Source organism: Vulpes lagopus, chromosome 7 (assembly GCF_018345385.1).
Source record: "Vulpes lagopus strain Blue_001 chromosome 7, ASM1834538v1, whole genome shotgun sequence".
NCBI classification, from domain to species: Eukaryota; Metazoa; Chordata; class Mammalia; order Carnivora; family Canidae; genus Vulpes; species Vulpes lagopus.
The window spans coordinates 38,807,791-38,944,414 of record NC_054830.1 but is presented as its reverse complement, the minus strand read 5'-3'; the positions used below and the strand labels follow the sequence as shown (position 1 = coordinate 38,944,414).

At 40.0% G+C, this 136,624-nt stretch overlaps 1 protein-coding gene and 1 long non-coding RNA gene across 2 annotated transcripts; one reads left to right on the top strand and one right to left on the bottom strand.

Moving 5' to 3' along the window:
- Positions 1-18,686: 18,686 nt before the first annotated feature.
- Positions 18,687-119,696, top strand: SHQ1 (SHQ1, H/ACA ribonucleoprotein assembly factor). Its single transcript, XM_041764089.1, has 11 exons — positions 18,687-18,892; positions 23,689-23,753; positions 26,336-26,458; positions 27,246-27,406; positions 35,861-35,973; positions 43,088-43,215; positions 52,390-52,544; positions 54,349-54,402; positions 56,864-56,987; positions 75,363-75,483; positions 117,648-119,696. Exons 1-11 carry the CDS (start codon positions 18,750-18,752, stop codon positions 118,198-118,200), a joined length of 1,740 nt encoding a protein of 579 aa, XP_041620023.1. The 5' UTR covers positions 18,687-18,749; the 3' UTR covers positions 118,201-119,696.
- Positions 114,363-123,054, bottom strand: LOC121495969. Its single transcript, XR_005989081.1, has 3 exons — positions 122,810-123,054; positions 122,543-122,597; positions 114,363-114,894 (listed from the first exon to the last, which is right to left on the bottom strand). It is a non-coding gene; the product is annotated as an uncharacterized LOC121495969 (long non-coding RNA).
- Between the last annotated feature and the right edge of the window lie 13,570 nt (positions 123,055-136,624).

The following is a 136,624-nucleotide window of genomic DNA, read 5'->3' as shown; positions in this document are numbered from 1 at the left end:
AAAGAGAATAGGAAGGATTCCCCTCTGAGCTTCAGAGAGAGCATGGCCCTGCTAACACCTTGATTTCAGACTCCTGGCATCCTAAACCCTGAGAGAATAAATTTCTATTGTATAAGCCACCTGGTTTGTAAATGGCTATAGAGGCCCTAAGAAACGAAGACACTAGGTTTCAGGAAATTCATACAGATAAAATTCCAAGGAACTTGATTTCATCATCCCAAACTGTAAAATACACACAAAAATACGCCATGGTAGGAAAAAAAAGAATCAACATAAAGAACAAAATGCAGAGAACAATCTGCAAAAAGGACAGGCATTGAAATGGTCACTGTGGAATATAAGGACATGCAATAGTTTTTTAAAAATAAAAGAGGTTATGAAAGTAGGTGTAGGTACAAGGAATTACCAAAAGGAATAAGGTAGATTTGAAAATAAAAAAGCGTAACTTGGGATGACTTGGGTGGCTCATCAGTTGGGTGTCTGCCTTTGGCTCAGGGTGTGATCCTGGAGTTCCAGGATCGAGTCCCACATTGGACTCCCTGCATGGAGCCTGCTTCTCCCTCTGCCTATGTCTCTGCCTCTTTCTCTCTCTCTGTGTCTCTCATGAATAAATAAAAATTTAAAATCTTTAAAAAAGCATAACTTCTAATAATACAAAATGCGTAATTATTCAAATTAGAAATTCAACTTGAAAGTTAAATAGCATATAAAATCTAGCTGAAGAGAAAACTTGAAAAAAGGGGAGAGCTAAGGAAGTTACTGAAAATGTAGCACAAAGATATAAAGAAATGTAAAAAATTAAGAAGTTAAAAGAAAAAAAGGATAGAACAAAAGGATTTAATATACTTTTTTTTATTATAGGATTTCAATTTTATTTTACTATATTTATTTTTCTTTCTAGATTTTATTTAAATTCAAGTTACTTAACATATAGTGTGGTAATAGTTTCTGGGGTAGAACTTAGTGATTCATCACTTGCATATGGCTCCCAGGGCTCATTACAAGTGTCCTCTTTAATATCCATCCTCCAATTGCCCCATTCCTCCACTTACCTTCCCTCCCCTCAGTTTGTTCCCTATAGTTAAGAATTTCTTATGGCTTCCCTCTCTCTCTGTTTTTATCCTATTTTGTTTTTCCTTCCCTCCGCCTATGGTCATCTGTTTTATTTCTTAAATTCTACTGGGGACACCTGGGTGGCACAGTTGATGGAGCATCTGACTCTTGGTTTCAGCTCAGGTCATGATCTCAGGGTTGTGGGATCAAGCCCTCCACCAGACTCCGCACTTAGTGGGGAGTCTGCTTTGGTTTATTTCACCCTCTGCCCCTCCTCTTACCTGCATGTGCTCTTTCTCTAAATAAATAAATAAATCTTTAAAAAAAATTCTAGGGGCACCTGGGTGGCTCAGTTGGTTGGGTGACTGTCTGCCTTTGGCTCTGGTCATGATCTCAGGATCCTGAGATTAAGCCCTTCATTGGGCTCCCTGCTCAGTGGGGAATCTGCTTCTCCCTCTCTTTCTGCTCTCTCTGCTCCTCCTGTAGCCCCATTCATGCTCTTTATCTCAAATAAATAAATAAAATCTTTAAAAAATAAAATAAAAATAAAAACTCTACACATGAGTGAAATCATATGGTATTTGTCTTTCTCTGATTAACTTATTTCACTTAGCATTATACGCTCTAGTTCCATTCACATCGTTGCAAATGGCAAGATATCATTTTTTTTTTTGATGGTTGAGAAATCTCCCACCGCCCCCCCCTCTCTCTATATATATACCACATCTTCTTTATCCATTCATCTGTTGATGGCCATTTGGGCTCTTTCCATAGTTTGGCTATTGTGGACATTGCTGCTATAAACATTGGCGTGCATGTACCCCTTCAAATCACTATTTTTGTATCCTTTAGATAAATACCTAGTATTGCAATTGCTGGGTGGTAGGATAGTTCCATTTTTTAGATGGTAATTTTAGCCATTCTGACCAGTGTGAGACTTACTGTGGTTTTGGTTTGTATTTCCCTGATAGTGAGTGTTGTCGAGTGTATTTTCATGTGTCTGTTAAATATTTGTATACTTTCTTTTGAGAAATGTCTGTTCATGTCTTCTGTCCATTTCTTAACTGGATTTTTTTGGGGGGAGTATTGAGTTTGATAGGGTAATTACAGATTTTGGATACTGGTTCTTTATCTGAAATGTCATTTGCAAATATCTTTTCCCATTCCATTGGTTGCCTTTTAGTTTTGTTGATTGTTTCCACTGGAATTTAATTCTTTGGGGGGCAGAAGAAGAGGAAGAGAGAATCTTTCTTTTTCTTGCTTATTTATTTATTTACTTATTTATTTATCCACTTGTTTTTATTGAAGTTCGATTTGCCTACATATAGTAAAACACCCAGCGATCATCCCATCAGGTGTCCTCCTCAGTACCTGTCACCCCAACCCCCCACCACTTCCCCTTCTGCAACCCTTTGTTTGTTTCCCAGAGTTAGGAGTCTCTCATGGTTTGTCTCCCTCAAGGAAGAGAGAATCTTAAGCAGGCTCCATGCTCAGTGAAGACCTTGGAGGCAGGGCTCAATCTCACAACCCTGAGATCATGACTTGAGCAGAAATCAAGTCAGATACTCAACCAACTGAGCCACTCAGGTGCCCCATGGTTTAATATACTTCTAATTAGACATCCAGAAGGAAAGAATGGGGCTCAAGGATGCAATATTAAAGATGAAAATGGCTGGGAATTTCACAGAACTATAAAAAAGTATAAATCCTTACATTGAAAAAGAATGAGTTGTAAATAGATAAATGAAAAGAAATCCACGTCTCAATATATGCCAACAAATATACAGGACATAAAGGAGAAAGAGGAAAACTTTAATTCACAAAGAAAAATCTGTGTAAATGCAAGGAATAAAAAACCGGATTTCTCATCAGCCACAACATAGACAGAATACAGGGGAGGAACATCTTTGATGTCCTGAAGAGCAGTGCATGAACTTAGACTTTTATACCCTGGAGAATTGTCATCCAACTTACAGGGTATAAAATTCTAAAAATGTTCAATTTGTTGAGGAATTTGGTAATGGATTTAGGTTGGAAGAATTTTGAAGCATGTGATAGAAAAATCTTAGATTTCCTCAAAGAGAATGTTGGTAAAATTATGGATGTTAAATCTGCTGTTGGTAAGGGTTTACAAGGAAGTGAGGAGCATGGTAGAGAAGGTGTGTATCATCTTAAAGAAGACTTAAATCATCATTAACATAATATTGAAAGAAATAAAATGCTATAGTAGCTGCTGGTAAGAGCTCACAAGGAGATGAGAAACATATTATGGAAAAATGGAGGAAAGGAGATCCTTGGTATATAGTATTAGAAGCTTAGGTGAATTGTGTCCTACAGTTATGTGCAAAGCAGAATTTGTATATATGATGAACTCAGATACTTAGTAGAGAGTATTGAAGGTACAGACTGGCTGCTTCTTGTGGCATTTAGTAAAATATGAGAGGTAAGAAATAAATTTGGGGAAGAACTGTTAAAAACCAAAGGTGGAGGGGAACCAGGACTTGATGATTGAGAAAGTCTTAGTCTATCTACATTGCAAGACATGCAAAAATTTAGAGGATTCACTGTAAGGAAACTATGTTCCGGAGAAAAAGTCATGGGTGTGGCTGTTGCTGGAATTCAGAGTATTCATAAATTCATAAATTCAGAGTATTCAATCTCATGGAGGACTCTTTGGAGAGATTAGGCATATGACTCATGGATCTCCTCAGTTATCTCAGCAGAGGCCAGGAATGGAAATGATGTTATCCAGTAATATTCATGGGAGAGCTTTTTGTTTAATGGAATGAATCCTCATGACACACATGAGAGACCCACAGGGTTTTTTAGAATATATTATGAGTAGAAACACTATTAGCTTGGGCAGGAAGGCACAAATAGGACTAAATGAAAAAGGCTGTTGAACTCCCAAAATTCTACAGGCAGTAAACAGGTTGATAAAATAAATCAGTGACAAACATATGCTCTCATTTAAGAAAAAGTAAAGGATAACAAGATGCACAACTATTGGCCCAGAAAGCAGAGATGAGAGCCACAGAGGATTGTTCTCAGGCAATGGATTTCAAAACTGCGTGGGACCAGTGATTCTTTTTTCTCTTTTCTCCCTTCTGGAATGTGAATGTCTATAATTGTTGTCCCATGCTTGTCCCATCATTGTATTTTGGGAACAGATAATTTGTTTTCTAGTTTTATGCATTCATAAATTGAGGGAAATTTTGCCTGAGAATGAATCATACCCAGATTCTTACCCATACCTTATTTAGATGGTAAGATTTGGGACTTTTGAGCTGATAATATTTAGATGAGATTTTGGACTTGAGCTGATATTGTAATGAGTTGACAGTTTGAGGTGTTGAGATGGAGTGGATATATTTTGCATGTGGGGTGATAGTGAATCCTGGGGGCCAAAGAGCAGACTATGATAGACTGAATAATTGCCTTGAAAGATACCCATGCCCTAGTCCTTGGAGTCTGTCACTGTTTCATTACATAGTAAGAAGAAATTGCAGAAATAATTAAGTTTAGAATATTCAAATGGGGAAAAAAAAAAGAATATTCAAATGGGGAGATATTCTGGATTATCTGGGTGGATCTCAAATGAAATCATAAAGGTCCTTATAAGAGAAAGACAAGAAGGATCAAAAAAGGGAAGTTGGAGGTTTAATGATGAAGCAAGGGATTGGAGTGATTCAGGATATGGGTCATAAGCCAAGGAATTTGGGCAATCTCAAGACACTAGGAAATTGACTCACCTCTAGAACCTCCAGAAGGAACCAGTGCTTCTGATACTTTGGCTTTAGCCCACTGTAACAAATTATGGATTTCTGGATTCCAAAACTGTGAGTACATTTCTGTTGTTTTAAGCCAATACCTTTGTTGTAATTTGTTATAGCAGCAATTGGAATTTCATACAGAGGGTAAAATATAGCACATGAAATCTAAAAGTGTACTGCCTGGAGACTCTCAGTGCATGAGTAATAAATATATACTTTTAGAAGAAGGAAATTGAACTCAAGAAGAAAGAATGGGATATAAGAAGCAGTGGTGAGTTAAGAAATAGATAAAACACAGGACAAATCTAAAAAAATAATATTTTGAGGAGTTTTGTAATCAGGGTATGACTAACATACATAAATAAAGACATGAAAGATTAATGGAGACAGTTCATAGGAAAGTAAAAGGTTAAGATCCTTGCTCTGTTCAGAAAGAAGATGAAAGCATTGCTTATATTTTTCCTAACAAAACCTAAAGTTAGAGTTCTTTATGAAATCAAAGCTGACATTAAAAATGTGCATATAAAAATTCAGGGTAGAGGTGAATAACATTTCTTTTGACTTTTTGTATGCTTGAAAATTTTCATAGAAACATTTTGGGAGGGGAAAAAAGCCACAATGAGATTTCTACCAGTATAACTAAAATTAAAAGTCTGACAATATCTAGCACAGCTGAGATTAGATTGTGAAGCAAGCAAAGCTCATACCCTAGTAGTAGAAGTGTAGATTGAACTAAATATTTTGGAAAAATTGCAAAATCTACTAAAGCTAAACATATGCATATTCTATGCTCCAGAAATCCAACTCCTAGGTATAATATATATTTAATATTAATCATATTTATGTGCACCAAAAGCTATGTAAAAGAAAGGTCATGGCAGTTTCATTTATAATTACTAAAAGCTAGAAATTAGCCAAATGCTCAAAAAAGGAGCATGGATATGTAGTGGTACATATTTATGTACTAGAATACTACATGGCAATGAAATTAAATAAGTTACTACTAAAATGCAGCTATAGAGTGAATCTCATTAACTTAATATTGAAAGAAAGAAGCCAGACACACAAAAAAATACAAACTTATTTTATTTCTGAAATTCAAAAACAAGCCAAACTAATCTTTGGTATTAAAAGTCATGATATTGGTTTCCTCTGGCTAGGGGAGAGAGGTAGTGACTAGAAAGTGGACTGAGGGAGACCTTTGAGGTAGGTGGTTATGTTCACATTATTGATCACATATTGATCTGGTAGGCATGGACATGCTTGCTTTCTGATAACTCATCAAGCTGTACACTTGATATGGTTTCTAAACTAAAAAAAAAATTATAGTTTTAAAAAGCTCAAGGTAATGGCTAGTAATTTCAAAAAGACAGTAAGATCAATACTCAAGCTGGGATGAAAGATCTATCAGCTATTTGGAGGAAATTGAGTTGAGAGGACATAGGGTGAAAGCCTTGGAAAGTGGCCAAATCATAGGTGTTCCCTGTGCTCTGCAGAGTGAGAACAGTGATATGGAGTACATGGCTGAGATTTGCATACACTCTATGCTCATCCTTGACAAATATATTTTTATAACAACCTAGAAGGCCAGGATGAACTTTAAAAGCACTACACTTACACATGGAGGTGGCAGAGAGCGAGTCCCAAGTCTGGGCGTCTGGACCATCCCTTTCTTCATCCTTGAGGAGTGACATGAAATACATGGACATCCCTCCCACCCATCCAAGTTTTGTCCATGGCTCTGCAAACCACTACCATTTGGCCACCCTTGCGCATTAGGCTATGTGCACCACAGGCAGTTGGCCTTTCTTTAGGAGGGTCAAAGAAGCCTGCACCAATGCTGGAAATGGACTCAGGAGCATTTTGGCAGGATTTATGGGGTCTTGGCTCCTGAGAGGGTATGCTCGAAGAGGGAGGTGCTAGAGCTCTGGATGGGTACTGCCTAAGGGGGGCTCAGAGCAAGACATCTAAAACATGCTAGGTATAAAGACAGTATAGTCCTGTGCCAATGAGGGAATGCCTCAGCAGAAGTTGGAATGGACTGTATGGCTATGAGATAGGACTTTGGACGTCTCTGTAGATGTACGTTTCTATGCAAGAGAAATGAATCCAAGGATCAGCTATCCCCTCAGCTCACCCCATACTACTCAATGCCATGATTCTTAGAAAACTTTCTAGAAATGAAATGACACCTTAGCAAGAATTAGGGAAAGAAAAGAATGTTGACCTCTTGAATTTACCCTAAAGAGATAGAGGAAAAACTCGGAAGTGACTAAGTTTACCAATAATTGACTGGCAAACTACAGCTGGAGAGAGAAATTAGGTTCAGGTATGGAGAGTCGAAGTTACTTTTTTTTTGCACACCTGAATTTTGTGCACTGATAATTCATACCTAATACAGATCATAACAGTGCTGCTTAGGGACACTATGGTTTCAAGATCCATCTATTTTTTTAGAACATACTGACTCACAGTTCATGCTCATCTCATCACTGGGACAGGGAAGGAAGTTTAGAGCTCCAGTCTAAATAGAAGGTAGGCAGGTGGGGGATTGGAGGAAGATGGAGAAAAAGGAAGGGAAAGAGCAGACTGTGACTGTATTACAAATAACTCTGGAAATGGACTCAAAGGGTGCCTTCAACCCAGGAGTTCTCTTAGTGAACTCAGAAGATGATTTTGCTACTAAAATGTATAAATTGTTTCAAAAGTTCCTGGCCATAGGTATTAACAAAAATTGGACTTCCCGGGGTGATATGAAACAAGACAATGTTCACAAAAGACTAACATCACTGTGTATCATGACGCTAGTCAGGTATAATTGAAAAAGGATGGTCAGGGCACATGAAAGTTGCTTCATGAAATAGAATACAGACCTATGTAGAAAAGATTCAGTCCAGTTTTAAAAAAATATTTATTTGAGAGAGAGAGAGAGAGAGAGAGAGAGAGAGAGAATGCTACTGGGGGAAGGGGCAGAAGAAGAGAGAGAATCCCAAGCAGACTCTCTGCTGAGCAGAATCGCAAGCAGAGCCAGATATAGGGCTTAATCTCACAACCCCAAGATCATGACCTGAGCCTAAACCAAGAGTTAGATGCTCAACTGACTGAGCCACCCAAGTGCCTGAATTCAGGCCAATATTTATCTGTGTTGTGCAATAAAGAATGCTTTTTAAGTCAATGTGGAAGGATGGCTTTGGAGTAAGCACCAAAATACCTTCAGGATAAAAGAAAAAGTTGAATGTGAACCATTAACATAAAATATCTGAAAGAAAACAGAAGTAAATAGTTTTATGTCTGGAGATAGTTTTTCTGAGTATAGCAACAGTTAATACTGTTTATAATGGCAAACAAATTGGATAGATCTGAATTATCTAATCATTAGGATAAACTATTATCTCGTAATTGGGATTAAATTGTGGTATATCAGTTCAACAGAATGTGACTGAGATAAAAAAATTATTCACAACAACATTTATTTTAAAATAAGCTATCAAAATGTATTTACCTGGGTACCTGGCTGGCTCAGTCAGTAGAACATGTGACTCTTGATCTCAGGGTCATTTAAGCCCCTCCATTGAACATGGAGTCAACTTTAAAAATAAAATAAAATAGTTTTTTAACTATTTTAGAGTTAACTATTTTAACTCTTGATCTCAGGGTCATTTAAGCCCCTCCATTGAACATGGAGTCAACTTTAAAAATAAAATAAAATAGTTTTTTTTTTAATAAAATAGTTTTTAAAAAAGTATTATGATATGGTATTATAAAGAAAAAAATATATACACTTAGCAAAAAAGTGTAGAATATTAATAGTGTGAGTGTATCTGAATGATGAGTTTATTTTCATCTTCATGTTTTTCTGTGTTTTCTCATTTTATTAATAAGCAATCCCCTCAAAATCCTCAAAACTTCTTTTGCTAATTTTTCTATACCAAGCAATCCTTGCTTCTGGTAAAATTTAATAGAAGCCACTTGATTCACGATAGCCAAAAAGTGTAAATAGCTCAAAGGTCGCTTAACTAAATGGATAAACAATGCAGTACAGTGGATACATTCGTCAGTAACAGAGGTGAAATGCTGATGTGTGTTGTAACATGGAGGAGCCTCAAAAACAGGCTACATAAAAGAAGCCAGACATGAAAGACCACTTATTGTCTAGTCCCATTTATCTGAAATGGGCATAAAAGGCAAATCTTGTGAGACAAAGTAAATTATTTGTTGTCTGCAGCTCCTAATGGAAACAGGGATCAAACCGTGAATGGGCAGAGATTTTACTGGGACCACAGAAATATCATGCACTGGACAATGGCGAGGATTGCACAACTCAATGCTAAAAATCACTGAAGAGCATACCTAAAACCGAGTGGATTTTATGAAACGTAAATTATACCTCGATCCAGTTGTTTAAAAAAGGAAAAACCTAATGGAGAATGTGGTGAAAGCTCAGACACAGAAAGGTGTAGAGTGTCTGTCTGGTTTGGCCTCTACGGTGGAGGAAGGAAATGAGGTAAGAATGTTAGACACTTTAGAGCTACAAATTAAGGCAGTTGGCTTTAAATGCTGCAGTGGCTGTCTCGATCTGCTAGGATGGATTTACTGTGGTACCTCTGATGCCAGGGGAGAAAGCTTATCTAGATATAGATGCAAAACAGTGCTCCCATTTCCCTAACTGTGGGCTCCTGGAGGAAAGAGACCACACCCTAGCCTTGGTATTAATTTCTGTGCCAACCCACTACATGACCCTCCCAAAATCGCTTCTTTCTCTAGGTTTAAGTTTCCTGATTTGTAAGAAAGAAAAGAAAAAAAAAATCGAGTTGTACTAGATGTTTTTCATAGCCCCACTCAGCTGGAAAGTTATTTTCCTTGGCACTCACTAGCCTCACCAATTTGCCCTAGACGCTTTTCCAACCCTACTGCTTATTGCTTCAATTCTTGCAGTCTTCGTATCAGATAAGGTGACCTGGTTCTCCACTATTTATCTGCCTTTTTTTCTCCCTGGAGCCTTTGCTCAGGCCCCAGACTTTGTTATCAGAAATGAGATGTTTCTAATTGTTCCAACCCCAAGTATTTCTCTATCTCTGGATCTCCCTAACTTAATCTGTACACCCTTTGTTGTCTCTCACTGCTGTGTCATTTATCAGTAGCTGCATTGCAAACCTCCCCAAAACCCAATGACTTAAAATAACAACCATTTTATTATGCTAACCATTGTGTGAATTAGGAATTAGGGTAGGCACAGTGGGGATGGCTTATCTCTCCTCTCACATGGCTGGGGCGTCAGCTGGGGTTGCTCGAAGGATTGGAGGTGGCTGGGATGGGGCCATAAGTCTGGCTCCTTGTTTCTGGCAGATGCTAGATTTCCCCTAGTCTCCATGTGGAGTCTGTTGGGGCTCCACTGTCCAAGATGGCACCTTTACTCCCATGAATTGTGCCTGGGCTGGGATGGCTGAGCAGCTGGAGCTAGGCTGGGATTCCGCACAGCATGGTGGTCTCAGGGTAGTTGGATTTCTTACACTGTGGCTAGCCTCCCACAGAGCACATGTTGCAAGAGTGCAAGGTGGAAGTGGCAAGGCCACTTATGACCTGACCTTAAGAAGTCATGCAGTGTCACCTCTTCTGCATTCTCTAAGCTACTCAGAGCCAACCCCAATTCACTGTGGGAAAGGACCAAACAAGAGGTCCTTGGGAGTAGTGGCTCATTGGGGGAGGAGGCATCTTTGGAAACTGGCTACCACAACTGCTGATCGTTCTGTGTTTTATTTTCTTAACAAAAGTCTGAATTATTTGATGTTAGGAATCACGTCTTTCACCTTTTATTATCTCCACTCACTTTTCTTTCCCTCTTCCCAGAACATTAAGAGTAGAAGCACGTGTTTTATAGACAGTGGGCTGAAGGCAGGACAAGCTCAGGGGGTCTAATCCTGGCTGTGTCACTTACAAGCCCTGGGACTTGGGCAACCACTTAACCTCTCCAAGTCTGTTTCCTCATTTAGACAATATTATTGGTGACAGAATAGCTTTTTTCCTCATAGAATTGATAAGGGGATGAAATCACTTGAAAAAATAGCGAGTATACAATAAGCAACCAATAAATGCCAGCTATTATTGTTGACTAAATATAGACCACAAACTTATTATAATTGGGAGCAGTGTTGCCCAAGGGAAAAGTGAAGTGCTTAAGCATTATTTTTTAGAATGAGAGGCACCTGGGTGGCTCAGTGGTTGAGCTTCTGCCTTTGGCTCAGCTTGTGATCTGGGGGTCCTGGGATCGAGTCCTGCAACATGCTCCCCATGGGGCGCCTACTTCTCCCTCTGCCTGTGTCTCTGCCTCTCGCTCTGTGTCTCTCATGAATAAATGAAAAAAATCTTTAAAAAATTATTTTTCAGAATGAAAAAAATTTACATTAACTATGATAACGGAGGCAACTGGCTCTAAAATGCCTATTCAGATTCTATTGGCTGCAGACTTCTGATGCCGTAAAGACCTAAGTTGAAGTTTTCTTGTTTCCTGTGTTTCTTTATGTCTAAAGAGAGAGTAAATCTAATTGGCTACAAATTATGATTTTAAAAATCACAGTAAAATGGTTGTTAAGTATTGAAATGATCAAAAAAAATAAGTATAAACAAACAAAACCCATAAAGAGAAAAAATTTATATGAAACAAAAAAATGTCAATGTAGGAAAAGAAGTGTAAATCAATTGAGAGGTGAAGGAACCCTGAATATATAAAACCAGAGAGCGGAATGGAGCAAAGCAAAAAGAGAAGATTGATAGAAGTATCCAAGGCTATGTCTTGATTATGTACCATTGACAATAACATAATTACTACCCACATTTTAAACACTAGGGAATCTTGTTGACAGGATTTATCCTTTTTTCAGGAAAAAAGTGACTAATGTGAACTCTTCTGGGAAAACAATATAAAACAATCCAGTTATGCCATTGTAACTTTATAGAGAAGTGTCTATAATGAGTTTACAATACATATAATCAAAAGAGATTGTTTCAAATTGCAGGGGAAACTATTTTTCTCTTGCTTAGAGCTCATAGTTTTATTGACCATTTTCTTCACAAGACTGGTTTTCTTCTGAGTGGTTGCAATACTCAAAAGGCATTCAGGAAGACAGAGAGCCCCAGTAACAGTTTTTAAAAAATATAGGCAAAATCATGGCAGTACGACCCCTCAAAGTGAAGAAATGCCAGGAAATGATCCTTCAGGAAAATCAAGAAAGAGGTCATTGAGTTAATTTGGGGATTTCAGTATTAGAGGAAAGTGGTGATTCCAATCTTTTTGGAAGGATAGATCTGTAGCACAGATGGCATCTTAGATTAGGGCTCTAGGAAACAGTTTTGAGGACAGTTGAGTGCATACAGTTTTGGGGGGATGCTCTTGGGAGTATACCTGTAAGAAAGGGAAGGTGGGACTGGACAGATGGAATTACAACCAAGGCCTCTGTTAATTCTATAGGAAGTTCTGGAGTGGGGATGACTTTCAAAGTTCTCCCATATGAGGCAGGAGGCCAGGCCTTTGTATCAGGTATTAGCCTTCTGGAGAGGGGTAATTTGGTGCAAGGCACTTCTCTGCAGGCAAGGGCAAGCCTCCGTGAGGGACACAGCTGTGAGCCATCAGCAGCCTAGATTCCCAGCATCCACGAGTGGTCCAAATCTTCTGACTGTTTTCTAGCCATGCACAAAATCTCTTTTTAATTTGGGAGCGGATTACATGAATATGCACATGTGTAAAAATGTCAACATATTGTATGAACTCTTTTGGATCTGCCTTTTTGACTTAACGTGCCTATGTGGTTCATGCGTGTTGTGTATAGTAGGAGTTCATCCTTATTGCTGTGTGGCAGTACTGAGGGAATATACCACAATCTGTCTATTGTACTCTTTAAATATTTATTTATTTATTTATTTATTTATTTATTTATTTGAGAGAGAGAAAGTGCGCACACAGGTGCATGAGCTGGGGAAGAGGCAGAGGGAGACTTTCCTCTAAGCAGGGAGCCTAATGTGGGGCTTGATCCTGCCACTCTGGGATCATGACCTGAGCAGAAGGCAGACACTTAACCAACTGAGCACCCAGATACCCCTGTATATTGTACTCTCTATGGGTACTTGAATTATATACAGTTTGGGCTATTATAAATAATGCATTTATGAACATTCCTGTACATCTCTCTTGATGGATGATTACCACTCATTTCTGTTATATGTCTAAGAGAGGAATTGCAGGCATATATGTATACAGACATACATATGTTTATTAGCATATACCGCCAAACAATTTTTATTTTATTTTTAGTTTTTTAAAAATATTTTATTTATTTCATGAGAGACACAGAGAGGCAGAGACATAGGCAGAGAGAGAAGCAGGCTCCCTGCAGGGAGCCTGATGCGGGACTCCATCTCCAGACCCTGGGATCACGACCTGAGCCAAAGACAGATGCTCTACCAACCACTGAACCACCCAGGCGCCCCAAACAAATTTTTTAAATTTTTTAAATTTTTTATTTATTTATTTATTTATTTTTATTATTTCCTTATTTATTATTTATTTATTTTTATTTATTTTTTTAGCCCCAAATAATTATTTATTTATTTATTTATTTATTTTTAAATTTTTATTTTTTATTTATGATAGTCACAGAGAGAGAAAGAGAGAGAGGCAGAGACACAGGCAGAGGGAGAAGCAGGCTCCATGCACCGGGAGCCCGATGTGGGATTCGATCCCGGGTCTCCAGGATCGCGCCCTGGGCCAAAGGCAGGCGCCAAACTGCTGCGCCACCCAGGGATCCCAGCCCCAAATAATTTTTAAAGGTAGTTGTGCCAGTATACAATCCTACTATAATCTTTGATGCCAAAAGAGGTGCATTTAGATCTGCACAATGGACTAAAAACACATTCACTTTGAATCAAAGAAAAGATTAGATTAATCATAACTAATTATGGTTAATAATTAGATTAATAATAATTAATGATTAATAATTAGATTATGAGAACTTTAAAAAGTTACATAAAAACTTGTCATGTATTTTTGGTAGATATTGTAGATCCTTTTTTCTAGTAGTTCTGCTGAAGTGTAAAGAACATGAAGGAAGGAGTTTCTCAAGATGAACTCATGGGTCAGGTGCCCTAGATTTATTTCCCTGAAGCAGAGCCTGAGACAAGAATTTGGATGCATGTGATTTATCCAGGTGGCATTTATAGGAGAAACCTGTAAGGAAGGATGTGAAGAAGGACAGGGAAAAGGAAAGAACTGAACAGGGATATGGACTTGGGGAAAACTACTCTTGGCCTGATCCCAAAAGGAACCCTGGAGCATAAGCCATATTTGAGTAGTCAAATATGTCATTTAAGGCAGTATCTGCCCCAGATCAGTCTTCATTTTTGTGGGCCTGGATGGCAGAGTAGTGGTGGTGGTGGTGATGGTGAGAAGTACTTCCTGTATCCTCCAATCAATCTAGGTCATTTTCAACCGTGGGCAAATTTGTCCCCTGAGAGACATTTGGCCAAGTCTGGGGAGTTATTTGTGGTTATCACAATAGCAGGGATGGTACTGGCATTGGGAAGTTAAGAGGCCAGGATGCTGCTATACATCCTACAGTGCACAGGACAGCTGCCCACAACAAAGCATTATCTCCTGAAATACTTGGGGTGGACAAACACTGGATTAGGGCAGTTTTTTGGAGAAGGGGTCAAGGGCAAGCCATTAACCACATTTGCTGCTAGTGACAGATGGATTCCCTATTTCCATTAAGGTCATCTGGGCAGGGCATCAAAACATCTCCTGTAGATATCCTTTAGATATATGATGTTTAACAATGAAGGAAGCTTGGAATGCTGTTTGGTTAGCCTTTCTAAGTGGTCTGCATTTCATCTAATGGGATGGGACTAAGCATCTTGAAATATATGTTGCTAAGCCCTTAGCTACACACTACACAAACATGTTGCAAAAAGTTTACTGGTGTCAATGGCAGCCACTTTGGATTTTCTTCAGAGCTTTAGGGAACTTGTAGAAAATCGGAATTGGACTAACTCCTACCTGAAATACTCATCACTGCGCTAGGTTATTGTCAGTGCTGGGCTCTTTTAACTACATAACTTGAATAGGCTGAAGGATTTATGTGATGATCAAAAAAAGTTGTGCTTAACTATAAAACGGGTTTAAAAAACACTGGAGACTCATGGTCTGCTCTGTCTATATCCTGTTGGGACCATCCCTTAAGCCTCTTTTACAATCCAGTATTCATCTGTACATTATCCAAGAATTCATCCAAGCCCTCTTGGAAGCAGTTTATAACTGGGAATGGCAAAACTTAGGATGTCTAGTTTTATAGTACATACTACTGTTCTATAAAAGGATAACTTTTTTCAAGCTTCAAAATGTCTTATCTAGTTTGTTTTCTAACTTTTGTATTTTTATTCCTGGGTCGTGATCTATGTTTATGATTCTACTATTGGTTTCATTTTTTTCTTCCCTCAAAACCAATCATCTGTTTGTTCATCTTTTAAGTGTTATGATACTAACACAGATAAATAAGAAGGGTAAAATTATGGCACAATATTATTGACCAAAAAAATAGTCAAACAGAAATATTGTAATGCTACATTAGGTGAAAAAGTAAAAATATAGAGATGATACCATTTTTGCTTAAAAATCTTTCTGTACTTTTATGAATAGGAATCTGAAAGGAGGTACACCAAAATAATAACAGTGGTTAAGGTGTAGTTTGCAAGTTCTGTGTAAGATCCCACCACTTCCCAAAAATGGCTCAGAGAATGAACTAGAGCTATAATTAGCTTTTTAAGGAAGCTATTTCCAACGTAAGTTAAAACTCTGTTCTTTGTGATAACACTGTCTTAATCGTCTATATGAATGCCACCTTCTGGAAACAAGGAGCATTTCACCATTAAAAGAGTGCTGTAACAATAGAATTTTGTCGTATGGCTGAAATTGGAACTGTTTATAGAAAGTGTATTTTTAAATTTAACACTTAATTTTGAACCTTGCAGATTACAATCAAGTTTGTTAGAAGATAGGCTAATTTAATATAACCAGAGATAGTAAATTATATACACGTCCTCAATAAGGTGACCAATGAAAAAACTATTTTTAAAACACTGAAAGGGCATCCAAAAGTGTGAAGAAAAAAAAAAAGAAGAAAACAAATACTGTACCCTTTGAATGACTCAAAAAATGATAAAAAATTCATTCCTGTTTGATTTTCCTTTACACCAGAGTTAACATGAAATGTTGAAATAATGTCTTGATTTTCAAGCAATTTCTATATCTAGACATGAAACTCAACTGACTCAACATGATCCATGAGTCTAAAATACACAGGTCTGAAAAATGATCAAAGTAAAAAAATAAAATGTTGTACACTTACAACATTTTACAAGAGATTACATCTATCGTTACAACATGTACGATAGATTTACATCTATTGTGTGATAACGTGCCCATGCATATGCAAACATAAAGTAACAGGTGCTTAGAAATGCATATAGAAATATAAAAAGTTTGCAAGTTTATCTAGAGGAATTAACTTTGGGGAAGTGGAAAAGGGGACCAAAGTTAGATGGCAGTAGAGGGAAATTTATCTAAAACATTCTATTTTTTTAAAATGTATTTAACTTGTGTAATTTACCACTAATTAGAAATTAGTTGCAACTGTCAGTATTTTGTGATTATAGGAGATGCAATATATTTCTTACAAATAACAGCAGCAGTGAATCATATAGTCTCTTTATCTGTATTGCAGTCCTGTGTGTGTGTGTGTGTGTGTATGTGTGTGCGTGTACAAGTGTATGGCCAAACACAGAATAAAATATCTAGGAAGTGTACAGGTCTACTTTGTAAAGTGCTTTCACTTACAGTGTCCCCATGGTGAGAATAGCTTCAGCCTCAGATATTTCTTTGGCATTAATAATTTAAAAATATTAATGCTTGTCACCTACAGGAATGAGGTCCCCTGGTAGAAGTAAAGATTCTTTCTAGATAAGCTAATTTGAAATTATCTAGCCAAAGGCGTATCTGAAGGGACCTTTTGAGAGCTTTGCTAATTCCAAGTTTGCCCCAATTCATTTCCAATATTGGGCACCTATTATTTGTAAAGCTCATTATGGTCTACAGCAGGAAGGCTTAGACTCAGAATGTGGAACAGTTGGGTAGGTGGTAATATTGGAGGGAGGAAACTATAGTATTTTAGAGTCGCGGGCCCAGTTGGGTTTCAATTCCCATGGCACCAGGCACCACTTACAGCAGTGTGTTCCTGTGTGAGCGCTGGGGATATAGATTGCCTGCTTCAAAGAGCAGTCAGAAGGGATAAAGGGGATCATTATAAAGGATTTGACACAGTGCTGGCACATGGTAAGTATCCAACTAATTCAATTGATCCTCCTGCTACCCAGGAAATAATATATATGTTTAAAGATTTTATTTATTAATGAGAAACACAGAGAGAGAGAGGCAGAGGTTGAGAAGCAGGCTTCATACAGGGAACCCAACGTGGGACTCGATCCCGGGTCTCCAAGACCACACCCTGGGCTGAAGGCGGCACTAAACCGCTGAGCCACCCGGGCTGCCCCGCTACCCAGGAAATAGATGAATATTTAAAGAGTATTCTTTCCATTGTTTCACACAGAGCCTCTTATTTTATGTTTATCAAGACTCCCAGAGTTAAGCAGAGTCGTTTTATTTTGAAATTTTTGTTTTACTTGCTCCTGCTGATGTTTTTCGGAGTCCTAATTAATTTTCAAGATTCGTAAAAATTGGAGGTCGAAAAGGCTTTTGGATTTATCTGGTCCACTCACTACCACAGAGATGACTCTCATCCCTTTTCCATTGACATTGAAAGCCGGGAGGTAAATACTGTTTCCCGATTACTCTAAGTTTCTGGTGGAATAACAGGAAACATAATGAGAGGAAGGCAGGCCAAGGGAATAGGTAGGGGGAAAAGGGAGATGAGTGGGACTAGCATTGGGAGACTATGAGGAGCATGGACTAAAGTGTATGGAGAAAAGTGAGAAAAAGCAAGAAGGGGTACAGAGGAACGGCAGCTTGTCAATGCAGGCACTAACAGGGTTGAAGAATCTGATGTTCTGGTAATTTTAAGATGCATGATTATAAGATATGGTGCTTAACCTCTCTGAGTCGTGTTCTTTGGCGTTCACAGTACAGAGTCAGGGAGGTTAGTGGGGTGGACACTCTGTGAACAAAAATAAACAAGGAATTCAGAAGGGGAGAGAAGTAGCAGAAAAAGAGAGGGAGAGGAAAAGGGAGGGAGAGAGAAACCGACAAAGACGGAAGGGGGAGGGAGAAAAGGGAATCGGTGACAAGGCAGGTGAGAGCTAAGGAAAACCACAGTAACGACAGGGCTGTGGCTCCTGCGGTGACCGCTTGCACACAGGGAGCGTTGACTGCTTGCCAGGTACGTCGTTAGGGCTTTACTTGCATAACTTCATGTTATTCTGACCTCTTCACCGGGCCAGTATTATCATCATTTAATACAAGAGTTATCTGAAGCATAGAGAGGTCTTGCAACTTCCCCAAGACCTTACAGCTGAGAAACGGCCGAGAAGGGATTCAAACACGCAGGTCTGCCTACCTGCAAAGCCAACAATGCCTGCCACGGATAATCTCTTAGGATCTCGAAACAGGCTTGGTGCATCGCAGGAGGACGCTTGTCCCCGCTTTTCCGAAGTTATGCCCCTTGGTCGCATTCCTGTGGTCCCATCCTCAAGCTCCACGCCCTCTCGCCGCTAGCAGCGTCTGGTCTCCATGGAGACCGGCGTGGGGCGGGACTTCCTGCCTCACGCAGGAGCACTTCCTTCTGGTGCCGGAAGCGCGCTCGCTGGCGGGTCGGCTGGGTGCCGGCGGCGTGGGTTGACTGGAGCGGCTGTGGCAGCGGAGTCGGCATGTTAACTCCTGCGTTCGACCTCAGCCAGGACCCGGCCTTCCTCACGGTCGCCATCCGCGTGCCCTACGCCCGGGTGTCGGAGTTCGACGTGTACTTCGAGGGGGTGGACTTCAGGTTCTACGCCAAGCCGTACTTTCTCAGGCGAGTTCCCGCTCTGGAAAAGCGCACACGTGGGGGGGGGGGGGGCGGTGAGGAGTTGACGGATTCACTCATTTTCTTCACCTTCGCCTCCGGTGCCTGCTTACCGAGCGAGGAGGACAGGGCGGGACGGCGTCCCTTGCCTTTTCCCGAGGTTTCCGCAGCATCTGGGACGCGCGCCCGCGGCGGCTCGTTCCCTCCTTAGACTTTGTTAAAAATCCCCAGCGGGGACTGTAAGGCGCGGCGTTGGGGCGTTGGGAGCCCTGGAGCCCGTGCAGCTTCGGTCGGGTCAGCCTGGTTCTCGCACCTCCCCCAGGAAGGTCGTACCGTCAGCCCTCGCCTGCTTGCTTTTTTTTTTTTTTTTTTTTTTGCATTTTTTTTTTCTTTGCATTTTTTTGCATTTTTTTTTCTTTGCATTTTTTTGCATTTTTCTCCTTTGCAGAACCATAGCAACCGTGGTAACAGCTAACCGCTCCCTCAAACGCCTGAAGCCACGCGGGCTAAGTGTATTGATGGGTATGCACCATCTCCTCCAATCTTGACCTCACTCCTTGGAAATGGGCGTTCCTATCAGCCTCTTTTTTACAGAGGACACCGCTGGAGTATTTTCTTCTAAAAAATGGCCCATCCCTTATCCTTCCCTTTTTCCTGCTTGGTAAAAATCCATTCTCTTAGTTTCTCCCTGCGACCTCTCCTTCCTGCCCATGTGCTTTCCTAATCAAAACTTCCTCTTGAGTCAAGAGGATCCAGTTTTGCTCCCTTTCCCTTAGGCCCCGACTTAGTCCACCTACTTGCATATATTGCACTTTTCTTGTTATTTATTTATTTATTTATTTATTTATTTATTTATTTATAAATGGGTTTTCAGTTTTGGGGATGTGGTGGTGTCTCATGTAGTTTACATTCTAGTAGGGAGAGAACAACAAACGGACAAGTAAACATGTAACTACAAAGTGTGTCAAGTGCTCCAAAGGGAGGTGGAGAGCACTGAGCATTTTAATTTTTATTTTGTTTAATTTTTTTTTTTTTTTAGCATTTTATTTTAGAAAATAAAAAGTAGGGGACACTTGGGTGGCTCAGTGGTTTGGTGTCTGCCTTTGGCCCAGGAGGTGATCCTGGGTGCCTGGATGGAGTCCCGGGTCGGGCTCCCTGCATGGACCCTGCCTCTCCCTCTGCCTGTGTCTCTGCCTCTCTCTTTCTCTCTCTCTCATGAATAAATAAATAAAATCTTTAAAAAAAACAAAAGAAAAGAAAAGAAAAGGGAGTCTATTTAAATACAAAGTGGCCAAAGAAAGACTTTCTGAAGAGGTGGTATTTAAGGTAAGACATGAAGAATGGGAAGAAGATGGTGTTGGTGGTAGCAGACATTTACTGAATGTTTTACTTCAGGTTAATACTTAAGGTGGGCGATCTCATTTGATTTTAGGACAGACAGTACTACGAGGTAGCTTCTGTTATTTACATATGTTGTAGATGAGGGATCAGAGGCCCTGAGAAAAGATCTTAAATGAGATTAGGAATGTAAAATAAAAAATACATTCACAGAAATTTCAAAGTAAAAACCACTTTGCTTATGTTTGGGAGTTTTGATGAAGACCAAATAAGAGGTTGTGTGTGAAACAGTTTAAAGAGTATTCTTCACATGAACTCATATGCTTGGGTAGCAGCAGGAGCTTGGGAATTAGGCACACCTGGGTCCTAGTACCGTAACAGTTCTGGGACTTAGGGCAAGTTATTCAGTCTCAGTTTCCTAATCTGTAAAATGGGACTAATACTAGGGATCCTAAAGAGTGGATTTGAAGATTGAGATAATGCATGCATAGTTTTTATTACCAGGCAATCAGTTGTTCAGTAGACAGTAGATATTTATTATGAGGGCCTACTGTTCCGGTCTTCTCTTGCCGCATAACCAATCAAACTTAATGTTGCAAAACAACAATTATTTAACTCGCTTGTTCTGGTTGTGTGTCAGGAACAGGTAAGGGCTTGGCTGGGCTGTTTTGACTTGAGATTTTTAATTCACTTGTAGTCATATTGTGGCTGGACCTGGAACGGCAAGGGCCAGAGCTGGTGGCTGGGGGAGGGCATCTCCTTTTGTGTAGTCTCAGGACCTTACTGTGTGAGGTCTTTGCATGGTCTAGTTTGTGCCTCCTTTGGGGAGGCGGAAGCTGAAGGTTTCATAGCCAAGTATTGCGGGGGGCGGGGGCGGGCAAGGCAGGTTCATGTCACCATTTGTGACCTAATCTCAGAAATCGCATTGTCAATTCTGCTGTATTATATTGGTTAAAACAGTTCCAAAATTAAAAAAAAAAAAATAATTTTAATTCTAGTATATTTAATACACTGTGTTATATTAGTTTTAGGTTTACAATATAGTAATTCAACAATTCTATACATTACTCAGTGCTCATTACCTATTTCATCTATCCCTCCCACTCACCTCCCCTCTGGTAACCATCAGTTTGTTCTCTACAGTTAAGAGTTTGTTCTTTAGGGGCCCTGAGTGGCTCAGACAGTTGGTTGGGCATCTCTTGATTTGGGCTTATGTCATGATCCTGGGGTCCTGGGATGGAGCCCTAAGTTGGGCTCCCTGCTCTGTGGGGATTCAGCTTGTCTCCCTCTCCCCCGCCCCCACCTTGTGCTTGCTCTCTTGCTTGTCCTTTATCTCTCTCAAATAAATAAATCTTAAAAAAAAATAAAATCTTTTAAAAAAGTCTGTTCTTTGGTTTCTCTCTTTTCCCTCCTTTGTTTTGTTTCTTAAATTTCACATGTGAGTGAAACGCGGTATTTTGTCTTCATCTGACTTATTTCGCTTAGCATTATACTCTGGATCTGTTCATGTTGTTTCATGTGGTAAGATTTTATTCTTTTCTATGGCTGAGTAATATTCCTCTGTGTGTGTGTGTGTGTGTGTGTGTGTGTGTGTGTGTGTGTGTGTATAACATCTTCTTAATCCATTCATTTATCGATGGACACTTGCAAGCTCACTCAGTTTTAAGGGGAGAGGACATATATGCCACAGTTGGGAGGAGTGATATGAGACAGGCCATCTTTGAAAATACAGTTCATTGCAGTATACCAGAGGTGAATAAAACCTCGCTTCTCTCCCTAAGGAATTTAGAGTCTAGTAGGGGTGGTAGGTCTGTGAACAAATATAGTTTCACTATTATGCAGTAAGAATTTATACTTACAAAGAGTTTAGGAAAAGGAAGTTGGTAATAATAGCTTACATTTTTTTAATGCTTACCTGTTTCACTAGCCACTAAGCCCCTTGCATTTTCCTTTCCTTCTCACAGTGACCCTGGGATACATTCTGTTGGTTTTCCTTTTAACAGATGAGGAATATGAGCTTTGAAGCTAATTGTACAAAGAAAGAGAGGTGGTAAATGGCAGAGCTGAGATTCAACTCAGATTCTGATTGTAAATTTAGTGTTTGTTACCATTATAACAAGCACAAACTGACTCCTTATGTTGGGCTTAGAAGGTATTTTGGTTTGGAAGATGCATTATAGCTCCAGAAACTATTAAGATCAAAGGTAACTAGGTTGTGAAGCCCTGTACCTTTGGGACCTGCCAAGTTTTGAGGAGGAGGAGGAGGAGGAGGAGAGAATAGGAAGCAAAAGGAAAAGGGGGATATAGGAGGAAAGGAGCCTAATATTTTACTTTGGAATAGAATGGGAGCTGGTCTGATACATGGTACCAATGAGTTTGAATTATTTAGTTGGTGTTAGGGAGCTGTAGAAGTTTTTTCAATAGGAAAGTGATGGTCTGGTTTCTGTTTTAGAAAAGTTCTTTTGGGGGATCCCTGGGTGGCGCAGCGGTTTGGCGCCTGCCTTTGGCCCAGGGCGCGATCCTGGAGACCCCGGATCGAGTCCCACGTCGGGCTCCCGGTGCATGGAGCCTGCTTCTCCCTCTGCCTGTGTCTCTGCCTCTCTCTCTATCTCTCTGTGACTATCATAAATAAAAAAAAAAAAAAAAAAGAAAAGTTCTTTTGGAGCCTTAGTGGAAGGCTGACTGAATCAGAGTAAAACTGGGCACAGGGAAATCAGTTCACTTCCTTTAATATGAAAGAGGGGGAAAATCTCTGTATAGTAATAATGAGACTTGAGAAAAACTTTTGCTTTTTTTTTCTTAAGTAGTAATTTGCCCAAAATAAATAATTGATTTGTTGTTTCTTAATTGTTTTCCATTTTAAAAATTCTTTTTAGTGGGGTGGGAGTCAGTGAATACACCTTGTTTGAGCCCCTGTGTGTCAGGCATCAGGTATATTAATGTCTCTTATTCATTAGGAAGACAAAAGTGTTGTAACAATAGTGGTAACCAATATTTATTGTGACTTTTCTTTTTTAAGTATCACTTTTTTTTTCAGTATTGCTTTTATTGGTGACTATGGAGTATTCAAACAGAAAAATGAGTCACCTGTGATTTCTCATTTCTCAGCTAGGAAAAAAAAATGTAAGTTATTTAGTTTGTAAAATGTTAAAGAAATGCTGGGGAATTGCCTTTTAAAATGGTTGATAGAGGGGATCTCGTGGTGGTTCAGTGGTTTAGCACCTGCCTTTGGCCCAGGGCATGATCCTGGAGTCCTGGGATTGAGTCCTGCATCAGGCTCCTGTATGGAGCCTGCTTCTCCCTGCCTTTCTGTCTCTTTCTGTGTCTCTCATGAATAAATTAATAAAATATTTAAAAATAAATAAAATGGTTGATAGATTTCAGAGGTAAATGTATATTATCACTGATGGTCATTTATTATACTTTGTGCTTTTAGTACTTTATGAAACCTTATATTAAATTTGCAGATTGACCCTTCCTGGAAGAGTTGTGGAAAATGGAAGTGAACAAGGATCCTATGATGCAGATAAAGGTATTGCTTTTTGAATTTTGTTTATTCTTTAGATTCTTCATGTTAGCATAACTACGTCGTAATCCTTCAAGATTCGATGGGGACCTTTAGATGTTTTGCAAGTGCAGTCTGTCCTGGTCACATGTTATTGTTTCTTAACAAGCCTAGTGCCTATTATTCGTGGATTTCTTAATAGGTATAATTTTCTCAGTCCTTTCAAGTGCTTTACAGTTTTTAAAGTTGTTTACTGTTTCTTTTTTCTAGAAGTTTATTTTCTACTTCCCCTACTTTTAGTAAGCATTTACAAGTCAGATTATATGAAGTGATTACAAAAGATGTGGGTGATTTTTATAAGCCCTGAATGGAATTTTTCTTATGTGCTTTCAAACTTAAAACCTAATAACGCGTAGGTGGGAGAGAAACTGTCCAGAAGTGGCATTAAAGGCTGACTGAATTTTCTTTTCATGATTGATAAACCCTTCATTTTATCTAGCCTTGAAACCATTTATTTTCCTTTTGTAGAAGCCACTGGATTTTCCTTTATCTGTGGATGTGGAAAAAGAACATATACTCGTGTAATTTATTAAGTGAATGTTTATTGACCTTAGTAAACTAGGGTAAGGGAGGAAGGATGGCATGAAGTAGTTAAATGACAAAGTTATAACCTATAACACAATGTAATTACTATGATAATGAAATATAATGAAACTGCCTTTCTAGGTAGTAAATCTGGTTTTAATTGCAGATAAGTTATATATTGAAACAAATTTATTAAAATTTAAAAGTACCCAGGAGCTTAGGAAGGTTGTGTATGTGGAAGTATTTGGGTTAACTGATATACACTTGACCCTTAAATAACATGGGTTTGAACTGTGCAGGTCCACTTATATGCAGATTTTTTCAATAAATACCGTATCATACCGAAAATGAATTTTCACTTCCCTATGATTTTCTTAATAGCATTTTCTTTCTTTTTCTTTTATTATTTTATTTAAATTCAATTAATCAACATATAGTATATCATTAGTTTCATATGTAGAGTTCAGTGATTCATCAGTTGCATATAATACCCAGTGCTTATTACATCACATGCCCTCCTTAATGTCCATCACCCAGTTACCTCCATTCCCCCCCAACTCCCCTCCAGCGACCCCCCAGTTTGTTTCCTATGATTAAGAGTCTCTTATGGTTTGTCTCCCTCTCTGTTTTCATCTTATTTTATTATTTCCTCTCTTCCTCTATGCTCCTCTGTTTTGTTTCTTAAATTCCACAAATGAGTGAGGCCATATGATAATTGTCTTTCTCTGATTGACGTATTTTGCTTAGCATAATACCCTCTACTTCCATCCAGTTCATTGCAAATGGTAAGGTTTCAATTTTTTGATGGGTGAGTAATACTCCATTGTATATATACCACATCTTTATCCATTCATCTGTTGATAGACATGTGGGCTCTTTCCATAGTTAGGCTGTTGTGGGGATTGCTGCTGTAAACACAGGGGTGCAGGTGCCCTTTTGGATCAGTATTTTTGTATCTTTTAGATAAATACCTAGTAGTGCAGTTCCTGGGTCATAGGGTAGTTCTATTTTTAACTTCTTGAGGAACCTTCATACTGTTTTCCAGAGTGGCTGCACCAGCTTGCATTCCCAACAGTGTAAGAGGGTTCCTCTTTCTCCATATCCTTGTCGACATCTGTTGTTTCCAGAGTTGTTAATTTTGCCATTCTGATTGGTGTGAGGTAATATCTCACCTTTTCTCTTTATTGTAATAGGAATGCAGTATGTAATACATATAACATACAAAGTATGTGTTAATCAATTGTGTTATTGATAAGACTTCCAGTCAACAGTAGGCTATCAGATGTTAACTTTTTGGTGAGTCAAAGTTATACACAAATTTCTGACTGTACAGGGAGTCAGGCCTTAAGCCCCATGTTGTTCAAGGGTCAACCGTATTGGAGTATGGTTAAGTACAATGAAAAGAGTTAAATATTTTAAAATTCAGAGTAGCAGATAATGTAAGTTCATGAGGGGAGCCTAGATGAAGTTGATAAGCCCAATCAGGGAAAGAAAAGAAGTACATACAATTTGAGTATTCCTTAGACTTTGGAGTTATGTCTCTTGAGATAGCAGAGAACTTTATTAAGCTATAATTGCTTTAAGATTTTGTGTGTTTTTGAAACTACTGCTATTCATTGGATTAGATATCCTGATTTTTTTTCTCTTCTAGTCCAGAAATAAATCTTTTAAGTAGCTACGGGTTAATTCTAAGCTGCTACCTTCTCAGGCCATTGAGTTTTAGAGATTTTTGACTTGGACTTTTAATATTATCAATAGGTTAAGAGGATACTGTATAAGACTAAAGCATTCTGCAGCTTTAGCAGATTAATTTCTTATAGAGATGATAGCTGAATCAGTGATTCTGAAAAGCCTTACTTGAGCCTTTTTCTGTCCTGGTTTTTGTTCACTAAGTATATAATGGCATAATTTTGAAGCCCCATGAAATAGAATTATAATTTACTAAGATACATATTTCTTAGATGTATTTGTGAAGTCTTTGAATTTTTTAATAGAGCTAAGCTTAAAATGAATTTATCTTTAAGGAATTTTTACCATTCGATTGCCCAAAGAAACTCCTGGCCAGCATTTTGAGGGGCTGAACATGTTAACTGCTCTTCTGGCACCAAGAAAATCCAGGACTGCAAAACCACTTGTGGAAGAAATAGGTATGTTTATTGTAGTTAAGAAGAAATACAGGTTTTAAAAAAAAGAAAAAGAAATACAGGTTAATACAATATTTGGAATGCTGTATGTTTCTAGGGGAAGAAGGATAAAGCAAATAGGAAATCAGAGAAAAATCCTTAAGGTGACAAGGTAAGGATATCACATGAAAATGCAAAAAATAGTTCATTTGGTAACATATAATTTAAAGACAAGAAGAACTTTATCAAACCCATATGTCAGTCACGTTTTTGGACCATTCAAAACAGCATCTCTGTCTTTTGCAAAATAATGGCCTCATGAGCTTAGATTGAAAGTTTATAATCCAATGAATTACAAAAAAGAAACACCACCTAGTCAGGAAATGAAACATTTCCAATACCCTGGAATCTTACCCTGAACCACCTCCTGGTCACTTCTCCCTCCCTTCTCTCCATGTTACCATTAGCCTCTATTTTGCCTGTTTGAATTGTGTATATAATTCAGACGGTATGTATGCTTTTTTGTCTGGGTTCTTTCACTTAATATTTTTGTGGGATTTATCCATCTATAGCTCAGGTTTGTTTGCTTTCATTGCATTTATCATTTATACATCCTACTACTGATGGGCCTTTGGGTCATCCTTATTTTTATTTTTAACTTTTTGACTATTAAAAATAGTGGGGCTACACATATTCTTCTATGTCCCTTTTGGTGCACATGGGAAGACATTTTTTTTCCCCTATACTTTTTCTTCCCCAAGTTGTACCCGGGAAATCTAATACTTGAACAATTAATATTTAACACATTCAGGTGCATCTGAGGTTTCTGAGGGAGGAGTAGAAGAGGAGGATGAAGAGTTTGACTGGGAAATTGAACAGTCCCCCTATGAAGAGGCATCAGAAAGTGCTCTGAATCCGCAGTACCACTATGGCTTTGGAAACTTAAGATCTGGAGTGTTTCAGCGGTTGCAGGTGTGGTCTTTATAAAACACCTTGGTTTTACCATCTGGATATTTTAAGTTCATTTCTGCTCCTACTGGGAGGTTTTTATGAAGATTGTAGGAGATGACGTATTTAAAGCACAAATCCCAGCTTTTTGTATGTAGCAATGACCCAGATGTTTGTTCCTTTCCATTGCTTTGGCTGTTCTGCCCAGTTATACTGTGCTTACAGATGTCAGATGTCCTGTTACTTTCTTTTTTCTCCACTTCATTCAGTATTCTAGACATGAAGTTTCCAAAATACAAAACGGAACTCCTCTCTCCTCATACTTCTTGGCAATCTTTGTTTTATACTTCTGAAAAATGAAAATTATTACATGATGTCTCTTCTGTTTTATAAATATAAATGAGACCAAATGTTCCCGGTGGGAGTGAGTTTGTGTCTTTTGATCAAATTGTTTAGTTCTTGGTGTACAGTAGGCACTTTTGTCTATTTACTCTTGGTAGTGGGGATTGAATGTAATCTCTTGTTAAAACCCGATCATTTGTCAGACTAAAAAGGAATGACATCACTCTCTTCCGCAAAACACATAGGAAATGCTACTTTATTTTAGGCTATGTGGGGAGAATGAAATGGAGAGGAGAGATTTTGAACTATTTTGTCACTATGTTGTTTTACAGGAAATGCATCCTAGAACGTTATATAATGAAAGTGTTTGTGAGCCATTAACTTGGGTTTTTCATTTCTTTTTTTAAGTGAAAGAAACCACAACAACAGCCTTTTTTTTTTTTTTTTTTTAATTCCCCTGCCTGGGGGGAGGATGTTGAATCTGTTCAGAGTGTGGTTTATTGTAGTAAGACATATTTGAATCTACTCAGGAGTGGTTTACCTATGTTTTAATCCCACTTCTACGTTATTTAAATTTAGGATGATAGGCCACTTATTTGACTACAAACAAGTTTTGTCTCCTCTTTGTCAAATAGAGATAAATTTGCTCACCGACTTTGAAAGACCATTTAGAAAACTTAAGGAGACATTGTGAAAACTCTTTGAAAAAAAAAAGTAGGATGCTAGAAAGACTTCTGCCCTTGAAAAATATTAAATGCTCTTGAGACTCCTTAAAGGGAGAAAAATTGGAATTTACTTAAGCAAATAATGCCAATTAATTACCTTCAAAATGCTTTTTTGCTGAATTACAGTCTCTCTGGGTTCTCTCTCCCTAATCGCGTTGGTTGGTCATCTCTGAGGTAGTAAGAATAGAGTCAGTTTTGTCTACAGCAGAAACTACAGCAAGTGGACCTAAAGTTGTTTAGCCAAGAGCGACTCTGTGGTCAGTCAGTTCTGGGCTTACCTGTTTGGAGCTCTAAATGAATGCTAATTCAAGTCACACAGGCTAAGTACAGATTGTACATTCAGATGGAATATAATTTCTGAGGCCAGGGAACTTGATTTCTTGCCACTGCCGTTGAGGAAAGGTCCTTTCAAGGGATTTCTGCCAATTTGATGCGAAGCTGCCAGACACTGTAGTGTGATCCTAGACCAAGTCCTTTAAGTCACAGCTTCTTGCATCTGTTGAAATGTTCAATTAGTAACTTCGGTTTATTTAAAAAAAATTATTTTGGGATATTCTTTATGTTTTTCTGAATATCTTAAGGCCCCAAATCCCTAGATGCCTATCACCCAACTTAAAAAATAAAACATAGCATAATTGGAGCCCCTGATTACATCATTCTGTTCCCCCCACTGAATTTTTTATTTTTTAAAGATTTTATTTATTTATTTGAGAGAGAGACAGAGATAGCAAAAGAGAGCACAAATGAGAAGGAGAGGGAGAAGCAGGCTCCCTACTGAGCAGGGAGCCTGATGCAGGGCTCGATCCCAGCCCTGAAATCCTGACCTGAACCAAAGGCAGACCTTAACCAGCTGAGCCACCCAGGTGCCCCTAGTTTAATTATCTAAAATCATTAAATTGTTCAGTTTTTTTTTTTTAATTTATTTATTAATGAGAGACACAGAGAGAGAGAGAGAGGCAGAGACAGAGGCAGAAGGAGAAGCAGGCTCCATGCAGGGAGCCCGATGTGGGACTTGATCCCAGGACCGTGGGATCATGCCCTGGGCTGAAGGCAGGTGTTCAGCTGCTGAGCCACCCAGGTGTCCCTAAACTGTTCACATTTTAATTGAACATTGCTATTCTAAATACTTGGAATGCATATTTTTCTCAGCATAGGAAAAAAAAAAGATACACACATGCATGAACACTCTGAGGGATGATGTAGTAATGCTACTAGTAGTATAGGTTCATAGCCCATGTCTGTAGTATTGAGATCAGAGAAAGTTCTTTAAGCTTTTTTTTTTTTTTTTGTATTTAGTCTGGTGGCAAAACCTGATCTGAGCCGATGTCTTTTACTAGTTTTTAAATCCCAGTTAGTGTGCATATTCATAAATTTTGCCATAGAAAATGTTATGTATTTGAATATGAGGTGATGCCCCAGATATAGAGGAGGTTAAATAAAATACGGGATATATGTATACCATGTTACTTTTTGAAACTCTTTGAAGAGTTTGAATCCTGAAGTTCACCCCTCTCCAGAGGATCTGAGTAAGAGATGTGGTCCTCTAGTGTCTGTGCATTGACAGCTAACAGCTGCTGTGTTCCTGTGCTAGGCACTGTACCAGGCTCCACGTTACTATTCCATCCTTGTATTTTTGCTGTAATGTGTGTACCTTTTACCAGTGGACAAACCAGCAGACACATGTAGGCTTTAAAGAATAGTATATTTTCTTACATGAATGAAATTAGAAGACTGTGATGTCCTTCATGGTTTTAGGAACGATTTATTTTTATTTTAGAGAGAAATGGAGAAAAAGCACGCATGTGTGGCAGGGGGTGGAGGTGGGGTAGAGACAGAGGGAGAGAGAGAATCTCAAGCAGACTTCCTGTTGAGCACAGAGTCCTAGTCGGGGCTGGATCCTGTGACCCTGAGACCACCAGCTGAAATCAAGAGTTGGCTGCTTAACAGACTGAGCCACCCACGTTCTCCCCCCTCCCCCATGACATTAGGAAATACGAGAACTTTCAAAAATCATATGTGAACCAGAGGCCACCCTCTCTGGGGTATTAAGGTAGATGTATTTTATGAGATAGTGGCAAAAAACTTACATACTTGGTATTCCTCACAGAGTTTTGCATTTATGATTGCTCGATTTGTGACAGTCATACCATGTGGTTATAAACAGTGATCATGTAAGGTTAGTGGTGTGACTTTTTGCTCGTGAAGCAGCTAGAAGAAACTGAAAGGATTGCTGCATTAAGAAATTTGAGAACATCTCTTCTGTTTTCAAATGATATATTTAAGAAACGTCACCATTTTCTCAAATACTGTTTTCTCACAAGTGTAGAGTTTCTCTCGTTCTGCCTTTGGTGAGAAAATATCCATGAAGTTTTGTTGATGGCTTATATTTTGCTCATTTTTTTTGTACTCTTTTTTTCCCCCTTAAGTGAAAAATAGCTTTATTTTCTCTAATGATAAAAGCAATATAAATTTGTTATGAAAATATAACAAAGAGAAGCATCCATAATTCCAAGACCCAGGTATCTTAATTGAATAACTTAACCCTTTATGAGAAGGCATATTCTTTCGTTATTTTTTTCCCTCCAACCATTTACTTGTTTGGAAACTTCTGTGTTTCATACTAATAATGAGAAGAAAATAAAGGCTTTTTTTTTTTTTTTCTGAAACAAATTCTTTTTAACATATCTCCCCCCTCCTTTTTCCCCTTTTTCCTTTCCCTTCTGAAATTGCTGCCAGCCACCAGGGCGCCTTTGGAAAACTGCCCTGGCTGCTCAAAGTCAGGCCTTCACAACAAGGTTTAGGCGGTGGTGGCTGCCAGGAGCAACAATCCTGGAGTCTCTGGGCGCCAACCCAGCCAGCTCCTAGGACCACTGCTGCCAGCAGCCACAGGACGCTGGCTTGCTGGCCCTTTCCTTCCCTCAGCTGCACTAAGGACCCGAGGCTGTCGTTTCCAGGAGACCTACTGGCCAGATGTGCACACAGTTCTTCATTTTCTCTCTGGAGAGTCTCTGCCAGAGCTGTGCCAAAACCTCACATAAGCCGGATCTAAATCCTACACGACCTTTTCTTGGCAATGCCCCTCTTTAAATGGCTCTACTCACAGTGGCCATAGCAGTGTTCTAAAAAAGAGAGAGAATCCCTTCCCCTGTGCTGTAGCTGAACCTTACCCATCCTCTTAATCTTTCTGCCTTTGGTTGATGCAGTAGACCAGTTTCTCTACCCCGAGCTAACTTTGCTTTGTAGTTTGTTCTGGTTCCTCTTGCGGGTCCAGTTGGAACAGGGCCACTGTGTATGACTATGCAGAGGACAAGCCTGGTGGGGCATGTAGTACTGTGGATATTAATGTTCTTGGGGGTATAGGCTGCATAGCTACATGTAGAGGCCCTGAGTCTGGAAGCAAGAGGGAAGAAGAGGGAGAGAGGAAGGATAGCTGCATCCCTCCTAATTCCTGTTTCCTGAGAGCTGGGATCTTGTCTTTGTGTCTATTTGTGGATTTCTAGCACCTCAGCCAGGCCCTCACACAGTATTTACTGAATGAATGATTTAGTACTGAAGGCCAGAAACATTGCTGGGGATACAGTGAGGAAGGAGATTGACCAGACTCTTTTCCTCGCGGAGTCTTCTGGTGGGGAGATAGACAGTAACATGTAAACAACCAACATGAGAATTTCAGATAGCGACAAGTGAAGGAAAGGATGGGGTGATGCAAGAGCTGGAGGTGGGGTCAGGGAGTACTCCTTTGGTGAGGATGCTTGGAGAAGGCCCCTTGTAGGAGGTGACATTTGCACAGAGTCCTGAATGCTGAGAAGTATACTGGAAGTGCAAAGACTCAGAGTTCTAGAAATGGAAGGCAGGCTGGTGTGTGGCTTGGGGGATTCGAGCGAGAAGGGGAAGGTAGGAGGTGAGGGTGAAGTGAGGGATAGGGGCTGCATGATACAGAGCTGTGAGTGGGTAAAGTTGGTGTTTATTCTCAGTGCAATTAGTATGTTGAAATGCCTGCAGGTCCCTAAGTCTATTTATCCTTAAATGTAGAATTACCTACTGAAACTCCCAGATTATATCCCACTTGTGACCTTATCTCTGGTCCAGGTGAAATAATGAAGTGGCACATTTTAATCCCCCCCCCCCTTTTTTTTATTGCTGTGGGCAAGTAAGGAAATGGCAGGAGAGGGAGGATATGTAATCTCAGTAGGGTGGCGGCCAGTGAGTAACAGGGAAGAGCAATGGAACAGGGAGATGCAGAGAAAGGAAGCTAATTTTATTGAATATGTCAAGCCCTGTACTTGATGCCTGACTCATATTATTTCATTTAATCCTCATAACAGCCTGTGGTAGGCAGAATGATATTCCTTTCCACCTCATTCTCCGACATGTCTGTGTGCCAGTCCCTGGAGCATGGGAACACATTACATTACGTGGCAGAAGGGACTTTGCATGCATGGTTAACTTAAGGATCTTGCAATGGGGAGATTAGCCAGCATAACGGGTCCTGTCTAATAACAGGGTCCTTGTAAGAAGGAGATAAGAGAGTCAGAGTGAAAAAAGTGAAGGCCATGTGATGCTGGAAGCTGAGCGAGGAAGAGTATTGTCATGGGGGACCACAAGCCAACAAATGAGGAAGCCACCCCTCCAAGATGGAAGAGGGAAAGCAGCTGATTCTTCCCCTTGACCTTGAGAAAGAACCAGCCCTCCCTTCCCTTCGTTTTAGCTCAGTGACACTGATTCTGGACCTTGGAGCTCCAGAACTGGAAGAGGATATGTTTGCGTTGTTTTAAGCCACCGCGTTTGTAGTTGTTTATTAGAGCAGCAAGAGAAGAGTAATACTCACCTGGATGACGGAAGTGTGACTACGCTCGTTCACAGAAAGGAAGCTGAAGCTCAGGGAGGCCACAGAGTTCAGCTGGAGCTGGGTTTTCTTTTTTTTTTTTTTTTGTCTGACCATAAGGTCACAGTTTTTCTGTTGCATCAGGCTGCTTTCAGAAGTGTGTGTGGTGTGCATGTGTACACGTATGTATGTATGTGCAAAGAACTCCTTGGAGCAAGGGGGAGAGGAAGTGGGTGACTCAGGTATTGGGGAGAAGGACTTAGGGTCTGTGGGCAGGAAAGGACTTTCCTAGGAGTCATCTAGCTGAGGTGAGTCCTGTGTGCACAGTACAACTCGACTTCTCCACCTCCCCCACCCCCCAAGGCCTACTTCAGCACCTTTGCCAACTCTGTGCCTGGGGGAGCAGATTTCACGCAGCCAAGCAAGTAGGGAAGAGAGGAAGAATCCAGGTTGTCCAAATTGGAGAAGAGATGTTTCTGGTGGATTAAAATGGAACTCTGAAAGCATTTTCCCATGGAAACATTGCCATAGGATTGTTACCTTATGTCAGGAGTACCTTGTTTAAAGTTTATTGTGAATTGAATAAACTTGTTGGTTACCATGAGCCTGTAACTACTATTTATAATAGTATTTCTATAGGAAAATACATTCTTAATTTCCCAGAAGTGAATTGTAAAGGAACTTTTGAAATGCAAAATTTTGTTTGGGGACCACCAGTGATCTGGTTTTTGCCTAGAATATTTGTAGTTAGAAGTATTAACATGTTCTGGATGTGACTTCTACAAAGTTCTGTGGACCTTTTTGTAGTATCAGAATGTGCTTAGATTAAATGTTGATAGTATTTGAGCTAAGTGGATTGCGGTAGGGATGAGAGAGGTTTTGTTTTTTTTTTTTTTTTTTTTTTTTTTTTACATGTATAAGTTTTGATTGTATGTGTGGGAGTGTGTGTCCTAGTGTGTCTCCTTGGCTTCTCCAGCTTAGGTCATTTCTTTGTACTGAGTTTATCTTATAGTTCTCTACTCTAAGCCTGATTATTAGGTGCTAACCTATCTGTTGTTCCATTTACAAATCTTGTTTTAGTTTGCCTCCACTCTGTCAAGTTATTTCCCTTGATTTCTTTTCAGCTAATACTGAAGGTTCTTCCAAATCCCATTTTTCTCGCTTGCAGTCAGCAATTGGAGTGGGGGGGTTAAAGAAAGAAGAAAAAGGTGTAGCTTTAGGAATATTTTGCATCATGTGAAGTTTCTTGGCTTTATAATTCCAATGAAAAGAGAAAATACTCTGTGGTATCCCAGACAGTTTTCCTACTCTACCTGTTTCCTATAGGATTTGGCCTAGGAAACATGCTGCATATCAGTGTGTATACATCCAGGTGAAGATTTTTACAGTAAAGTTGAACATTACTTAGGATTAGATTGTTAAATTTGCAGATGGAAAGTCATATACATTAAAATTGCCCTTAAAAATTCTTAAATTCTGCTTACACAGTAGAATGTATACAGTTTTGTGTATATATACATTGTATAAGTTTTAGTTGGTAATCCTAATTGAGACCAGTCAGACCAGCTGACTTTCCTTTTGTTTCAGACAGAAACAAAAGGAAAGTGTATGTGTAGATGTTCAAACCATTGACATTCAAACTATTTTGCTTGTTAAAAAATGATTAAAGAAGACAAATTATTAGTGTGCATGGGTGGCTCAGATGGTTAAACATCTGCCTTCAGCTCAGGTCATGATCTCTAGGTTCTGGGGTCGAGCCCTGCTCCCAGCTCAGTGGGGAGTCTGCTCCCTCCACCTCTCCCTGCCTGTTGGTTCTCTCTCTCTCTCTCTGTCTAAAGAATAAATAAAATCTTAAAAAAAAAAAAAAGACAATTTTCAGTAATACAGACTTTTATTTAATACTTCAGGAAGCAAACAGTCTCCGCTGGAGGTTTGCAAAATGGGGCCAAAAGCAGAAAGCTTTTATAGGATAAAGAATAAAGAACAAGGAGGAGAAAGATAGGAAATATCTGATTGGCTATGCAGTCCACCCTGTTTTGGGTGAGAGGGAACAAGGAAAGACTTCTGGGGCCCATGGTTGGCTTGGCCTCTGGAGATTGGCTGACTGGATGTAGTGCATTTCTGGTCAAGCAGAAATATATAGGGATACAAAAGTTATCTAAGTTTCTGTTTGCTAACACGGCAGGAGTACTTCTATCTTACAGTCTAGAAATTTATTTAAACATGCTGTTAATAACTTAAAAATTTCTGTGAGTAAATGGGGAAGAGATAAATGCCCCCACTTGCTTGCATGAGTTTATTCTGTTGGTTTTTCCTTTTTTTATGATGAACTTTTATAGCTCTAATATATATTGATCACTTTGCTGTAAGGAATTCAATGAGATAATTTATGCGAAAGCTTCCTACAGGGCCTGGCAAGCAATAGGTGTTTAACAAACATTTGCTGGATTTGAATTGAAATGTCACAGGTAATATTATGGCCCACTGGTCATATGGTTCCTTTGTTTTGGGCTTTTGTGGGAAGTTAGATTTTTCAATGATGAAATGGGAAGTAGCAATTATTCTTTCTTTTCTGGGTGTTCTTAGGATGAATTGAGTGATGTTATTGATATTAAGGACCCAGATTTCACTCCTGCAGCTGAACGAAGGCAGAAACGCTTGGCTGCTGAGCTGGCCAAATTTGATCCTGATCATTATCTGTGAGTATTGAGTTTTTTAAGGATTAAATAATTGACTTGACATTGATTTGAAAGTTTTTTGAGTGTCTTTTTAACCATGCTAAACATGTGGTTTGGGATTCTAGAAATTAGTGATGGTTCAGAACCTTAAATGACATTTGAATTAACCTATAAACTTAGGCCTCTTTGATTTTTGTAGGATGTTTCTCAATAGGTCACTCCAACAGAGGAGAACTCTTAATGTACTTCTTTAAATTTTGTCTCGCCAGGCTTAAAAGTAGAACACCACATTCATGAGAATAATTTTAGTTCTTTTCAGTAGACTTTTTGTTGTAATTAACAGTATATGTAAATGAAAAGATGTTTCAGTTTCTTTAAGAGTTTGACTCTACATGTACTGCACTTCTTGGCTGATGCAGAGTTTTCCCAACACTTGATCTGCGAGCACTTGTACTTGAGGATCTGAGTCTAATTACAAATACTTATTCGTTGTGGTAGGGTATAAATAAAATCTAATTTTGAGTTTTGCTGTATTTCCTGTCTGCTTTAATTGTGTCTTTCACCATAATGTGTCTCTGTCAGGCTTGTATTTGCCTAACAAACTTATCTAGTTAATGAATAGGTAAATAATCACTCGAGACACTGATGTCTCTCATTGGCCACGATAGTAGCATTTTTTCCGAGTAAGGGATTGTCACCTGGCCTCTGTGGATGCTAGCTCGTATCTCTTAGGATGTGAGTCATATGTTGATGTTGCCTCAATTATTCTTTTTCCCAAGCTCTGGGCCAGCAATTTCTAAACTTGTTATATGTGCTGCTATAATCATCATTTCCCCTTATATTTGTATGGTGCTTTTAGCTTATCAAGCACTCTCAAGTGATTATTTAAATCACTTTTCACAACAGTTAGGGAAAGAAGGTTAAAGGACTTGCCCAAGGTCATACCACTACTAAGTGGCTCTGTCAGAACTTGAAAAACGTCTTTCCGTTTGTCATTTTGTATTTCCTTTTTATGTACATTATTTCAGTTTAACTGCTGTTGCACTTGTGATTAACATTCTATCTCCTATGACACAGTGGGAGACTAATTGGAATGGCAGAAATATATCTTGTGATGTGCAAATGCACTGAGTGATGTGTAGTGATAAATGGTCAAACTATTCAATGTCCTGGGGGGAGCTGGGTAAGAGCAGGGTATATTATATTTTGGAGGACATCTGAGATATTCAGCTCCATTTACATTGCCATTTCTAATTACCTTTATCTCTCTAATTGTAGTTTTAAAGGTCCACTGAAGAGTAATTTGAAGAAACCTATTTAAAATCATGCTGAATATTTAAAGTGGGAAATTTCATTGTCAGCAAATTTCTCCGGCCGGCATGAAAACAGAATGAGCTTCACAAGACTAAAATTTCAAGTGGGAGGGAGCTTAATTAGAAGAACTGCCTATCTCTTCTCTTCTAAAACTGGAAGAATAACTGTATGGCCTGAGAGAATTAGGAAATTGGAATTTATACTTAACAGTGTGATATTATATGCAGTCCTTATTTTTCTCCACTTCTGTGTCTCTTTATCCAGAGCTCATTTTCTTTCACAGTATGCATGAACTGTTCTTTCCATTTCTCAAGGAACGGTTCTTACACGAGTGGTTTAAATTTAGTCCTGGGCAGGTCGGAGAGTGGGAGCCATGAGGTAAAGGTTCTTTGTGACTTTTCTGGTAGGGTAGGACTTTGGCTAATTGTAATTTTTGTGTTACTTCTTACTCATTATTTATATTAGCTGAGTGCCTCACCTAAATATGTTAATAATAAATGAAGTGCAAGTAAAATTCCTTTAAATTTTCAATTAATTTTTTTTTTAGCTCAGTGCTTTTTAAATTGTTCTCATTGGTTAATACAGTGGAAGAAAAGGTTTACTTCAGTTTTTACCTACCTTCTAGACAATACGTTGAATATTTTATATTACACATTTATGTATGTAAATGCAATGTACATGTGTAATGCATAACATATGTTAGTGTGTAATATACTTTTCAAGTTGTTTCACTTGTCTTTACTGGGTCATGGTGTCTCTTCATGGTGTCATGTTTTTTGGGAGCTTAGGGAAAACCAATTTTAAATCCATCCCAAGGCAGAATACAGTAAGGTAAATTCATCATATAGAAAAATTCATACATTTCAAAGGCACATATAAATGATTTAGGATGATCATTATTTTAAAAATCTTTGGTTGTAAATTCTAGGTGCCATCGTGTGATGTTTTACCCCCTGCTGTGTGTTTTGCAGCCCAGCATAATACTAGACATATAACAGATGATCCATAAACACATATTGTTTTTGATATCTATTTTTCACCATTCGTAACTCCTTTTGGATATTATTTTTACACTACAGTTTGTCGAAGGCATTTTGAAACATTCTTTAATAGACATTCCTGTTCTGTCTATTATAGCCAAGTTTTCATATTTCTTTTGCTAGAATGTTTTTTTTTTTTCCTTCCCCAGACATATTGTATTTTAATTGTTGGCATATCTTTCACCTTAACCAGTTCATAAAATTTGCCTATTTCCTTCTTTTGGAGAGAATAGAATTTAGTCAGCATTCTAAATATCGGTGAGATAAGAAAAGGTACAAAAATGATCAGTACATTTGGGGTGCCATTTTATTTTATTTAAAAAAAAAAATTTTTTTTTGTATTTATTTATGATAGTCACACACAGAGAGAGAGAGAGAGGCAGAGACACAGGCAGAGGGAGCCCGACGTGGGATTTGATCCTGGGTCTCCAAGATCGCGCCCTGGGCCAAAGGCAGGCGCTAAACCGCTGCGCCACCCAGGGATCCCTGGGGTGCCATTTTAAATTGTAACTTTTCAGTACTATAGATTCACTGAAGAGCTTGGTATACTGATTAGGCTTTTGAATTGATTGAGGAATCTCAAGACTGTAAGTAGTAATGATGAGGCTAGGAAGAGGGTCACCTGCTTCTGACATGTCTCTTTATTCAAAATGCCAAGCTTAAGAAAAAGCATTAGAGTAAAATTTCATCTGTTCATTTTTTCACGAGTGCACTTACTTATTCAACAGATACTTGTTTGGATGAGCTGCATGCCAGGTAGTGTCGCATACACTGAGGATTAGCATGACTACAACAAGGTCACTGCCCTCATGGGGACAATACTTTGATGGTGACAAGTGCTCTGAAGAAAAGCCACATTGTTAAGAGTTTGGAGAGCTCTTAAGGGTTTGGAGAACCACTGTTTGCTGATTCTGCTATTGTAACATGTCCAAAATTGAATTCATCGTTTCTACCTGGAGAGTCTTCCTGAATTTTCTCTTTACGAAGTGTACCATTTTTCATGCCAGTCACCCAAGGTAGAAGCCTAGGATTTATCTTTGACTGCTTTCTTACCCCACACTTCTAATCTATCCTAAAGTGGTACCATTTATCTCTTTCCTATTTCCTTCACTCAGTCTCTTTCTGGTCCTTATATGTGTCTGCCTTAGTGCAGCAGTCTATTGACTTTGTATTTGGTATCTTTTTCTCCAGCCTGGACCTCTGCAACTCTGTCAGTCATATAAAACCACCAGTATAATGTCTTAAGTACTGAAAATGAACATCTGCTTAAAACCTTACTTCGTCTCCATTGTCTGAGGCATAAGCTTCTACCTCCTTGGAATGGCATAGAAAGTACTCTGCGATCTGGACTGTACCTGCCTCTGGAGCTTCTCTTTTGCCTCTCTGCCCATATTTTACACTGCAGCAGTAAAGAATTTTAGTATTTCTCCACCTGTATGTACTATACTGCTTCTTGTACACTTTTTATTCGTGATACTCCCTTGATAGCTGTTTTATCCCTTGCCCTACCTTGCTTGAATAACTTTGACTTCTCTTTTAAGATTGAGCTCCTGTTGTCATCTCCTGGCACCCTCTTTCCCAGACAGGCAGAGGAAGCCCTCCTCGGTGCTCCCAAGTTACAGCTCATCTTGATTGTATAGTGTTCTGTGTTTGTATACATTCCCATTAAGTTGTGGGCCAGGAGTGCCTTACTTCTCTTCATCTCCCTGATGCTGCTTGTGTACAGGGCACTCAGTAAATGCTCGTTGAACGAATGACACTTAAAAAACTTGAAAATAAATTTATTTTGTAAAGCGGAACGTTCGATCAACCTCAGATCTTGTTCACGAAACTCTTAAACCAGGAACAGTATAAAGAATAAACCATCAAAAAAAAAAAAAAAAAAAAAAAAGAATAAACCATCACATTTTAAACTATTGGGACTATATTGTGAGATTTCACTCAAAGGAGTTATTTACACATTTTGAATTTTTTGGAAGGAGGGCATGGAGGCAGTAGAGATAGTTTACAAAGTCGTGTTTGTTGTTTTCTTCCCCATCACTTTTCTCTAAGGGAAACCTAGCCTCTTTTCAGATGGGCTCTTCCACTCTTGCCTTAAATGTTGTCAGTGCTCCAGTGTCTGGAGTCCTTTTTTACTCACTCTGCAAGTTCTTGCTGGGCAATTCTGTGTTCTATCTTGGCCTCTGTCACTGTCCAAATGCTCATGATTCGCATGTGTGTCTCTTGGGCATCAGATTTGTATGGCTAACTGCCTATTGCTCTAGTCTCTGTATGTCCTACAAGGACCTCTCAAACTCGGCCTGTTCCAAGTGAAAGTCATTATATCTCCAGTCATCTCTATGTTCCTGTCTCATCAGAGGGCACTGTTGTTTACTGAATTGTCCAGGCCAGAATGCTGGGCATAAACCCTGATTTCTGTCTCCCTTTACTCCTGCATCCTAAGGATTCTAACTTCTGGCTGTAGGTTGGCTCCATCCACTTAGCTCCTTGTCCATTGCTGCTACCCTCTTCTAGGCCTGCATGATTTCTGTGCCTTGGGGCTTGTTCCTTTAGACCTTTTTCCAGACTGCAGTGAGAGTGATACTCCAAGACATAGCAATGTCAGACGATGCAAAAGCTTTTAAGTGTTCAGTTATTTGGGGGGATAAAAGTCCTCTAGGATTTTTTGATGTGGTTGTTAACAATGTTGTTGTTAACTGTAGCATAATATTTTCAGCTGTTCTCAAATTTTTTCCCCCTTAAATATGCTTTCTTGTTTCCCAGCCTTTGCTAACTATTCCTTCAGGTCAGAGTATTTTCTCCCACCCTTCTTAGTCTAGTTAACTGTTAATTATCATTCAGCTATTGGCTTAGATAGTTTTTTCTCCAGAGACAACCTTCCTATTGTCCCAGTTTCACTTTGCTGTAGTTGCTTGTACTATTAAATCATAGCAATTACCTAGCACTTGTGATTTTTGGACTCTCCCACGATGCTATAAGTTTCGTAAGGACGATGACTGCCTATGTCCTGTCAGTGGCATAATCCCACTGCCCAAAATGAAGTTGGAACAGGGCAGAGAGTCAGTACTTTTTGTTGACTTATTTAGCATTTTAGCCATTTTTTGGTATTATATTCTTGAAATCTCTCTCGTGCATATGACAAAATTGATATTGAGAATTACCATTTCAAGATCATTGCTATTCAGTTTTGTCCATTATGTACTTTTACTTCCTTAAGCATAAAAATGAAATGTTTATACTGGTTAATAGCTTGGATTCTGGAATAAGACTTAATTGGGTCCAGATCCTGGCCATACTTCTTACTGGTTCTTTGACTTTGGCCATGATACACATTTTCTGACGCTGAGTTTCCACTCACATAAAATGGGAGTGTTAATAGTTCTTGTGCCCCTGGGGGTGGTGTAAGGATTCAAGAAAATAATGGGTGAAAACCATTTAGTGCAGTGCTTGGCACATATGAAGAATTCTGTGGGTTACCTGTGATACTTCTTTTTAGAAAGATTTCACTGTCTCAGTTGAAAGAAAAAATATTTCAGTTGATAAAACTTTCAGCCAGAAGATCAGTTTATGAAATCATCCAATTTCTTGAGTTTCTAATTAGCTGAACTATAAATAATTTTTTCACCAAGAGTTAATACTTTTTGTCACTCTCTTCCATTGAATACCAGTTTTCAACTTTGAATGCAGGGTCGTATAATTGTGAATGAATGACCTCCAGGAGTATATTTTGAATATAACAGTTATTTTTCAAGATAAAACTGAGAAAGTAGAGGCCCCTGGGTGACTCAGTTGGTTACGTGTCTGCCTTTGGCTTTGGTTGCCCTCCCAGCGTCTTAGGATCGAGTCCTGCATTAGGCTCCCCGCTCAAGCTGGGAGTCTGTTTCTCCCTCTGCCCCTCGCCTCTGCTCATGCTCTCTCTCTTGTTCTCTCTCTCTCTCAATTAAAAAAATTTTTTTTTTAAATGAGAAAGTAAAGTACAGAAAAATTTTCTGTTCTTTTTCTTGCTTTTTTCTTTTTCAATAATTTTAAGCAGGGCAGTCCCAGTGGCTCAGCGGTTTAGTGCCACCTTCAGCCCAGGGCGTGATCCTGGAGATCCAGGATCGAGTTCCACATCGGGCTCCCTGGATGGAGCCTGCTTCTCCCTCTGCCTGTGTCTCTGCCTCTCTCTCTCTCTCTGTGTTTCTCATGAATAAATAAATAAAATCTTAAAAAATAATTTTAAGCAAAGACTAAAATTACTAAGATTAGCAGAGCTGTGTCAGAGAAATTGTATCTTGGTGAAAAATATGAAAGCATGTGCCAAAAAATGTGTATGTGTGTTTATGTGTAGCCTTTTTGTGGGTAGCAGTATCCTGTATTTCCTATTGATATGTTTATTTTTCTTTGCTTGGTGGAGTTAAAATTTTTTGTTTTCTTCGTTGTAACTTTACCTAAATAAGTGGTACTTACAAATCTAGCATAGGTTCTCCAGTCCATTGTATGTTCAGATTTGCTTCATCCCATGCCACTGCAGTACAGAGGATGGGCTTTCAGGGGAGGACTGGCACCTTGCTTCAGAACAGAGCAGAAGTATCAGATATCCCTTTAGTCAGATGCGTGGCTTTCATTTTATGATGACTAGTGACCACAGAGAAAGTAAATATGGTGCTTGTTTCATTGATCTGTACTTTGAATTAATAACCTATATTTCTAGTACAAATGTGATGAGTTAAGATAAAATTTAAAAAGGTGAAAACCAGCTCAGTTCTATGTAACAAGTTTATTCACTGTTTTCTTTCTAGAGCTGACTTTTTTGAAGATGAGGCCGTTGAACAGGTTTTGAAGTATAATCCTTGGTGGACTGATACATATACAGAAATGATGGCCTCTTTGGGAAAGAGTCAGGAGCAAGAAAATCATGCTGCATTAGGTAAGAAACTCAAAATTAGGCTCATTTGTTTACCGTCTTCCTTGTTCTTAAGTACACAATTCTAATTGCCTCAGAGGGAAGATACTATTTTGGTTTGCTAATTTTGGAAATGGAGTCTTTACCCCGGACTGGAAAATGCTACTCAGTGATTAGAATTGTCTTGGAACAGTCTTTTGAAGTATGTTTTGGTTTTGAATCATTGAGGTCCTTTTTAAAATTTTTATTTTTTAAGTAAATTTAGGGACATGAGCACACAAGACATTTGTAGCAGTTGAGTAATCTGCTTGAAAGATCCGAACATTTAGGGGTACCTGGGTGGCTCAGTCAGTTGAGCATATGACTCTTGGTTTAGGCCCAGGTCATGATCCCATGGGTTGTGGGATGGAGCCCCCATGGCTGGCTCTGTGCTCAGCAGGGAGTCTGCTTGGGGATTCTCTTCCTCTGCCCCTTCCCCAACTTGCATGTGTGTGTGTGCGCACGCATGTACATGCATACTCTCTCACTCTCAAATAAAGAAACCTTAAAAAGATTTGAACATTCCTCTCTGGTAAGGGCATTTGAGTATTACTAATGGTGGAAAAGATCTAGTTTTCATTCCCTTTAGGCTGTTGAATGAATTTGATATGTCCTCCCCAGTTTTTTCAGAATGTTAATTCTGTACATTAGAATTTTAACAGTTTTGGATAGATCAAAAATAGAAGGCTCATGCTCAGTCATACTGATTTGACTTTTATTTCTGTATTAAAAATGGAATTTCAGGAGCGCCTGGGTGGCTCAGTGGTTGAGCATCTGCCTTTGGCTCAGGTCCTGGGATTGAGTCTCGCATCAGGCTTACCACAGGGAGCCTGCCTCTCCCTCTGCCTGTGTCTCTGCTTCTCATGAATAAATAAAATCTTTAAATAAAAAAAATGAAATTTCAGTGTTTAAATGAAAGGAATACACAAACATATATATGAATTGGAATATAGAATCTCCTCACTCCAAACTCCCCTTTCTGAAAGTACTCACTGTTAACAATGTTGGGGTGTTTTTACTGCATATACCCACATCTCGATATTTGCTGTGAGAAGTTTATACAGTCTCCTGTGCAGTCTGTTCTTCCCTTGCTTTCTCCAGTTTGTATTCTTTGTTGTTCATCTTCCATATCCGCACTTAGGGTTTTTACCTGAGGTTTAGTGTCTACCTGGTGTACTGTTGTATATACAAATGAACATTTGGGCTCATGACTACTGGTGGACATTTAGGTCATTTACAGTTTTCTGTAGTGGTGTTCTTTGGCCACTCCGCCTGAAGTAGCTATAGGTCTGTTGCAGAACAGTTTTTGATTCTCTGTGTAGTAAGGCAGTAGCCTGTTGTTTGCCCTGTTTTTGTTGTCTGATGTAGTGCCTGCTATATACTAAGTATGCAGTGAATATTTAGAGAATAAATAAATATTGCTGTCGATATTTTCGTAGTTAAGTTTTATTAAGAGCTTATATGATTTCTTCCAGATTGAAAAATTGCTACTTTAATCTTTGATAATTGATTCTACTGCAGAAGAGAAAGTCATTTATAAATAATGACTCATTACATTGTTTTCAACAAATCCTTGGTTTTATGTTTGATTTCAGTTTAAGAATCTTTCAGAGACTTCCCACATTATATTGACAAATTTTCGGGTATAAGATTGCTAAAACAATATAGTTAATTATCTATGTCATGTAGATCTGTTTGGAAAGCTTGCTCACTCTGGAGTCATTGAGGTTATCTAGTGGTCTAAGTTTCCCCAATTTTAGCGCAGTATTTTGATGAGGTGGTGTGCAGTTAAGTTTTCTGTCCACAAGGGTGAGCTAGTTGCCCTAAAAATCAAGAAAAGGCATTCCAGTTGGTTCAAATTCTAACTTGCTCTACTTTGCTCAGTTGTGGCTTGTTCTAGGTCCTATTTTCTATGAGAGTGAGCCTTTGTGTTAGGTTGGTTTTCTGTGTGTAGTTGTAAAAGAAGAGTAAGCCAATTCATCTGCCCTCCCGTCCCTTCATCTTCATCCAACCCAGGGCATATATCTATCCACTAACCTAGTGTGGAGATTCATTTTAAATATCACCTTTAAAAATACCAAGGACATGTGATTATTTTTTTTTTAATTTTTATTTATTTATGATAGTCACAGAGAGAGAGAGAGAGAGAGAGAGAGCGGCAGAGACATAGGCAGAGGGAGAAGCAGGCTCCATGCACCGGGAGCCTGATGTGGGATTCGATCCCGGGTCTCCAGGATCACGCCCTAGGCCAAAGGCAGGCGCCAAACCACTGTGCCACCCAGGGATCCCCCAAGGACATGTGATTAAAGGTAGAAGAAGTTGAGCGCTGTGTTGTACAGAAAGTACATTTTCCATGTGTGCCAAGTATAGGGTTAAGGATGGGATAGAACTAAAGCTGGGGCTCAGGCATCAATGCCTTGCTGCACCACAGGCTAGTGGTGTGATCTGGCATCTTTGCTGGGTGGCTGCCAAAATTCTATACCTGCCTACCTCCTAGAATTGTCTTGATGATTGAATGAAATGACGTACTTAAAATCCCTAGCATGTCGTAAATGTTAGAGATTATTATTGTAGAGTAAAATCAATGACAGGAGAGCCAGGAATTGAATGGCTTCTCTGTGAAATTAAGATTTTTGTACATTTATAAAGCTTTTGTTAATGAGATTTTTCTTCCTTCCTGCCTGCCTTTTTTTTTTTTTCATTTCTTTTCTTTTCCCTTGTTCAAGTATTTGAGACACCTGGAATTGGGAAAATAAGTTGAAGTGTGTTGAAACCAGATTACAATATGGGAGAAAGGAATCAGCCAAGAAATAAACCTTGAAGTCCTGAGCCTACTCAGGGAGTGTGCTACTGCTGTATTTTCCCTTTCATTTCCTCTTTGTTCTTTGCCTCCTGAGTCTCCTTCCTTTTTCTTGGCATTGCAGTGGGGTGTTTTCTGTTTTATGCTCCCTCATCAGCCGTTGCCAGGCAGATACAACAGCGCAGGTGAGGGCTTACCTTTGATTCCTCTTGGTCATAAAATAGTAAGCTAGATTGTTTTGAATTCCAGGTAAGGCTTGGATGGTGAACTTTGTTCCCTGCCTTTGCCTGGATGGTGATTCCTGTCACTTTCGTTGTAGCCCTGAGTTACAACATGGAGACTTTTATTAACATCTTCAGCAATGATCCCAGTCTTCCTCCCTAAAGGCTTTTAAATGGAAGTGTTAAAATGCTGTGCTCCCCCTGAGCTCTGGTTTCATGAGGATGGACTCACCACATTTCCCATGTTGTCTTTCAGTGGTTAATCTCAGCCCGAGAGTCTTGGCACGTGGTTTCTTGGTGTGACACCACATAACATTTTTAGTCAATGAACTTCCTAGCAGGGACATCCTGTTTGGCACCAGTGAGTTCTTCAGTGTTTGTAGAGCTAACTGTCAGTGTCAGCTTTGAAAGTTGTAGCACTGCAGGGCTACCCATTTAGGCTAGAGGTTTGAATGCAGCACATTTTCTTTGGGTTCCCTTGATCTGTTTCCAGAAAGTATACAATACAATCAACAGATTAGCATTCCTCTGAGAGGAGCCAGTTCGGGGATTATTTCACTGTTGACCCATGGAAGACAGATATTTGGGAGGGGGATTAAGAGAGAAGGGATGATATAAAAGTAACAGAACTAGAAAATATTATAAGTGAAGTAAGAAGGTCACTTTCCCTTTTGAAGGAAGCCCCTTTACAGTCAGTCGTCAGACATATTGATTGGGGTCTTTTTTTTTTTTTTGATTGGGGTCTTTAATGTTGGGAGGTGGCCCTGGGCCTTTTGCATCCTGATAGGGCACCAGTTTCTTCCCCAAATGATTTGAGCTTTCAGCTGCCTTTGTTTGACTGTAGATTATTTATAGAAGTATAATTAACTGAAATGTTGTGAACTATATAGCAGAGCTGCTTTGTAGTGTAGCTAAGTCATACAAATGCTTGACAAATGTTACTCATGGTGGCAATCATCCAAGTATTGTTGGCACTGCCTCTGTAGTTCTTCCCATTGCTGCTGCTGGTTAGACCTGATTGTGTGCAAACCTTCCCAAGTTCCTCTTTGGCTGATAGGATTTACAACTCCAATAAAAAAAGGCCTTGGGGAGCCCAGACTTTTGGTTTCTCTAGTGATTTCCTATTTTGTTGATATTATTATTTATTATCTCTGTTTTCTGTGCTCGAATTTCAGAATTTAGATATATCTGTATATTATTAATGAACTATTTAGGGCAAAATGGGACTGGAAACACTTGGAAAAAGGTGGTTTGTTGTAAGGAAAGGCTAGGGGGTACCTGGCATCCAAGAATTCAGAAGAGCACATTCAAGTAGGCTTTTCTTATATTTACAGTCAGGACAATGACCTGTATTATGCCAAAGCCCTTACTTGTGGGTAATGGAGCATCAGAACCTATAGTTCCCAGGTCAGCCTTTACAAATTATGAAGCATATATGCAGGGATGACTATTTAAGAATGAAGGAGTAAACATTTAGATGAGTTAATGTGTTACTAAATGGTTCTGGGCATGCTTACCTTATGATTTAGAATTATCTGGAAGCAGAAGTCCTTATTAGTCAACTAGGTTAAAGGCTTTTCTCAAGTGAGAATATCATCATGAACACTTGGCATTTTCTTATTAGCTAAAGTAATGAACGTCTCAAAAACTATGCCTAGGTAAATACTGCCTTAAACCTTATGAAATACTAAGGGACTAAAATACTTTGTTAGGTATACTTTCTTCATGGAGTGAGTATGTTCCTTACATTTTCCTTATATCAGATTGCTTTAATTGAACTGAGAGCTTTTGTTTAAATTAAGGGATCTTCATGAGCCCTTTAATTTTGTCTTATTAATTTTGTTTCCAAATGTTAGTCTTTAAAAAATGCTTCACCTGAACCTACCTGCATTAAGTTTAAAAGAATACACATTTCTGGGGCACCTGGGTGGCTCAGTTGGTTAAGTGTCCAGTTCTTTATTTCAGCTCAGGTCATGAGATTGAGCCTGGCATCTGACTCCACACTAGGTGAGCCTACTTGAGATTCTCCCATATACATATATGTATATGTACATATACATATATATATGTATATATACATATACTTGAGATATATGTATATATATATATATATATATATACACACACAGACACATTTTTTATGGCCAGCAAATGAAGTAAATGCATTTTCATAGTTATTTGTCATTTATGTAAGCAATGCTTGTGCAAATATATTTCTTTGTTCTTCTCGTACTTTTTAATCATAAAATTTCTAACATCATTGAAAAAATTATTAAATGAATATATTTCAAGACCTGTTTTTTTTTGCACTAAGTAAATTTTAATGAGTAAAGGAATATTGCTTCTAGTAATTTCCAATGACTGTATTTAAGATTCTTTTCCCCAGAGGATAGATGGTAAAAACTGCTGGAAGGAAGCCTTTAAACAAAAAGAAGCTGTGGTAAAGTGAAGTCTCCTAAGAGAAGACTGAAGTGGGTTAGGGGAACTCTGTGAGAAGGGGCCAGCATGTGTCAGTAATCATAGTCTCTCTTGACTTTTACTCAGTTGTGAGGAGCAGAAGGGCAGTTTTTGTTGAGCAGAGATAGAAAGGGATGGTAGCTAGGTATCAAGAGGGTGATCTGGGAATACTGAAAAGGCAATGTAGGGGTGCCTAGCTGGCTCTGTTGGTAGAGTGTGTGATTGTTGATCCCAGGATGATGAGTTCAAGCCCTATGTTGGGCATGAAGCCTACTTAAAATTTAAAAAAAAAAAAGGTGATTTAATAATTTTTTATCTAAATGTTAGCTTCACAGACAGCCAGGTGTCTTTTATTAGTCCTCCTCCCTTAAGAGGGTTCCTGAATTGGAGCTGGGTATAGGAGTGATTCCCCTGGGTGACTACCTTTTCTCTCCTCCTTTGCCACTGGGTGTAGTTACATGACTGAGTCCTGGATGATGGGAAATGAGTGGCAGTGCTATGTGCACTGGACCATTTAGAAAGCAGATGCTTGCCATCCCATTCTGCTTTCCCATTGGCTAGAAAATGGTAAAAACCTGCAGCAGCTTTCTTCAATGCATAGATGGAAGTCATGTAATGGAGATGCTGTTCACCAGTCCTGGATCATTCACTCAGAATAGTAGCGTGGGAGAAAAACTTCTTATATAAGCCACTGTATTTTGGGATCTTTTGGTTAGCAGTTTAGCCTGTCCTTACCTAAATATAATGGGCAATTCTAAACCCTGGAAAAAGAACCTTTTAAAGTTATTTTGAAAGGAGGTTGATAGGAAGCACTGGAACTGAAATCCAGATGCTCCTCTTTATTGGGCTTAAAAACTTTCTTAAGTGAATTTGAAGATGATTGATGCGGCATGGAAGGAAAATTAAGGATTACTTTGCAAAGTAAGAGAGAGATAACACTTTATTTAGAGGTAACTTAAAATACCTAGATGGTTGAGTTTCTTTGGAAATCGCTCTAAGACAAATAGTAGGCCATGTTTTACTCACACTGGCCAGGAACTGAGTACTTGTGTGTGGTTAGCTGTTACTCTTTCCATAAATCTTGCTTTAAGACCAGATGTATTTTACTTTGCAGGTATGGTAATAACTGATAATGCTTATATTTTAATGTGAAAAAATAGATAACTTGATAGCTTACCTGTATTATAGACATCAAAGGAAACTTAGAAGGAACTTTAGTCTCACACTTGCTTACCTTACTAATGTTGACCTAAAGTTTTTCTTTTTTTCTTATTAGCATTTATTAAGGACTTTCGTTTTTTTGGTCCGGGTAGCCAAACATTGGTTAAGAGGGTATGTGAAAAGAAATATTTTCTCTCTCCTCTCAATAGCTTACTGGAAATGGGGGGAAATGTTGTATTTACAATCACAAAAGTTGAAAATGCTTGGAAGTAATTTTTAGCAAGAAAAGCAACATATCTGTTTTACAAAGTTGGTGGTTCAGTACAGTGGGAAAAGATGGATTACTGACCAGACTGTGTTGGCACAATTAATTATTCATCTGGAATTAACCGAAATCTTAAAATATGAAAAAAGTAACTTCCAGATGGATTAAAGACTTATATTTTTAAAAGGAAATCATAAATTTTAAGAAAAGCTGAGAGGCTTTCATGTACAATTCAGGGGTTGGGGAAGCCTTATTGAAGGCTGTAAATCCAGAATCTGTTTTTTTTTTTTTTTTTAAAGATGCACATATTTAGCTACACAAAAAATAAATAATTCATTGGCAAAAGATCTCACAAAGTCATTGGGAGAATGCAATAGATTTGGAGGTGTGATGAGGGTCATATCTATGATTATGAGTTCTTAAAAATTTGACAAGCCATCGAATAGAAAAAAATGGGCAAAACACATTTAAATGGTTCATTCACAGGTTGCCAACACATCTATAAAGTAATGCTCAAAGTTCAGCAGTTAGAAAAATACTAACTACAGTAACAGTGATAGATAAATCACTGTATGAGGTTTTTCTTGCTGTGTAACAAATTACCACAAATTAGAAACTCTTCTAATTTTACTCAGTTTCCATGGCTTAGGACTTGGGCTTGCTTACTTAGCTCAGTCTTTGCTCAGGATCTTATAAGGCTATAGATAAATTTGGGTATCTTCTCTCTCTCTCTCTCTTTTTAAAATATGTTTTGGTAGCTATGTTCTTTTCTGGAGTAAGGGTCCTTTTCCAGGCTCATATAATAGTTGGGAGACTTCAATTCCTGTGGCTATAGAACTGAGGTCCCCATGTCCTTGCTGACTGTCAGCTGGGTGCCACTCTTCGATCTCAGAGCACCACCCCCGTCCAGTTTCCTGCCACACAGCCCTCTTACATCATGGCATCGTATTTCTTCAAAACCATCGGCAAGCCTCTGGCTCCAGTCTGCTCTTAATGAGACATAATCATGACAGTGACTATCCCATCACCATTGCCATATTCTCTTTGATAGAAGCAAGTCACAGGTTCTGCCCACATTCAAGCGATGGGACTCAGTGGGTCTCATCTTAGAATTTTTCCTACCACGGATACTTCCTATCTGTTAAAATGGAAATGAGTAGGAGAAGCTCTTACATTTATTGCTGAGTGTGAGGGATGTGTGTAGCAAAGAGAACTTGTGTCCATGACCATTAAAAAGAAGGAGATTTGTAGTCTTTAAATGAAGTATTTTTAAAAAACAGATGCACTTTTTAGCTCAGTGAATCTACTCTTGGGAATTTACTATCAGAAATAAAGCTTCCAGTATCCAGGGACATGTGCTACGGACATTTATGCAGTGTCATTAACAGGGGCAGAGAACTGGAAGCATAGTGGATGCCCATCAGTAGGGGGAGTGGTTGGATAGAACATACTACACCATGGAATATTCTACTCCTTTACAAAAATTAGCTAAGTGCCAATTGACTTGGAGAGATTTGCCAGAAATACTGAGTGAGGTAGGCTAGATGGAGAAAAATAATTGAATTCTTTGGCGGGGTGCATGGGGGGAGGGAGATATAAATTCCCTTGATATGTTTTTGTGTCTGTATAGCATTATATAATAGAGAAAATATGAAATGATATATACTAGGTTATTAGTGTGGGCAAGGCTGACAGTGAAGATGGAAACAGGGTGACCAGCCAAAGAAGAAAAGACACTGTCGAAAAGAACCATCTTCCCTCTTCAAATATGTGTGATGTAACACTTTGTTCCTGTGTATAAAGAATATCAATAAGTACTTTGCCCTTAACGTTGACTATAATGTGGGAATATTCCTATTTCTTTGTTTAGAACTTTCAAAATGGATAATGGGTATTTATGGAGTGCTTTATTTAGCTATTATTTTTTCTGTTCTTATACTGTCTTTTTATTTTAAAGTAAATAGCTCCAGGATTTAGATGCCTTGAATACAGGAGAGTATAGCCAAAAGCGGGATCCTAGAAATAAGGAATAGATATTTAGACATTTCTCCTTTACTTAGATCTACTTAGGGTTTGAGCAGATACACAGCCCTTAATAAAACTGTGAAGTCTAATTTAAAAGTTCTCTCTATATTCAGAGTTAAACAACTTTTCAGTTTCTATAATCGAAGTTCTAATTTTGACAAATCCTTCACACTGGGGGTTTTACAAAACTGAATGGAACATTTAATTTTGAAATGCATTTTTCCCCCTAGTATCTTTTTCTGAAGAAGAGAAATACCAGCTACGAAAATTTGTCAATAAATCTTACCTACTGGACAAGAGAGCTCATCGCCAAGTATACTACGGTTTGATTGATATCTTGCTGGCATATTGCTATGAAACTTGTGTCACTGAAGGAGAGAGGAATGTAAGTGCACGTATGTCTATGCATGTTGGCTTAAGTGACCAGACTAAATAAACTGTGAGGCATCACTCCTCCTGTCGAGAGTAGGAGCCATTGTGATTAGTAATTCAGGGGATGCTCCTGGCAGAGCTGCATGTGTGTGTCAGTGGTGAGTACCAATGTGAACGCATAATGCTTGCTTGATCTTTTTTCTTCTCTCTGGGTATCAGTGTCTACCAAGTAGAGCGAGGCAAGAAAGCTGAGGGTAGAGAAAGATTATCTCTTGGGAGGTGGCTTGTCCAAAGAAAAGAGCTGTTTCCACATGACACTTGACATTGACAAGAGGTAAACTTTACCATACCTGTTTATAGCCTCTGTCCAAGCTGTCCCATTAGCAGACACAAGGTATAGCATTTTACAAAAAAAGGGAATCTGAGCATTTATCCACAGATGTCCTTTAATTTATGTGGTAGATTTGCTTCTGAGAAAATTCTATGTAAATCACATTTTTGAAAACTTGAATCACGTCTTTTTTGCTATCAAAAAAAATCTTGTAAAAAGTAAAACCTTTATGAAGTACATTATTTCTTAAATGATCTTTTTAAAAATAATATAAAATTTGTTCTCTCTCTTCTTAATCCACATTTGATTTGTAAATGAAGAGCTAAACTTCCCCCTTACCTGTATCAGTGATTGTATGATTAAAAAAGGTTGGAAAGCCAAAAAAAAGTCTTTCCAGTTAATGTGTCCCTGCAGCTGTTTATAATTGTACTTGCTCAAGGGTTATTTTCCAGCTGAGCATATGCTTTCCTTTTTTACAAATTACACAGATAATTCATATCAGCATAAAAGGAAAAGTATACATATGAAGAAAATAATTAAAATTTCCTGTAATCTCAGCCAATCAGAAATAACTAGTGTTACAAGGAGATACCTCCCTTCCAGTTTTTTATTGTGTACTTGTGTGTATGTGTATTTAAATTGGGTCATGATGTATATTATTTAATCTGCTTTTCTCAACATCATAGCATTAGTGTATAGGATTAGAATTTGATATGTGCCAAATTTTCTGTTGTTATTATTCTGAAAACTTCAAAGGTGACTCTTGAGATTTGCATTTGACTCCAAAATGAATATTAATGAATGTATCAAGGGCATAATATAGCTGGAAATGTTTTTTGTTTCCACTCATCTTTTAAGGATACTATAATTGAAAAAAAAAATGTTCTTTGACAAAGAAAGTACTTCACATTATTGCTTAAGGAGATGAGTGAGAGTGTTCAGTTATGCTCGATAAAATTTGCCATTTTTGATTCTTTTATTCTCATATTTGACATCATGAAGTCTTGCAACTTCAAGACCTTCTCTAGAATGTACTTAACTCTCTCATAAGCATTTTCTGAAAGGCCACATTCTTGAGCAGCTTTTTAAGTGCCTCAGTCAGCACTTGAGCATTATCTTTGAGTCCTTTGGCAGATTATTTATAGAATGTTTGGGAGGCAAGTAACTTAGTTGAGAAGGACAGAAATTGAGCAAGCCTTGCTTTGCTTTAATTTTTAGTTTCAAAGCCCCTGCTTATTTGCTCTTATGTTCTGGTACTCTTATCACTGGAAAAGCTTTACTTTGTGAAATCCCAAGGAAAGTAGGCAGAAACGTGCCTTTGATAGCTACTGCAAAGCAATTATTTGTTTCCAGTCATGGACACTTCTCAGTTCTTACGTATGTCAATGCTCCTGAGAAACTAGTTGAATAAATGGGTATATTTGCTTTATTTTAGAATGACTTTACCTTTAAAATGACAGTACTCTTTTCTCCAAAACAAATAAAGGTTGAATCTGCATGGAATATTAGAAAACTGAGTTCCACACTCTGCTGGTTTGAGGTATGATTTTCAGTTGTAATTTTTTAGATTTTATTTAAAAAGTTATTTTTCTTTTGCCAATAGTTCATTTTGGGTGTAATTCAAGCAATTCCTTAACTTCTAAAAGTGGAAACTTTATTATACAAAATTTCCCCCATCTTTAATAAAATTCTGATTGCATTTGTAACTCTTCCACTAATCATAGTATACAAATGAAGCTAGGGAAGGTGTTGTGGAGTTTGGGAGGAGGAGAACACCCTTTGGAGGAGGAATCACATGTCTGTTGGGGGAACAAGTAGGGTGGAGTTAGAGCATGTTTGTAAGTTGGCATATATTTTGGCTCAGAGCTCAAAGTTGGGTATCAAACCTAGGTGATAGTTCTACTAGCTGCCATTTCCTGACCATCAGGACTGTGCTAAGCATTTTATATATATTAAGTCTCCTGTTCCTTGTAATAAGTCTGTAAGATAAGTATTACTGCTATTTTACAGATGAGGAAACTTAGATCGTATAGTTTAAATATCTTATCTTAGGTCCTACAATTAGTATGGTCAGAGCTGATAACTCTCCTAGTAATCATTGTTTTTATATCTCTTTCCTAGAAAGTAGTGTGTAAGTCTTATCAAAAGATGATATTTTAAAATGTACTAGCTCTGAACAAATTGTTGAACACCAAAACAGTAATTTAAATAGGAACTTTAGGGCAGCCTGGGTGGCTCAGTGGTTTAGCACTGCCTTCAGCCCAGGATATGATCCTGGAGACCCGGGATCAAGTCCCATATCAGGTTTCCTGCATGGAGCCTACTTCTCCCTCTGCCTGTGTCTCTGCCTCTCTCTCTCTCTGTCTCTCATGAATAAATAAATACAATCTTAAAAAAGAAATGAAATAAATAAATAGGAACTTTGAGAAAGTGTCATTTTAGGGAAGTACCAGGCTGGCTTATTCGGTGGAGCATATGACCATGATCTTGGGATCATCAGTTCCAGCCCCATGTTGGGTGTAGAGATTATGTAAAAAAAGAAAGGAAGGAAGAAAAGCTAGCATTTAAAAGAAGTGTCAATTTAAATAACTGATAATTGCTTCATCAATTAAGTACTATTTTTTTTTCCACTTTAAATCCTAGGTACAGAGATGGTTAAATTGTAAAATCCAGGGCTGTTTCATGGCATCACTTTATTCAGATAATAGATAAGACTTGAACAGGAATTGAGACATTCAGCTCTGTCAGAAAATTTTGCTACTCCAAAGAATGTTCCATGAACCAGTGGATCAACCAGCATCCTTGGCTGGGAGCTTGTTAGAAAGACAGAAACTCAGTCCAGACCCACTGAAGCAGAAACTGTAGCAAGGTCTCCAGGGATTCATATGCATATTACAGTTGGAGGAGCACTGCTCTCTAGATTTCACTTGGGTTCCTCTTATTTCTGTGATCAGCATATAATGGAAAAACTTTTTTTAATGATTGCTTTGGTTACTTAGGTTGAAAACAAAGTAGTTGGTGACTAAATAATTTCATAGCTCAGTTATTAAAATCTACGTGAATAAATTCACCTATTCATGATTTTACTTTGAAATTTTTATTGTTTTTGAGATAACTTAGAATTGCCAGAGATATAAAAAGCTATGTGAAACTTATTAAAATATTTAGTTTTCGGTAGAATTTTAAAAATGTTTATACTTTTTTAGCTATAAACTGTTCTTTGTCAGGTACTCTATATTCTCAACCAGATCTCTCATTTGTTAAGGATTAACATACATGGAAATTATTCTCTCTTAGTTTTACTTTTTATATTTTAAGTTTTATATACCAGTTACAGTTTTACTCAAAATCCAATAAACAATTTTGCACAAAGTGATATCAGTAAGTTTTGAATTGCTGATGGTTTCAGTTTGGTACTATTCAATATAAAATACTTTTTTTTTCCAAGAAGTCACTTTTCACTTTGATAAGTGAAAGCAAATTACTGAAGTAAATACCACGTATTTACCAAGTATTACTTATGCCCGAAGCACTAAAAAAAAAGAGTAGAAGAGGGAGAGGTAGAAGACTGCGAATGCACTTCACTGGAGTTCCACATCTTTCATCTACACTATCTTGAATAGTCCTAAAGGACAAAAATATGAAACGTATATTATTTAACAGTCTCTTTTATGTGCATCTGCATTTTGTTAGTGCCATGTGTTTTAGATTCATATATGTAATTCTTAAAAGACTTTCTAAAACTTTCCTGCTGCATATGTGATTTTGGGGGAGCATTTGTGATATCTTGATAAAGTATGAGAAATTACAAAGACTGCAATTAAGTGTTTTAATGTAAGGTATACAAAAAGAATCTCATTTCATGGTTTTGTATTTCCCTCTTGCGTGGCTTCATGGTGATCCAAACTTAGAGTTTTTAATTGAGAGTAGTTTCATATTACTTGGTGTCCTTTTGTTTATATAATATGGAAATGATTACTTATTTAAACTCTGCTTCACAGACTTGGACCAATGTTCATGAAATCCTTGTGTCTTTTGGAAGAAGAGTTTTGTGCTACCCACTTTATCGCCACTTCAAGCTGGTGATGAAAGCCTACAGAGACACTATAAAGATATTGCAACTGGGTAAGATAAAGATATTCTTGTGCTTGCAAATTTGAGAGTGGAAAAGTTATGTTTTTAGCCAGTGAGGATGTTGTGAGTTTTGCTTTTCTCTGCATAAATGAGTAATGAAAATCATCAAATTCAATCACTTCTCCCCCCTCAGGTATATGAAGTAATAATTCCTCTCTGTAGATATATAATCACACAGTGAGGTGTGGTACTCTTTCCTGAGAGATGCTGGAAGGGTTGGTGGAGAAGGTTCACATAGTATTCCAAACCAGTTTGTAGTATAGTGGATTGCATCATTCATTATTTCTTGGATGTCTGCAGTTTTCTAGGCATTACACTAGGATTGTGGGCATAATAGTAATAATAAGATATATTCCCTGTTTTTATGCAGTTTACAGTTTTCCCAGGGGGACAGATGACAAATAAGTAAGCAATTCCATTATAGAGTGAAAAGCATTCTGTCCAGGGACATAGTGATCACTGGGAGGGGACACAGAACCCGGACTTGGGATGTCAGGAAAGGCTTTCCAAAGAAAACACATTGACTCTGAGGACTTTTGACTATTGCCAAATCTAACCTGGAAAAGACAAATATTTGCTAGTTTTAAGGATGTGGAAAATGTTGAGCTCTGAAACAAATTCCAAAGTGACTAACAGCATCATTGGATGAAGTATATAATTTCCAAGGTAATGACTTTGAAGGTAGTGGCATCCGTTTGTATGGATTAGTTCTGGCACATTTATTTAAAAGTCACTTTCCATCCTTTATATTTCTTATATTCTTCCCTGGGGAGTCTGATTGCTCCTTTGTCCTTAGATTAAGATACTTCTGGGGCTTAGTTTTCAGACTTCAGGATAAGAAGGGAAAGTAAGGAAGCCCTTCCCTTTACCACCCAGGTAACATCATTGGCTTAAGAGGAAGAATCCCATCTCTAATGTTTTGTCCCCTTCTAGAAGTATACCTATGTTTTTCTTTGACTTTTGTGTAACCTATCACCTTCTTGTCCTAGGGGGAAATATCATATTTGAAGTAGATTCTTTTAAGGCAGATAATAATTCTAAAAATGAATTATAGTTAAATGAAAGATACCTTTTTTAGTAATCTACTTGGATTAGGCTGGCTGTATTTTGTTTTGAAGAATTGTTGTTCATAAGATTGCAGAGCTACTACCTTTGAAAAATCGATCTTATTGGTGGGAAAGAAACTGCTTTGGTTTTTTTCCTGTTATTTCTTCTTGCCTTCTAAGATATTTCTTGAGTTGCAAAACATTGCCTTGGAAAATCAACCTATTATAAATGACTGTTGAACTTGAGTTACATGTCATCATAATTAATTTTTTGTTTAAGTCGTGTTAGATGATCTGCTCATTATTCACAGATTTATATAGTGAGAATGAGTTTACGATTATCCTGTTACATCATGGTTTCCAGATGGAAAACTGGCAAAACCCCTGTATGTGTGTGTGTGTGTGTGTGTGTACGTGCGTGTGCAAGTGTGCACACACTCATGCACATGGTTGCTGCTTTTTATTCTGGGAACTAATCTAGTTCTCTGGATTTTCATTTGAAAAGTAATCAGTTCTGTGATTGCATAACCAGAAATAAATTTGATTGCATTGACTTATTACATGGTAATCAATTACTCAAACAGTTTAGTAGGTGAGAATTGAAATTGAGACTTGACTTTTCATCATTATCACTTTTGACTTTTTATCAGCTGTGTCTTGGTAGCAACGTCAAACCTTAGGTAACACACCAGAGGTCTGTCTGTTGCAAAAGAATCTGAAGTCTCTGTAAACTGTACAAAGCATGTTCTGAGGCTAATTTGGGTCATGGTTAGTTAGTGCTGAAACAGAGAGTTGGGTTGTCTAGAATTCATACCATAAGCTATGGGGAGGACAAGCTCTGGATGTGGGTCGTAAGCTGTGTTGGTATAGGTGGATGGCACAGGGATGCCATTTTTCTATTGAAGAATCTCGTTTTGTTTAGATACCCTGTAATTGAAGCAGAGGTAGTTCTGTAGAATTCAGTATTTTCCAGGAATGTATTTGTGCCTACTTATAATTCAAAATGTAATCATGTGATCACACTTTTTGTGAGAAAGGTCAGTTCAGTGCTTCCATAGTTTGAAAGTAACAAGTAGCTCTCCCCCTTAAGAAATATTGATCATAATTGGAAGGAGCTTTCAAAACCAATGTATCAAGACTTCAGAATCTATAGAATATTTCATTATAATAGATTGACTAAGATCTGAGTTTTCATTTTATTTTAAGATTTAAGTTTTTAAAAGAACCATGAATTTGCTTTGCCTTGACTTCATGGGAGCCTTCACAAGAATTCTTTCCCGGGCTTTGAGTTAGTCTCAAACTTGTGTTACTTCTCCCACTGCTTCTCTACCTCTGTGGGGACAGTGTACATTGATCTCTCACTGTCGCTACGTGTCTATTCCAAATTCCTTTAAGGGCAGAAAACCTGCTTTGCCCCTTTAAGGACTATTTTAGTGCTTAACACAGTACTTGTGCATGGAGTTTCTGTCCCTGATCAGTAACCTTAGGCCACATGATCATCCCTGTTTTTTGTTTCTGTCCTGTGTCTTGAGCAACTTTCACTTCCTCCCCCTGTTCCATTCTTTTGGGAAGACGTGGGTAGAATCCTTGATGAGAGCATCACTTAGCTGTGGTTACTCACTGAAAATAAATGAAAAAAGAGATGAAAAGAGAACAGCTTTTCTAATATGCCTTGAAATTTTATTCTGTTTAGAAGTGGCATAGTTTAATATTTGATTATACACTTCATACAGTTTATTATTCGTACTAATATCTGCATTTCATTAATCTTTATGATGACATTCCTCACTCTGCTCTTGCTCAGCTTTTGAACATATAATGTAACTATTATATTGAAGGTGCTGAACATCATGAGAAACAACTTAATTTTTTTCTCTCAGTTCTCTCTTTGAACTCATTCTTTCTGTTCTTTTATTGTTTCTGGATGGAATATATATCCTATAAATATCATATCACATACATACCTATCTTATATAATAGATATTCTGTAAATTTTTATATCACTTTAAATTATAGGGGTCTCTTTTAAGTACTTAAAATGTCCTCTTTGAACTTGATTAAAAAAGTAAATCTTCCCTTTCCCATCTCAGGGCTGCCTCAGGTTGGGAAGCCAGCACCGGGGAGAGAGGAGGTTCCTCTTTGCTATTGCAGGAAGTACCATTTGCTTCCAAAGCAGGCTTCTTTCTGCATAGCCACCACAGGCTACCTATTCCTGCTTCTCGATAGGGGGCTTTTATCAGGTGTGGGGCAGATACCAATCTTTGTACCCTGCAATTGCCAGAGGTGGTAGGTTACACTGTCTAAGGCCCCTCTTAAAACTCCCTTTCTCAGGGGGATCCCTGGGTGCCTCAGCCGTTTGGCGCCTGCCTTTGGCCCAGGGTGCGATCCTGGAGTCCTGGGATCGGGTCCCACGTTGGGCTCCCGTCATGGAGCCTGCTTCTCCCTCCTCCTATGTCTCTGTCTCTGTCTCTGTCTCTCTCTCTATGATAAATAAATAAATAAATCTTAAAAAAAAAAAAAAAAACTCCCTTTCTCTTGGTTTAGGTTGACAGGAAAGTAATTCTTCCCCTCTCTCATGGAGGATGGTTGAAATCCATAGTACTACAGTCTTAGCCAGAGAGATTATTCTCTACCTCTTTGCCTTAAACTCCTGGGGATCAGTGTTGGGCCAGGGGGTCGTATATCATCAGTGTTTTGTTAGTCTAAATTTAGCATAGAGAGGTTAGCGTCTTTTTTTAATATATACATATACTTGCTATTTGCTTTGTCCTTTGTGGGGCTATTGGAAATGAGTCAGAAAGAATCTTGGTTTACTGTGCTAGTACAGTAATAATAACCACAGTTGCCACAGTAACTCTTTCCTGTGGGCCAGTGCTAGGTTCCATACTTTAGATGCCTTATCTCATTTCCTCCATACTGTAATCCTGGAAAGGCAGGATTACTTTTCCCATTTAGCAGGTAGAAGACAAGCTCAGAGAAGTTCAGTCACTTGTCCAGGGTCACAAAGCTATTTGTTGGTAGAGCCTGGATTTGACACCAGGTCTGTTGGACTCAAAAGTTTGTGCCTTTTGAAGTGTGTAAATAGTTGTAAATGAAATTATAGGAAGCCTGGGGTTTATTTTAGAATATCCCAGAGGTCTTGGGGGGAAGTGGGCCAGGTGTGGCCAGGTTGGCCACAAGTTGGTACCTGTGTGAAGCTGGTGATGCATATGTGGCAGCTCACCATCCTGTGATCTCCTTTTGCACATGATTTGCCTTCATAAAAAGCTTTTTGGTTTTTTTAAGTGTGGGCTCTTAACCACTATAATTCAATGTTTTAAATTTAAGTATATTCACCATTTTGTGGAAACCTTGTAATACTTGTTCAGTTATATAGATTTTTTGGCTGATGAAAACATATGTTTGAAATCAGTTTTTTTTTTGTCCTATTTTTTTTAATGATTTCTAAATTTATTTATTCATGAGAGACAGAGAGAGAGAGGCAGAGACACAGCAGAGGGAGAAGCAGGGAGCCGGACGTGGGTGGGACTCAATCCCAGGTCTCCAGGATCACGCCCTGGCCTGAAGGCGGTGCTAAACCGCTGAGCCACCCAGGCTGCCCATTGTTTTGTTTTTTTTAAAGATTTTATTTTTAAGGAATCTCTCCCCAGCATGGGGTTTGGACTCAAACCCCTGAGATCAAGAGTCGCATCCTATACCAACCGAGCCAGCCAGGCCTTCCAGTTCTGTTTTGTTTTGAAGGCTAACAGAAACCTACCTTTCTATAAACGTTTGAGGTCTGATGCCTAGGAGCTCCATGGTAGGCTATAACTCTAGGAACAGCCTTCATGAGATTAGTTCTTGTTACCAACTAAAAAGTGGTTTTTCCTATAATTAATAGCCCTTACATATTAGTGTTTATTGGGCTTAACAATCAGTTTTTCAGAAATGACTGCCTTATTTGGTCCTTCTGTAGATAGCTATAATCTCAGTCCGTGTGAAAGACAAGAGTCGTAGGACAGGGCTTTGGGCTGCTCTTTTTCTTTAAGAAAAATGATTGTCCAAGAAATTGGGGTATGGCAAGTGTATTGTGTGAACTCTGAGTTCTGATGCGACCTTAGAGATGAATTGGTTTTTACCACTTAAATTCTATTTAGCCCAAAGTCAGTTTAGCAAGTGCTTCTTTTCATTGAGTTGTAGAAATTACTCCCAATTTGAAAACTAAAAGATAAATCACTAGGATTTTCCAATGTTGACATTTATCTGACAGTATTTAATATTTATTTATTTATTTTTATTTATTCATTCATTCATTCATTCATTTATTCATTGATTGATTGATTGAGACTGTAAGCTCCTGCATCAGCAAGGTTTGGGGAGGAGTTGGTGAGAGGCAGAGGGAGAAAGGGAGGGAGAATCTCAAGCAGGCTCCATGCTCAGTACAGAGCTCAGTACCAGGCTCAATCTTATGATCCTGAGATGCTGACCTGAGCTGAAATCAAGAGTTGAATGCTCAATCAACTGAGCCACCCAGGTACCCCATTTTGTATTTAATTTTTATGAGTTTCCTATTATGGACATTTTATTTATTTATTTATTTATTATGATAGTCACAGAGAGAGAGAGAGAGACAGAGACACAGGCAGAGGGAGAAGCAGGCTCCATGCACCAGGAGCCCGATGTGGGATTCGATCCCGGGTCCCCAGGATCGCGCCGTGGGCCATAGGCAGGCACCAAACCGCTGTGCCACCCAGGGATCCCCTATTATGGACATTTTAAAGAACTGTTAGACTTTCTAATTTTTACTCCTCAAATACATTATGTAAAATTATTTTGCAAGCTACTTGCCAATGTTGAGCACTTACTATGTCAAGGTGCTGAGCTAGGTCTGGAGGTATACTTGTGAATAGGGGAACTGTGGCTCATGCACTCAGGGAGCTTAAGATTCTCGTAGGGGTGGTATGGAATTATACAAATATTAGGGTTTTTTTTTTAATTGCTTTTGTGATAAGTAGTTCACAGAAGAAATACATTGAAAGTGTAAAGTCCGGGTAATGGGCTTGCCTTCATGTTGTCATTTAAAACATGTAACCTCCTACGGAATGGAGCCTCTACCTTATTTGACTTTTGATTCTCAGTTCCTACTCCTGTTTCCTGTTATTCTAAAGTACTTATTAATTGGTTGATGAGTTCATGTATTTATCCATTCAACAGGTATTTCGTCAGTACCCACAAAAATGCGATATTATGTGTGGAGTACCTTGTAAATACAGAGAGCTGCAGAAAGATGAATTAGACTTGTGTACTGTATTTGGGGAGTATACGTGCTCATAGAGGAGCTAAGATATCCATCAAAAACAAAATACATGGTAGATGGTGGTTAAGTATGGTACATGAAATGTGGATGAAATAGTTCAAAAAAGAAGGGCTATTTCAATAGGAATCAGAGAAAGCTTCATTTAAGGCATGAGATTTGAATTGGGACTTGAAGGATGAGTGTTATTTAGATACAGTAGAATGGAGGGAAGTATTCTAAATATTATGAGTGAACAGTTCATAGAATAGTGTGGTTTCATCAGCGATTATTTCAAGTTGATAGACTCTCTGATCCTGAGACTTGCCTTACAGCCTCTAAATCTAGTTCCCTTTACTGTCTGAGTTAACTGGTTCACCGGAATTGGTTTCTCTACTTCTTCATGATTATCACTTTATTCCCTTCCCCTATCCAGGAGGAAGTTCTTACTTTATGTTCTCTTCCTCTCCTGTATTGTTCTTGAGCTTTTTATTTCCTAGTCAATTCCCCATTCCAATTAAAATGTTTCTAAGAATGGAGCAGTCCTAGTGCTTTCAGGAAATTTAAATAGCATGGAATTCAAATAAAATATTGAAGTGCCGTTTGTGCCTGTTTCTGCTAACCACTTGAGTACCAGCCGATCCAGAAACCAAGGGCTTCAGAGCTCCCGAGCACATGTGCTGCTGAGATGGGTAAGAGGAGGATAGGGCTCTGCTGTGTGGTCACGACAGAACTGATCCTTGTTCTTTCTCTCTGCCTGGATTGTCCTGCCATGTGGCGAAGCAAATTCCTGGTTAGTGTCTTCCTCGGAGACATTTGTGTTTTCTAGTCTCTTAAATTGGCATATTCTTTCTATTTATCAATATTGTTTGTCCTTGGAACCTTTGTGGGTTTATACATACACTCTTATGTATAGAAGGATATTGTATATGAGCATAAACACAAAGGTGAGGGTAAATAAAATTCCAGTCATCTTTATAGAATTCCTTTTTCCTCCAATAATCCTGTTAACCAGTAAGTACTGTTAATCACTAGAATTTTTAAAAAGTTGCTCTCATGGTAAGTCTGGGTTGCATTTATGTAAAACCATCATTGTTGTTTTAAAATACTCTGTAGGGGGCAGCATTTCCTGTATGGTTTACAGATAATAAATTGTCTTTTAATTGTCACAGATGATTAAGAGCCTATGGTTATTCTGCTACCAAAAAAAAAAATCACTTGAAATATTTATGTTAGTGTTCTTTGGAAATTTGAGTTATATAGTAAACTGGTGGGTATAGCTCAAAAAAATCAACTGATCTCATAAATATTTACTCAGAATAGTCAATTGAAATCTGTATTATATTTCTAATACTATTTAAGATAAATTTTGTAATTTCTGCAGTTTTGGAGCTGAGCAGTGTGGAAAACCAGGTAAGTTACATGGTTTGATATTATGGCTTAAAATTATTTTCTATAGTTAGTGCCTTGTTTAATAAATCTAAAGTCAGTTTTGAGATTGTTTTTATTCATTTGAATTTTCAAAGAAGTAACTTTAAGTTTGCTTCTTTTAAGGAGGATAAAGGCAGAAAATTTTATATATTTAAGACAAATCTGGGAGAACAAAGAGGAACCATTTTATTTGACCCTAATCATAGTAATAGGGTCTGACCTAGATGAAATTCATTGAATAGTACTTCATATGTTATCTAGAAAACATGGAAGAATTATATTCTTGCAATTTAGAGTTCCTTTCAATAGGAATTAATACTGAAAAATAACAAGCTGGAGACACTTATGCAACATACATAAATCAAATCCCTTCTCTCTCTAAGGCATCATAACAGTATCAGCAAAGAGTTACAGAAATATATATGACTTGGCCTTAGCATTTAAGGAGTTTATTATGTAGCAGTAATGGTAAGACAAAGGAAAGATACAAAATATAAGATACAAAGAGGAAAGTCCCTTAGGAAGTTAACTGGACTCACAGGCCAAATCCAAAGGCATTTTGTATGACCTATGAGCCAAAAATGTTTTTTATGTCTTTAAATGTTGAACGAAAAATCAAAATAGTGTTTGATGACACATGTAATTTATATGAAATTCAAATTTTAGTGCCCAAGTAAAGCTTTATTGGAATACATCTATGCTAGTTCACTTATGGCTGCTTTTGGGAGACTTTGATGAGTGAGCAGAGGTCTTTGGGTGCCTTGTGTCCCAAATACTGGCCAGTGTTGAAGGGGATCATTTCAGCTTTTTCCTCTACTCCATGTAGGTAAGATGTAACTGATCTAGCTGGTTCCCATAAGGGTAGGTTCCTCAACACTAGGAGAAGTGAATTGAGATGCCTTCTTGTCCAAATAGGTGAGTGAGTTACAATGGCAGGAATTAAGACAATCAGGAGTAATGAGGCCTATGTGAACTGGATACACATATGCCCCATTCATAGCCTGTTGTTGCTATGTGGTTCTGTAGCATTGCACATTTGGGGAACTTAAAAAGAATTAGAAAGCAGTGATCTTTAAGGTAAGATTTTTCAAAAGTGAAAGTATTAACAATGAAGTAGAGGTGGTAAATAATACCCTAAGAGCCATGGCACGTTAGAGTCCACCTGTGTGGGTCCTAAGTTTTTCATTTCGACTCTCAAGCATTCCAAGTGCCAGCCTGTTTTTCTCACACCCTTTTACACCTGCCAGTTTCCAGCTGCGTTGAGGGCTTGCACTAGATCTCTCTGCTCTTTCAGTCCCAGCTTGGGACTGACCCTCAACCTTATGGGTTCCAGGAGTAGATGTCAGAAGGAGTTGGGACATATCTTGCATCACTTGAGTAGCTGCCTAGAAACTTTAAAAACAAACTGGAGGGTATTATGCTGAGTGAAATAAGTCAATCAGAGAAGGACAAACATTATATGGTCTTATTCATTTGGGGAATATAAAAAATAGTGAAAGGGAATAAAGGGGAAAGGAGAAAAAATAAGTGGGAAATATCAGAAAGGGAGATAGAACATGGAAGACTCTGAACCCTGGGAAACGAACTAGGGGTGGTGGAAGGGGAGGAGGGCGGGGGGTGGGGGTGACTGGGTGGCAGACACTGAGGTGGGCACTTCACGGGATGAGCACTGGGTGTTATTCTGTACGTTGGCCAATTGAACACCAATAAAAAAATAAATCTTTTAAAAAAAACCAAAAACACAAAAATAAGGCAGATCCCTTACCTTTTTCCCCCACTTACTTTGTGCTACTCTCTTCAGCCAGAACCTAGTCAGAATGTAGGGGATGGGTCATAGGATTCCAGTATCATACCTCTCTGTGAACCCAATAGGGTGCTTTTGAGTAGAGATGAGGGCTTGATAAGGAAGAAGCACACAGCATGGGCCTAGTGAGGGAGGCTTAGTGGTAGTTACTACTTAAAGAATGTGTAGGATATAGAAAAGAAGTGAAGGAAGGTATTCCCTGAGAAAGCTACAAGATAAGGAAAAGCAGCTAGAGGAAAATAAGAGTTAGGTCCACAAAATAGCCAGTATTCTAGTTTGTCTGAAAGTGTGGGATGCAGAGGGGAATTGTGGGGAAAAAGGTACGAATAGTGTGTTGGGCCAGGATTGTGGAGAGTCTGCAGGGCCTTGCTGAAGAAACTGGGCCTTACTTACGAAGGTACTGCTGCACTGTGTGGTATTGATCTGTGATGGGCTCACAAAGTCACATTCATGCAGCAGTAACACAGGGCAGTCATTGAGGAGTGAGATGAGTGGCACAGACAAGGGAGGAAACTGCTGTTCTTACCTGGAGACAGGTAGTTTAGGTGCAGGTAATATAGTCTGAACTGGAGTGCCCGCAGTGGTGTGGAATGGGAAGGAATATGGGGGCAGATGCTTCACCAGTAGGAAGGAAGCAAGTGGGATCCCGTCTGACCTGCTATCCTCCTTCCCTTGTCATCTATAAAGTGTTTACCTGGTCATTGTCTCATTACCTTCCATAGGAGTTCTAAAGATCTACCCTCTCTGTTGACACATGGAAACAGATTTGGATTAAATATCAAACACCAGGAGCAAGCTGACCCATGTCCCCCATGACTGACCACAGGCTGCATAACTGTTCCACACAGAACAGTTATAATTGTTACCATTTTTACATTGTAGTGAAATCAGCTAGAACTGCACCAAGATTATGTAAATATGACTTTTTAATGATCTTTCTTTAGTCTTCTAGAATTTGGGACCAGAACTCCAAGAACTTAATTTCATAATCAAAATTCTCATGTAATCTTTTAGCGCGCATTGAACTTCCATGTAGATGTGGATACTTAATCATTTTTACTAAATTTTATTTACTATACATGATTAAAATGTGAAGAAGCATAACTCCATTTTATCAGTGTGCCCATCATTTAGCAATGACGACACACTCACTATAATACAGGGAGGATTTTAGAAAGGTTGATTCTTTTTCCCTTGACATACTCATCAGTGTATCAAAGCGTCAGAAGGGACTCATAACACTGTTTGGACTGGGTTGGTTTTTTCCTTTTATGAGCCATTTGAGGAATCCAGTTGTCTTTCTTCCTATATGTTTCTTCTTTCTGACTTCATGCACAATTTTAGTTTTCCCAGTTCAAAATCCAAAGAATGAGTTAGAACTATGAATATTAAGTAATACCTATTGGAAAAACAATCTCATAGTCTTAATTAAAACAACATTAAAATGAATTACTTGAGGTTAAGCTACCAGGCTTTGAGATACATCATGTCTTCATAAGGTAGAATAGTTGAGGTAAAATTGTACCTGTAGAATTAATCTTAAACACTGTTTTAAAATATTTATTCATTCATTCATTTACTCATTCATTCATTCATTTATTTAATTATTTATAAGTAGGCTCCACACCCAGCATAAAGCCCAATGGGAGGTTTGAATTTACAATCCTGAAATCAAGACCTGACTGAGGTCAAGAATTGGATGCATAACTGACTGAGCCACCCAGGTGCCCCTATTTTTTGTTTTTTTAAAATCCAGGTTTAGATTGCAACTGTTTCCAGAGACTTTTTCCATAAATCTTCAGCTTCTAAAGCTTTCTACGTTTGTACTTAATATATAGATGGGTTTTTTGTTTTTAAATGTTCTGTCTTAAATTTGGATGCCCAGCTCTTCAAAAGAAATTGAAATTAGTTATACTATCATTATGCAGTTTTGATGACATCCTGCTACATATTTCTAGACTGAAGCAATCACTACTTTGACTTTAAGGCAAATGGAGTTAATGTCAAGGCTGTCCTTCTAAACCAGCAAACCTTGCAGGTACTGTTAGAGCACAAAAGGCAAATAGCAACCTTAGGTTAAATCTATTATTTGAACTTTTGATGGTGTAATAATATAAAAAGGTTGGCATACTACATTCTTTCAGGGAATAGATATGATAAAGGAAGGTATAAACACATTGGATATTCTACATTTGTCATGACACAATAATGTAAATTCATAGATCACACAGGTGTTATAACTAGACACTAACTGAGCAGTTTGACCAAGTGTTTCTGAACTTAGTCTTTATACTCCAGACTTTATTAGCAACCAGCCTTACCGAACAGGATCCTACAGTTTGCTAGACATTGTTCTAGATGAGGGAAAAAAGGTGAAGAGCCACTATGTTCTTTTCTCTCCAGGAGTTTGCCACACCAGATGATCGATACTGACACAGTATTTATTGCACAGTGGCTGGGAGGCAGATGGACTTATTTTCGGATCTTGACTGTTGCTTCATAGCTGTAATCTTGGCCAATTCCATATCCTTGAGCCTCCCTTTTCTCATCTATGAAGTGAGGAAGGCAGTAACTAATTGGTGGGTTTAAGTGATGTAATGTGTGGAAAGTACTTGGTGCAGAGCAAGTGGGTAGCTACAAACTCCCATATTAGATGGGTGTGCCAGGCATTTTGAAAGAGCCCTTATCAGCTGGAGGGAGAATTGGGACCACATTCCTAGAAGCAGTACTGCCTAATTTGAGACTTGATAGTAACTTAGGATTGGACTTGCATTCCAGGCAAAGGGAACATCTACAAAGTATATGTTTGCTTTGTGTTAATTTTGTTTGTGGCTATAATAATAATATACGTAATTCTAATAACTAAGGATGTTTAAAAATCGATATAGGATCATAAATTTGTGCTCAAAATAGTAACTCTTAATTACTTCATATGTGATTCTTATTACAGCTCTGAAATGTAGGAGCCTAAATAGCCCTAAGAAGAATTTAAGGATAAAACAGTGAGATGGTTTGAAAAACTTTCATAAAACTGAATTTAATGTATGTTTGTGTTCATTGTTAAGGATGTGACTTTAAGCTACTTCCTGACAGAGCCTGATATTGAAGCAAATTACCACACTTTGATTCTCTTAATTTTGATTAATTTGACACAATTACCCTATCATCTCTTTCTATGGTTTAATCTATGAAAATTAATGTTAGAAGTAATTAGTAAGTTATCCTTTCTGATCATGTGGTCTCCTCAAAATCCCAGAAATCTGATATCTCATCTTAAAATGATAGCATTGTTGGCTTTTATGTTGAGCTGATTTTTAAAAAATATTTATTTATTTATTTATTTATTTATTTATTTATTTATTTATTTATTTATTTATGAGAGACATAGAGAGAGAGAGAGGCAGAGACACAAGAGGAGGGAGAAGCAGGCTCCCTGCTGGGAGCCCGACATGGGACTCGATCCCAGGACTCAATCCCGAGACTCCAGAATTGCGCCCTGGGCCAAAGGCAGGCGCTAAACCGCTGAGCCACTCAAGGATCCCGAGTTGATTTTATAAATAAAGATCATACAGTGCTTTCCTTCAGGTATTCTGAATAACTACGTCTTTTTCCTTTACTCTTTTTGGTTCCTTGTCTTACATAGCTCAAAACTTTAAAGGATAGAACTAGATACCCAGAAAACCACAGCCACATAGCAGCTATAATGTATCAGTAGTTGAATAGAAACTTAGCTCTTATTATATGGACTTAGCAGTTTATATTATTATTATTATTATGATGATGATGATGATGATGATGATGATGATTTTTGCTGGCTAAAGACCAGCTAAATAAATAAATAAATAAATAAATAAATAAATAAATAAATAAATAAATAAAATTTAAAAAGCCACTATTCTGATCATCTCTTAGTGATAGGAGCCATTTCTTAAGTGCTTCCAACTATGAGCTGGTCTGTCAGTAAGACATTGCCAAACCTGATCTGCTAATAGGAAAAATTCAAATAGCCAGTGGATTCTGATTTAAAATAGCTCAGTCTTGGAGCACCTGGGTAGCTCAGTGATTGAGCATTTTCTTCAGCTCAGATTGTGATCCCAGGGTCCTGTGATTGAATGCTGCATGGGGCTCCCTGCAGGGAGCCTATGCCTATGTCTCTGCCCCTCTCTCTCTCTGTATCTCTCATGGATAAATAAATAAAATCTTTAAAAATAAAATAAAATAGCTCAATCTTGTCTCTGTTTTGAGCTCTAGTAGCCTGAAATGGCACATCTGCCCAGAATAGGAAAACACTGCTACTAGTTTACCATCTGTCCCTCTCTCTTTTTTTAAAGTAGCGCCATGCCTAGCATGAACTTGAACTCACAACCTGACATCAGGACCTGAGCTGAGATCAAAAGTCAGACACTTACCAACTGAGCCACCCAGGCATCCCAGTTTGCCTTCTCTTTAAAGGAAAGCTGGAGGAATAGCCAGAGAAAGTGTTAAATAGTGTTTATTGCCCGCCTGCTTGTTACTGGCATCCATATTTTTTTTATATTGTCATTATGTTTCTCTGTGTTGTTATTGTACAGTCATTTTCCCTGAGGTAAAACATTCATGGTACTTGTCATTTATAATACAGGATACTAATTTTAAACTGCCTTCATGAGTGAACAAGAGATCTTGGTCCCAGAAGCCTTTCTTCCATGCATGGTTATGGTTGGCTTAAGGAAAGACCATGTCAATCTGGAGAATCCCTAACTCTTGGAGAGGCCTGTTAGTACATTGTAATAGTGTAAACAGTCACCATGGTTACTGTACAAGGCACCTTCTTTTTTCCTGCTTTGGACCAGGCAGCAAACTGGTTGAAAATGGTCACTTTCCTCCAGTGCCTTTGAGCAGAAAAAATTTTCTCAGATGTGGCTTGAGCAGCTTTTTATACCTCTATGCTATGTGACAGCCCACGACTGGATAAAGCCCTCACAGGAGCCAGGTACTTTGAGTCCCTGAAGGCTTCTGGCCACTGGCCATGTGACAGCTTGGAGCAAGGCCAGTTTTTTTCTCTGCTGATAGCTGTTAGATAAGTGGTTGACAACCTGGGAGAAAGAGCAGTCTGTACAAAAGAGACTAAAAAAACTTGCTGTGCCTCACAAGTCTCCTGGCTGTGTAGTTATTGTAATTGTCTATGGTAATTTAGTGGGAACAAAAGAGACCCAAGTATGACCTTGGGGTAACAATACATATTGTTGGGGAAAGGATGATTTAAATGTACTTACTGTTCTAGATTGTCAGCTGCCAGTAGCCAAGTTATCTTGTACCTTTTTTGTCACATAGCATACTGTGAAAATAGTTTGAATGAGACATACAGTGAAAACACAGCTTTCGAAGAGCGCGCAACTTTCCCTTTCAAAATTGCCTTGCATGTGCTTTTCTAAAATTACCTGATCTAAATACTGCCTCTCGGTTGTTCAGAACTACAATTTAAAGAAAATTTAAATATGAATTAAAATTTTTTAGCATTCTTTGCCAATATTTGAGGGTTGGCTGTGTAGCTGAGTGTGTCTAACTTTGTGTTAAACAAATAAATATTTACTGTGGGGATATCTTGAAAAGAGAGGAAAGTTCAAAGGGTGAGTAAACATGTAAAACAGTGCTGGGCACACATCAGGTGCTCATATACTTTCTCAGTGAATGTAGACACACACGTTAATACCATTTGGGTGTAAATATATTTAAGGGTTTTTTTTCCCTATGTGTATTTGTCTTTTTTTTTTTTTTAAAGGAAGTAGGGGTCAAAAGGTACAAATACAATGTAACTTCTCTTTATATTTAAAAAAATTGATTATTTTTGACATTTCTTATATTATTTTCTTTTATGATAGTGAAGATGTGGATTTGCTTGCGGTGCTTAGCAAAGGGGCAAGCTTACTTGAGGCATGTCTGCTAAAGGAATCTATATTTAGGGTAATGGTTGCCTTGGATTTTCATTACACATACGACCTTATTTCCAAACCCTCCTATTTAGAAAACTGCATTTAGGCCTTCACACCTCATCCTTCTTACACCTGTCTCCCTAACCCTTGTCACTCTCTGATTTCCTCCTGACTCATCTGTTCCTCCCTCCACTTCCCTGCTTGACCCATCTGCTCCAACCTAATGATCTTTTCCTATGGTTCCCCAACCCACCCCATTTTAAGTCTCCTTTTTGGTCCTTTTCGCACCATCCTTCAAGCCAGCATATCTCCGCTTTCTCTTCACTCAGTTATTTGCTATGAGGTCTTGCTCCAAATCCTGCATTTTCTATTAACTGGGTCATATTAGTAAGGTGTGTGATCTTGAGGGGCAGTATTCTGGGGTGTCACACTGTAGAGTTTTCTTTTTTGTTTGTGGGGGTTATTTTTTGGTGGTTAGGTTTTTTTTTCTTTCTTTCTTTCTTTCTTTTTTTTAATAAAGATCTATGGTTAACTTTTAAAAGTCCACAGTTTTCTTTTTTGTTTGTGGGGGTTATTTTTTGGTGGTTGGGGTTTTTTTTCTTTCTTTTTTTTAATAAAGATCTATGGTTAACTTTTAAAAGTTGAAATTGGTAGTTATAAAAGTAAACTTCTCCCTGAACGCTGCCCTGAAAAGAGAAAAAAAGAGAGAAACAGAGAGAGAGAGAGAGAGAGAGAGATTGACATATGCTTGCCCTGACATTTTCTTCTCTATGCCAATTAAAACTGTTCAAGAAATTCTTACACTTAGTTCTTACACTTAGTTCTCCCTTGATTTTTTTCACTTGGGATAACGTGGCTAACTTGGTTTTATCACTTCTGTGAGTTTTGATTATTTTTTTGCCTCCTGTCGTCAAACTCTGCCTTCAACATTGCATACTTTGCAATGAAAATAGGCTTGCTGCAGGGGGTCCACACTAGTCATTTGATCTTGTTAACCTGGGCCACTCTAATATCCACAGTTCTGGCCTTGACTTAACAACGAAATGTAGTTTTAGGCCTTCTAAGTATTGGTTTCCCTTAACCAGTTGAGTAATGGGGGTTTTTACTGGCATTCTCCCCATCTGCACGTGAAGAAGCTATATAGTTAAATTTTTTAAAAAATGCATGGCCCCTGCTTTGAACTTAATCTTTAACTCCTAAATAATAAAAATGTGCTATAGACAGAATGCACCGAGAACACGTGGGTAGTGTAGTACTGTGGCTAGCGACAAGCCAGTAGGTTCAGAATTGGGATCCTATGAGTATTTTACAACCTTGAACTCCAGGTTCTGCTTCTGTGAAATGAGCAGGGGAGCTCTAGGGAGGATCAACTGTTTTCTGTCCTCTTCCCTTGGCATGGTTCAGTAAAGAGCTTTGAAGACTAGGAGGTGTACCCAGGCTTCCTGAAGGGTGAAGTCTTAGGCTAGGCCCTGAAGGCAGGCTAAGATGCATTAGGTGGAGTGGAGAAGAACAGGCACTCTGGGTGTGGGAGCCAGTTAAGCAGAAGACCTTGAAAGCATGTGCTGGGAGGGGACTTGAGGAAAGTAGTGCATAGAGAAGTGTGTCAGAGGGCTAGAAGGAGAGAGTCTGGAATGTGAGGAAGGAGGAAGATCTTATCCATGCATGAGATAATCAGAGTACAGGTGAGGATAGCTGCACCGGGAGTAGGGGAAAAGGACAGCTGTGAGGGGTGTTTCCAGGAAGAATCATCAGGCCTGGTGTATGAGGTCATGGGATGAGAGGAATTAAGAGGGTGTAAGGCAGGCAGTCACTGTGTGATTCGTTCATTCATTCATTCATTCATTCAAACAAGTCCTTGTGCTTTTTTTTTTTTTTTTTTTTGTCCTTGCTCTTTTGAAATGTATTTTTCAGTGTTAATTGTGTTAAAATTTTAGTGGCAGCAATTTTGGCACCTTGAGATGTCGTTATGTAGCTCATGATTCTTTTATCTTGTCTAAAAGTCAAGTGGGAAATGTCGACGAAAGCACATCCAATATCTTTAGGAAATCAATATACAGTATTTTATGTTTTGGGACTGTAAAGATAAGAATGAAACTGTTAAACTGAAAATGCTGTGTTTTACTGATCAAAGGAAGTGGTGCTACCATAGATTTGGTAATTTGCCTTATAGTCAGTACATTTAAGGGAATGTCATGAAGTTCAGGACACCTAGGGAATTGTTGAGTTATCAAAGGTTCTTTTTGTAGGCTTTCGTTGGGATTAAAATTAGGTTCATTTAATAATCAGGAGGAAGTAGTTAGATTGAACAAGACTTTAGTGCTTGATGGCTTTTTTCCAAGTGATTTTGTCAGCTTATTTTTGAATGAGTGCTATGATATTTTAGTTTTCAGTCTGTGTTTTCTCCAGTTCTTTAAGGTGCAAAAATTTAAGTTAGTACCAGATAATTCCATAACAAAAATGTTGACATAAAAAAATAAAGAAGTTTAAAAACCAGAATATAATTTTTCGTGGTGTTTTGAAAGCTTGAATTAGAAGAATATTTTATAATTAAAACTGCAATATACAACAACAACAAAAAAAACTGCAATGCATTCAAATATTAGTGAAGAGAACATTCCTCTTTTTTGCTTAATGTACTTAGTTGTGTTTCATAGTGTTTTTTATAGTAACCATAATTAATCAGCTATGGAAATAGAGCATAATGATTACTCATAATTCTTAATGAAAGAAAGAACTTTGGGCTTCATACTACTGATAAAGGAATGTTAAATATTCTAAAGACATGGTTAAGATTCTGAACTATTGTACATTTATTACTTCTCAGTATCTGAATTCTTCAGTTTAAGATAATCAGATATGTTTTTCTTAAGAATGACTTGATTATTAAAAAATTTCCTTTAGGTAAAAGTGCAGTCTTAAAGTGTCTACTGGATGTTCACAAAATTTTTCAGGAAAACGACCCCGCTTATATTCTGAACGATCTCTACATCTCAGACTACTGTGTGTGGATTCAAAAAGCCAAGTAAGTTTCAAGTTACTTATGAATTTTTTTACATGCTTCCATTTCTGAAAGGCCTCCTGATCTGGGAGGAAGCAAGTGAAAAAGCCTGAGAGGTAAGTTGTTATGATAAAGAAACCCCATCTAGCTACTAAACACATTAAAGAACATCAACATGAGGAGCTTGGTGAATTTGCTTTGGAAGGAGGTTATAGATGGTGAAAGTTAATTTTATTGAGAAGCATGGTTCTAGCCTAGAAAATAGGCATGCACACAGACAGTTGTGAATATTCATTGCTGTGCTATTGACTGTCCAATATTAAATGTCAAGTTTCATACTTGGGTACCCCAACTTGTGTCTGCAGATTATTTAGAGTGGGGTGTGTGTGTGTGCGCGCGGGCGCGCGTGCCCGTGTGCATGTGGGCACCTGTGCAAACATCATGGGACACAGACCTAATGAGCTGACCCCCCATTGGCTAATCTCTGGCTTACAGAATCTATTATTCAAAGTATAAGAAAGACAACCTTCAAAACTTAATAGCATGATTCTTGGTAACACATGCATCTGGGGGACCAAACACTCACAAATGGGCTCCTTGCACATGGCACAGGAGATTATACCGAGAGTGTTTACCATTGCCTCCCCCAGGGAACCATATGAAGTATAAAAAGGCAGAGAACTTTTATTTTGTGAAGAGAGTCAACAGCTATACCCAAATTATCCATTTCAATAGCAGAAGACGATTAATTAAGAGTATACAAATAGAGTCTTGTGGGAGTGCTTCGTAGGTACTCCAGAAAATGATGGCACAGTATCATTCTTGACTTAGAAGAAAAACAATCATGATAGTTGTCCTATCGCTGTGATTAGTAAAGAAGTGCTTTATTATACCTTTAGTGCCTGTTTTGAGTGAGCTACTATATAGAATTTATATTTGGCCTTTGTTCCTGGGGAAGCAATTATATTGCAGAGTGAAATAAGACAAAAAGTTGAGGCTGTACGTGCTGTAAGAAGCTGAGGGTCTGCTCAGCTTAACGCCTACTACCATACAGCAGGTGGCGACGATGTTTGTGGTGGAAATCTCAGTTTCGCCAGATGGAAAATTGCATCTTTAACCCCTGAGGTCATCATGGCACATCATCACTTCATCTCATCCTCCTGCTAATTGAGCTTATCAAGTACCCTGCTGCCATTTCCTGTTGTTTTCATAATAAAATTAAATTGAAATAGTCTATTTGTGTGGGCTTAGGTTTTTCTTGTTCCCTTCAGGGTGAGGATTTTATAAACACATAATGAGCATTGAGGTTTGTGTGAGGATCCCATTTCTATGAGCGCCTCTTTTCTCTGTGGCATTCCTTATTAACTGGAGAGAAGATCAGGTTTCATTAAAGTAGAAGGGTGTGTGCCCTCATGTCCATGTGGGGATTAGCACACCTCCTTGTGCTTAAAAAAAATCCTTTTTCGCTTGGTTTTAAGTTGCAGGAAATGAAAGTCTTAGGTCCCTAATAATTGTTAGAGTAATTTTTTCAAGGAGATATAATGTATTGGGAAGTGAGACAGAAGAGGAAAACCAGCAGGAACTCTTCAGATTACTTTGGAAAAATTTTTTCTACTTTACCAATTTGACCATAACTTTTTTTTCCCTAAATAGGCTGTATTGTTTTTCACTTCGTGTGTTATATTTTAACTCTGGTTGAGCCTATTTTTTCTCTCCCTTGAAATAATACATTTGTTCATTTCCTTGATTTTTATTAAATTTTCTAGTTTGATCCTTAATTTTTAAAATACAACAAAATTGAGCCTTCCAATATCATCTTTACTGTGAACTGTCTTGGCTTTAAATTAGTTATACTGTAGTTAATGTTCATGATTTTCATCTTTTACCTTCTGATTTTTTTCTTTTCCATTATAGTGTATCAGTGAAATCTGGCTCCTTATTTTTATGTTTTAAAATAGTTCTGTATTTTCCTTAATCTCTACTTGATGTTTTTGGTGATAATACTAAAGACTATAATCTAAAATATCAGACAAGTGCTAAATTATAATGAGCACAAAGAACAGCATTTCATTTTTATAGACACTCACCTTGGCAAAAAGTTGTTGGAATGTGGGTGGCAAAGTCATTCTTACATTGAATTAATGAAGTTAGGGCAACGGTTAAAACCTAAGTTTTGCTCTATACTGTGTAGTTATTTTTCCTTGTGATATCTGTGTCTTGTACATATTCACAGATTTTCAAAATGGAAGGTTCTGTATGCTTATTCTAAGTTACAGATGACAAATTATTTTTCTGAAAAGGAAAACTCTGCCATCCTTCATCATAAGCTTCATTGGAAATTGCGAGTGTAGTGGTCACTACAGCACAAGTTCCCTGGGTGGCAGCATGAGGAAGTGATTTGCTTGAGGTCATGTAACCAATAAGAGACAACTGTGTGATAGTCTCAGAGTTTCTGGGTCTGGATTTTATGTTTTCCCAGTTAGGCCACCTAGACAACCAGTTTTCTTTACCCATGGCATGTGGGGGGTGGGGGTGGGGGACCAGAAAACAAAAAACAAAAACACCCAAAAGAAACCCCCCCCCCCCTTTAGAGGGTTTTTCATTAGGAAGAGGAATTAATGGACTCACTTGTCTTCCTCCTGGATAATCTAAGAGCACTTGATTTAAGAATTTATGGGCACACCTTATGCCTGCCTCATTTTGTAGTAATTTAAGTGTTTATTTCTTTCCCCCTCTGAAGTTTTAAAATCCCTGTGAACGGGCAGCCCAGATGGCTCAAGAGGTTTAGCGCCGCTTTCAGCCCAGGGCTGGATCCCAGAGAAATGGGATCGAGTCCCACATCAGGCTCCCTGCATGGAGCCTGCTTCTCCCTCTGCCTGTGTCTCTGCCTCTCTCTCTCTGTGTGTCTCTCATGAATAAATAAATAAAATCTTAAAAAAAAAAAAAAAATCCCTGTGAACAAGCCCTTCTCTCGGCCCATCATAATGCCTTAGGAGCACAGTAAGTTTTTGTTAAATTGAATGGTACCTAGTAGAGCCAATTAAAAGAGTACTTTTCATTATTTAAAACAAAACAAAACATAGCACTTTAAAAACTACACATTGTATCTTTTTTCCCCATTCTTACTTATTTTGACATTTTCAGCTACATTTGGTGGATTTTGCCCTTCCCTGATTTTTTTTCCTTGTGGGCTGCACTTATCAGTAGCAGGGATAGTTCTGAGCCTCTGAAAGTCTACACCTTTTTGTATAAGTCAGGATAGAAAAGCATGAGCTGTAAAATATATTCGAGTTCTTCCTCTCATTGGCTGTAAGACTTTAGCAAGTCACTTTATCACTTTATTTAATGCAGCCAGTATTTATTTAATTTAATAATTAAAATTTGTATTTTAATATTTCCTCTAGTTATTTTCCAGAGCATTTTTTAAACCAGTGAAAGCAATCCTGCACATATCATTTTGTAACTGTCTTATCCTTATAGTATAGTACCCCATAAATCATTTTCCTTTATAACATAATATCCATAGCATACTCTTTTTAAAAAATAACTAATTTGTTTCTCATTATAAAAGAAGTATATGCCCACTGAAGAAAATTCAATACTTTATGGTTTTAATGCATGGTGTATCTTGAAACATGAGGGATTAAATAGGATATATTTTATTTTTGCTACATAGAAAAAAAATTATTTTTTTAAAGATTTTATTTATTTATTCATGAGAGACACAGAGAGAGGCAGAGACACAGGCAGAGGGAGAAGCAGGCTCCTCACAGGGAGCCCAATGGCAGGACTCGTTCCCAGACCTGGGATTATGCCCTGAGCCTAAGGCAGATGCTCAACCTCAGAGCCAAAGGCATCCCTGGTTCTTTAAAAAAAATTTTTTTTTAAATGAAATTAAAATCTAAAATCTTGGCAGTCTTTACTCTGAATTTGAGCTAGTCATGAAAGTGTTAAATCGCACCCTTTCTCTCTAGTATAGTTTTTTAGGGTAGTTGGTTATGGGGAAAAGAACCAAAATATCTTTGATGTGCTGAGTCATTTAATATTGAACTGATAGTTTACTTTGATTAATACATTTGATGCATTTATTATTTTCACTGCTTTTTAGCATACTTTGCTCCACCAAATCTTATTTTGTGGCCCTTTGAACACTAATTTGGAAAGTCTGAAGGGAAACCATTCTATCACTGAATAATTCTATCTCATTTGATAAATCCTGTACCTCAGTTATGAGTGAACATAGCCATTTTAGCACTGAAATCTTAAAATTCTAGGAAACTTAGGACCTCATCATTGCTTTATACTGTTCCTATTGCTTCCTCTGTGTATGTGCTTTGGTGGGGGATAGAGTTATGCATCTGGGAGCAGCATAGATCTCTTCTTTGGGCTCTCTCTTCTTCTAGGGTTATCTGCCAAAAGACATGAGTTTGGAGGTAACTCAAATGCCAAGATAGAGGATCAGCATTGAGTGTAAAAGGAGAATTATTTATTTCTCCAACCACTAGTTATTGAGTTTTACTATATGCTAGGTATTGAGATTTGCAATGGGGCTACTCAGGTGGACGAGAGACACACCATCTTAAAGCTGATCTTGTAATGAGGAGTACAGATGTGAGGGGGACACAGTGCTGTAGCCTGATGGTGGCTATAGTTGGGAAGCGTGGAAGCTGTGGAAGCACTTAGAAAGCCACATGTCTAGCCTTGGGGTAGAGGAAACAGCTTCTGGAAGAAACATTTGAAGCTGAGAGTTGAAAGGTGAGTAAGAGTTGGTCAGTTGCAGATGGGAAAGCAGGGGTAAAGAGTATTTCAGGCAGTAGGGACAGAAGAGTATGATTCTTACAAAGAGCTCAGAAGTTCAGAATGGATGGGTCATAGTATAGGGATGGAAGAAAGAAATGAGGCCAAGGAGTTCATGTGGAGCACTGGCCACTTAAAGATGCTTGGACTTTATCCTGGGAAAGTATGGAGCAACTGAAGAGGTTAAGCCATGCAGTACTTGGGTGAACGATGTGATGAGATTCAGATTTGGCGAAGAGCCATCAGGTCCTGTTGTACGCAGTGAATTGAGTGGGGCAGAGCTCAGACTCAACACTGAAAGCCTTGCCAAATTGTGGGTGATGTGGGCAGAAGGCATAGACTGAGCCAGAGGAATGAGCAGGGAAGGAGACTGGTCGGATTTGAGAGGCGGATGAGCCAAAGCTTAGTAATGACAGGATGTCAGAGGAGAGTGAGAAGAGGAAGCATCAAAGATCCAGATTTTGACTTGGCCAGTTAACGGGGCCATTGGAGGTGCACTTGCTGAACAAGAGTGTAGAGAAGGTGTAGGTGGAAGAGAAGACAGAAAGGAGGGAAGATGAGTTTTAGAAATGTTGATTTGAGGTCTCTAAGGAATATCCATAAAGAAGTAGTCAGGAACATTTGGTTCACAGCTGGAAAAAATGTGTGGAAGAGAATTTGGACAAAGAAGGGATATAAATTAATAGCAAAACATAAACAGTGGTATCTGGTTGCATAGTACTGTTCCACATATGAGTATAATAATAATCAGGAATGGATACATTCCAGGCTGCAAAATAGCATCATGCAGAGGAGCAGACGAATAAAACATGTAAGCAACATGATGAACAGATTTCCTGGTTGTAGCTATGATGTGTTGGAAGGGCGAGAACGGATGTGAGGCTTTTTTGCATTTAGATCAGTTTTATCTATCCTTGTAATATCCCTTTATTATTGAATAAGAGAGTTCACAGTTAGTTTGGGGTCATGATGTTTTGCTAAGAGGACCACCTTTGAAATCCCTATTTCTCTATTTGATTATACAGGAGGAACACACTCAGACCTTTATAGTAAGAAATGGGAGCTTTATTAGGAGGCTATAGGTTATCTTCTGGAACCCAGATGCGGGGAGTTTAGCTGGGCCTCGTGAGCTCTAGTCCTGGTGCATCAGGCAACTTCCTCTCCAGTGACATATGGTCTCTGATGTTGCTTCTTCCCACAAGGCCCTGCCACTCTTCTCTTTTGATGCACATGGAGAATGGCTAGTCCACAGCTGAATTCACCTATACCTGGTTTCAGGAGAGGGAAACTACAACTACGAGTCCCTTGCTTATAATTCCCAGAAGGAAGAATGTGATTGACCCAACTGTGGGTCAGTGTCTTTTTCTGGTCCAGTTGCTTTGGTCACAGTGGGAATAGGGTGGGGATGCTCTCTAAGGTAGTACACACATGGTGCCGGGGCCCACTCTGTCACCAGTGAGTGGCATTCTCAGAGAAAGGGGCTTGCAGGGCTTGCAGGCGCCTTACGGGAGGACACTGCTATAATTCCGTGATGCTATTGTGAGCCGCAGCTGAGGAAGAACCCTGACACTTTACCATCACCTATGTCACCGATATTCATAATAAAGATATAGCATTGAAGTTGGATTTCAGGACTGTGCTAAATTCAGGCACAACAGATAATAATCAGACACTCTAGGTGGTTTTACGTTTGTATTGGAAGTTACTTCTGTGATAAATGGTAAAATGTTAAGCGTTACATTAGCTGCTAATGATTAGCATATAGAAATTTCAAGAAACAATTGTGCATAATTTCAAGCAAGTTAAAGCTCTCTTGAATTGAAATCATTCTTGGGTAAGGTGCTTATTCTGGCATGTCAAGTTGTTCTTTGGTTTTACTGTTTATTTTTAATTAAATCCACAAATTCATCCTGGATGGGAGTGGGTTTTATCTCCATAAGAAAAGATTAGTACATGCCAATATTCATTCACTTGTATCCCTTCCGTGGGGTTTCATATAGAAAGGATTTACTTAATGGTTCTTTACCTTATCACCAGTCGTTCAGCGTGCCCACTGGGGACTGTTGCTCTTCATTAGACTTCTCTTACAAGAAATGTGCCAATAAATCTTAGGATTATGAATGTTCCTACAGATTTCAGACTAAAATGACTCTTTGTAAAGATATGAATGCTCCCTGTAACTATATGTATTGAGAAAACTGGCTAAAGAATTCTTTATCTGAATGTTAAAGTTGTGTGTGTTGGGGGAGGTTATTGGTTTTTTTTGTTTTTGTTTTTTTTGTGGGGTTTTTTGCTTATTATATTTTCTTTATTTGTAATTTTTCTCCTGTTTTTTTAAAGGTAAACTTTTTAGAATAGTTTTATATTTCTAAAAAATTTTTGAACATGATATAGAGTTCCCAAATAACCCACATGCAGTTCTTCTATGATTAACATCTTACCTTGGTAGGTGTATTTGTCACCATTGATGAACCATTATTGACATATTATTATAAACTAAAGTCCTTAGTTTATTTAGGTTTTCCTAGTTTTTACCTAATGGCTTTTCCTATTCTGGGATACCACATTTTGTTTACAAAGAATTGGAATTCAAAGCGGTAGTGATTATTGCACATTTCGATTATCCAAGAGCTTCAATGCTTTTGAAAGGTAATGAAATATTGCAGAGATGCTAAGATACCTCAGGAGCTTATACAAATAAATATTTGAACCTCAAGAACCCAGACTTTGAAAATGATAGGTTTGGCATATTTGAGAATTTTTAGAAATTTGGAAAAAAGTTTAATTCATATCTTATTTGTACTTCTACATGTACTGTAGGCATCGTAATTATGCTATTATAATGAAAAAATAGAAGTTTATAAATATTAAATATAGAGTGGGCAAGGCTTTTATATTTTTATATATTTTATATATTTTCTCAAGGTAGAGATTAGAGGAGGAAGTATGCCTGTGAGTTCTTATAAAAAAACATGAGAAGTTTCAGAGGTAAAATAGGCAGGCTCTGAACTGGAAAACACACAACATTTTTTGGTACAAGGAGGCTTACATGCATCAAGCACATTTTGGAGCCGTGACTGAGTGGCTGTGTTAGGTTTGTCTCTGTCCTTACTCATTTTTGGTCCCAGGTACTTGGCGCCACACTTCTCAAATCCTTGGTTTTGGCTTGCTGGAGCCAGGGCTTTTTACAGTGTATAATTAGCTACTGTGTGAGCAAATTGGTATTTTCCTTCACCTCCTTGTTCTGAGGCATACTCACCCGTCAGACGTCTTGGGAGGATGCTCGCAGGATCAGGTGAGTTCGGGTAGGCTTGATTTAGTCTGGTCTTGTAAACTAGTATTCTCAGCTTCACGTAGAATTGTCAAAGTGCTTGGATTGTCTTCATGTCTCATTCAGAGAAGAGGCTTACATTGATTAATGTGGCATATGTGTGGTTATCGCACTTGGAAAGTGCTCTGTTTAAGGAGAGCTTTGTCAAGAGCGTCCTTTGAATGAAGTCACAAGAAAGCTTTTTAAAAAAACTGTCAACTTCAAGTACAATTTCCTTTTTCTTCTGCCTATTATGATTGAAACCCAATCCTTGTTATAACATAATTATCTCCACCGAAGCCAGCAGGGAATCGCTGCCTTAATGTAAGGGGTGTGAAGTCCCCTAAATAAATAGAGGATTAATTACACTCACAGCATGTTGTGAAGGTGATGAGATTGATTGTGATCATTTCACTTGTCCCATTTCCTGCTCTGACTACTTTTCTGAATAAATAGAAGCTGGGAAAATAATAAATAGAGCTACCAAGTGTATTGTCAGGACTGGAGTGGGGAGCAGACCTGCTTAAGGTATGGTTCCAGATTTTAAGTGATATATGATATTTATTTTAGATCATTTTATCAGTGATTGTTCACTTACCATTCTCAATTTAAGCAGCTTTCCAGGAAATAATTTTTAACCAAAAAAAAAAAAAAAAAAATTTAACAGAATGTTGAAAGAATTTGACAGACTATTTTAAATGAGTGGGTATCAACAAATTTCTGATTCATTTTTAAATGTTTTCACTTAGTGTGGCCTTTTGAAAGGTTTAAACTGAAGAAAATGTTAGCTGTTAAATGTTTGTATTGTCTTATAGAGCCCTGTGCTTTTCTTAAACTTAATGATTAATTGGTACTTTTCATAAAGCACATCATGTTTTCTGTTTTTATTTTATGTTTGTCTTACCTCTTTCTGGAGAAGTAAGTTTTTTTTTTTTTTTAAAGATTTATTTATTTATTTATTCATTGATAGACATAGTGAGAGAGAGAAAGAGAGAGGGAGGCAGAGGCACAGGCAGAAGTAGAAGCAGACTCTATGCCGGGAGCCCAATGCATGACTCGATCCCGGGACTCCAGGATCGCGCCCTGGGCCAAAGGCAAGCACCAAACCGCTGAACCACCCAGGGATCCCCCGAAGTAAGGTTTTAGAATGTTGTAAGATTGTGATTTTGATTAATACATTCACTCTCCAAAATTTTTATAGCAGTGACCTCCAGAGTGAGGTGCACTTACCCCCCTGGAGCACAGAGGACCGTCTTTTTGTCATGGAAGAAGACTATAATAGGCATATCTGTTTATCTTAAAGAAATTAAGTTCATTAATATTTAACCTACAGATTGCTGGCAAAAATCATGTTTTGTGGGTCCCAGACATTTTGTTTTTTAGTGATGGGATGCTTGATCAGAAGTTGGGAGGAACAACCTTCCTTATTTCCAAAGAGAAACATCTATGTTTCTTCTGAATGTTGACTAGGGAGGGTTTTCTTGTTTAATCTATTGGAAGTTAGGGCTTAGGGACTCTAGTTGGTCTCCACCAGTTGCTTGAACTAAGTTGAAGACAGAAATTCACGTGCTGGAGCTTGAGATGCTTATACCAGATGTGAAGTGCTCATTCCCTGCTTTAGTTGTCTGTTGTGTTTGCATGAGGGAGAAAAGAAAGGAAGCCTAACTTCTGAATGCAGAACCTTTGTCAGGATGGCAGCACATATTTCCTCCAAGCACAAACAACTGAGCCTTATGTAGTCTTTGCTTTGGGGACTCTTGTGTTAATTTAAAACACTGAAGAACAAAAACCCACCTATCATTTTAAAAAGAAAAAAATGAAATTTGAAACAGATGATCATCTGTCTAGGAGTGGGATGTGATAGGGGTTTATTCTCAAGATATATGATTCCATGAAGAATGATTTTGTGCTTTCGTTGTTAATTACTGACTCAAGGACAAAAGGCCCAGAGAAACCTGGGCTGTAAGTGTTCTAAAGGGCAAAGGTCATGTTCAACTTGGTACCCCAGCACCTTAGCCAAAGGCATGCCGCTTAGTAATAACACTCTGTAAATGCTTATTGAACTGAAAATTTCCTTCCTAATTTAGCTAAAAGCTTCAATGAAAGAAGCAGCGTTACCTTCTTTTTACACAGTACTCAGCCTGTCTCTTGTAGGACCTGTAGTGTGTGTCCTATTCTTCATATCCTAGCATAAAACAAGGATATATGCTCTGACTTACAGAGATGTTGTGTATTAGGATAAATGATGAAGTTAACATGCTTGTTTACTTAGGTGAGTTGGAGGTGTGTAAGGGCCAGAGAATAGTGTATGGTGCAGGTGGATGAATGTTGAGCTCTCCTGCATGCCACCTATTTGTTGGTGTGCAATATGGGCCCAGAGTGTCGTACTGGGAATGCCAAACACCTTCCCCAAGGAGTCAGGTTTTAGAATCAACCATCCCAGGTTCTGTATGCATCTGCTGTCCCCAAGTCTGGAGACATAGAGTGTGTAAGCCGATTGAGAAGGAGGAAGGTATTTCAGGCATCGGTTCCAAGATGTTGCCCAGACTCTCATCCTCCAATTACTCACATGATCAGGAGACATATTGAGTGATCTGTGATGTGACTGAAGGAAACAGGTATAGCTATTTGATTTCTTTTTTCTCATGGGGAGATACACCTGTGAAAATAGTTTTGTAGATCAATCCACTTCTATCTGAAATATTTATATCTTTATTAATTATCAATACTTTATAATTATCAATTATTTATTAAAATATTGATTTATAATTATACATATTTCTGCTTTCTGTGACTCATTTGTTTTAAATGAATTTAGAGTCTGATTAAACCCAAAATTTACTGAGCACCTGGTATGGCCAGCATTGTACTCTGTGCTGGAAATAAGCAAGGTCAAGATTTCTGCATCAAGGAGCCCACTGTCTAGGAGGGTTAATGATGCTCTCCTATCATGAAAAGTCATAACTAGAAAGCTAAATGGAAAAAACAGCATATGCAAAGCTGTATATGCTGAAGTGGAGAAATATTTATTTATTTATTTATTTATTTATTTATTTATTTATTTATTTGGGGGGGGGAATCATATTAAAACATATGGTCACAGAGCAAAAATCCTAGAAGGAAGCTCATTCATGTTAGTAAAAAATTATCTCTTTTTGATGGATTCATGGGCGTCTTTTCTATTTTATACTTATTAGTTAGCATATATTTTATTTTTCTCCCAGATACACATTTTAAGAAATTATGGGACTGTTACAAATGCTTGTTATTTTTTTCTTCCATCAAGTATAACAGTATATTATAGTATATTATAGATCTAAATTAAGTAGAGGCACCTAGGTGGCTCAGTGAGTTGAGCATCCAACTCATGGTTTCAGCTCAGGTTATGATCTCACAGGTTGGGGACCCAAGCCCTGTGTCCAGCTCCCTGCTCAGCAGGGAGTCTGCTTAAGGCTGTCTTTCTCTCCCTCTCTCTATCCCTCCTACCACTTGCATGCATGTGCACTCTCTCTCTCGAATAAATAAATCTGGAAAAAAAAAAACTAAATGAGTGCAGTGGCCTCACAAGGCTCAACTAAATAAAATAAATAAATGAAAAAGAAAACCGTCATGCCATGAGTGAAATGAAATAAACAGAATAATTAGATAATCCATCAGTGCTGGTTTGAGATCTCTCAGATATGAACTACTTTGCATTTAAGTCAAGTGGTAATTTGACATTATTTTCAAATCAAGAGTTTCTCTCAATGTTTCCATGTGCCATTGTATTTATGAAATTACACAGCAGGAAAAAGACCACCATTAGAAGTCTACTGTGCATGTGTCCTTAGTCTTATAAGAATATATCAAGCAATAGAATATACTTCTGTTATAGCATATTTGCCCTTTGTTTAAACTTTTGTTAGTCTTGCGGCAGATATGTAGCACAGATTTGTAGTTCTGTGGTGTGCTTTATTCATGAGAGAGTAGAGGGCAGAGGGAGAGGGAGAAGCAGGCTCCCAGGAGAACAGGGAGCCCAATGTGGGACTCAGTCCCGGGACCCTGGAACCACAGCCTGAGCTGAAGGCAGATGCTTAACCAACTGAGCAACCCAGGTACCCCTGTGATGTGCTCTAAATGACAGGAATGCAGTATGAAAGTGATGTTTGTTCTGAACATCTTGTTTTCTTCAGACTCGTTCTTGCCTATAACCCAGATCACATACTTACCTAGAGTTGTTTTTTGTGGATGTCATTTTTTGCTACCCTCCTGGAACCCAGAGATATTCTTTGGAGCAAAGAAGAAAACACCTTTACACGTGTAGTATTAAGTACCCTTGTGCCATTCCAAGTAAGCTTCAAGTAAGCTTACCAGCCAATTTAGATTTTATTTCTATCCTTAGAGTATCCTAATGCTTCAGGAAAACAAGAGTTTTATTTTTAGTTCTTATTGGGAGAAATTGCCTTCATTTTCAACTTGATGTTTAAAATTATAGTTGTCAGCATATGTCCTATATTCTTGTTTTAATGGACACAGCAGTTAAAAGGATTTCACTTATGAGCTGTGTAAGCTAAAGCTATCTGAATAGAACTATTGGCAAAGGCTCTCCACTCTATTAAATGCTGGATTAATTATAAAAACCAAGCTTTAAAAACTGAAGAAGTTGCAAAGCTTGTATTCTGAACACAGCAGCACTACACATACTTATGTTTCAGAAGCTTTACTATAATCCACGATTTCAGGTGAAATTCCAAATCTAAAATGTTCAGAAGATAAATACTGGATTTATATTAACCTTTTTATCAGAAAGATCCAGTCATGCTCCCAGTTTGTAAAAGAACATTTTGTTTTTGTTTTTAAACAAAAGCTACACAGATCTTATCATCATCTGTGTAGGGCAGTATAACATTTTTCCATGGATCATATTTTTTCAAGGTTCCCCTGCCAGTCTAAGATGCGCTCTCCCCTTGAGGCTTGGGAGTGAGAAGTGATGCCACTTACTTTGTTTTGTATCTGTTGGGATCTTGTTATCCTACAGTGGTATCTAGAGGGGTTGTGTTGTGATTGCTTTTGGCTTGAGTATCTGTTCTTCCATCCATCCATTTGTGCAACACATAGTTATGATGTCCTACTATGTGCAGCATTCCATGAAGATTCTGAGCCTAGGAAAAACTAGACATGGCCCCCACCCTCAAGGAGCTTACAGTCTAAGGGATGAGAATTTTCATCCAATAATCACCTGTGCAGAAAGTGAAATCAAAACCTTGGAAAGTGCTGGAAAAGAAAAGATGGTGGCTGAAATAAAGAAGAAGGAGTCCATGTGTGGGACTTGGGGTAGGAGAGATAACGGCAATAGATAACACTCCTAGGTAGTGTTTGGAAGTTTAATTTTTATCCTTGGAGCAGTGGGAAGCCAGTGAAGGATATGGGCCATATGGTAGGGGAGGAAGATCCCTGGGGAAGTAATGTGAATTGCTTGGGGCTGGAGTGTACCCTGACCAGGGAAGTAGCCTGAGGAACTAGAGTGGGTTGGGGAGAGAAGGAGAGGACACAGGGGAGCATGATATCTGGGTTTATGGCCTGCACAGCTGCACAGATGAAGAGCCCTAATTAGCATAAAGTCATTCTCAGGCTGTTGGCTTTTCTTAGAGATTCTTCTGTGTACAGAACTTAGCCTCTTTGTGGGTGATTCATACTTCAGTTCATAATTCAGGGTAAGGGTTTTTTTTTTCTTTATCTCTGTTATTGTTTCCTTTATTATTTAAAGGAACTCTTGGGCTCACGTATCTGTGGAAGGTTACCTTTTGTGTACCTTTTTGTTTATAGAGTTATTTTCTTAAAATATTTTCATATGAAATATAAGCTAATACAAGAATGCATAGAATATATATGTACATTTTAAAGAAAATTAACTGAACATGCATGTACCCACCATCAACCTTAAGAAATAGATTATCAGGGGTGTGCCTGGCTGCCTCAGTCAGAGGAGCATGTGACTCTTGATCTCAAGGCCAGGAGTTCAAGTCCCATGTTGGATGTAGAGATTACAAAAAAAAAAAGAAAAAAGAAAAAAACTTTAAAAAGAAAAGAAAAGAGATAGATGACCTGACCAGTTTCCCAGAGGCTTCCTGAGGAATTGATCCCAATCATGTTCCCCCTCCTTGTGGTAACCACACCCTGAATTTTGTGTTAATCATGACCTTGCTTTCTTTTACGGTTTTACCATCTATGATTACCCCAGTATGAGTTTTGCTGTTTCTCAACTATGTAAATGGAATCCTACTACGTGTGTGTTTTTCTCTTACTTGCCTCTTTGACATAACATTTTTTCTTTTTCTTAGGTTTATCCATGAGGATATGTAGTGGTATAGTTTATTATTTTTTTCCTACTGTGTACTTTCTCATTGTCTGGTTATATTGCAGTAAGTTTATCTACTGTCCTCTAGATAGTTTGTTGGTAAATGGCTTCTTTCCAGTGTGGGTTCTTAGGAAAATATTGCTCTGAACATCTTAGTGTATGCTTCATGGTACACTTGTGTATACTTTTTAAATAAGCTCTATACCTGGGAATGGATTTGCTAGGATTTAGGGGATGGATGTAGGTGAGACTGTACTAGGTGATATCTAACAATTTTCCAAGATGGTGGTATCAGTTTATTTTACACACACACACACACACACACACCAGCGAATGAGAGCAGAGTATGAGACCTTCCTTAGTTCAACCTCAACGTCAGCACTTGTTCAGATTTTAATGTTTGACAATCTGCAAGGGTGTTGAAAGAGTTCCTTTTGTCATTTCCATTTTCAATTTTTTTGAGAACTAATGAAGCTGAGCATCTCTTCATGTGTTTATGAGCCATGCGTGTTCCCTCTTCTGTGAGACGTCTGTCTGTGGTATTGCCTATCGCTCATTAGTGCTCTCTTTTTCTTTTTGATTTTCAGGATTCTTCTGGTATTCTGGATACTAGTCCTTTATTGGTTAAATATGTTGCAAATATTTTCTCCCAGTTTGTAGTTTATCTTTTACGTTCCTTGTAGTGTCTTCATAAACAGAAGTTTTTAATTTTAATGTTGTAGAATTTATCAGTATGTTTTTCAGAGACATGCTTTTTGTTTCTCATTTAAGAAACTTTTTATGATGTGGATGTCATAAAGATATTCTCATAGAGTGTCTTCTAAAATTTTTATTCTTTTGCATTTAGCATCTAAGTCTTTGGTCCACCTGGAACTGATTTGGTGTATTTTATGAGACAGGGGATCCAGTTTCATTTTTTCTCATATGGATCACCTTACCCCAGCTTCATTTATTAAATAGTCCATCCTTGCCTCATGCATCCTGCAGCGCTCATTCTGCCATACATCAAGTTTACATACATACTCGGATCTGTTTCTGGGTTGTCTGTTCAGTTCCACTGCTTTAGTTGTCTGTCATGAACAGATACCATACATTCTTAATTACTGTGGCTTTCTATCTTAGAATCAGCTTGTCAAGTTCCATGAAAAACATTTTGATTGGAATTACTTTGAATCTATTAATCTGTTTGGGGAGACCGAAACATTTAGTCTTCTTCCATAACAGGATATAACTCTGTATTTAAGTTGTCTTTGGTAGCTTTCAATAAAATTTTATCATATTTTCTTTAAAACCTTTGTGCATCTTTTGTTGGAATTATTGTTTTATATTTTGTGTCACTGGTTAAATGATAATTTTTTAAAGTGACTTGCAAACTAAGGCATATAGAAATGTTAATTTCACATTTTTATATCGATTTCTGTATCCAGCTACCTTACTAAACTATATTAACTATTATGCATAGGTTATCTCCTGTTTTCTGTACAGGCAGTAGCAACACAAATTTTGGTTTCTTCTTTTTCAGTCTTTATATTCTTTCTTTTTCTTCATTCTTCATTTTATGTGTCCTGGCCACACCCTCCAGCACAGTGCTGAATAGGTGATAGTGGTAATATACTTCCTGTTTTGTTCTTTATCTTAAAGAAAATACTTGTGATGTTGTTTGCAGGCTTTAGTAGATAGCCTTTATCAAGTTAAGGAAAGTTCCCATTATTCTTAGTTTGCAAAGAGTTTTTGATTCTAAATGGTCATGAATTTTGTTGCATGTTTTCCCTCCTCTTTTGAAATGCCTCTTAAGGTTTTTCTTCTTTAATGTATTAGTGTAATGAATGGCATTTATGAAATTTCTAACTTAAGTTAGGCCTTGCATTCCTGGGACAAACCCATCTTGATTGTGATGTATTATTTAAATATGATTCTGGATTTGATTTGCTATGTTTGTGTATTGTGCACACCAAGAAAGAGAGATGGAGAGAGAAGGAGGGATGGAGGAGGAAGGAAGAATGGAAGGAGGAGAAAGGGATTTGGCTCATAATTTTCCATTCTTATGATCTCTTTTCCTTCTTTGTTCTCTGAGATAATTTCTGTAACTTGTAATGATCTTTCTTGATTCTTCAGTAAAATTTACCAAAAAAGCCATCTTGACTATATTCTTTTTGAGAAGATTTCTAACTATTCAATCACATTTTCCAATTTTAGAACTTTTCTGGTTCTGTTTCTCTTTAGTTGGTTTTGATAGGTTGTATTTTCTAGAAATTTGTCCACTTCATCTAAATTTTGAAAACTATCTAACATAGTTATTCGTATTTTCTCTCTCGTTTTCTCTATAGCATCTGTACATTGTCTTATTGTAATAGTATATTGTATCTTATTATAATATTTGTGTTTTCACTCTTTTTTATTAATCTTGCATGGGAGTTTGTTTAGTTTATCAAAGAACCAATATTTGCTCTTTTGGTCTTCTAGTTTTGTTTGTCTTCTTTTGCATTACTTTTTGCTTTTTATCTGTATCATTTTGTTCCTTCCATTTTGGGGTGTTTGATAGTCTCCCCCCCCCACGCCCCCGACTTCCTATCTGGATGCTTACAAATTCATTAACTTTGAGCCTTCATTTAAGCCTATTTGTTTTCCTGCAGGTGTCTGCTTTGTGTGCGTCTCACACATTTTGAAATAAACTGAATTTTCGTTATTACTCCGTTCCAGATATTTTCTGATTTTACTCATGAAATGTGGATAAGCGTGTTTCTCCTTTCCACATGTATGGTTTTTTTCCCACATCTATGGGTTTTTAATAGTGATATCTTTGTTACCAATTTCTAATGTCCTTGTATTTCTGTCAGAGAATTTTACCATTCTTTTGAAATTTGTTGAGATTAATTTTATGTCTTGTATGTAGTCATTTTCATTAATTTTAAAGTTTGAAAATAATGTGTATCTTCTAATTATTAGGTTCTGTGTTCTGTGTGCATTGGATAGAACTTGTCAGTTGAGCAACTTAAACTTTTTATATCCTTGTTGATTTGTCTGTTTCATGTGTCCGTTTTTTCACTGAAAGAGTTCTGTCAGAATCTCCTACTATGTTACTGAGCATGTCATTTTCTTCCTGTAGACTGATAGTCAATTTTTACTTTATATTTTGAGGCATACTATTCATTGTTACTAGTTTATAATTGTTACGTCTCCCTGGTGAATTGAAATCTTTGTTACATAGTGGCCTTCTTTATCAATAATATTTTTTTTGCCTTCGTTTATTTTGTCTGATATTAATATGGAGATCCCGGCTTTCTTTTGGTTAGTATTTGCCTGGCCTATCTTCTTTCTGTCCTTAGAGGAATTAATTTTTCTAGACATACTTTGATAAACTTTTGGTGACTAGTTTCAGATTCAGAGATAATTACAAAATCTTGTCTTTTATATGAGAAAAATGTACTCTGAACATATGATGTAAAGCTGTGATGGATCAGTAATTTGAGAACCAGTCGTGACTTTAGATGTTTTGGGGTTTCTTGGTCTTATTGTTAGGCACATTGACATGTCTGGGTTCCCTGATGCACAAGTGTCTGTCTTTGACTCCCCAGGCCACACTGAATCAGTCTTGAAGTTCTTTTAATGCTTCCTATACAATGTCTTTCATTTAAATTCCTCTTTTTGGTCTTACTCTTTTCCTTTAATTCAGGCCTATAGTTTCTCATTGTTGCCAGAATGTTCTGTCTGTTCTCTTTGCCACCAGAATCAATTCCCCTTCTGGTTTTCTCCTGTAGTAATGCCGATCGAATCATTGTGAAATGCAGTTTTGATCAGGGCTGTCCTAAGAAGTTCTCGGTGATTTCCCCTTGCCAACAGGATAAAAGCCTGAGTGCCTGAGCTGGGTTCAGAGCCCAAGCTCTAGATCTTCTTCCTAATCTTTTATACTTCATCCCTCACTCCTGCTGACCAGGCTCCCTGGCTCTCTCCTGCCAAACAGATACACTAACCATTTCCCAAGTTTGCCGTAAACTTCTTTTCCTTGCCTTTATTTATCCCATTTTCTCTGTCATCAGAAATATTGCATTTTGCCTGAACCTTTTTCTCCTTACCCCCACAAAGTCATCTATCCATTGAAAGGCTTTTCATGGTGATGACCACCTTTCATTCCATCTCTTAGAGAATTGAAATGCCTGGCAGAGTCTTCCTTATTTGCAAGGCCTTATTTGGTGAATCAGTTCTCCCCATGTGTTGCCACTCGGTGATTCTTGAGCCTTGTTACAAAGAGCTCCAGGGCCTCAGAATTCTCTAGTGAGTGAGGGAGCCCATTCTACTCTGAAGCACTGTAGATTGGTTAAAAGTCCTTGAAGATACCTGCTTCCTTCACGTTAGTTTTAGTTCCAAACCCATATAGAATAAGTCCATTCTCTCTCCACATGTGTCTTCAGCTATTTAGAGCATCACTAGTCTTTCCCTTTTAAGGCTTTCCAGATGCACCTTTTTCATCTTGAAGTTATTCTTAGAGGTCCAAACTCTTCAAATCTTTGGCCTTCCTGGTCTGTCTTGAGGCAAACTCTACTTTGTTGGTATTGCCCTCAATCCCACTCTTTGGCCAGTGTCCTTTATCTTTCAGGCTGAACACAATACTGCAGGTTTGGCCAGAAAGTAGAGAGGAACTTTTGAGCTGTTGTTTTCGGGGTTTCTCGTGAACATTCCTGTGTTCATGTAGTCTGGGAGCTCATCTATTTATTGATGGAAATCTCAGCACACTATTCTTAGTTTGCCAGTAGCCCAAACCCCTTAACATTTTAGCCTTAGACATTGTTTAATGCTGCTTCTGTGTTAGTGGTTGAAGAACTTTCCATTTGTCCTTTTTCATGTGCACCTTTTTGGATTTGGTTGATTCCATCTACCTGAATCTGCCATCTGTTTTAACACTGTAAACTTGACTCTTGAGATCCCTTCAGCAATCCTTTTCGGGGCACTTACTGTGTGCCGGGCACAAGGCAAAGCCCTGGGGAATTGAAGAGGCATTAGATAGGGCTTCTCCCCTTAAGGAATCAGGACAAAGATTTTCTGCTTTCACCTAAGACAGTGAAGGAGATACTCAACTAGGAAGTTTGTGGTCACAACTTGGTGCTCTAACACCACGTATTTTCTTTCAGCTTAAAATTGGTCTCCCCTGTAAGATCAAATGTGATCCAGTCAGCTTTATAATCATCCGTCCTGTGTTCTGTGTTCTGCCCATAAAGAAGCCAGAGGAGATTGTGATATGCCGTCCTGAAACCCAGACGCCTTCTCTGCACAGGGCTCTCAGCCTCAGGCCAGTTGGGGGGATGGCATCCGTTCTCATGCACCCATGCCCACACCTCAGCCTACCTTTTCACCTCTTAACTGCCTGCTGTTTATAGATTTTAGGTTCATTATCTTTGGTTTCATCACTTTACTTTTTTACCTTTTGGAAGTTAAACAGGATATAGTTGCCTCTTTTCTGTCTTCTCTGTGGATGTTGAAGGCTAGAAACAGCGTTCTGATTCCATCACTAATTATTTTTTCTGTGATTAGTAAACTGTCTTTTCTTAAAAAAAAAAAAAAGATTTTATTTATGAGAGAGACAGAGAAATAGCACATGAGCAAGGGGGAAGAGGGAGAGGAAGAAGCAGACTCCCCACTGAGTGCGGAGCCCAACACAGGGCTTGATTCCAGGACCTGGGATCATGATCTGAGCCGAAGGCAGACACTTAACCAGCTGAGCCATCCAGGCACCCCAGCAAACTATCTTTTCAATTCTTGTAATCAATGTCCCAGGTTTTGCCTTCCATTATAACAGTTGTCATTTTACAGTTCTTCCTGGGCATTTTTCTCTTCTCTTCATTCTCAGCTTATCAAACAGACCGACAGCCCTTGGTCAAACGGACAGAGAAGCAAATTCCTTAGAACTTCTGAGATACAGTCTGACTCAAGCCAGGCCCTGATCATCTTAAGCCATGGTCCACAAAGCCAAATCCTGCTTTTAATTGGAGAAGGCTGATGTTAGAAAGTTGTCCCTGGCCATGAGGAATGTAGAGAGACTATAGAGTATCATGGTTAAGAGTATGGGAGCCAGCTGGCTGACTTCACCTCTCTGCTGTGCCTGTATGGCCTTGGACAACTCATTTTAAATTCTCTCTTCTTCAGCTATTCATAGAATACAGCGAGTTAGTTGAGGAGACACATGCAGTGTGATTAGAGCATGTTAACATAGAGTAAGTAGTCAATGAATGGTTTGTAAACAACAAAGTACCAGTGATGCAGTGCTTGCTTAACAATAACACGGGCTGAATTAGGCAACCACTCTGTAATAATAGTAGCTGACTGCATGTCAGGCATTGTGCTGAGTGCTTTACAGTCATCATCTCTCTTCATTGTACGGGTGCTATGTAAATTTGGGTTATGTTCCCATTTTATGATAGCCCCAGGTTACATATATGGAAACTGAGGCTCAGACAGATGAGATAACCCAGGCCTGTTTGTCTTCAGAGCCTGAGCTCTTAGCCACCTTGCTGTAGTCAATTGATTCCTGTCATCTTCCAGAGTCTGTGACACCACACTACCTCCTTGAACACTGTACATTCTGTTGACAAAGTACAACAGTCAGTGGTATGCTCCTAAGAAAGAATCAGGATCTGGGGATGGGGGACATGGTGTAGTCTATGAGGCTTGGGAAGTAGGGTATCGCGCTGGGAATTAATGGCAGGTGGAGTCTGGCTGGGCACAGAGAAGGGAGGGGGATATGCTAGGCAGGGACACAACTGGACACATCTCCAAAGTTACAGTAGTGTGCTGGGTGTGGAAGCAGAGATGAACTGGTCACACTGGTGCGGCAGGTACAGGTAGGGTGTCCAGAATATGGTAGAGAATAGGGGAGGTGCAGCTAAGTCTGAGTTAGCTAAGAGTTCACTCCACTGGCCCTTGGGTCACATGTGGTTCTCAGTGAGTTTTTAAAAACTTTGAATTGGTTGTCAGCACTTAAAAATTGGAAGGTTTTATGTAAAAGTCTGGATTTACAGCTGCTCTGGAAATACCGGAAGTTCTGGCAGTTGCTGGGCCCCCATCCCCACATGGTAACAGTTGGCTAGAGCCGAGGCCAGCTGTCTGCATTATGTGAGACAAGTGCTCTCTGCTATGGCACAGACCCCCACTCCCTTCCTCCCCACTAGACTCCCATCTGCATGGCTTGGGAGGGCAGCAGAATTGGTGACCTCAGCTAAACGGACAAGGGGTCTGATTCTGGACCAGGAGTTTCTTGTACTTGCCTCCTGCCAAACTGCAAGCTCCATGCAAGCAGGAGCTATGCTTACATGGCTTGTGCCCCTGCTTTACTGCTAGGGCTAGCAAAATGCCCAGCCAACAGCAGGCACTCGATAACCGTGGCACCTGGATGGCAGCAGTGACCACGTTATAGTGGGATCAATTTTGGAAGCTGTTGCTGGCCTCTGGAATGCTGAGGAGAAAACAGACTGTATGGTTCATTTTGAGCACTCTTTTTTTTTTTTTTTAAGATTTTATTTATTTGAGAGAGAGGGAGAGGATGAGCAACAGAGAGAGCAAAAACCAGGGGGAGAGGCATAGGGAGAGAGAGAAAGAAGCAGACTCCTCGCTGAGCAGGGAGCCCGATGTGGGGCACGATCCCAGGACCTTAAGATCACAACGTGAGCAGAAGGCAGATGCTTATCATACTGAGCCACCCAGCCACCCCTTGAGCCCTGTTTTTAAGGCAAACTGGATGACCAGTAAGTAGCAAATAGGCTGCTTATAAAAGAACAATCTGTAGGTGTGTCAGGGAAAACTGCCGGTGATGAACTGCTCTGTTTCCAGCCCCTCTCCCGCACGGGGATGGCTAGCTACCCTGTTGTTTTCTTCCGTGGACACCCACGAAACAATAGGAATGCATAAGTAAGGCTCATGGCACATACTTAGTCACCTCACTCAGCAGGATCATGGCATGACGGAGATCACAGCCAGAGCTCCAGGGTCTGTGTGGTTTCACAAAAACCTATAAAACCGAATTGCTTTTAACCAGGGATATGATCTTTCTTCCTGGCCGCTGATGGTACCTCTTTCCGTGGTTTTAGCCTTTGTTCTTATTTTGTTTATTTATTTACTTGCCTTTCTTCTGCACTTGGTATTCCTCGGGGCTCTGCGTGAAAGCACCTTGCTGTCGGGAGCACTAGGAAAGAAGAAAGTCAAACTGTCTCTCCCCTCGGGCTCCAGCTCTGGCAAATCAAAGCCAAACAGAGGCAGCTCTTCGCTGCCTGCAGCAGGGTCAGTGATTTGTGTAATGTTTTCCTTGTCAGCTTATCTCTGCTGAATTCTGGTGTTTTTGAGGAAGGGAATGAAGAGAGCTGCCTTTTTCGGCAGGTGGGACCTGCAGCTGGGATCAAAGCCCAGAGTTGGGGCTCCTGCCGACAGCAGACCCTGTTTTTTTGTAAACTGCACGTGGTAGGGCTGGATTTGCCTCTGTGGAGTGAGGTGGCTCCAAGAAAAACCAGCACAGATGCCCTGAGAATGAATGAAAGGAGAGAAGCATTTCTATCTCGCCCCATGCGGGGAGCATTTGATAACATCATTGGAATCAAACCATAATTAGGCTTTTGCAACCAGTTCGTGTAGGAACATGAAATGCTGTTCAGCCAACAGGTTTGGTTCTAACAACCATCTGACTGGCGGTTTAAGTTGTACTGTGTATCCCTATATTTAGTCAAATACTATCTTTGAGCCACTTTTTCATTCTTATTTTTAGTAATCAGTAATTTTGCTAGGTAGTAATTTGGGTCTGATTGGGACACTTTGGCAACTCTTCAGTTCTAATTATAGAAGACTTTTTGCTTATATGTCTTGATGATAAAGTGAATATAGGATTTTAAAGAGCTGGCCAACCAACTAGTAGTTGAGTCCTAATTTTTGAGAATCATGGTTACCACCTTAAAATGTGGAACAAATGCTAGTTCCCGTCCTGATAAAACTACTCCAAGGGGACTTAATTTGCCTAACTGTTTTGACAAGGATTGGATCCCACACCATAGGAAAGATTCTTTAGTGGTTCTACTGGCAGGTGTCCCCTTCTGGCCTCTTGTGTCATGTCATAAATAAGCTCTGATTACCCAGATGGTATCACTACTTCAGTGTGAGCCAGAACATAGTGGGTCCGCACATCAGAAACTCTGGCCTTCCCTGGGGTTAACTCTCTGTCATTAGACACATGTTTGCTCCTGAGCACCAGTGAAAATAACAGACAGTTGCACAGAGTTGTTTAGTTCATGTGACTGGGGAGAGGATCAGATGGGTTCATGCATATGGAAGCCATTGGAAAACCTTCCAATCTAGCACCAGTGTGGAATATCAGTCAGTACTCAAGGTTGCCATTAGCTCTGTGGCCCTAGCTATGTCTGGCCTCATCTTTGTCAGAGAAAATTAGGGCTTTAGATTAGATCTGTGTGGTCCAGTTTTGTGTTCATAGCTGCATGAGGCTATTTTAATTTAATTACTTAAAATTAAATAAAATATAAGATTCAGTTCCTCAGTCACGTTGGCAACATTTCAAGTGCTCAGTAGCCATGGTGACTGGGGGCTACTGTATTGGACAGCACATATATAGAACTTTCCCATCATTATCTAAGGCTACAATGGACAACCTTGGACTCTCTTTTCTCTAAGGTATCTTCTGATCTGAGATTGTGGAGATTTCAACAAAGTGGCTTGCCTGTTCCTTTAAAAGAATTAATTTATGTCTCTAACGCCATCTCTGCCTACCCATAATGGGAGCTGAAATCTGTACTCCTTGTTGCCCTGGTGGCTGAGGATGAGACCTTCTTATGTCATCTTATTGAGATAAGTTGTAGAACAATAGATTTTTGAGCTGTCAAATAGTTACATCTAGTTTAAATTTGTAAAATGAAGTATTACAAATTCTGGCCAAGCCAGAATTTTTCTCCTTTTTTGCTAAATCTCTGGATCTTTTTTTTAGAAACAAGGTGACCTATTAATTCTCCTGAACATGGGACAGTTAGATTGGGTCTCAGGCTCAGGTGGATAAAAGGTACGAGAAGGAGTAGTGAAGGCATGCATACATGATGTGAAGATTAGAATAACTGTGTGGAAATTGGTATCCAGGTGGCCTTCAGCTAGGAGCAGAGGGTAGATGTGATTGTTGTAGTGAGCTTAATAGACTAGAGATTCAAGTCCAGAAGAAATGAAATAGGTGAAAAGCAAGAATAAAACTAAGTCCCACAGTTTATGCTATTCAAATATATTGGTCCCTTTTGTCACCTTTCAGTGAGGCCTTCCTGAAGAGCACGTAAAAATTGAACATCCCTGCCCCTAGTGCTCCTGGGCCACCTTTTTAGCTGGTCTTTCCCATAGTACTTATACCATCTGGCACATTCTGTATTTTACTTACTTTGTGTTTATTGTCTGTCTTTTCCTATGAAAAATATAAGTTCCATGAGCACAAGGATTCTTGTCTGTTTTGTTCAGTGCTTGGGCACATTAGTACTTTCAAGGAATACTGAACGAATGAATGAAAAAAATAGATTGAGAAAGAAAATGTTTCTGAGAATGAGCCTCAGGATCAAGAGAGGCCAAGGTGATGACTTCTAAGCCAAAAAGGCCATTAGAGTAGGGCTGCTTGCACCATTTTACCTGGAGTCAACGTTGGTGAATGAATGCGGTTTGAAGGTTATGTTTGTACTTTGGGTGATGGAGAGCTGGCTCATAGTGAGGCTCCCCTTTACAGAATGTGTGAAGTGATAGTAAATGCGTAGCCCTCCAGAATTGACCCAGAAATAAAAGAATCTCATACTACTCCCATCCCTTTTAGATGTTTGATTAGATTGAGTCAGCAACATTAGGAGCCATAGAAGCGTAAGGCGGTGCTAATAATCATTTGGACATAGTCACAACCCTCTGGAGTAGTGCTCATCAAACTTCATCCAGATCCCCTGTGGAGCTTGTTAAAATACAGATTCTGATACAGAGATCTGTGGTGGGGCCTCAGATCCTGCAGTTCTAACAAGTGCTGAATGCTGCTACTCTGCTGGTCCAGGCATTACTTTTGAAGTACCAAGGCTTTATTAAAGAGAGAAATTAAAATTAGTCATTGTTATCAGTTGCCTTTATTAAAAATACTTTAAAATGCCCCTTGAATAGGCTAGAGACCATCATTTCAGGATGTTCTAATAGAGGCTTTTTATTTTAGTTGAAGTAGTCTTTGAGATAGCATAAGCAAGCCTCAAGACAACCAGCCTTTCCCAATTTTGATTTTCTGTAGTTGAACACTTGTCAGCACTTTTGTTAGGAATGGCTTTCAATTCCAAGGCTTCTTAAGGCAGTTGTTGAAAACCCCAAGTCTTAGCAGACTTTTGCATTGATTCCTTACATGTGAGAGGTGGTTGCACCCAGTATGGGTGTGTATATGTGCTAAGCTACGGATCAAGTTGGTCTCATAGCGGTCTGGATTCTAATTAGAAGTCTGTTTGTATAGTCCAAAGAAGCTGGCAGCACTTGATTCTCTCTGAAGGTTCACTATGCCTTTATTTTTTTTAAAAATATTTTATTTATTTATGTGACACAGAGAGAGAGAATACAAGCCAGGAGAATGGCAGGCAGAGGGAGAAACAGGCTTCCTGAGGAGCCAGGAGCCCGATGCAGGGCTCAATCCCAGGACCCTGGGATCATGACCTGAGCCGAAGGTAGGTGCTTAATCAACTGAGCCACCCAGGCTGCCCTAAGATTTATTTATTTATTTTAGAGAGAGAGGTCGGGGAGGGGCAGAGGAGGGAGAAAAATCCTCAAGCAGACTCCCTGCTGAGCCTAGAGCCCTATGCGGGGCTCAGTCTCAGGACCCTGAGTACATAACCTGAGCTGAAATCAAGAGTGTTATTTCTGGGTCAAGAGCCACCCAGGTGCTCCCATCCTGGAAGAGTTAATGAGGGGAAAAAAGGACCATGCAAAACTACAGACATTTCAGAATTTGAGTTTGAGAGTCAAGGTCCCTTATAAATAAATGATCTTATGTGCCTCTCTCTTTCCTGTCACATTTTAAGATAGAGTACAATTGAACAGCATGGAGGGTAGAGCTGCTAAGTCTCCCCCCCTCCACACCTGCCTCACTCCTTGCCTCTATCTCCATGTAGTCAAAAATCTACATATAACTTTTGACTCTACCAAAACTTAATTACTAATAGCCTGCTATTGACCAGAAGCCTTACTAATAACTTAAGCAATCAATTAAACATATTTTGTATGTTATATATATATATTATACACTGTATTCTTACAAACAAGTAAACTAGAGGGAAATAAAATGTTACTAAGAAAATGATAAGGAAGAGAAAATACCCTTACAGCATTATATTGTATTTATTGAGAAAAATCTGCATGTTGGTGAGTCTGAGGAGTTCAAAACTGTGTTGTTCAAGGGTCATTTGTATTTAGTCCTTGTGGAATTTTGTCCATCTGTCTTGCAGTCCAAGGATATAGCCATGGACTTAACGACACTGTTGGTCTTATACTACGATTCTTTGGTTCCTGTGTCACCAAAACCTTCCCACTTCTCTCACTTGGACTGCTCTCACGGGCCTTGAGAATGTTTGAGTGTAGGTTATTACCCTTTTTGTAGGAAATGTTCTCTGCTCTTGCCCCTTCTCTTTACTGTACTACCCTGAAATGGCTGTCCTTGGCTAGTACTGAATTACAGTTGATTCTCATTATTCACAGTAGTTACATTCTGTAAAGTTGCTGCAAACACTGACTTGGCAAACTCAACCATTGCTCCTAGGGGAAATACAAGGTTAGATTCCTTTGGGCCTCTGGTCACAACATCTTCATCAAACAGTATCCACCTTTATTCTGTGTTTCTGTTTAAAGGCACCTTATTAATATGTATTGTTGATTGATTCACAGTGACCCTCATGGCCAACAGCATTGTAACTCAAGCGTAAACAAAGCTTATCTAACACAAATACTTTCTTTTATAAGACACACTATAGCCTTCAAGCATTTAAGAATACTAAAGGGGTGCTTGGATGGAGCAGTCGGTTGAGCATGCAACCCTTAGTTTTGGCTCAGGTCCTGATATTGGGGTCGTGAAATCAAGCCCTGCATCACACTCCACACTCAGCGTGGAGTCTGCTTAGGACTCTCCCTCTCTTCCTGCTTGTCCCCACCATGCTTCCTTATGTGTGTGTGCTCTTTCTCTCTCTCTCTCTCTCTCTCTCTCTCTCTCTCTCTCTCTCTCTCTCAAATAAATAAATCTTTAAAAAATTCCAGTAAGTAATTTGATGGTAAGTTCAGGACCATTTTAAACAGTGAAATTATAACAGAAAGCCCCAAAATGCAAACAATATGGCATTAACTGTACCATGAAAAGGATTTTTCACTGAGAACTGAAACAGGTAGTCTGGGAATGTATTCATTGGCAACTGAAAATTTCATCTCTCTGCATGTCTGAATAAAAGTGCTGAAGAGTATTGATTTTGAGGGTTACAAATAAATTTTAGCGAGTAGACAAATTCATAAATAGGGTATCAGCGAATAATGAGAATCTACTATACCATAGATAGACTACGCATTGGTATAGGGAACAGCACAGTAGGGACAGAAAAGAAATAAGTGTCTTTCTTTCCTCAGAGAATTTAATATTTGAAATTTCAAGAAAAACATTGATGTAGTCAATCTGGGCAGAATTAGGACTTTAGTGGACTTCTCACCCTCATTTTAAAATACAGAATGGTTTTTGCATAGAATTCTCTGTGGGAAGAGACTGTCTCTTCAGGCCCAGGACTCTCAAAGCTCCTGAGCTGGACATTCCCAGAGTACCCTGTGCTAATCATTCTCATAAACTTACTTTACCAAGGTGTCATGGCTTGTTTCTTTGCCTTCCGCAGATTAAGATGATCTCATCTTCCAATCAGAGACTGCATTTTGTATTCACCATTATTATTATAATGATGATTAGGAAACTAACAGGGACAAATTTTTGTGGCTGACCTCAGTTGCTTGCGGGTCTTCTGTCTTGATGCTGACATTTACTGTTCTTGCCAGGAGAGTATGTTTACTGACACATTACTCTGTGGAATAATAGTAGAACTGGACATCATAGTCAGATTTTTCAAATCAATTCTCAGAGTCAAGGGATTTCTTTTTCTAGTAAACTCCACCCATGTGTAGATTACATGCATGTGCAGATTAACATTCAAAGTAAATATTTCTTGTACTGATAATAAAGTCTTAAGAGAAATCAACTCCTCTGCTTTTGCTTTCATTATGTAAGCTTCCTCTTCACGAAAAGAACTACTAAGCACTCTTCACACTAACCCTGGGGCTTTACTTTATATTACACACTGTCCCCTCAGGATTTACGCCATCAGATTATGGCATTTTATCACCAAATCTGGCAGATAGCAGGTGCTCAATAAATATTTGTCAAAAGACTGGCCTTAGACCTGGACACTTGAGCTGAAAAAGTTCAGCTTAGTTTACTTGCTTCTGGCTCTGGTCCTCAACTCCCTGTACACAATTCTGAAACCCAGAAAGTTCTGAAAGTACAAGTATTTTCAGGCATTTGGGAGCAAAACCTGACTAAGCTGAACTCACCTGACATGAGGCTATTTGTAGTCTTTAGTTATTCCACTTGGAAAGACTAACCATACATTTCACTGCAGAAAAATATTGGAGTATTTGATTACAGGTTGTTGCTGGGGGTTTAGGTCATATATGGTGTAGTAGTATATCCAGGATTACTTTTCTGAAATGCAGAACAAGCAAACAAATGGAAATATTTATCTCTCTGCATGTCTGTGAATAAAAGTGCTGAAGAGTATTGACTTTGAGGTTACAAATAAATTGTAGCGAGTAGACAAATTCATAAATAGGGAATCAGCGAATAATGAGGATCTACTATACTATATAAACTCTTATGGGTCCAAGCATTTCAGATAAGGCATTGTTGACTCATGGTAAAATTTAGGAATTTTCTGTAGAAGTTTTGAGGAAATTGATAATTTATTGAGAAGCAATTAGCAAGAGGTATAAATGGTTAGTCTCTGGCTGATGAGAGGAGAATTAAATGCCATAATCTGATGGCGTAAGTCCTGAGGGGACAGTGTGTAATATAAAGTAAAGCCCCAGAGTTAGTGTGAAGAGTGCTTAGTAGTTCTTTTCGTGAAGAAGAAGCTTACATAATGAAAGCAAAAGCAGAGGAGTTGATTTCTCTTAAGACTTTATTATCAGTACAAGAAATATTTACTTTGAATGTTAATCTGCACATGCATGTAATCTACACGTCGGTGGAGTTTACTAGAAAAAGAAATCCCTTGACTTTGAGAATTGATTTGAAAAATCTGACTATGATGTCCAGTTCTACTATTATTCCACAGAGTAATGTGTCAGTAAACATACTCTCCTGGCAAGAACAGTAAATGTCAGCATCAAGACAGAAGACCCGCAAGCAACTGAGGTCAGCCACAAAAATTTGTCCCTGTTAGTTTCCTAATCATCATAATAATAAATGATCTGAGAACTTGTTCTCGTCGTTTACCTCCCACTCTAGGTGGAAAGTTTTCTCTTGTTGCTGTATAAATTTTAATTGGGATTGCAGATACAGAATGGAGTCTTCTAAACGTTTTATAAGCTCGTAAAAAAAAAAAAAAAAAACTTTTAAGAAAGTAAGCTTTGTTCCTTACTACATAAATTAGATAAAATTGTTCACTTTGAGTAAAATACTCATACAACTGGTGTAAATGCTTTTGGTGGCTCATCTTCTGCTTTTTGATAGATGTGAATCAGTTTTAGGGGCTTGGAGGTAGTACTGAGAGGAAAATTAATAGAAATTATTATTTTAACAAAACATGAGAGACACCTAACTCTGGGAAATGAACAAGGGGTAGTGGAAGGGGAAGTGGGTGGGGGGTTGGGGTGACTGGGTGATGGGCACTGAGGGGAGCACTTGGCAGGATGAGCACTAGGGTTATGCTATATGTTGGCAAATTGAACTCCAATAAAAAATTTTAAAAGAAATTATTATTTTATATTTCAGAGAGTACTAGGATTGGTCTATAAACATACGGGGAGGTGAAGAGGGGGGAAATGCCTTTAGAAATGTTATTTGAAACGCCCCACAAACAGGCTTTCTCCTGTACGGGCAGTATAACCTCCATAGCCGTGAGCATATGCTTCTTCAAGGAACAACTCTCCGTGTGTAGTTCACACATTAAAAGAGAGGACTAATGGATCTTTCTCTAGGCATACTTTGAGATTCCCTTTGTATTTGGCAGAACGTGCCATGCCTTTTAAAAAGACTTTTGCAATGAGAAGTGTTGTATGAGAGGTCCTGCTGGTTTGCCCAGAGGTAATGAGGGCTGGCTCCATAATCCTGTCCCCCACTTAGGACACACTTCTTGCAGAGGCTCTGTCGGCTTTTCCAGAACAAATGTCAGAAGCCTGTGACTTCTTTTCCAGGATTCATGTTTCTTGTTGTTGTTGTTGTTGTTTTAAGCTAATTTTTGTCGAAGTACACACAGATTATAAGTAGACAAAGAATGAACTCTGATGTGGCAAAACACTTGTGTAACTAGCCACCCAAATCAGGAATCGTGTTTGAGAGGCCCCCAGATGCCCCTTAGTGTACTGTCATTCTCTAACCCCTGCCCTGTAACCACTGTCCTGACTTATGCCAGCATCTGTTGGTTTTGCCTGTTTGGGAACTTTGTAGAAGTGAAATAATACAGTGTCATACTCTTCTGTGTGTGGCTTCATTCCTTCATGAAGCACTGGTTTTTGTTTTTGTATTTTTTTAAAGATTTATCCATTTTGGGGGTGGGACAGGGAGAGAGAATGGTGGGGAGGGTTAGAAGGACAGGGAGAGAGTCTTAAGCAGATTCCGCACCAAGCCTGCAGCCCACCATGAGACTTGATCTCAGGAGTCTGAGATCAGGACCTGAGCCGAAACCAAGAGATGTTTAACCAACTGTGCCACTTGGGTGCCTCTCTTTTAGCATTATTTTTATGAGCATTCTAACTGAGCATTAATCTTAAAGATCTCATTCGAGCAGCTTGAAAAAGATCTAGCAGATTAATCTCTCTGAGGACATGAAATCCCAAAAAGGTGCACAGCTAGTCATGTAGAACTGTAGTTGTATAAGGAGCGGGAAGTAGGGAAATTGGGGAGGGTTAGGTGTTGAGTAGGTTGTAGGTGGCATATTTCTGAGCACTTTCCTCTTTGCCTTTGCTGACCAGTTCTCAGCAGGACCCCTTCCCTGCCAGAGCACAGCTTTCCAGGTCCAACAAGGAACAGACCCAGTGGGTCTGCATTTAGGAAGGAGCTGTACGCAGCTCTAGGTCTGACTTCTCTATGCAGGGGAGACGAGTTAAATTGCTGCCTTTACTATATCAGTGAGCTGTACTGATGGGCACAGCGTGCAGTGGTTTTGTGTGAGAGCAGAGGGAGGTACAAGCAGGCATGCCCCAGAGGTGGCCACTTAGTGCTGTTACCAGCCCTTGTGAGAAGCTGTCTGTCCCAGAGCTGTGTCCTATCAACTCATTTCTGTCCTCTCCGCAGGAAAGCAAAAGGTTCCAAACTTCCTTCAGAGAGCATATTAACTATGCTTCACAGTGAGTGGGAATAGGCAGCGCTTATGTGATATGTGAGACAATTAATAATTCCAGAAAAGCCAAACCAGGCAGCAGGCAGTGTACCACTGTCAATCAATTTTAGAACAAGGTTGTCATTAAGAAACCGTAGATGGGATGCCTGAGTGGCTCAGCGGTTGAGCTCCTGCCTTTGGCTCAGGGCGTGATCCTGGGTCCGCGGATCAAGTCCCACATCAGGCTCCCCTGCAGGGAGCCTGCTTCTCCCTCTGCTTGTGTCTCTGCCTCTCAATCTCTCTCTCTCTCTCTCATGAATAAATAAATAAAATCCTAAAAAAAAAAAAAAAAAAGAAACCATACAATGGTTCAGGATTAACTGCTTCATGGCATTGTGATGTGTGCTTAAGAAGACTTTCCACTGTGTATCATCTCAGTGAGTAGATAAATATTTTGAATTTTCAGAGTTTTTGACTCCTGTCATAATTTGGAGAGCTGCATGCTTCAGCTTGTGCATGTGGTAAACATACCAGCACTTAAGTATTTTCCTGTCTCAGTGTTGTGAAAGCAACAGAGCACACTAACTTTATATTTTGTAACCAAGGAGAAGTTTTCAGCATTTAGAACAAGCACACAAAGAAATAAACACATTAAATCATTTAACCCGGTCTTTCCCTCTCAGAGCATGCCAAGAAATTTGGAAGCAGTCATTTTCATTTTGCGTTCAAGATGGGAAAGTGGAGACAAAAAGGACATTTTTGAAAAATTCAGCCAGAACCTCCACTCCTGTAGACCTCAAAACTGCCCTGTTTCACCAATTCCTAGTAGTAGATCTGGGTATAAGAAGTTGGAGGGCAAAGGGCAGAGTGGGCAAAGCTGCTGGTCCATGGCATCACGAATGGGTGTCAGGGGAATGAAGATACTGGCCCCTCAGCGTTCAGGATGGCAGGTAAGATACAGACCCTATGCCATGCCAGGCAAATAGCATTTTCTCTGTGTTCCATGACATGAAATAGCTTTGGAAGCACTGTGTTACATAGACTGCTTTTATAAGACTGAGGTGGGATTTTAGCCGAGTATTCAGTAAGTAAGAGCCCACATGGGAAGGCTTAGGGAAGGAGTGTTCCAGAAGAAGGGTACAACAAGTGCGAGGGCCTTGAGGCACGAATGCATTAGTGTGTCCTCTGGATAGAGAGAGGACGGTGAGTGGAACACAGTGCCCTGGACATGAATGGTGGGTGACCTCACTGAGAGGCAAGCAGAACCCAAGGCCCAGATCTCTGGGGCTTTGTCCTCACTGGGGAGTTCAGATTTTATTCTGTTTTGGGAAGCCATTGCAGGTTTTTACACAGGGAAACATAGAAATGTAGAACCACCGTGTTTAGATTCAGAGGGGAATTAGAAACAGACTGACCCATTCTCTGCATTTTATTAGTGAAGGAAACTTTTCTGTGCTTTGCTGCTGTTGATATTTTTGGTGGGGTCCTTTTTTCATCTGTAAAACCAGGAGCTTGTATGCAATGCTTTCTGATTTCTGTTCAGCTCTAAAGACCTTGATCCCTATATACCCCTCTGTATTATTGTTCCAGAACCACTGTAACAAATGACCACAAACTAGATGGCTTAAAACACAGAAAGCTATTCTCTCAAAGTTCTGGAGGCCTGAAGTCCAAAATCAAGATGTCCTCCACAGGGTTGGTTCCTTCTGGAGGCCTAAGAAGGATATCTGTTCCATGCCTCTTTCCTGGTAGTGAGCAATCCTTGACATGCCCTGGCTTGTAGATACATTACTCTAGTCTCTGCCACCATTATCACACAGCCTTCTCTGTCTCTATATCTTGACATGGTACTATTGTAAAGACACCAGTCCCCCTGGAGTCATTGGATTAAAGGGCCTGCCCGAACCCAGTGTGACATCATCTTGATTTGATTATATCTGCAAATCCTATTTCCATTTAAGGCCCTATTGACAGGTTCTGGTGTTAGGACTTGAACATATCTTTGTGGGGGGACACACTTCCACCACTTTCATAGTAATGCCTTCTCCATCTTATTTGACCTCCACTTAGTTTAATGGAATCCAAACAGCCATTTCATCTAAACAGCTACGAGGTCAAAATACTGCACCTCTTTTACTAAACAACATTGTCTGCCCTTTTCACATAGATGAAATGTAGAAATATTGTCAGAACTGTTCAAGTCTGACATACCCAAAATGTCGTGCTTCATGGAATCATTTTAGAGAAGAGTCTATCTCTCACCCTTGGACCTATCAGCTTTACTTCTCCAGATCCTTTTATCTTCAACAGAACTGGGGGTTTTTTGTTGTTGTTGTTTGCTTTGTTTCTGTTTTTATGTATTTTTTACTTAACCAGCTGTTTGGTTTCATTCAAATTACTTGCTCTTTGCCTTGTACTAGAAATTATTTAAAGCATTTCTGTGTGTGTGTGTGTGTGTGTGTGTGTGTGTGTGTGTGTAAAACAATGTGACATTAATTAAAGATGAGGTCGAAGAAGGAAAAAAGCAACAAAATTAAAAGGGAGGCAAAACAAAGCTTCAGGTACATTCCATCATGCCAGGTGGGCCATGGATTTTACTTTCCTAACAGCCAGTGTGGAAAGGGGGGCCTCCAAGTTTCACTGTGCCGAGAGTTTTATGTGGCTGATTTTGAAATCGACTCTGAACCCCAGTATGGAGGATTATCGTGAAGCACATTTCAGCAAAAGCAGTTCTTCTGGGGTGCAGGGGGGGGGGGGGAGTAGAGGGAAAGGTGGCAAGTTGATGTGTTCACATTTCCATCTCTGCTAATCTGATTCAGTCTGGCATAAATGCAAAACCATTTCAGGGAGGGATTGAGTCTGTTTCTGTCAAACAGTTCTTTATGAACATTGTACCTTTCTTAATCTGTTTATCACCTTCACCCTTCCATTTCTTATATGGGTATCAGTGGTGAAATAAATAGTAGCCTCTCTGGATTTGGGTAAACCTCCACTCACCTACCTGAGGCATGCTCTTCCATATGTGGGATTATCATAGCAATTTTTTAAAATATAAAGTCATTTACTTTGCTCTAGAAATGTGCATGTGTGTGTGTGCGCATGTGTGCAGGTGTAGCTAGTGCAGCTACATATGTATGTCATGCTGAGGGGGGGTCCTTATTTCTGAATATTCATTATTCGAATTTCTGTGCTTACAGTTACAAAGGGAAGTGATGGTAGAACACAGAAATATTCACTAATGATCAGACCACCTAATAAATTTAGTCCCCATTCTAGCATATCATTTCCTTCCTAGCATCCTACCTACCTATTCAGCCAGTGTTTTTGTTGTTTGACTTCTTACTGATCTTTGATACTATACAGTGCAGATAAATTGCAGAGTCAGCAAAAGATCAAGGACTACAGAAGGGTGGGTGGTGAAAGTGATACAGGAACTGTGCTTGAGCCACACACACACACACCCACTGATGTTGAGGTTTAGAAGTGTGGGATTAGTTAATAGTTGAAGAAGAAAACTCTACAATAATAGTGACATTAGTGGGAAGTCTTTAAATGCCAAAGGAATCATTTGAGTGTCATGTGATTGGAAGACCCTTGAGAAAACTGATGATGTCATGGTGATTATTTGTTCTCTGATTTGCTCTAAAAGACTGACCTAAAGTGATGAATGTCATATAGCACTATACTGTAATTTCGTTAGAACAGTTACAAACATAATATTTGGTTCATTATTTGTTCAGAAGAAATGGTACATAGTTACAATCATAACCTACATATTAAGTCATTAGATATTTTATGAACTTTTTTGTGTAGTTGGTAATTAGTTGAGATCTTAACCTTTTTTTGTTACTATTTATTATTAAAATTTGGCCTTTTAGTTTGATTTACTTTAAGTGACCTTTTTTGGTCTTAATTTATCTTCCATTAATGAGCATCTCCATTGTCTATTTGCTTTAGCTGTGAGAGGTGTGGTATGTTGGAGAGTATCACCTCAGAATTCCCAGAACCTGAAACTATGACCTTATTTGGAAATAGGATTACTGCAGATGGAATTGATTGGAGAAGGTCATGCTGGAGTAAGGTGGGCCCTTAGTCCATTATGGCTGGGATCCTTGTAAGGAGAGGCAAAGAGACAGACACTCCAGAGGGAAAACAAAATGTGAAGAAGCAGACCCACAGGAAGAGTGCTGTGTGATGACAGAGGCAGAATTTGGAGTGATAGGTCTACAAGCCAAGGAATGCCCCGGGTCGCCAGCAACACAAGAGGGAAGAGAGAGGCATGGGGGACAGGTTCTCTCTCAGAGCCTCAGAAGGGACATCTATCCTCTAGAACTGTCAGGAAAGAAATTTCCATTGTTTTAAGCAATCAGTTTGGGGTCGTTTATTATGCCCTACGAAACTAGTATAGGGAGTTGTCAGAAAATTATTCTGCTACTCTGTAGACGACATGCTAATTTGCAGGCCCACAGAGGTATTACGTCAAGTTAGAAATAGGGTGAAAAGTGATTTCACTGGCCCAAACTCAATATGGCTTGAATAACTTGCAGTATTTTCTATATTAAAGAAGTAGCTTCTTGTTTAAAGAAATAGATTGTTTCTGTGAATGAGCTGGAGGCAGTTTTCACTAGTACAATTCTCCTCATCTGTGCATCAATCAGCCCTTGTGTTTCATGGCACCTTTCAGGAAGAGACTGTAACCAGCAACTTCTACTTAAAGCTAACGCATTATCTTTTATTTATTTATTTATTTTTTATTTTTTTACTTACTCATTTATGACAGAGAGAGAGAGAGAGAGAGAGAGAGAGAGAGAGAGGGAGAAACAGGCTCCATGCCAGGAGCCCGACGTGGAACTCGATCCCGGGACTCCAGGATCGCACCCTGGGCCAAAGGCAGGCACCAAACCGCTGAGCCACCCAGGAATCCCCACGTATTATCTTTTAAATCAGGCTACGTGGATGTGTTTTGGGCAGGGGATTTTGAAGTTTGGAACTGGTTCTTCTCAAGAGGCAGGAATTATGATCATGTGCCATTATCATCAATACCCTTTATAAAGAAAGTTGATGTACTTGTTTGTCCCAGACAGAACTTGGTGTGTGTCCTTTGAAATTAAAAGGCCAAGTCAGTGTATTCCATCATCCAGTATGAAATGTTTGTTGAATTGCCTCACTGGCGCCCTGTCTTACATTATCAGTTGCTGGCTCTAGTGTCAGTATGTCATGCCTGGCAGGTTAGTGGGTTTTGGCAGAGGAAATGAAACCTAGTCAGTTACTATGAGATTTATAGTAGATCTGCTATTGCAGGAAGTGGTGAAAAGTTGATTGATAGTTGGAGACAAAACTCTACAACAAGAAACAGGATGTATGCTTTCTGTTTATACCCACGTTTTCCTACATTTTAGGGCTCCTTTTGCACTTTGTTTTGGCTGTTTCATAAGGCCATGCAATCCCCCTCCCTACCGCCCCACTGTAACTCATTCACCAAAATATAAAGTAATTGAGGAAATTTTATATTAGCTTAGCCATGGTAAAGATATGCACGTCCAGCTGTTACTGTTACTCTTTCATGGTAGTTGTATTTACTGTAACTTATCAAAGAGCAGTTTTTAACTTAAAAAAAAAATCCTCCAAATAGGATATTATTTCACAAATACAAACAGAATGAAGACTTTTTAAAAAGTTACATGGTAGGATTACGTTTCCAAAAACTTTCTAAGGTAAACCTGTTTTCAGTATTTTATTAAAATTTGGCATTACTGTGATCCAGTTGTCATGTCTCCTTTAAAGGATGAATCTCTTCACTCTTGATTGAATACATTCTTAACAAGTAGGTGCTCTTCACTTAGACATAAAATATATATTTTAAGTATAACTCGTAACTCAATGTATTCATTGCTTTGTATCTAAATGTACCTGTTTTTTTGTTTTTTTTTTTTTACCTGGTTTTTATACGCATTCTGGGTAACTAATGTCACTGGACAAAGCTTTATGACATGAACTAGCTGGTCTGTTTTGAGTGTGACAGTGAAAAACCACTAACTACATTAAATGAGGTGCTTTCTGAAACGGAAAGGGCCATTGCAGAGTTAGGTTCTACAATTTACAAGGAGTGGCAGACTTATAACCAACTCTAATTGTAACAGTGGTTGAAAGAACAAAAAGGCTTCTTTTCATGGCTTAATGAATAGGTTTCTTTTATTGCAAGCAATGATCGCTAAGTTATCTGCATAAAATAATTGAATAGAAACAAACCCAACTTTCATTCCTTGGATTATTAGGTCACATTCTACATCAATTATGTTTTGAAAATTTTAATTTCTTTTTATCCTAGCATTCTTTAGGGGAGAATTCAGAATGCCTCTTCCATAAACTTAAGGTTTCTATCACAACTTAATTTTTTAAAGAGATTTTATTTGAGAGAGACAGAGATAGCAACAGAGAGTTAGTGAGGAGGAGAAGGAGAAGCAGACATCCTGCTGACTAGGGAGCTTGATGTGGGGCTTGATCCCGAGACTGTGCATAACTTGAGCCGAAAGCAGACGCTTAACCAAGTGAGCCACCCAGGTACCCCTCTATCACAACTTTAATATTAATTTAGGAAACTAGCCAGCTTGACGTAGGAAAAGTGAGACTGCTAAGAAAAAGAGATGAATCAGCATGTTAAAGAATCAAAAATGAACATAAAATTCAGTTTTTACATACTTATTTTTTTAAAAAAAGATGTATTTCAGAGAGCAAGAGAAAGAGAGCACAAGTGGGAGGGGCAGAGGGAGAGAGAGTATCTCAAGCAGACTATGCTGAGCATGGAGCCTAACTTGAGGCTCAGTCTCACAACCCTGAGATCATGACCTGAGCTGAAACTAAGAGTTGAATGCTTAACTGACTGTACTACCCAGGCACCCCCATTTTTTACATATTTTATATAAACAGGTCGTTTAAACATAATATAGTACTTAAAGTAAGAAACAACCTGAAGGATAAAAATTCAGAGTACCTAGTAACAGGCACAAATCCTGTTAGGATCACATGGCTTATCTGAGCCACTATTTTGCCTGTCAAAGTAGATCCTATTTAGTCTCACGTGTGTGGGCTCTGCTGTGTCTGAAAAGAGCTAGGATTACAGGTGAGAGGCTTTGAAATTCCAAATTTGTTCTGTTATACATGACAGATACAGTGTAGTAGACAATAATAACAAGGATCCAGATAGTACAACCAGAGAGTTGACATACCGACTCCCTTCACTGTATCCATAAAAATAAGTCAGATGTGTTCTTCCCATTCCAAAACTGTGATTAAGGCTCAGATGTACACTTCACTGAAGTTTGCTAAGTGAAAGCCAACAGTGTTTGCAGACTTCTGTGCCCGTGTCGGTCAGAACTTGCTCATTGGGAAGACGTTGAATGGAGCTCCAACTGGGGAGAAGTGAAGAATGTGGTCTCAGGATGGGAAACTTTTCAGAGCCTGGATATTTGTGGGTATGGTGGAGGAGGGAGTACACTAGAGCCCCAAGGCATGGGAGTCTGGTTTCGACTGCCCCTGGTTAGCTGTGTAAACTTCAGCAGGAAGTCTCTTACCCCTCCAGGCCTGTTTTGTTATCTGCAATGTGGACAAAAATGAAACTGACCTGTGAGGAGGTTGTCATTTGGAGCAAGCAAGTGTTTGTGAAACGTCATCTTTCATAGATTGTCGAAAGAATGTGTCATGGCTAATAAGAATGTGAGGTGTATGGTCACTGACGTAAGAGCTTGTATTTTAAATACTTATTTAAATAGATAGGTTCCTTGCTCTTTATCTGTTAAAGCTGTGGTTTATTACCCAGAGAGGACCTGCTTCAGTGGAAAAGATGGCAGTGACCTAGGTCCTAGGCTGACAGGGCCTTAGGGCAGAGATGTTTCAAACTGGTCCACTAACTCAGACCAAATTCTTTACCAGGGGTCATCAGAATTTCAAAATACATGTTGTTTGGACATTGTCTACAACTGCCTTAGACATGGACGTAAATTATGTGGCAACCCTCTCATTCTGTGCTCCTAGAGAGTTCTCAAACTGGCAAGAGCATTTCCAGAGTTTATCACTTGTTGGTGAATCATAAGCTGACTTCAACAGATCTTATCCTAGTTTTTCTCTCCACCCTAGCCACCTTCCTTTTTCTAATCTCTGGGAATTCCAGCACACACTCAGGGGTTTCCTTGCATATGAGAAAGTTGCTCTCCGTGATGCCATTGCCTGTGGCCATTCACCCAGCTTCCTGTACCTTGCACCCGCCCTTGGACACTGACTGCGGTAGAGATTCTGGGCCCTGACTGCACTTTTGGAGAGGCAGCAGCGGGGACAGATCATCCCTGCACAAAGTCATTACACCACATATTCTGTGACCAAAGGGTCTCAGACACATCTAGGCGCATTTATGTGAAAAATACCATCTTTGTTCAGTAGTTCCCATTGCCCCACCAGTCACTTCAGGCTCAGTGAAATTAAGCCTTATTTTCTCAATATTCTGGGATGGACTGCTCTTTTACAAGTGAATTTATCTTATGAATTCACCCTCATCAGGTTTGTGTCAAAGCCTCTAAATGTTTAGTACACTCATTTCACCTTTGGACTTAGAGAAACATAGAAGCCATACCAGCATGCTGACCATTTTCACACACTGCCACCTTTTTCAGTTGTCACTTTAGATTTTCTTCTATGGGAGAGGAAAGACAGTTTTTGGACACCTGCAGTAAGTATACTTTTCATTGCTTCTTTCATAACAAAAGGAAAACAACTAATGTATCCAAGTTAATTAAAAAGATTATTTATTATAATGTAATGTTACAAATGTAGAATATCCTCTGATATAACATGAAATGGTTTTCTAATAAAAATAAAAAGTGCTTCATGCTGCTCTCTATGGTATTGCATTTTAGTTTTTGTATATTTAAAATTTTTAAATAGGTATTACATTCACAGAGTTTAAAAAATAATGTGCAGTGAAAAGCCTCCCTCTTACCATCACCTCCAACCTTTCCAGTCCTCACTATCCCCCCATATAAGTTAAAGTGTTTTCTATAGCTTTCTAGAGTTTATTGATAAGTATACAAGCAAATAGATGTGTTTATATTTCTTTCTCATTTTTTAACCTAAAAGGTAGCACACACACATATGGCATGCCTTTTGTTGTTGCTATTAGACAGTATATCTGGGTTAGCCCATGAAGAGCTTTGTTCCTTAAGCAGCCATAGACTCTCTCCCTTTGCATGAAGAGGCCATAACTTATTTAACCAGTCCCATAATGGTGGGCATTTGTTTGTTTCCCATTTTGGGGTATTAAAAACAATACCAGAGGAAATAACCTTGGGCCTCTGTCCTATAGCATATGTCTTTAATTTTCAGATGCGGTATTGCTGGGTCAAGAGTATGTACATTTTCAATTTTGTAAGTTCTTGCCAACTTCTCCTTCACAGGGGTCGGACCTGTTTAATTTCTCAGCAGCAGCGTAGGGAGTTGCCTTTTCCCCCACAGCCTTGCTAGCCGTGCTATCGAATGTTTGGATTTTTGCCACTATGATAAATGAAAAATGTATCTTACTGTGACTTTAGTTTGTATTTCTCGTATTTGACTGGAGTTGAATATATTTTCTTATGTTTAAGAGGCATTTATATTTCCTTTTGTGAGAATTGTCTGCTTATGTCTTTTTTCTGATGAATTGTTATATCCATTTTTAAGAACTCTGGGGGGATTAGGCCTTGCTCTATGACATGAGTTGCCAGTATTTTTCTCAATTTTGCATTAGCCTTTTGACTTTATGATGATTTTTTTGGTTTCTTGTCTTACAGAAGTTTTATTTTGTTTTGTTTTGTTTTGTTTTTTAATTTGTCAATCTTTCCCTTTTTTGTGTGGCTTCTGGATTTTGAGTCCTAGTTAGAAAGGGCTTCCTCATTCTAGGGTCATAAAGGGATTCTCTTGCATTTCCTTGTAATACTTAATTTGCTTCATGTTTGGGTTTTTTGTTTTTGTTTTTTTTTTTTACATTTATATCTTTTATATGTTTCAGGATTTATCTTGGTATGTCACGTGAAGTATGGCTCTGACTTTATTTTGTTAATTTAAGTTCTGTGCCCTGTTGTGTTCTTGAGCCAGGTAATGAATGGTCCTAATATTTCTTCTTAAAATGGCTTTCAAGGTCCAGCAAGTTGGCAGCTCTTGCAGAAGCCTTAAAGGAAGCATCCCTGACAAAGGCCCAGCTGGGACTGGAACTGGAAGAACTGGAAGCTGCAGCTTTTCTTGTGCAGGAGGAAGAAACAGCATTAAAAGCAGCCCACTCCATTTCCAGGCAGCAGACACCTTCCTCCAGTCCTGAGGCAAGTGATTCAGAGGAATCAGACAGCACCAGCGAATCTGAAACCGAAGGCTTGGACTCCGAGCAAGGGGAGCTCACGGGTAGTAAATCTGAGACCGTAGATCCCTCACGAGGTCCCTCTTTTGAGGCAGGCAGTGCCCTGCTTATTGATGACAATGGGGTGTGCAGAAACTCAGCCATCGGGACATCTGGTGGTAGTCCAGGCAAGCTACCTGCCTCCTCCTGTGCTCTTGGAGGGTCCCGGCCGCTGATAGAGGAGCTCGGAGAGCAACTGAACTCAACAGTTCAAGTTTCTGAACCCGAGGACTCTGCTGCTGGAAGCCACAGCAGTGTGCAGGGCAGAGTCAATGGGCAGACACCAAGTGACAGACTCTGAGTGGTTTTCTCCACCATTGAGAATTATGTCAGATTTGGTTTTCTTCACTGAATGATAATTCTTCATTTTCACTTTGTCGTCCTTCTTAGTGTATACAACACTTTTTCAGTGAGCTGATGTTGATACCTGTTGGTTTCTTAGTACAACTTTAAAAAATAAAGTTTTAAAGTATTTTTACCAAAGTGTCATTAATATTGAAGATGAAATAACAGTTCAGCTGGAATCCCTAGAATGTAGAGCTCATCAATGTTTTTTCTTCAAGATTTTATTTTTAAGTAACCTCTATACCCAAAGTGGGGCTTGAACTCACAACCTTGAGTCACATGTTTTACCAGCCAGCCAGGCATCCTTAGCCACCTCTCCTACCCCCCATTAATATTTTAGGAGCCTCACCCAGGTATACTTGACATACAGTAAACTGCATGTATTTAAAGTGTACGGTGTGGTAAGTGTTGACATCTGTATGCACGAAAATGAAATCATCACTGCCGCCAAGATTCTGTACTTACCCATCATTTCCAAGTGTCCTCATCCCCCTTTGTTACCCTGCTCCCCTACCCCAACATACCACCCATTCCTCCATTCCCCAGCAAGCACTGAATTGCTCTGACACTGTACATTAGTTCGCATCTCCTAGGATTTAATATAATTGAATTGTGTAATATGTACCCTCTTAAAAATTAGGCTTATTTCACTCACTATAATTATTTTCAGATTTGTCGATGCAGTATGTGTTCAAGAGGGCTTTTTTAAAAAGCTTTTTGTTTTTTCCCCGTATCTGATTAGTATCTGATTGGATAGATTTTTCCATCCACCTACTGATGGACATTTGGGTTGTTTCCAGCTTTTGGCTGTCACAAATAAAGCTGTTATGAACATTTGTGTGCAAGTCTTTGTGTGGACATATGCTTGCATTTCTCTTAGGTAAATATCCAGTAGTGGAATGGCTGAGCCGTATGGTAGGTGTATGTTTAACAATTTAAGAAACTGCCAAACTGTGTCCCAACATGGCTATACCAGTTCACATTTCCACCGATAGTGAATGAGTGCTCCATGTCTTGCACGTTCTTATCATCACTGTGATCCATTTTTACCATTTTAATAGGAGTGAGGTGGTATCTCACTGTGGTTTTAATTTGCGTGTTTTAAGACTTCTGTTGGTGAGCATCTTTTCATATGTTTGTTTGTCCTCCACAAATCTTTGGTGAAGTGTCTTTTCAAATCTCTTGCCATTTTATTTTTTAAGCTGGGTTGCTTGTTATTTTTGAGTTTGAGAGTTCTTTATAAATTCTGGATACAAATCCACATTATGAGTCATCTTTACATGCCATGTAATCTTTGATAGGGCGCCATGCATTGTAAATTTCACTTTGTTGAATATATGTTCTTAAATTCTTCAGCTTTGTTTGGGGATGCAGTTAAGTTTCTTGGAAATAGTTTGATCCTTGTACGTCTTGCATGTGTAATTTGTTAGGCAGGTCTAGAACAGTGTTCAGTCTAGGATGAACTATTTCCTGATATTAAGGAAAGATTTTCCCATGCCCTGGGAATTACAGATTTTCCAGTCTGGGTGGGTGATAGAAATAGGCACCTGTGTGAATGCTGAGTGAGCACTGTTCCCACTAATGCTTTCAGATGGTACTTTCCCAAGATGACATGTTCTCATCAGTAAGTACTCTCATGAGTAGTAGAGGGGCCCCTCCAGATAATCTGGCCTTCTGTCCTGCAAATGCTGGCTGCTTGATTCTCCCCTTGTCCTCAGCTTTGTCTCCTGAACTCTGGAGTCCACTGGAGTCCCTCCTCGTGCAGCTTGGACAGTGGGTCAGAGCAGTAGGTCAGGTGATGATGCAGCTCACTATGTTTGTCTCTCACCCCTCAGGATCACTGTCTTACGTTGCCTGACATCCAGTGTCTTGAAAACCATTGTTATGTATACTATTCCTGTTTTTCTTTTTTGGTTATGTTGGGTGGGAGAGTAAATCTGGTCTTTATTATGCCATCTTGATTGGAAGCGTAAGTCTCCATTAATATTTTAAATGTGAATTTTCCCACTTGAATGTAAGCTCCCAGGGAGCGGGTTCTGTGTCGTATCTGGTTACCACTGAATCATCAGTGCCATATTCTCAGCGCTACATAAATATTTGCTGAATGAATGAACAAATGAAATAAACCAATTTGCTCTAGGGAGGAAATGAAATGAAATCTGATATGTATTAATCTCAGTAGCATTTTTATTTCAAGGGTATGCTCCCTTTTACTCTAGGTTTATATAGGTTGCCAGTATTTGTATTTCCAATATAAATTTCAGTTTGTATTAATGGGATAGTTGGGGTGACTGTGCCATTTGACACGCATGTTAACTCCTGAGCACTGTAACTGCTTTGTCGGAATGTGTTCAGGACTTTTCTCAGACTCCCTGGAGAGCTTCAAAATCCCTATGACCATTGAAAATGCATTTCTTCTCAGTGGCACATTACCCGAAGCCAGTTTGAAAATGCATTATCTGTTACTCCCCTCATCCACTTCTAACGTCAAGTTCAGCAGATACACTCTTGTCTAATAAAGCCATGGAAACTCTTCCTTTTACCAACTCTGTCTTTACTTAGGAATCTACACAGGATCTACCTCTGTGAAGCTTGCCATGGGTGGAAAAACCTGTTACTCCCTTCCTAAAAGAATAAGCAAACATGATCCTTCCTGGACATCTCAGAGCAAAGGAACTCATGAAACAACTCTCAGGAGTATCAAAGACAATATGAGTGGGTGCCTTAATTTTGGCTCTATGTCTGCTGTGGGTTTTTTTTTTTTTAACCTTCTCTTTATTCACAGAGGGTTAAAGCTTTGTGATATCACATTACCCTGTCTTTGTTTAAGATTGCACCACGTCTGTAACCCAAAACAAGTCCAAAGGTGCTGCCTTTTATTTGATTTTTTTTTTTCTAATTCAACAACCTGCCAAGCAACTCTAGGGATCTCCAGTAATCATGTGAGTTTCCCAAGAGCCCCAGGTGAGATGGGAGGAAAAAAAATTGTTGGCAAAAGAGCGGGAGGGGACCTCAGCGACTGGTCCCAGCTCAGTGGGAAGAACTTAGACTTTGGGGTTGATGAGGTGAGGAGGTGAGTTCCAGAGCTGAAGCTCAGGTGTGAGCAGCCCCACAAGCAAGGTACACCAACCTCCAAACCTACGCCTTGAAAATGGGAATAGAACTATTTTCTTGCTTATTTTAAAGGGTGATGAGACTATGTTCAAAATACTTTATGAACTGGAAAGTATTAAACCAACATAAGGGTTTATTACTCTTCCCTGACTTCCCCAGAGCTGAAACAGGGTTCTGTTCAGCTACCTGACAACAGGTCACTGGGGGAGCCGGCACTGTGAAAATGAGTCAGCCGTGTTAATCGCTTCAGAGGCATGCCAGTGGTAAAAGTCTACACAGTTCAGCAGATTAGACAGAAATATTAATTATGTCAATGAATCACAGCACTGCCTCATCTTCTGGGTTCGCATTATCATTGACCTATTTTTCTGTGTTCTGTCTCTCCTCTGCCATTACCCTGGAAGAATAATCCAGGGCTTTGCCGTGGGCATGATGGGTTTCAGGTGCCAGTAACTATGCTGATATCATCTTTCACTGGCACAAGATTAATTTACAAATGAGCCAGGGCTGCTCCCTACCACTTTCTTAGTTGAACAGCTGGGGGGCGGTTTTCACACCTGCTAGTGGAAAATCCACTTTGGTTGTGTGGATCAAATTCTATTACAAAGAATGGGGGATGGGGGAGGAGAGAGGGAGAGCCAAGTTTTCTCCGTTGGAAGACTTCATTAAAAAAGTGTGCTTTTTTTAATCAGAGGGGGCTCCTCTATTTTGTTACAAAGAGATTTTTATTATAACTAGAAATTGACCCATGTAGTCAGCAGTGACAAACACCACTAAAAGAAAACAGAAGTGAGTTAAAGACGATAGAGGAATAAAACCTTACTCAATCAGGTACTGAATCTGCATAATGTATTGTAAAATATTTGAAGATGCCAGAGCCCCCTTGTATCAGCTGATCTGTCATGTAACAACATTGCATGTCAGGTGGATTGAAGTGAAACTTCATAAACAAATCTAACTGTTTGGTCAGGCATCTCTATTAAAGCGAATCAAAAACTGCAAATGTTTCCTTAACATCGTTCTGTCTAAATCCCCGATGGAATTCTTGTTTGTGATCTGCTCCCTGTGCCGGCCGTTCTCCGAGCACGTTATATATAGTTTCAATCCATACCAAATGAAGGAAGCATTGATTAGACTTGATTTAAGGCAGCAAGTGATAAATGCAGCTGGAAATTGATTCATACCTCTCAAGTGACTGGGGCACAGCCATCCACAGTTGACACAACTCTTGTCTCAAGGCTGGAGAAAACAAACAGGGAAACACATGTCAGACAGATAAATGACTTGGCTGTTTTGAGCTCTCCGTGGAGGCCATTTGTTTCCTAGATAAGGAAGACTGCTCTCCAAAGTCATGAAAAGATAAGCGAGAGGAAAAGGATGAATGTGGAATTGCATGCCTGAGCACTTGAAAAAAAAAGAAAAGAAAAGAAACCCGACCAGAAAGGATTTACCTCCAAGAAGAATCCTGCTAGGAGGCTCTACTCTCCGCTCTGCTTTCATCTCAGGGGCACTGCAGGCAGGGAGTTTGCCAAGCAAACTTCAGTCCAGCTAGGCTCTGTCTCCCGGATTTTAAGTGATGGCGGTGGTATGCTGTCGTCTTTCAAGTTCTTTCCGGGGAGACATTTCCCAACTGCTCTCCTTGGAGTGAACATTCAGGGGGAAGAAGCAGCCGGCTTCCGGCCTGAAGTGCCAGCAGTTCGACCAGCAGCCCAGAACCACCCCCCCGAATGCAGTAGCTCTCTGGCAATCCAGTGCCTCTCAGACAGCCTCTCCCACAGTATGTAGTTAAATATTTACTGTGTTTATGCTCTGTGTTTTCCCACGTTGACATATTTGCTCATGCATTGCTTTCTCTTCTCCCTGTTACTTTGCATAGGTGGACATACATTTCACCCATTCTTCAAGGCCTCATTGAGCCTTCATTCTTCCCGGCTGGAAGTTATTTTCCTCCTCTGAACTCCCACTGGATTGGGGCCAGGTCCTGCTGGAAAAGCCTTGAATTAAGGGACAGCTAAGGGATCAGAGTAGGGATGTGTGATTTCTGTGAGGCTATGCTATAGAGCAGTGGGTTCCAGAGTTCCTATGTTGAGACTTCTGCAAAATTAAAATTAGTGGAAAACAAACCACTATGGAATGCAGAGGGCTCCTGACAAAGCTGCCAACATTTAATTTTGCATATACAGTTGACCCTTGAATAAGACAGAGGTTAGGGGTTAAAAATGCACATACAACTTTTGACTTCCCAAAACTTAACTATTAGCCTGCTGTTGACCAGAAGCTTTACAAAACATAGTTAAAAACATATTTTGTATGTTACATGTAATATAGACTGTGTTCTTATGATAAAGTAAGAGAAAATGTTACTAAAATCATAAGGAAGTGATGGGCAGGTGGGTGGCTCAGTTAAGCATCCAACTCTTGATTTCAGCCCAGGTCACAATCTCAGGATAATGAGATGGAGCCCTGCATTGGGCTGCGCTTCAGCGAAGCGTCTGCTTGAGATTTCTCTCTCTCCTCTGTGCCTGCCCCTGCTCCCACACTCTTTCTCTAAATAAATAATAGATAGAATCTCTTTTAAAATCATAAGGAAAATATATTTACGGTACTGTATTAATTGAAAAAAAATCTGTGTATTCGTGGAAATGTGTACTTCAAACCCATGTTGTTCAAGGGTCCCCTGTATAGGTATCCTCACCCACCTAGTATTCCACTGAAATTCCACTTTCTTTCATAAAAGCATGTTAACATCAAAAAAGTAAAAAGACATGTCAGAATACAAGTCTGTCTTCTAAATTGGACATTTATTAGCTTTATGAAAAACTCTTTTCCTTGAGAATCAGAGTTGGATTCATCAGAATTTTCCTGTCCTGCAGTGTATTTGCCAAGCATGGATGTCCATCTTGTCTAGGTGTCTTCTCAGCAGCTCTTCCTCAGCTGAGGTACAGCAGCTGCCTAGTATATTTTAGAAACAGTACACCTTTGAATTAGACATGAGACTAGACTTTACTAACAGCCATCACATGTTGAGCCACTGCCTTGTGCCAGTCTATGTGAGGCCTCTCTTGTTTTAAGCATGTCAAGCAAGGCCTGTCTCCACTTTAGTTCTTCTCTAGGCTCAGACCTGCCACTGGAGCTCTGCTCTTAGCTGACTGCATCGGGGTTGAACTTGACCCAAGGGCAGGCTGGGGCTTCTGACCTGGAAAGCTTTATTAAACCATGGGTTCTACAATTCTGGCAGCATACTTGGACCATCTGAGAAATTCTAAAGAAAGAGATACCCAGCCTCCTCTGCAGACAGTGTCTAAATAGGCAAGAGCTGGAATAATCAGATTTGTGTCCTCAGAAATTTGCATGGTGAATTACAGAGCACAATAGGCCCTTGGCAGTGGTTACAGAGGGTGAGAAATACATTAAGTCACAACTAGGCCTGAAGTCAGTCCTACAAACTCAGGAAGGAGAAGAAATATGAATTAGAAGAATCAACATAGTGGAGAAAATACCAAGAATGGGGTGAAGACACCAGCTGGTCAAGGAAAAGAGTGGCGGGGCACCCAAGGATGTACACATGTGGAGTTAAACCACATTCCTCTCTGAAATGAAGATTCAAACATATCTGCTCTGAATCCCAGAGCAGCCTGGGATCCCCGTATCACTATTTAATGAATCTCCATTCCATTAGACTTGACACTATGATTGTTCTTACTTGTGGAGTTCAGAGGGCATCTGTTTCCCATATCACTGATCAAACTGGAGGCCTTTCTTATAAATAACAGGAAAATTGACCAACTGTTTCAAACAGTAATGAGGGTTTACTAGTTCATGAACTGAGAAGTCTGGCCACAGAATGGATTTCAGGAGAGGCTTAACCCAGCTGCCCAGTGATGTGACCAAAGCCCTGTTTCTTGTGGTTTCTCTGTTCTACTATCCCCAAGTGTTGATTTCGTCCCAATTTTGCCACCTCGCATGTCCTGAGGTGGCTTCCAGCAGCCCCCAGCAGCTATCTCCTTTCTTGTTAACATCCATCAGAAAAGAGATTATCTTTGGTCCAGCATCTCCAGCAAATGTCCTCAGATTGATTGGATCCATTTAGGTAAATTTAGAATCATTCCCAGTTGGCCAATAAAATGGAATGTTCTGGTTGGTTTTATCTCAGTCATGTGGCCACCCATGGAGCTGGAGGTAGCCATGGCAGTGCACTACTCAGCTCTCTCCAATATGAGCTGACAGTTTCATGAAGGAGATACGGTGTTCACTTGGAGGCCACACTCTCTCCAGGCTGCTCCTACCACTGACAGCCACAGACAGGTGCTAAAACGGGGCCATTCCTGCCCAGTGTTGGATCCTTCCCACTGGCTCTTTGCTCCAGGCTCCCTCTTGTCCTTCCAGACTTTCTGAGCTTGCAGAGTTAGCTGTGTGGGGTCTCCCTGCCCAGTCTTCCCCCCTCCCTCCAAGTGCTGATCCTCCTCCCTGCCCTGGGCTCTCCTCTCCTGCTCCTTTCTTATGCACTTGAAGCAAAAGAGGCTGCACTTGTAATCCTTTCTTGGGGCTTTTGCTTCCCAGAGGACCCACAGAAGACACTCCCGTTATCCCAACTACTCTGGAATGAGCCTCTGATTTTTACAAAGGAGCTCAGCTCAAACACACTTTGCCCCACAAGTGCCTTTGTGTGGGGGTGGGGCGGGGGGGGTGTGTCTTTCCCATGAAACCAAAGAGGAGACCAGGATTCCAGGCGGAGTAACTTGCCAGTCACCCGCGCAGCAAGGGGCAGCCCTGCGTGCAAACCCCATCTCACCCTCGGCAGCCCCGGCTCTTTGCCAACACGAGGCGCTGCCCCTTGTAGAGAGCCCTGGAGAGGTGGCCTGCGATGCTCGAGTTCGCTTAGCTCCCCAGGGGGTGAAGGAGGGTGAATGCCAGCGTGTGTCCCCTCTGCTGGGCTTTCCTTGAAGCAGTCACCTGGGGTGGGGTGGGGTGGGGGGGGGCAGGGACGGGATCTGTGGGTGGATGAGCTGAGATGGTCACCGCCTGTCCTGCCGCGCAGGCTGCGGGATCCACTGCCGCCTTATCGTGCTTGGACACCTGACAGGTGACACGTCCGCAGGAGTGGCATCCCCTGCACGTAAATCCCCAAGGAAGAGCAAAGGCGCCGGGCGCCCGAGCCCCCCCATCCCCCCCATCCCCCCCCGGAGGCGATCGCGGCTGGGAGCCCGGGCGTTCCCGCGCGCCGCAGATCAATGAGGATGCCTGTTCTCCGTTATGCCAGCCCACCCCCTCTAATCCGCCGCATTGTCCACTGACGTGTCTAATTATGTGTCTTACAACCACAGAACTCCCCCCAGAGCAGCGGGGCCCTTCTGGCGGAATGAGGAGCATGATTGCTCCATCTGTTCCTCGGGCGCCGCGGGAGGCTGCGGGCGGGCGGGCGGGGGGCGGGCGGGCGGACTGCGCGTGCGCGCGGGCGGGGCCAGAGCGGGGCGGGGCCAGAGCGGGGGCGGGGCCAGAGCGGGGGCGGGGCCGGACGGCCTCCGAGCGCAGGTGCCTGGGGGAAGGGGATCCCCGCGGCAGGTGCGGATGCCAAGCTCGCCGCGGCGCAGTCTCTGTTTAATTACTGTCGACGGAGGGGGCTGTTTCATTTTAAGAATTCTAGGAGACAGGTTCAGATGGAGTTCTGAGCCGAGCTCGGGAAGGTGGCTGGCTGGAAGCTGCTGGGGAGGGGAGACACCTGCGTCTTTCACTGAGACTGGCTCGCTCAGGATTTCCCCGATATGTAAAAACAATCACCTGGAGTGTGAAGAGGCTTTAAGAGAGAAGTCAGCCCGCCCTCATCCTCCCCGCGGCTCCTCCCGAGCTGACTAAATTGTCATTTGGCGAAGCCCGTCCCCAAATCACAGGCGTGCTATTCCTCTCCCAGTCACACTGTGCGTGCGGAGATCTGGCTCGAAGGGTCCATGGAAGTGTCACCTGCGGAGGATGGCACAGAGGAGATGACCAAAATTAGGCTCCCCCTGGAACCGGATGCCGATACCAGCTCCCATGTGCCACGCCCTCTACAGTTTGCAAAGTGATTCCTTCTGCCTCGCCTCTTTTCCAACAGGGACAGCCAGGGGAGGTCCCATTTTAAAATGAGGAACCCGAGAGGCACTCAGGCTTTTGCAGGGTGAGCACACCGGGCAGTGGTCGCCCCAGGACTCGTGAAAGATCTCTGTAGAAAGGATGAACAAGAGTTGGTCAAGTGGAGGGAGGTGGGGGTGGGGAAAGTGTATCTCAGGTGGAAGGATGTGATGGGTGAGAGAACCAGATTGTTTGGGATGATTGAGACAGAGGGGGAGGCTTAGGCCAGCTCCCGGATTGGGCAGTAGCTTACAGAACACCACATAAAGTTGTGGACCCAAACGCAAATGCAGATCATGTAGAGAGAAGGAGGAAGAAAAACCCAGGACCACAATAACTGAAAAGCGATTGAATATTTACTGCAGTCCTTTGTGAATTTCATCATAAAGCAAATGTTGTAAAGCCTTCTCCCGTTCTCTCTTGCATAACCTCACTCTCTTGCCCTCTGTCACTCTTTTATCATAGTCACTGCCCAGAGTCACCTTTCTCCCTCCAGACTTCCTCAGCCTCTCTTTCAGACTCTACTCTCACAGCTTTCCTCCCTCCCCCTCTTTCCCTCTTCTCCATTTCAGTGTCTATGATTTGGATCCTATAGTACCGTCTTCCCTTCCAGTATGAGTTCCACTTGCCTTGTGGCTCCTTCCACTTAGAGCAGTTAGGGCAGGAGTCGACAGACTAGCAGTCGAGGGCTACATGCATCCTACCACCTGTTCTTGTGCAGCCCACAAATGGACTATGTTTTTTAAATGTATATTTAAAGTGATTGAAAAGAACTTGTAGAAATTTATTCTCTCGCTTGTTACAGAAATACCTACATGATAGCTGTGAGTTGGCCTCTTGGCCTACAAAGCCTACCATACTTTACAATTTGCCATTTAAGAGAACAAGTTTGCTAACCTCCTCGGTTAGGAGAAGTGGAATATGGATGCTTCCTCAGTAGTGTCTTGGATGCCAGGCCTATAGCTTCTGGGCTTTTCCCAGCCCTGTGAGGGAGATTTTTGCAGGAAGGTGGGGTGAGGCCCCTGCATGGCAATCTGGAGGGAGGGAGAATTTATGGGAAGGGGACAAAGCCTGCTTTTGAAAGAAACCCATTGAGAGCTGTCACAGGGGCCAGCCAAGGACACACTTGTTTTTTCAGTTTGAGAGGTACCTTACATTTACCTGATCATTCCTAGGACTAGGAATGGTAGAGTTCAGCCAACCGAACTCTAAAAGCTGTGATCTCTAAAAGCTGTGATCCTTTGGTGATCCCGCAGTAAAGATGGAGACCAGCCCAGCATACAATAACCTGAGAGGTTTCATATTCCAGAAACAGATAACCTGGCAGGTCAAGCCTGTCCCAGTGTGTTGTTTTTGATCAAGAGGTAAGTAGTCTACCAGTGATGCCTTACCAGAAAGTGTAACATATACTGCAGTCTTCTCCGACTTTTGGGTCTCTTTCCATATACCATGAATACACCCTTATTGCCTTTTATCCTGGGTGACCATCTACTATTTTCTTTTTTGAGCATTTTAGAAAGCTTGTCATCCTAAGCATCTTCCCATAATTACCTGGGCTACCTTTTGTCTTTCTGGCATCCTGTTAGGGAAACCATTCCTGACCCCTGTAATAATGCTGCTTCTTCCCTGTCTATCTGAAGGGCTTGATATTACCCTGTAATCCCACCAGAGAGTTGGACCCTTGGCCCAGGTCTGGCTAATCAGAATATCTTGTTCCTCTGGCCATAGTGATTGGTTTAGGGATGGAGTGATGTCAATGAAATTCCTCTTCAGAACTTTGGCCAGAGCTATTAGAATGATACTTTTTCTTCTCAGTTGGTAAACTGGAAGAAAGCTATTTTTGAGTTGTTGATAATTATCTTTGTAAACACATGGGTAAAGCCTTCCTGGAAAATGAATATCATATATAAGAAAGCAGAGATGGAGAGAAAGAAGGAGATGGGAGAGACTGACAGAAAGAGAGAGATCGAGATCTGACATAATTTCAAACTCAGCATTCAACCATTCCTGAAGCTAGTTCAACCCTGGATCAATTACCCAAGCTGGTAAATTGCCTTAAAAAAAAAAAAAAGTGGGGGCAGCCCGGGTGGCTCAGCAGTTTAGCGCTGCCTTCAGCCCAGGGCCTGATCCTGGAGACCGGGGATCGAGTCCCGCGTCAGGCTCCCTGCATGGAGCCTGTTTCTCCCTCTGCTTGTGTCTCTGCCTCTCTCTGTGTTGTCTGTCATGAATAAATAAGTAAGACCTTTAAAAAAAAAATTTAGCTGACTGGGGTAGTGTTCTTTTACTTGTACCCAGTTACTTCCTGAGCAATGTAGGTGTTTCACCAGGTACCTTGGAGTGTTGGATGCCGCCCCTCGGCACTCACAGCCCTTTATCATGTTATTTTCAGCGCCCTTATGTTCTGACTCTGGACTTACAGCAAGCTGCTTTGGCCACTGGGATGTTTGCACATGTGATGCAGGTACAGTGGGGCTTGTCCTCTCTTTGGCAACTCTTGAGCCCTTCTGCCATCATCTGAACAAGCCCAGTCTAGCCTTTGGGATGATATGTAGAGCCCAGATGAGCTGTCCCAGCTGAGGCCCCATCGACTAGCCAGCCCGAGCCACACTGGAAGCTGATGGTAGCCAATAGAATGAGGCTGGCCAGAGAACCACCCACCTGAGCCCAGCCCAGCTATCCAGCCTGAGGAATTGCAAGCTAAATAAATGATAGAGGTTTTAAAGCACTTCAGTTTTAAAGTGGATGGTTAGGCAACAAAAGCTGATACACAACAAATGGTGGAAAAGGTATTTGAAAGGCGCTAAAGGAGTGCATCTTATCTATCACCCCATGGCCTTTTTCATGGCTAGGGAAAACACTGAGCTGTGGTATTGAGCTTAAACCAACCCTGGCTCTAGACCACCAGTACCTCAGCAAGGAGCCCATGGCACTTACTGAATCCAGGCTGAGCCATCCCTGTAGGCTGGGAAATCCATGCCGGGTACTGTCCCCCAAAGCCCTTCTGGGCAGTACTCACTGCCGTCATCATGGCCAGCACAGGACGAGGGATCAGATGCACACCTTACAATTTAGAACTCCTCCTGGTCATGTCCTATGTTAGGGAGAGTTCAAAGGTAGTATCTGTGATGCTGTCAGATACCAGCAGTGACTTCCTACGGGCTGGTTGGGACCAGGAGGAGGAGAGAATCCAAGAGCAAAGCTTTGCAAAAAGATGGGGAGAGATGCAATCTTGTCTCATTCAACAGTCCTCTAAGAGTCTGGCTGAGTTGGCTTACAAAGTTACTAAGGACTCCTGCCACCCAGCCTGGGAAAGCAGCTGGTTTGTTGCTGGAGATGTTGGAAGAGGGTCCTAAGAGCAATCAGTGAATGCAACTTCCCTTCCCTCCCCCCAAAAACCCCTCACAAGCTTGTCCTGGCCTCTGCCCGGGAGCTCCCACCCATCTGCACCGTGGCCAGGCTTGGAAAGAATCCTTCTTTGATGCCAAGTATCAGCAGGGCTCTCAGAGGGTGTGAATTATTCACTGACAAACCCAACACCCATCTGTCTCCAGTCGAGCTGCTGGCATCTCCCTGGGCCCAGAAGCTACCCAGGGCACCTCCAACCCAGGCCTGCCCGTAGGTTCCTCATAATGAAGATTCAGCTGCCCTGAGGCTTTTGCCTTAATTGGAGAGATGATGGGGTGAGCAAGAGGCTCTAAAGTGTGCATTTGAAATCAATTTGCTCCTTGAAGTGGCATGAAAACCAAAGTCTAAGAGATGCCCGCTGTGAGGGGATTTCCCTGGTGCCACTCGGCTCAGTCTCTGTTAATGGCCTGTGTTTAATGGCCCCTCACATCTTTTGCTCTAAAGAGGTTGGCAGGAGCCGTGATGGGGTGGAAGTGGCTTTGTGGGGAATACAGGCCTTGCAGTGGTGGTTTCACCCACAGGGTACGGCCTCTGGGAAGCAAGGTTGGAGGATGGGGTAGCCACGACAGCTTGCACATGCATGCTGGCTGCTCAGGGGAGACTTCAGGGGCTCCCCAGGGAGACGGCAGCAAGTTCTCAGAGATTTTCAAAAAGAGGTCAAGTTGCCTACGAACCCAGCCAGCTTCCTGAAATTTCTGGAGGAAATAGGTGACAGCATATCTGTAGGATAAGAGGCTGCAGGAAAACATATAGGTTGGTGGTCACAAAGTCCCTTGATTCTAAGGGGCAAAATGGCTTTTTCCTCCATTAAAATAATAAGCCAGGAATTATTTGTATGCATCTTTAGTGACCAGTGACTGACTTTCAAATCTGCATATCCAGGGTTAAAAAATAAACGAGGGGTCCTCGTTGGTAACTGTCTACTAGAGTAACAGTTGTGACTATTGCCATGTAGCAAACCATTGTAAGATGTTCACTGGCCCTAGTTACTCTTAGTTGTAGAACCTGACCTTACAGTATATATCCTATCAAACATTATAATGTGCCATTATTATATGTGTATATATATATAAATATAATATGCATATATAGGTTGTATTCTATGTTTATTATATATCATAATGCCCCATATCACATATAGGGAGATATATATATATATATGTATTTATATTATATATTTTAAAAAAATAATTTTTAAGATTTGCTTTTGAACTTACTTGGCTATGAATAGTAACTCATTTAATTTACTATTGGTTCTATTTTGTAAGCAGTCATTTCGCATATGTAGAAGTTCGCACAAAACAGAGTAACCAAATCATGAATTGTTATCAGAAGTAATAAAGCCTTTATGAAAACTAAACTGACAGTGAACAAAGTGGACCTAATGTTTATAGACATTTAGTTAAACATTTATTCATTTTGATTTTGCATATTTTAAAAAAATATTTCAAGGGAAGCCCGAGTGGCTCAGCGGTTTAGCACCACCTTCAGCCCAGGGCAGGATCCTGGAGACCCGGGACCGAGTCCCAGGCCTCTGGACTGGAGCCTGCTTCTCCCTCTGCCTGTGTCTCTGCCTCTCTCTGTGTCTCTCATGAATAAATAAATAAAATCTTTAAAAAATTTTTCAAGCTGATACCTTTTATTCTTTCCTGGACTCTAATATGTTTATGAGACCTGGAAGGTGTGGCTGTGTGGAGTGGGGTGTATGCGTGAGTGTGTGTGTGCGCACGCACGTGTGTGTCCTAGTGGATAAAACATCCTTGCCTGGGTGGGGGTGAGTGGATGGGGAGCCTGAAGGAGATTCTGTCAAGGTCTCCAGGCTTCTAGAGTCTTATTTCTCACAGGTCTTATTGGCTGTTTCTTTTGATTGCAGAAATAACTTGGTAGGGTCTGTGCTTAGGTAAGGAGGTATGCTGGCATGTGCAAATCAGCACCTTTAGGTGAGGAGGACCTAGGGTGGTGCCAAACCCACTAGGCTCTGCTAAGAAGTCAAGTGACAACTGTGGATGTTACCCTCAGGACACAAGAATCACAAAATGGAAAGGGAAGGCTTGGTTCTCTCACCTGGTGTGGGGTCTCTCAGCGGGCCTTGGTTCATGTATCACTTTACTCAGCAAAGGAATAGGAAGGCCTGTTTTCAGGCCCAACCTGAAGTGGGGGGAGGTCAACGACCAGTGGAGTGACCAGTGGGGTGTGAGGTTTATCATCATTGCCTTGTTGGTGGCCTCCTCTCCATTAACATATTTCCCTCCTGGCCCTCAACAGCGGCGAGCATTCAACACTAGTGCAAGGTTTTGACCCAGTTGTGAATGTCAGGGGACCCAGAGACTTGTGCCCATGGGTCTCCACCAGGCCCTGACCACTTCAGGAGTCCAGTAGGCTACTGGGGGCACAGGAGGGACGAGAAGAACTAAGTCTGAGAGGACATCTTCTGGTTGCCAGACATTACACCTTTGTTTGGTATTGGCTTCCTAACCTTATGCCTCAAGCCAGCATGTGCTCTCTTTCAGCTGCAGAAATGGGAATTCTAGACAGTTGAACTGATTTACCCAAAGGGCAGAGGGAGGATTTGAGCTCAGAGCACTCACACTCAAGGCCTGTTCTGCTTCTCCCACACCCTGCTTGCTCCCTGAATTCCTAGGAATGTTCAGACTCTCAAGAGTATGTTGGTGAAATTTCTGATATGCCTCAAAAATAGATGAGTTGTCTGTTCCAGGTAAATTGTTACTTCCTGAACCCAAGAAGAGAGAGAGAAGTGGCTGCCAAGGGACTTCTTTGTCGGGCACAGCACAGGAGATGCACAGCAGGGGAGTAGTCAGGTGGGGGCTGAAATCCAGCCCACGTGTCACCTGCCTGTCAGTGCCCTGGTGCTGGACTTCATCAGATCAGAGATGGGTTGCTTGCCAAGACCTATATCCCTGAGACCACATCCACCAGAGGGGTGCCCCTTAATAAGTTTCACAGAGGCACTGCTTTGGTTTGGGTTTTCCTGGAGGCAGACATGGATGGAGATGTGGAATGCAAGTGAGTCTTCTGGGAGGTGATGCCAGGAGGCACTGGTAGGGAGTGAAGAAGACAGGCAAGGGGTGCAAACCATTCAGGTGTGCATCGCGATGGTTACGCCATTGGGGAACAGTCGAGAACATTGCCTGAGTCACTCCATTAGTTATCAAGGGGGCTGCTTCCCAGGGCTCCCCCACTGGCCCTGCAGGCAAGCTGTGTGTCCCGGGTGGCAGAAGGCACTCCTTTATGGTCACAGTTGTTTCTGATGAGCTGCTGTGGTGGCAGGTGCGTGCAGAGGGCACCGGGGCAGGGTGGGGCTCGCGTTGTCCCTAGGCATCTTGTGGGTGAGCCTGACTTCTGTCCTGCTGGATCTAATCTGCTGAACTATTGTCTGCCACCTAGTCCCCATCCATCAACTGAGACATCCACCTGTGATGTTGTCCTCCCACTGTCTAAACCGGGATTCCTTCCGGAAGAAACCCGAAACACCCACCACTGCTAAAACATCATCATGACACAAAGCCTCCCGACCTTATAATCAGGTCTGGGATCCGATCCTGGCTGCGATGTGTGTGCCTCTTCCAGCGTCCTGGCTTCGATTTCTGCCCCTTTCTCTGCCTCCGCTGCGCCTCTGGAAGCCCAGAAGGAAATCCAGGTTTCCTGGCCTCCCGCCTTCCTGTTTTGATCCCAGGGCTCCGGAGGGCTGGCAGGAGCGGGAGGTAGCAGCCCGGACGCTCAGCTCTGGAGGGATCCCGGGCCGGGGCTCGGCTGGGGGCCTGGGGGCGCCTTGAAAGCTGTGCCTGTCGCAGCCGGTTTATTCCTGAGGGTGGCCAGTGGAAGTGACGGGAGGTTCAAGCCACGCTTGGCACGGCCCCCTCAAAGCCCGTTCCTGCCTCTGCTGACCCCCGGCCGGCCTCGGAGTCCCGCCCTTGTCAGCACCGCCCCCAGGCCGCCTGGTTCTGCGGTTCTGCTGTCCTGGGGCGGGTGACCTTAGGAAGACTTAGGGGGCCTGGCAGACGGTGAAGAGTTGATTCAAATCAGAAACCGCCCCCCACGCAGACCTGGGACTAGGTCAGTTTCCGTTTGCTGCGCTCTGAGGGGTCTGGATGTCACTCTCCAGCTCCCAGTGACCTTGGCCGCCCCAACAGGACCGGCTCCCAGGGAGGGGAGCGCTCACCCCGTGGCTTCCTTTGGCACCGGCGGCCTAATGAGGTGTAAATCCCACAGATGCCGCTCCGGGCGGCCGCCGTAGTAATTTATATCAATTGGTGTGATTAGAGGAAGCCCTCAATCATCCTGTGGTGTCTCATCGCAATCTGTCATAGTCCTAATCACATGAGCTTCACCCAGCGTTTGTCCTGGGGAGAATACACTGCTTTCCCCGATTCTGCTCCAGAGCCCGAATATGAGATGGAGAGATGGGCCCCAGGGAAGGCAAGTCACATTCCTCCCGTTGGCCCAGGAGGTGGCCCGGCTGAGAGGTCCCACGTGTCCCTGTGACCTGTTAGCCTGCCCTCACGTGAACTTGCCAGAGCACCAGTGGCTCAGCCAGGCTTTGGGCCAGACCTGGGCACAGCAAGACCCTCAGGGACAGGTCCTCTGGGCCCTCAGTGGAGCCATAGGCCCAGGAGCCAGGGGCGCTGTTGTCCCCCTCATCTTCTGCTTTAGTCTGTCCGGGTCAGACTCTGCCCCAGGTGTCTGGTGATGAGTAAAGCAGACCCACCCTTACCCCAGGGGATTCCTATTCGAGTCAGGGAGCCAGACGTTCAACCACTAGCTAACGATGAAGTAGTTAACCAAAGCTGTGACAAGTGCCAGGAGGGAGGCCCATGGAAGGCTGCCTTCCAGTGTGTACAGGGGATCTGACCTAGTCCGCGGGGGTTAGGAAGATTCCCTTGAGGAAATGACTTAACTGACGCCTTAAGTAGAGTGGAAGTGGGGGAAGGGAGAGCTTGTGATTCCATCAAAGGAAGCAGCTGTGTGGTCTAGACAGGGGAAGGAGCTGATCTCAGGAGGGTAGCATTGCCAGACAGGGCTGGGGGCACAGGAAGCAGCTCATTTCATCTGCCATGTTGAAGACTTAGAACTGTTAAAAAAAAAATTTGTCCCAAACTTAGAAATCTGGCAGAAAGGAAGACTGTAGATTCTTTCAGGTTCAGACTACAGCATTATCTACCGGGCCCACCCAAGGATGACTTAATTCTCTATGGGATTGGGCCTTTGTTTGATTTTGCTACATACCGATTTGGGCTGATCTCTGGGACGTTACGGGTACGTCTGTAGGTGGCCGTCCGCCTGGGGAGAAGCCAGTGGTTTCTGTCAGGTGGAGAAAGTAAGCCGAGCGGTTATCACTTCATCATCCTGAAGGACTCCAGTCAGTGTTATTTCTAACTTGGAAGATGAGCAAGGAAATTAAAACTTATTTCTGTACACCTTTTCTGAGGGACTGGGTTAAACCCCTGTCATCAAATGCTACCTGAACCAGCCCTTCCATATTCCTTGTTCTCTCATTAATGAGTTAAAGAAGTGTTTGATACATATTTATTCTTTATCAGTGTAAGAGTTGGGTTTTCAGGAATCACTCTCTTGAAGGCACCTCCATGTTCATTGCAGCATTATTTACAGTAGCCAGGACGTGAAACCTAAGTGTCCGTTGACCAATGAACAGATAAAGGGAATCTGGTGTGTCTACATACATTGTGTGTAATACACACGTACAGTGGAATACTGTGCAGCCATATAAAAGAAGA

Coding starts and splice junctions, on each gene's coding strand:
- SHQ1 (XM_041764089.1), top strand. CDS start 18,750: ATGTTAACTCCTGCGTTCGACCTCAGCCAGGACCCGGCCTTCCTCACG. Junction 26,459..27,245: donor ACCACTTGTGGAAGAAATAG/GTATGTTTATTG, acceptor TAACACATTCAG/GTGCATCTGAGGTTTCTGAG. Junction 52,545..54,348: donor TCACTGAAGGAGAGAGGAAT/GTAAGTGCACGT, acceptor AAACAAATAAAG/GTTGAATCTGCATGGAATAT.